This window comes from Phacochoerus africanus, chromosome X (genome assembly GCF_016906955.1).
Source record: "Phacochoerus africanus isolate WHEZ1 chromosome X, ROS_Pafr_v1, whole genome shotgun sequence".
NCBI classification, from domain to species: Eukaryota; Metazoa; Chordata; class Mammalia; order Artiodactyla; family Suidae; genus Phacochoerus; species Phacochoerus africanus.
Window position 1 is genome coordinate 115739319 of NC_062560.1, and position 142982 is coordinate 115882300.

At 46.6% G+C, this 142982-nt stretch overlaps 3 protein-coding genes across 5 annotated transcripts; all 3 read left to right on the top strand.

The window, feature by feature from the left end:
• Window positions 1-7059: 7059 nt before the first annotated feature.
• Window positions 7060-11640, top strand: BRS3 (bombesin receptor subtype 3). Its single transcript, XM_047765536.1, has 3 exons — window positions 7060-7634; window positions 9203-9554; window positions 11057-11640. Exons 1-3 carry the CDS (start codon window positions 7201-7203, stop codon window positions 11468-11470), a joined length of 1200 nt encoding a protein of 399 aa, XP_047621492.1. The 5' UTR covers window positions 7060-7200; the 3' UTR covers window positions 11471-11640.
• A 4628-nt stretch (window positions 11641-16268) lies between these two features.
• On the top strand, window positions 16269-36168 carry HTATSF1 (HIV-1 Tat specific factor 1). 2 transcript variants are annotated; one of them, XM_047765007.1, is made up of 10 exons: window positions 16269-16458; window positions 16653-16893; window positions 18573-18753; window positions 20244-20291; window positions 21041-21195; window positions 23876-24039; window positions 25695-25794; window positions 32022-32111; window positions 33022-33159; window positions 33959-36168. In XM_047765007.1, the coding sequence occupies exons 2-10, from the start codon at window positions 16708-16710 to the stop codon at window positions 35159-35161; spliced, it is 2265 nt and encodes a 754-aa protein (XP_047620963.1). In that variant the 5' UTR covers window positions 16269-16458; window positions 16653-16707; the 3' UTR covers window positions 35162-36168. The 2 variants fall into 2 exon arrangements, with proteins under 2 accessions (XP_047620963.1, XP_047620964.1); XM_047765008.1 differs by lacking the exon at window positions 16269-16458 and having other exon boundaries at window positions 16542-16893.
• Window positions 36169-54518: 18350 nt separating this feature from the next.
• On the top strand, window positions 54519-78847 carry VGLL1 (vestigial like family member 1). Of its 2 annotated transcripts, XM_047765643.1 has the most exons (5): window positions 54519-55106; window positions 59684-59910; window positions 68690-69109; window positions 72366-72425; window positions 77618-78847. In XM_047765643.1, the coding sequence occupies exons 2-5, from the start codon at window positions 59703-59705 to the stop codon at window positions 77659-77661; spliced, it is 732 nt and encodes a 243-aa protein (XP_047621599.1). In that variant the 5' UTR covers window positions 54519-55106; window positions 59684-59702; the 3' UTR covers window positions 77662-78847. The 2 variants fall into 2 exon arrangements, with proteins under 2 accessions (XP_047621599.1, XP_047621600.1); XM_047765644.1 differs by lacking the exon at window positions 54519-55106 and having other exon boundaries at window positions 59628-59910.
• Window positions 78848-142982: the final 64135 nt, after the last annotated feature.

Below are 142982 nucleotides of genomic sequence, written 5' to 3' on the forward strand. Positions count from 1 at the left end.
AGGCTAGGGGTCAGATCGAAGCTGTAGCTGCCAGCCTACACCACAGCCACAGCAATGTGGGATCCAAGCCTCGTCAGCCACGTACACCACAGCTCACAGCAACGCCAGATCCTTTAAGCCACTGAGCAAGGCCAGGGATCGAACCCACGTCCTCATGGATACTAGTTGGGTTTGTTACCACTGAGCCACGAGGGGAACTCCCAAGACCCTATTTTTTTATTGAGGTATCATTGACCTTCAACATTGTGTTAGTTTCAGGTGGACAACATATCGATTCGATATTCGGATATATTGTGAAATGATCACCACATTAAATCTAGCTAATGTACGTCACTATGCATACTTAAAATTTTTTTCTTGTGATGAGAACTTTAAAGGTTTAAGGACACCTTATTTTTATATTTGTTTATTTATCGATTTATTTATTTATTTTTAGGGCTACACCTGTGGCATATGGAGGTTCCCAGGCTAAGGGGCAAATCAGAGCTGCAGCTGCCAGCCTACGTCACCGCCGCAGCAACGCAGGATCTGAGCTGCATCTGTGACCTATATCGCAGCTGAGGGCAACGCTGGATTGTTAACCCAACTGAGTGAGGCCAGGGATTGAACCTGCATCCTCATGGATACTAGTCGGGTTCCTTACCTGTGGAGCCAGAACAGGCAGTCCTAGGAGACCTTATTTTTAATTCACACGCCTACCATACCCTGTCATCCTGGCAGCGTCTCAAAGACCAGTGATCACTGGAGAGGGACGGCGGTGCTTGGTGGAGCAGTGGAGAGTGGAGAAGACCCCGAGCCTGGCAGAGTGACAAGCGCCCCACTGGAGCAGCCGCAGGGCTGGTGGGAATATACTTGTTCACGAGCACAGGGAAGATGCAAGGAAAGGGCTTGGAGGATTGCCGCCCGACTCCAGCAAAACCTACGTCCCAAATTACAGCTAAGAGCCCCATCCTTGGAGTTCCCGAAGTGGCACAAGATAAGCCGCATCTCTGCAGCACCATGACACAGGTTTGATCCCCAGCCTGGCCCAGTGGGTTAAAGGATCCAGTGTTGCAGCAGTGCCTTGGATCTGATCTCTGGCCCGGGAGCTCCATATCCTGCCGGGATGGCCACAAAAGAAAAAGAAACAAAAGAGCCTCATCCTCAGGGGCTGCCGGAAATCTTGAGGTGGCGGACACTGCAAGAAGCTAAAGATCCTGGGACGTATCATTTTGTTTCTCATTTTTCAGATTTCTTGAGGAATAATTTACATATTTTTACTACTCTTTAAAACTATTTTTTCTCATTTTCCAGCTTTCTTGAAGTATAATGTACACATCATGAATTCACCCATTTTTAAGGTATAGTTCGAGTTTTAATAAATTTATACCAGAATTCCCATTGTGCTCAGCGGGTTAAGAACCCGATGCTGCCTCTCTGAGGGTGCAGGTTCAATCCCTGGCCTCATTCAGTGAGTTAAGGGTCCAGCATGGCCACAAGCTTTGGCATAGATGTGGCTCAGATCCGGTGTTGCTGGGGCTGTGGTGTAGGGTGGTAGCTACAGCTCCAATTCAACCCCGAGGCTGGGAACTTCCATATGCCGCAGGGGCAGCTGTAAAAAGAAACAAAAATAAATAATTATATACATCACGCAAACATCATCATACCACATCATTACTGAACACTTCCATTATCCCCCGATTTTTCCTTGCCCCAACCTCCAGATCCAAGCAACTGCTGATGCGCCTTCCACCACTATAGTTTTGCCTTTTCTGGAAATTTCCTATTAAGGAATCGTACAATATATCTGGTGTCTTTCATTGCGTATGTTTGAAATTCAACCACTTTGTAACAAGTATCAATTGTTTGTTCTTGGAGTTCCCATTGTGGCTCAGCAGTAATGAACCTGACTAGTATTCATGAGGATGCGGGTTCAATCCCTGGCCTTGCTCAGTGGGTTAAAGGATCTGCCATTGCCACAAACTTTGGTGTAGGTCACAGACTCGGCTCGGCTCTAGCGTTGCTGTGGTTGTGGAGCAGGCTGGCAGCTGTAGCTCCGATTGTCCCCTTAGCCTGGGAATTTCCATATTCTGTCCTAAAAAGCCAAAAAAAAAAAATTTTTTCTTATTTGGGATCAGTAGCCAGTCTGAACTCAGGAATGTTTAGTGCTAATATGGAGGAAAACCAGCTCTCCCAAGTTATTCCAGTCCTACAGTGAGGATGAGAGGGGAGGATCAAAATGCATTTAATATGCAATTTCCAATTCACGAGAATCACCAATTTTTTTTTTTTTTTTTGGCCATGTCTGAGGCATGCAGAAGTTCCCAGACCAGGGATTGAACGAACCCATGCCCTACCAGTGACGTGAGTCACAGCAGTGACAATACTGGATCCTTAACTGCTGGGCCACCAGGGAACTCCTAGAGTCACCATTTTTATCTGAGACAATTCCCACTACAAATAATAGATCATGAAAGTGTTTCATATTGCTATAACTAAATAGCCACAAAACGGTAATATTTATGTCTCATATAGTAAAACTGATAACCAATAAATTGGATTTTAAAAGTAACATTGCTCTTCTTTATGCTGACCAGCATTCCGCTGTATGGATAAGCCACATTTTCTTTACCCACTTGCTAACTGATGGCTTTTAAGTTGTTCGCAGCTTGTTTTTATGCATAACGCTTCCATGTACATTTGCACGCAAGTCTTTGTATGGCTATTTGTTTTCACTTACCTTGGGTAGATACCTGGGAGTGGAATTTTGTGGCCGCATGGTAATTATTGATTTGAAGCCCCTTAACAGGGATTAAGCTGTAGGAAGCTGAAAGTAAGCCCTGTGGAAATGATTACACGATTAGGGGTCTGTGAGAGATTTCTATGAAAGGGGAGCATATTACCGAGAAGAGATGCAAAAATGTACTAAGAAATTAATCAACTTCATAATTTGTATCTCAATATTCAGGAAGCCTAAACACTTTATCTGATGCAAAACGGCCTCAATCTATTATAACTGTAGAACCTCACACTGACCACAGCATACGATATTAGGCATGTAGGCGTGGACGCATACAGAGGTCAGGGCCTAGAAAGGCATGTCGATCTGAACAGCCTACATGGCTGTTCACTTTTAGGGAGCCATTAAGTTTAATCATGACAAGAATTTGCCTTAAGAAAAAATTCCACTTAAACATTCAACTGGCATTTCCACTCTGCGTAGAGCCTACCATTACATAATTTGGATTTTTTTCTCCCTGGTCTCTGCAGAGGCTATTCTGAATACTACTCGTCCCTCGAAATATGAAACTGCACCCGTAAAATTGGGGGGCAAGGAATTATGAGGGAGAACTGAGAACTCTGTGATGACAGGAATCGCTATTACATAGATCCAAATACACCCACAAGTCAAATGTGTCCTCTTAAAACTGATCTAATCCAGTTAATTAATAACAAAGACATTCATGCTCTTTCCCAGCATAAGAACATAAAAAAAGGGAGGGGCCTCTGTGGGAGACTCAGACTGAGAATTCTGGTTATTCATTTTTCAGTTCTCAAATATGCAGATGGAATTTGGGCTTGAGTCGTAGGCAAAAGTTTTAGCCACTTCATCTTTCTCTGATTGGAACGATCACCGCAAGCACCCAGAGTGATTTGAACACAGGTACCCAGTGGTTCAGTGGATGTGGCTTACCAGGGATCGAGATATATAGGGAGGGGTTTTTAAGTATCCATCACAACACAGAATTGCTTTTTCTTTAATGAAAACCCACAGAAATATCTCCTTGACCTCGATATCAGAAAAAGCCATGCTTGGAGTTCCCTCTGTGGCACAATGGGTTAAGAATCCAACTGAAGCATCTCCAGTCAATGCGGAGGCTCAGGTTTGATCCCTGGCGCAGCACAGTGGTTTAAAGGATCCTGCATTGCCACGGCTGTGGTGTAGGTCACAGCTGCGGCTTGGATTCACTCCCTGGCCTGGGAACGTCCATATGCCACAGGAGCGGCCATTAAAAAAGAAAAAAAGAAAAAGCCTTGCTTCTTCTGAACAACTGGATTATTTTCATTTTTATCCTACGGAAGTGGTTCTCAGAGTGTGGTCCCCAACGAGCATCAGTATCACCTTGGGAACCTGTTAGGAATGCAAATGGTCAGGGAGTTCCCACTGTGGCTCAGCGAGTTAAGAACCTGACTAATATCCATGAGAATGCCGGTTTGATCCCTGGCCTCCCTCACTGGGTTAAATATCCGTCATTGCCACAAGCTGCGGTGTAAGTCTCAGATGTGGCTCGGATCCCACATTGCCGTGGCTGTGGTGTATGTAGGCCAGCAACTAAGCTCCAATTCGACCCCTAGCCCTAAAAAGCAAAAACGGATGCAAATAGTCAGACTCCACCCCAGACCTATCAAATTAGAAACGGTTGCCTGAGACCCAGCAACCTGTGTTTGATAAACCTTCCTGGTGACTCGAATGCAAGCCAAAATTTGAGAACCACTGTCCTGGTTAACTGATGGCTGAGAGCCTTGGAGCCAAATTTGCAGCCTCTTTCTAGCAACAGTTTTCTAATCCCTCTCCCCACCACCTTAAAGGCAGAGAAGCGTTTTTCGGCACTCTTAGATCCCCAGAGCCATGGAGAGCTACAAAAGATGTTGCCAACACTAATTGAATTGGACTGAGACCGGGAAACTTAACTTCGGAAAACTGATCATTTATTTGTTCAATGCCTAATACTTCCTTAGCGTTAAACAGTTACATTAAGGTTGTATTACGATTGCTTCATCTGTAATCAAGTCCTTGGGTTTGAAAACCTTGGAAGATAATATTGACCAATTGTGCACTAAAAACAAACAAAAAGGGATTTCATCATTTTGTACCGGCTCACTGTCCTGCAACTTTAACTACAAACGACTCATTCGACATGGTTCTGTTTAGGGGTGAATTACAGGGTAATAGAAGTAGATACAAAAGCAGATGCGTTTAAATTATCGATCATGATTTGCTTGTTAGCCTGGAAATCGCTTGCTCTTTAGTTAATAAAACATACAGAAAACCTAAGTCCCCGATGCCAATTGAGCAAATATGGCTCATTGTCAGCAACTGAGGGCTTTTCCGCTCTTGCCCCTGATTTTTAACCTTTCAGAATCCAGAGGGAAGCTGTTTCCACCTCAGCATGGCCCCAGAATGCTCTTGTGACCTTGCATGAGCTACTTTCCCTCTCTGAACCTCATTCCTGCCTCTGAAAATCATAGAGGATTTGATTTCATCATCTCTAGGTTCATTTGCATCTCTGATCTGCTGGGATTCTGGAATTCCAGAGATCCCCAAACACCAGCAGCATCCCGGCCATCACTGCTCTCTCCTGACCTCTCCCGACCAGAGGGCTGAGGAAGGAGGGAAGGCACGCTGGTGGCTGCAGCCTGAGGCAAGCCTGCCTGAGATCTGGGGAATTCAGCTAATTTTATGAATCACGTGCCAGAGTTTGTTTCTTTCCAAACAGTGCTCTGTGACCATCCGCCGAGGTGTGAATCGGGAGATACTGTTTGCTCTTTGCTAAATGCTACGGCAGGAATCCCAAAGAGATTTGATCATTAGCTTTGCAAGAACGAGATAGGAACTGTATAGAGCCGCTTTCTATAGAGCTGGTCTTAAAGAGGCAGCCCGGTGCATGAAACTACTTAATGGAATAAACTTAAGCTAAGGGACTTGGGTTTGCTCAAACATTCCCCCACCTCATTCCCATCAGAAACAGGGTCATTCAAGCCCTGGAGATAATTTCATAAGGTGTGGAGCAGAGGTGTGTTTCAGGTTGTTCAAATTATCCAGATAATTGATTCAATTCATCCAAGTCACTGTCCTTGTAGAATTTATTGCACCTATTATTCCGTCAGTATAAAAAGCCATCTTTGTTTGCTCTTCTTGTTCATTGGCCAGTCAAATACTTTGCTGTCTTTCATTCCACTTCCCAGACTAAATCTGATGTGGATATATTTACAAGCGCCTTGCTACAAAAAGTTTCTCCTGAGAGATGATCCTTTGAATTTGATCATTTCAGAGACTATTTCTTAGCAGGTTATATTATTAAATGCCTTTAAACTGCTGGCCTCCCACTCCCCGACAACCCCCTACTCCCCATGTACACACAAAAATCACACGCTTACATTTGCTGGGAACCATTTCTCGCCGGTTCCAAGGCAATTAATTGCCTTGATTTTCTACTTCCTTCAGTTGATGCAAACATTATCTACATGCCCCTCACCTCTGGAGTAGCCTGTGGCATTGTCTCTTTTGAAAAGAATGATTTTCATTCTCACAAGTCCTTTTGGGTCAGGATCTCGAGCTGGGTTCTGCATTATTTTGTTTTGGAACAAGGCAGGTCCCTTTTAAGCATTTCTAAAGAGAGAAACCCTAAACAGCATTAAAAAAAAAAAAAGTGGCATTACGACAGGCAGTCAAACAGTAAAAAGGTGTTTTATTAGAACATTTAGAGACAAAGCAACTGGTGGTTTGCCTGGATTTTTTTCGTCTCTTAAAGGTTGCTTTGATATTACGCAGCAGAGCCCTTAGACATTATGCAGGGCTGGGAATTACCACCTGTCAGAGCTAGGTGATAAGCTCAGGTCACCTGAATTATTCCTCCTTGAAGTGACATCAGCCCTGTTGAAATGTGAATGATTTGTTGTGGGAGCACGTGTCTGATATTCCATCTAGAGGCATGGATTCGAGTTTGTGCTTCAGGGGACACATATACTCGTTTAGCATGTAGAAGAAGGTGCATCGGACCATCTTCTTATTGCAGAGAAGTGGATGCGTTCTGGGAGGAAATTGACAAAAATCTGTCTCGACCTTCGTGGTTAGACAGGGAAACAGAGTGATTCTAACAAGTAATCAGTAGTATCTAATGGCAGCGGGGTAGTCAAAGATTCCCCAACAGGAAAGAACAAGCAACTGCAGAGCATTTCCAAACCCCCTCCTTCTGTCATGGAAACGCCAATAAAGCTCCTCCACCTCCCACTCTTCAGTGCCAGATCGGTTAGCATTTAGCCAAGCATGCTGGGAGATACAGAACTACTGAAGGGAAGGAGTCTCCGGATGTCTTGAATTTGCTTGCCATTCTGCTCTGTTCTCCTAGCATCTCATTGCTAGACGTAGGCATTAGACGTGACAATCAAGTACCTCTGAACTGAGCAGAAGAAAGATTAAAGGCATAGGCTTCAGAAGCAATGGCTCAAAGGCAGCCTCAGTCACCTAATCAGACTTTAATTTCAACCACAAATGACACAGAATCATCAAGCCCCGGCGTTCCTAATGATACCACAAATAAAGGAAGGACCGGAGACAACTCTCCAGGAATAGAAGCATTGTGTGTCATCTATTTCACTTATGCTGTGATCATTTCAGTGGGCATCCTTGGAAATGCTATTCTCATCAAAGTCTTTTTCAAGACCAAGTCCATGCAAACAGTTCCCAACATTTTCATCACCAGCCTGGCTTTTGGAGATCTTTTACTTCTGCTAACTTGTGTGCCAGTGGATGCAACCCACTACCTTGCAGAAGGATGGCTGTTCGGAAGAATTGGCTGTAAGGTGCTCTCTTTCATCCGGCTCACTTCTGTTGGTGTATCAGTGTTCACGTTAACAATTCTCAGTGCTGACAGGTGGGTTTCTTTTCTCAGTTATGTTTGCCAGGATGTGAAATTAGGCAAAAAAGAAAGGAAAGCTTGTACTTAGCATTCACTGGCTACTCTGCTGCTTTTCTCATACTCTGTAACTTGGATGTAAGATTGGAAAATCGGGGGGCATTTTAAATCAAAGTTGGTGTAAGAATGTTGACACTCATCAGGGGAGAGATTGAAATTGCATGCTTTAGGGATCATTTATTTTCTCTGAAGTGTGATTGTTTGTTTGAAAGACTGGACGGTGTTTCCCCCCCCTTCCCCGTTCCCCGTTTATTAAGGCAAATTGTTCCAGGTGTAAAAGAAAAACAATTCATGCTTTATACATTAGTGCAGCCTAGTGGTGCAATATTGTCAACATTAAAACATCAGCATAGGTGTGACTATTGACCACATATGCATTACTGTCTACTGGAAGAATGGTAAAAAAAAAAAAGATACATGCATCTAATTTATTTGAAATGCATCAAATTAACTAATGGCAGAAAAACGGTGAGGCTTTCGGCTTCCTGGAAAGTCAGTGTCATGTCATCACTTAATTGTATTTGTTTTCTCTATAGGCGTTCACTGGCATTCTGTTTCCAGAGACATAAATTAATCCTGGTTGACTTTTAGAGCTCTATGGATGGAGCGTGTGAAAACCGGTGGCAGTCAGGATGTTCGGGCTCTGTTAGGGTATTTTCAGTCCAAGGACAGTGTTTTTCTGTGTTCCTGCTGTAGAAAAATAACTGAAAGCATGGGGGGAAAAAATTGAGGCTCCAAATGTTAAAAGTGATGCTTTAAAAAGCCTGCAAGAAGCCTGTAAGTAATCAATGCCTGGCAGTACCGGAAGGAATAGCTTCTATATGAGAGGAGGAAAAGCTTTCCCTGTGTCTTTTACAGAATTTTGCTTTGACTGGTTTTATATTCTGTTTGAGCGCAGATGTACTTAAAGGCTACAGCTTTTAAGGTGGATTTGTCAGAATAAGGAGGCATCTTTGCACGGGTCCAGGGTTTTGGACTGCACCCTTGCCTTGCCCTAAATCTACCTACAGATCGGGTTTGGGCAAGAAATTAGCACTTAGGAACAGAGAGGAAATTAACCCTCTCCGCTTTCCTGCCTAAACTCATGGAATTCTTTTCTGGGAAGGTTGATGACTGCTCACTCACGAAGAAAGGAGAATTAGGTTTAACCTCAGTCACTTATGCAAAAAGGAAGTCTTTTAGAACACTTAAGCTAATACACAGGTAATGCATTACTCTCCATCACACATGAAATCATGCTGGAAAACATATATTTGCCCTAAAGAGAGGACCTACAATAAAATGATTAAAATTGCAAATCTGGACTATCTCAGTGGGAAAAAAAAGGTGATTAGCATAAATTTTTAAATGCTGGGATGTATTATGTGTATTTGAAATCAGAACCAATTCCACTTGGTTAATGTTGACTTGGTTATATTCATACAGATAGAAGGTGGAACTGGATGACCACTAAGGTCACCTCTACCCCTAAGATTCTGTCATTTGGATATTGATTTTTGCCCTCTGCTCTGATTATGTGTTTCTAGATACAAGGCAGTTGTGAAACCCCTGGAGCGGCAGCCCTCCAACGCCATCCTGAAGACCTGTGCCAAAGCTGGCTGCATCTGGATCGTGTCCATGCTAATTGCTCTACCAGAGGCTATATTTTCCAATGTATATACTTTTCACGATCCCAACAGAAATATGACATTTGAAGCGTGTGCCTCCTATCCTGTTTCTGAGAGGCTCCTGCAAGAGATACATTCTCTGCTGTGCTTCTTAGTATTCTACATTATTCCCCTCTCCATCATCTCTGTCTATTATTCTTTGATCGCTAGGACCCTTTACAAAAGCACCTTGAACATACCTACGGAGGAACAAAGCCATGCCCGAAAGCAGGTATGTATTAATCAGCACTCATGCAGGAATTTAGAAGTGAGATGTCTACTTTTGCCCCAGTGAGCAAGAAATACATCAGCAGTAGAGTATTTCTGTTACGGTCATGGGCTCTGGAGTCTGTCCGACCCAGGATTTAATTCCATACTAGCTGAGCAATCCTGAGCAAGTTACTTCACCTCTCTGAGCCTCAGTTCCCTCCTGTGTCAAATGAAAACAAGGGCTGGATGATAGGTATGGCATGCTCAGCTTTGTTCCTCCTGCACAGTAAACCTCCAATAAATGGTAGGACTACTATTATGAGAAAAGGGGGACAGCCAAAGTTTGGGATCAGTCAAAATCACTCCCACGGAATAGTAAAGAACATCACACCAGGTGAGACTATAAAGTGAAGCATCTTTTGTTTTAGAAAGTGGAGCAGAAGGATAGAAAAACACAGGACAGTAGAGCTGGCAAGAAGCCATAACATTAGTCAATGCAAACCGCTTACACACAGATGAGCACCCAGGGGGCGGCTGGGGGGGGGGGCGGGGGGCGGGGAGCGGAGAGCCAGTGGCAAGAGAACACGCTGACTCACAGAAGCTTGATTAAGACCGTGGTGAGACCCAGGTGTGCTCTCCTCTCATAAATATGAACAGATAAAAAGAATATTGGGAAAACATTGTTCCATTTGATTTAAAAAGAAAAAAAAAAAAAAAACCCACCAGGATTTCTTTCTTGGGTAGGAGGAAGTGACTCTGTTTATCTCTTGGCCAGTCCATGGAGAGCTCAGTGCCTTTTTTTTTGGAGCCAGTCCCTTCAGTTGGTTCAACTCAGGATGGTAAAACTGCACATTTAATGCCCACAGGAACAGTTATCTTTGCTCTCTCTGTGACCACAGGCAATGTCTTTGGTTAACCTGGTTCATTTCTCTTATTAATAGGTATGGGTAGGATTATTTTCACACATAAAGGATGGTGCATTGGTTTTTCACTCCTTTGACTATAGAGTTAGACCGTAGAGTATTCCTTTACATTAAAAACAGTGTGGGCAACCCATTTGGCAACTTTCATGGACCCCGGAAAGCTATTCTAACCTAGTCAACCCCTGCCGATGCGGTGAACGCAGGAAGCATCTGTTTCTTAATTAAATTAAATTTTCTATAATTCCACAACACTCCTTGAGATAACTGGAGACACCCTAGGATGATATCTCAAAACCAGGAATTCGAGTCTCTGAGTTAGAGCTCTTGAGAGACCAAGGTCAAGGGCTACCTTGTCAATTCACGTGCTACATTCTATAGGCACAGGCTGCCTTCCTGCACGTGCCAGCCAGTTATCTCACAAATGCATATTCAAACGCGCACTAGCCTGTTGACGTAAATTTCTATGTAAAATCTAGAGAGCGGCTTTTAAACATCTTTGCCAAGTAAATATTTTGGGGTTTTATTTTGTTTTGTTTTTTTGGTTTTATTTGGGTTTGGGGTTTTGTTGTTGTTATTGTTGCCATTTTTCTTTCTCCTACAGATCGAATCCCGGAAGCGAATTGCCAAAACAGTGTTGGTGCTGGTGGCTCTGTTTGCTCTCTGCTGGTTGCCGAATCACCTCCTGTATCTTTACCGCTCATTCACTTACCAAACCTACGTGGACCCCTCTGCCATTCATTTTATTGTCACCATTTTCTCTCGGGTTCTGGCTTTCAGCAATTCTTGCGTAAACCCCTTTGCTCTTTACTGGCTGAGCAAAACCTTCCAGCAGCATTTTAAAGCTCAGTTATTCTGTTGCAAGGCAGAGGCGCCTGAACCTTCTGCTGGTGATATACCTCTTGACAACCTGGCAGTGATGGGACGGGTCCGGGGTGCTGCGAGCACTCAGGTGTCTGAAATTAGTGCGTCCCTGTTTCCTGGCAGTGGTGTCAAGAAGGAAGAAGACAGAGTCTAACTTTTCAATTAAAACCGGTGTTTTTCCTTCCAGCATGTGTATTCGACTCTGGGCGACGTGTAGGTTTATGGTGTCAGGTTGCTCGTTTGTGAATAGTGCTGAAGTCTTAGGAGGGAAGGCTTGGACAAACCATGATTTTCTTCAAGGTACGAACAATGATCTTATTGGGCTTTCTAAATAAAGCGAAGCCCCACCAGGCATAGGAAGACACGTTTGTATATGTCAGTGGGTCCTAAGGGAAGTTGAAGAGGAGGGAAGGCGAAATCAACAAGATGACACTGAAAAATCTAATTTATTTCCATCACATCTACGATGCTTCTAATTTCACATATGCTCCTGTGATTTGCATAAAACTGTGATTGTGTTTGTTATGTGGCGTAAATCTATAGATTATACTTTGCATTTGAAGAGGGGATCAAAGTGAGGTAAAACATGTCTTCTGCAGTTTTCTTTTTAAAAAGTCCTAAAAAAGAATCCTTCGTGGGTGGCTTTTTTGTTTGGCTGATTTTCGTTTTTGACTGCCCTTTTCCATTAATCGCTATTCCATCAGAATCAATGCTGTGAAATGGCAATGAAAATGTTTGGGGGTCAGCGGCGTACACGAGAAAGGATCTGGGGCGAGGTGTTTGCCTTACTAGGTCAGCGCTTACTGATTTAAGGTAGTTCTACTTCCAACTACCATTGATTGATAATTGGGCAAAGTTATCTTTCACAAATATTGTGAAGAACTTGCCTTCTTCACGGGCAGAATAAGTGGCTACGTTTATGGTGTCATTTGAGGGCTCCAAAGAGGGACCCCCTGGTCAAAAACTCTGCAAGCCTGCCAGTGTCTGAAATTCTTCCTTTAAGGAAATTCATTTCTTTCTGGTAAGCAGTGCCCTCTTTCTAAAAGATGCAGAAGTACCACATGTGATCCCTAACACCTGGGTGTGCAGATGTCATCCGATCATCTTCCTGCCTGACTACCGTAAACCCCAAGTGTGCCTGAGTCCTGTAAGAGTATGACCTCATTAATCTCTGCCCTTGGAAATCAGATGGAAGGTTCTGATTTTCTGTCCTCTGCTCCTACTTGCTACCGCTTTAAGCTTATTAATAAATATTATTTCCAACAACTGCTGTTGTCAATAGATGTGTCAGATTTAGATTTGTGGTTTCAGAAAAATGTTTTCTTGGGGCAAATTAAAGCATATGTTTGGCACTATTGATAGTTAAATCTGTATTTTCAAAAACTTGATTTTGGGGTGTGCTTTTGGTAACTCCGAGCTTCTTTAAGTGGCTTGTGTACCTGTGAACTTTTGCTTAAAGATGTGGCTTGAATGGGGACATCTATATTAACACTAGGCTTTCCATTTCTGTAAAACTGGCTTCCTTAAAGTGGGAGGGGGTCCTAGTATTGTTTTGAGTTGGACATTGTGCTAAGTGGAGAGAAACAAATAAATGTGAACTTAAGTTTTGAATGACTTTGTTATTCTAAAAACCCTCTGGCAGAGTATCACTGAGAACCCACTTTAACCCCAAAATTTATTTTCTTTTCTTTTCTTTTTTTTTTTGTCTTTTGTTGTTGTTATTGTTGTTGTTGTTGTTGTTGCTATTTCTTGGGCCGCTCTCGCAGCATATGGAGGTTCCCAGGCTAGGGGTTGAATCGGAGCTGTAGCCACCGGCCTACGCCAGGGCCACAGCAACGCGGGATCCGAGCCGCGTCTGCAACCTACACCACAGCTCACGGCAACGCCGGATCGTTCACCCACTGAGCAAGGCCAGGGAGCGAACCCGCAACCTCATGGTTCCTAGTCGGATTCGTTAACCACTGCGCCACGACGGGAACTCCCCAAAATTTATTTTCAAGTCCCCAAAGCCCAAAATATTTTACTATTTTCCTTACTCTGGCTAAACATTACATCTTTACTCTCCCAAGTATAACATTTTAGAAATGACTTGATACAAGTACCAGATGACAAAAGCTAAGCAAGCTGTCCAGCACTTGATAAAACCAGAGCTCAAAGAACTTTTTCTTCATTCTCAATAATCCCTAGGTGACCTAGGGGCTCTGATAGAAAATAATTCCCAAAGTAGTTTTATAGGACATCAGCCTTCCAACCAGAGTTGGGGAATTGGGATTAAAATCCATGGCTTTGCTTTGATTTTTTTGGAGGGGGTGGTCTCCTTTTTTTAACAGATTATCCTTGTGAGAGCTAACCTTACAAGCAGGCCTCGGCAGCCACAATTTCTGTCACACTGCCTACTGTGGTGCAGAAATGTGATTGCAGAATATTTCATTTCTTTGGAGAGGGTCCTAAGTGGCAGGGTTGGGACACATGACAAATTTTGTATGCGTCGCAATTTTGTTCAGGCTCTGCCCTGACCCAAGACTTGGAACAATGGATCATAATAATATGCTACAAAGCAGAGTCACAAATTTAGATACGGCTTTGTCACTGAAGTTGAAAGTACTGGGAAACATTTAACACTGGCATACCTACTGAAAGTAGCCAATTTGGGTTTAAACAATTTCTGTCATGTTGCAACAGAAGAAAGGCTGGGGGAAAAATGTAATTGTAATGTATACATGTAAGGATAACCTGACCCCCTTGCTGTACAGTGGGAAAATAAAAAAATAAAAAAAAAAACAATTTCTGCAGTTATAACCATCTTAAGTCAGGGATCCATCAATCTTTTTGTCAAAAGGAGTTACTTTTATTTCCACTAAGTCTTGACTTTACAGGAAGTGGGGAGAGGAAAATTCCCAGGGAGTGAGCTTGAATGAGCGAGCTACTTTTTAAAAACTGAGTTTGGGATAGTTCGGTAATTTTCCAGAAAAAGTTCCTAGGTCAGGTAGATGACTTCTCTGGCCAGGCAGTCTCTACTTTCCTAGGTTATTGTATTTTTATCCACCAAGAAGGCCGTGGCCTATTAGGCAGGAGTACAGAGAAGCCGGTGGTCTGGGGTTCTGTCTTCCTGGGTCCGGCAGCCCCTCATGTGGCCCACCTTATCCCAGTGCTGGAGTTTCCGGAGCTATCCCCTATCTTTATAACAAAGGACACCCCCCCTTTTTTTTGTCTTTTGTCTTTTTATTTTTTTTAGGGCTGCACCCGCAGCATATGGAGGTTCCCAGGTTAGGGGTCAGAGTCAAATCGGAGCTGCAGCCGCCGGCCTGCACCACAGCCACAGCAATGAGGGATCCGAGCCGCATCTTCGATCTACACCACAGCTCACGGCAATGCTGGATCCTTAACCCACTGAGCAAGGCCAGGGATCGAACCCGCATCCTCGTGGATACTAGTCGGGTTCATTAACCACTGAGCCATGATGGGAACTCCAGACATTCCCCCCTTTTTGCTTGCTACCTTGAGCATTTGCGACGTGTTAAAAAAAAAACCTTGAAAAAAAAAAAAACAGGTTATAAAGACAGAGATACTTCGATTTCCTCAGTTACAAGGAATTTAATTCTAGGAATCCAAAAGGACTTAAGAACAGGAAACAAGCCTCATGTCCAATGGCCAAACAGAATGCCATCACAGGTGCAAGCATGCTTAGCTCCCAACGCCACTGCTCCTCCCTGCCTCAGCTTCTCCCCTCACCCCTGGTGAACTTCTCCACAGAAGGCCTGTTTCGCTTACTACCTTCCCTATGTGGGCCTCCCTGCTTCTGGGCTACTCTGACCCTGTCCCTGTCTGTCCCAGTCTCATCCCTCTCTCTGGGAGAGGCTCATTGAGTCAAATTCAGTCTAGAATGCGGGGTTTCCCCACCAGGTCACAGGCCTCTGGGGAGACTTTGGCTGGGTCGCATGGGACCCAAGCATCAGGAAACTTTTTGGCCACCTGCTCAGAGGGGCCTGTGGATATAGCAGGTGCTCAGTGTCACGTGCAGCAGAGCTGTGTAGCATATTGTCACCTATGCTGTGAACTCGCTCAGGAATGAAATGGGAGCCCAATAACACATTGCTGAAAACAGCTGTATACTATTTTAGGATCCTGGAAGAAATATTTAGCAATGCTTAAATGAGCCTAACAAAACTCGTGTTATCTATATTATAAAAACGCATGCAAGTGCTAATGCACGCATGTTTTTTCTAAAAGGCCAAAAAACGATGTCAGCCGGGCCGTAAAGGTAGTATGTACACTGGAGGTTAAAGTTTCGGGTTTGGAGCTTGAGCACGTATGAATCATGGAGTACTAGGGGCAGGCAACTGCTGCCATTCCTTTCCAGAGACTGAGGAAAGCTCCGGAGAGATTTAAAAAAAAAAAAAAAAAAAAAGGAGCTGAGGCTTGGCAAAGGATGGTCCTTCCACCCATCCTTCGTGCATTCTTTCATTCAATCACGCACCACACACGCACTAGACACCAGACCCCGGGCTAGGAGATCGGGCTAGAAACATGAACAAGAGCCGGCACCTCTTCTACGAAAATCGTAACGAAACAAGTAAAAGCCCTGTTTCCACGCGGAGGAGGGGCTTTGGGGCGAAGGAGGTGCATCTTTTTCTCGCAGCCGGACCTGACCCGCCCGCCCCGTCCACTCCCCCAAGATGGCGGCCGCCCGGACGCCCGCCCCGGCGCCGGCCGAGTGGAAAACGTCCCACGCCTTCGGGTTACCGCCCGGCCCCGGCCCGCCGCGGCCCGCCGCGGCCCCCGCGGAGCCCAAAGTCCCCGAGGCGACGCGGGCCCGCGCCTTGGCGACCCACGTGGGCATCCCCGCGGGCAGCTGCGCAGCCCCCGTTGCCCCGCCCCCGGAGCCCCACGCCGCCGAGCCGCGTCGACGCCTGTTGACGCCACTGGGGGCGTGTCGGCGCGACCCGCGACGTCGCGACGCTCCGACAATGGCGACTGCGTCAGCCTGAGCGGGCCTTCGTTTTCAAGTGGTTTCCGGACGTGGCCGCGGGAGCCGCAGTCGCCTCAGACCCGGTCGGCGGCGGTGGCGCGCGCGCGCGCTCCCGCCGCGCCCTGGATCGAGCGGCGGCGGCGGCGGCGGCGAGGCCCGGCGGGGCGAGCGAGGTGGGCGGTGGCGCGGCGGGGCGGGGAGCAGCGGCGCGCGCGCGCGCGCAGGGGGCGGGCGGAGCGGGGGGCGGCGCGTCCAGCGAGCGGCCCCGACTTCCCGGGGGCTGCTGGGGCGCCGCGGGGAGGCGGGCCGGGGGGCGGTGGGGCGCGGGTTGAGCGCGGCCGACCTCTCTTTCTCTATTGCCCTCCAGCATCAGCTCGGCCTCTTAGCTCTCTCAGACCCTGCCCCTGGGCTAAGTCGGCAACATGAGCGGCAACAACTTGGATGCGAATGATGAGTTTGATGAGCAGTTGCGAATGCAAGAATTGTACGGAGACACCAAGGACGGCGACACCCAGAAAGATCCCGGTGGAGAAACCGATTCTTTCGGGCAGCAGCCGGCTGACACCCCGTACGAGTGGGACCTGGACAAGAAGGCTTGGTTCCCCAAGGTAAGAGTCGCGCGGGCGCCACTGCAAAGCGGTCCCTCCTGGCCAGCCTCGCGTGGCGCTCCTTTCACGTTTTCTTTGCCGAGCTCCTGGGTTAGAGCCCCTCTGGATAGTGACGTTTCTTTTTGTTGTGTCTAGCAGAACCGACGTGTAAAGGAACCGAAATCTTTAGGGAGATTGATTTTATCTGTGAAGGTCACAGTTGGTTATTGCATTGGTGACTGCTTTTTATTGCAAAGAGGAAAAAACACCAAGGGCAAATTTAGTAGCTGTTAATCTCAGGAAGCCAACCTCACTTATCCTAGGAATTCAGATATTTAGCTGAAGTACTGTGTGCAAAATGCAACTTACTGATTTGGGACAGAAAGAAGTCGCAGTTGATAGATCTTTACTGATTGAACTTTGCGCCTCTTTTTACTTTCTATTAAATTTTGTCCCTGGACATGTATGTTTGAATCATATCACCACAGGAATATGACTAGAGGTGCACAGACTGCGGATGGAAAAGATCTGTGCATATTTAATTAGAGCACTTAGAAGTTGTTAAGTACTTTATTTCAGCTTGTAAGTGAAATGACTGATGGTAAACTTGGTTCTGTAAACTTTTTGGTAAAAGTACCCTGTTAATCACAGTCTCGTGTGGGTGGGGAAAAAAGGATACTACTCACAGACTAATTGACTTGCAAGCCGCCGATACAAACTGTCTCCACTGTGTAATGTGAGTGTTATTTTTGTTAATTATTTATTTCAACTTTTTTTCTTTCCCATTTCGTATTTGTGTATATGTTCCAACCCGTCCGAATCGTTAAACTTACTGTATGACTTCTTGTAATGGTAGTGCCCGCTAGTGTGCAGTTTCTTCAGCCTTCTGAGCACTTTAACAGTAGTCTGATAATGGATTAATGTGTGGCTTTGTCTTTTTATGTTATGAAAGCCCATACCTCTTCAAACCTTGAACTTTTAAATCTTCTTCATTCCTGCATATGCCTAACATTGATTGGTATGAAGATATAACTACATTTCTTTCATTGTGCAATTGTGCTTTTCCCCCCCAAAAGCCAGGAGGATAGAAGTCAGTTGGGTTTGTTCTGACATTAAGACGATAATGTGATTTAATTAGTGATGGAGTTAAAATAAGCATTTCGTTTTTATCATTATTAGCCCCATTCTTTATATGCTAAATCACAGTTCTACTCTGGGATTTCTGTGCCTACAAGTATTTAAATATTTAGTGTGCATATGCTTTTGTTCATCCATATAGTAAAAGAAAATTTGATTCTGTTGTTAGATTATTAGTTGACTATTTTTTTCTGTTTTATTGTTATCTAGTACTTCCTTTGTTATATTTATTTATAGCCTCAGTCAAGTAGATTGCAGAGATAGTAATTCATAAACAAAACAACTGGAAAAGGTGCCAACATCACTTAAAATGCCTTTTATAGTATCTCAGACTTTTGTATTGATAATCCAAGTATCTGTGTCTTAGTTTTTTATCACTTTATGCACAACTGTCTATGTAAGATGATTGTTCTTTCATGTATGCTTTGATTACTGTCATCCACAGAAACATTTGTATGTTAGGTTGCATAACTGAATATGCTGTTATTTAACACAGTGTAAACTTTTTCTGGGAAGAAATCATTTTTGAATATCTGTGTGTGTATTCTAAATGTCTTGTTTAGATCACTGAAGATTTCATTGCTACATATCAGGCCAATTACGGCTTTTCTAATGATGGTGCGTCTAGCTCTACTGCAAGTGTCCAGGATGTCAGTGCTAGGACCGCAGAGGAGCCTCCGCAAAGGAAAACCCCTGAACCCAGTGATCCCAGAAAGAAAGGAGAAAAGAGAAAGGCTGAATCAGGTAAGTGGATTTAGCTTGGGAAACCTGAGTATAAAAATTAAAAATGTGAGCGTGTGCGTATATAGTTACTTTTGAAGAATTATAAAATAGCTTTGATAGTATTGTAAGATTGGCTTTTTTATTGTTATTGTTATTCAAGTTCATATGTTGGCTCTCACACTATCCTGTGGGCATCTAATCCAGTTCAATTCTCAGTTTCTTCCTTTGCAAAATAGTGCTATTATTATGAGATGATCTAAAGTTCTGTTCCTCGGAGTTCCCGTCGTGGTGCAGTGGTTAACGAATCCAACTAGGAACCATGAGGTTGCCGGTTCAGTCCCTGGCCTTGCTCTGTGGGTTAAGGATCCAGCGTTGCTGTGAGCTGTGGTGTAGGTTGCAGACTCGGCTCGGATCCCGCATTGCTGTGGTTGGGGTGTAGGCCGGCAGCTGCAGCTTAGATTTGACCCCTAGCCTGGGAACCTCCACATGCCACAGGAGTGGCTCAAGAAAAGGCAAAAAGACAAAAAATAAAGTTCTGTTCCTAAGCTTTTTTTTTTTTTTTTTGGTCTTTTGGTCTTTTTCTAGGGCCACACCTGTGGCCTATGGAGGTTCCCAAGCTAGGGGTCGAATCTGAGCTGTAGCCACCGGCCTACGCCAAAGCCACAGCAACGCAGGATCCGAGCCGCGCCTGTGACCTACACCACAGCTCACGGCAATGCCAGATCCTTAACCCACTGAGCAAGGCCAGGGATCGAACCTGCAATCTCATGGTTCCTAGTTGGATTCATTAACCACTGAGCCACAACGGGAACTCCTTTTTGTATTTTTTGAGTTTAATTAAATTGAACTCAAGTCAATTTTGCTTCAGCTTGGCCAGGTCTAACACAGTAGATTGGAGTCAGAAGCAACTTACTCCAAGGTCTAAAATCAGTATAACGATGAGGGTTTTTTTTTTTTGTTGTTGTTGTTGTTGTTGTTGTTGTTGTTGTTGTTGTTGTTGCTATTTCTTGGGCCACTCCTGCGGCATATGGAGGTTCCCAGGCTAGGGGTCGAATCGGAGCTGTAGCCACCGGCCTACGCCAGAGCCACAGCAACGCGGGATCCGAGCCGCGTCTGCAACCTACACCACAGCTCACGGCAACGCCGGATCGTTAACCCACTGAGCAAGGGCAGGGACCGAACCCACAACCTCATGGTTCCTAGTCGGATTCGTTAACCACTGCGCCACGACGGGAACTCCTGATGAGGGTTTTTTGAGGTAGTATCAGATTCATAAACAAACCAAGAAAAACTAGCCATCTTTTTTCAGACAGGGTTCTGAAATTAGTTATCTATCCAAAGATCCAAATGCTTTGAAAGCTGGATGGCGATTTGAGTTAGTCACCCTTGTTCTAAGGGTCAGAAAACATTTCTGAAAGTTTTGAGAAATTGCCATGTTGTCAGAGTTTCATAATAAGACTCTTACCTTTTCTTTCATGTGTTTTATTTATTTATTTTATTTTGATTTTTAGGATGGTTTCATGTTGAAGAAGACAGAAATACAAATGTTTATGTGTCTGGTATGTATACCTTTTTAACCAAATTTAGAGTAGAAAATATTTTATTTTGAGATTTTTTTTCGGAGTAGTTTTTAGTTTTTCTAAATTCTACTTTTTATCATTGTGTCATTTTCAGTCATTTGCATTATTGAGAAATATGTTTGTGGGTTTTTTTTTTTTAACAAAACTAAGAAAAATTAAGGGTATGTAACTTGGCATGCCACCCTTTTTGTCTGCTTTAGGTAACTCACAGCAGTTTGGCCCTTCAGATTCACTGATTCAAGGTGTAAATAAAGCATGATTGTAATGTGTATTTGAATACATTAAAACATGACATTTTCTCAAGTCTACAGATATGGGATATTCTTTTTTTTTCTTTTTTTTTTATCTTTTTGCCTTTTCTAGGGCCATTTCCACGGCATATGGAGGTTCCTAGGCTAGGGGTCTAATGAGAGCTGTAGCCACCGGCCTACACCAGAGCCACAGCAATTCAGGATCCGAGCCGCAGCTGCGACCTCCACCACAGCTCACGGCAATGCCACATCCTTGACCCACTGAGCAAGGCCAGGGATCGAACCTGCAACCTCATGGTTCCTAGTCGGATTCGTTAACCACGGAACCATGACGGGAACTCCCAGATGTGGGTTATTCTTATATTTTAGAAAATCAAAATTGTACTCATCTACGTTATAGAATTCTAATTGCTACACTCCTTAAGTAAGCTCTTTGCTGTAGATGCCTCTGTAATCTTTCTTCCCCTAATGTTACAGGTTTGCCTCCAGACATTACAGTGGATGAGTTTATTCAGCTCATGTCTAAGTTCGGCATTATTATGAGAGATCCTCAAACAGAAGAGTTTAAGGTCAAGCTTTACAAAGATAATCAAGGAAATCTTAAAGGAGACGGGCTCTGCTGTTACTTGAAGGTTAGTTATATAGTCAAATAAATTTCTTCTATCTCCATTTTTAACTCAGGAACCAGGGCCGTAATTTGGCATAGATGACAACCAAGAGCGAGAGCTATTCAAAACAGGATGCGAAGGAAACTGTTATTTCAGGTTGTGCCTGTATGTATCATATTGGTAAGATCATTACTTTCTCTTCGGAGAAAATATGTTACCAGGTCAAGGCATTAGGTAAGTCCTATGACCAAAGTGCCTCTTTTGTCCTAAAGAGATTTTGCAGTGAGTATTCTTTTAGGAGTAAATGCACATAATCAGTGCAGAACCCATTCTACAAATCCACAAAGCAAAGACAGGCAGTAACATTTTATTTGCCTTTGGAATGAGTTAGACCAGGGTTTGGCAAACTTCAGCCCATCGCCTGTCTTTGTACATAAAGTTTTAAAGTAATGTGGTCCCATTCATTCGTTTACACGTTTGTCTGTAACTCCTTTCACATTTCAACAACAGAGTTAATTGGTTGCAACTACAGACCATGTGGCCCACACAGCCTAAAGTATTTACTCATTAGCCCTTTACAAAAGTTTTGTGACCCCTGAATTAGACCACAAAGGAGGTGATAGCCTGTGCTTACTTCTTTGAAATGTATTTTGAATGAAAGAGAAGAGTGATAGTAACGGAAATTTGCAGAGCCTTGTTCACAGTACCTTGAGTTGCACAGGGGAAAGCTCCGTGTTAAAGGCAGCCATCATTTTCAAAACACCCATCACCTTAAGAGCATTGTATGATGCCTCACCACAGGGTACAAAAGAAATGGGGACAGTGATGGCACGTACATTGCCATAGAAACAGAAAAGAATTACAAAGGAAAATCAAAGCGGTAGAACAACAGTACCAACCAACATCGTGCGTGTGTTGCGAGTATACAACGTTTCAGGGAAATCAGAGCAACGTAGGGTTAAGCTGACAGCTTTTGGGAAGATAGGTTTTTGACCTGGTTCTTGAACATGATGGGATCATATGCGAGTATGACCATTATAAGGGAGGTATTTATGAAAGTTTCAAGTGTAAGGAGATTGAGTGCTTTGTAAATTATTGAAGGATTACTAAAACTCTGTCAACGGATTCTTGGGGGGTTTGATTGGCTTTTAAAATTTTTAGGGGAGTTCTCGTTGTGACACAGTGGAAACGAATCCTAGGAACCATGAGGTTGCAGGTTCGATCCCTGGCCTCACTCAGTGGGTTGGGGATCTGGCATTGCTGTGAGCTATGGTGTAGACCGCAGATGTGGCTCTGATCCCGAGTTGCTGTGGCTGTGGTGTAGGCCAGCAGCTACAGCACCAATCAGACCCCTAGCCTGGGAACCTCGATATGCCACTGGAGCGGCCCTAAAAAGACAAAAAAAAAATTTTTTTAGGGCGTTCCCGTCGTGGCTCAGCAGTAATGAACCAGCTAGTATCCATGAGGGTGCGCGTTCGATCCCCGTCCTCGCTCAGTGGGTTAAGGATCCGGCATTGCTGTGAGCTATGATATAGGTTACAGATGCGGCTCAGATCCTGCATTGCTGTGTTCGTGGTATAGACCAGCAGCTGTAGCTCCAATTTGACCCCTAGCCTGGGAACTTTCATGTGCCATGGGTGCAGCCCTAAAAAGAAAGAAAGAATTCAAGGAGAAGAATGAGGTTTTGACAACCTTCGTATGTAAAACTTATGACTGATAAAAGTGCAAGATTGGCAAACCAGTAAATTGAATTCCAGAAGAATATAGTTAATTGTTCCAGGATCCATATTTGATTGTGTGGCTGAGTTCAGTTGTCCTTTTGAGTTCTCAGATCCTCAGATCTTTGAATCTGTGTGGGGCTGACAGCTGCCCCCTTTGTATGGGACCCGGGATCCACAAATGTGTGTCATGCTCAAGCTGCCAGATAATCATCTTCTCCCCATTATATTTCTACGTTTTAACTGGTGAACAAAAAAATTAAAGGCTGGCTGTGCTATTCCCAGTTCCTTGAGTCATCTGGTCTTTAAGAATCTTTTAGAATTTTAAAACTGAACTATACCCTAGAAATCATGCAAGTCCATTTGCCTCATTGAGATTCCAAGAGGCAAACCTACTATTCCAATAATGGTATCACTCGTTGAACACTTGCTGTATGCCAGTCGCTATCCTTTGTAACCTTTTATTTAATTTCGTCAGGAACCCTGCAAAGAAGCCGTTTCCATTCCCGTTTATACACATGAAGAAGTTATGGTTCAGGGAGCTTAAATAACTTGCCTAGGTTCACAGAACTGGTTGGGGACAGCTACGTCTTAAATGCAAGTTTCCCAGTATGCATTCTAGAGTTCTTTATTCCAGTGTAGGTAGTTACATTTAAATCTTTATTTTGAAGTTCCCATTGTGGCTCAGTTGATTAAGGACCCAGTGTTGTCTCTGTGAAAATGTGGGTTCGATCCTTGGCCGCGCTCAGTGGGTTAAGGATCCGGCATTGCTGCCAGCTGCAGCATAGGTCACAGATACAGCTTGGATCCGGTGTTGCCGTGGCTGTGTTCAGATTCGACCCCTAGCTTGGAAACTTCCATGTGCCTCAGGTGTAGCTGTAAAAAGAAAGAAAAATGTTATGGATAGTCATCATTCATCTTAAGTTTCATGAAGTTTCATTTCAATGTGTAACTTACTGACTATATCTTATTTTCCCTTTATAAAGAGAGAATCTGTGGATCTTGCATTAAAACTTTTGGATGAAGATGAAATCAGAGGCTACAAATTACATGTGGAGGTGGCAAAGTTTCAACTGAAGGGGGAATATGATGCCTCAAAGAAGAAGAAGAAGTGCAAAGACTACAAGAAAAAGCTGTCTATGCAACAAAAGTTTGTGTTGTTTTTTTTTCCTGTTTGAAAAATTTCATATAAATATCCTAGAGTATATTTTAATATTTTTCACCTGATTTTGTCCCATGAAATAGCCTACAAATTATTTTTAAACAATTTTATTAGATCATCAGGATCTCGCTGTGTAATAGGATGATTTGGCAGTGGTGGGGTTTTTCATTTTCTGGAGTGTTCATTTTTATATAATGGAGGCTTAAATGAAATAAGAAAGCCATCTCTGTGGAAAATGTTGAATGTCAGATTAAATAAGATGGTTTATGTTTACGTACCAGAGCCATCAGTTCATTTTTCATGGGGGTTGGAATCAGCTATACCAGAACCTAAACTTTTACATACAGGTTTGTTAGTAGAAGTTAGAAATTAGGAACAATAGGTTTTATCATTTTATCATATGCGGTGTCTGATTGTATATAGTATATACATGATGTCCTCAAGTTTCTATTAATGCATTTATTTAACATGCTTTTTTGAAATACACTGATTTTAAGAAATTAAGAGTTCCCGCTGTGGCACAACGGGATTGGTAGGGTCTCTGCAGCACCAGGATGCAGGTTTGATCCCTGGCCTAACATGGTAGGTTAAAGGATCCAGCGTTGCTGCAGCTGTGGCGTAGGTCACAACTGGTTCAGATCTGATCCCTGGCCTGGGGACTCCATATGCTGCCGGGTGGCCACAAGAGGGGAAAAAAAAAGAAAGAAAAAGAAAGAAATTAGCCAAAATGATAAGTACTTTTAACAGTGAATCCTAATAACACTTGTAACACTATGCTTACACTAATGATAAAATAATCATAAAAGCATTTAGTTGTGATGCCTATAGTTTTTATAGGAATAGTTAAAATAGATACCTAGAAATTTTATAAACAAAATCAGTAAAACTTAAGATTGTAACAGAGTGAGTAGTTTTATATATTTCTTTTTTTTGTTTGTTTGTTTTTGTTTTTGTCTTTTTGTCTTTTGTTGTTGTAGTTGTTGTTGTTGTTGTTGTTGCTATTTCTTGGGCCGCTCCCTCGGCATATGGAGGTTCCCAGGCTAGGGGTTGAATCGGAGCTGTAGCCACCGGCCTACGCCAGAGCCACAGCAACGCAGGATCCGAGCCGCGTCTGCAACCTACACCACAGCTCACAGCAACGCCGGATCATTAACCCACTGAGCAAGGGCAGGGACCGAACCCGCAACCTCATGGTTCCTAGTCGGATTCGTTAACCACTGCGCCACGGCGGGAACTCCAGTTTTATATATTTCAATGCTGTTTGTTCTCTATAATCATAAAATGCCTAAAAACCAGTACAATTTGCACATTTTCTTGGCTTCCAAGGAGAGGTAGATAGTCATAGATGCTAAATAATTAGCAGTTTTTCAGGCGTCTCATTGGGATGTTTATAATCAGATAGCAGTTCTGAAAAAAATTCATATTCCGGACGTTTCAGATGCTGGATCTGTGTTTCATCTGCCTGTTATTTTCATTTCGGAAAGTTCTAATGGAACTGTGACTTAAATATACATTGTTGTTCAGGAATCAACTAATTATCATTATTAAATACCCAATGAAGAATTCCGTTAATAGCTCATTTTTCCTTCTCTCCGAGTCTGAAACAAAATTCACAGCTTCTTGTTCCTGCTTTGTCTCGTCAGGCAGTTGGACTGGAGACCTGAGAGAAGAGCAGGCCCGTCCCGAATGCGCCACGAGCGAGTTGTCATCATCAAAAATATGTTTCATCCTATGGATTTTGAGGTAGGAAGCAGTATTTTTACTGGCGGAAACATACATACGCTTTCTTTCAAGGGAGCCCTGAACTCGCCTCACCTCGTCTTTCTCATGTCACATCTTGCACACTTCAGTAGTCGTCGAAGTAGGAAGGAAAAGAGAGCTAAGAATCAGTCGAAGGCTTCGGATTTTCCCAGGTTTAGCCCTGTCCTCTTTTCATTGTATCCCAGATAGGCCTGTTTAATATACTCTTGCTGTGGCCACAAACGCAGCTACTTGGTATGGGAAGTGATTAAAAATCTAATCTTTAAAAGACTTATGGGACTTGCCTGTGGCTTTTGAGTGCAGTTCAACAATACAGGCTGATTTTGGTGAAGCGGACCAGTTTCCCACTTGGAAATGAAAACTTCACCTTAGTCCTAAAAGTTTGATCCTCAAGAGCCTTGGGTTAATGAACTACAGCCCCTGACATTTAAGTCGCGGAGGTTGGGTTTTTGTTTGTTTGTTTTTTTCAAGACTCTGCAGTGGCTATTAAGAGGACTTTATAATACCTAATGTCCCTGAAAGCTTCCAGGAACAGCAAATCAAAGCAGATAAAGGAGGAAGAGCTGCTAGTGAGGGTTAAGGAATGCGAATTGCCACAGGGTACGTTGTGTGGTTGTGTGGCATTCCGCCTCTTGTTCTCATCTCGGTGTTTCCCATAGGCTGATGAGATCATTCATGGAAGAACAATTCTTTATTCTCTGCTTGGATTCTAAAGTTAATGATAACGAGTTACACATAAGAGAAAAATGTTCATAACGTAAAATTCTAGGTTTACAAATGGTCTAGCGGCAGCCAGAGCCCACTCTTGCTCCTTTTGTGCGTTTAAACAGAATCAGCATGGCAGTATCATTCAAGCCCCTCAGAAAGGGCCCCTGAATGGCCTGCGGAACTTCATCTCTAATAGTGATGTGAGATGTTTCCTGTGCACGCGTGGCATCCCCGCATCTTTCGAGGCCATTGGGGGAGTACATGTGGTCTGTTTGTAATGATTGATGTCTCTTCTGACTAGAATCCTGAGGAATCTCGAAATATGGCCGAGCTACTTTAGACTCCAGGGATAATGGAGGGTGTTGAAAAAACACACACGGACACGTGTGCACTAGATGCTTTTTGAAATGCTGTCCCTGTTGGATGGGGCTTTGAAAGGCATGCATAGATGGTTCTTGGTATCTAGCCTAGTAGGTACAACTTCAGAATTTTATTTCCCTGGTAAATAATTGTTCTTTTTAATTAGGTGACCGAGTAATTTCTGTGACTTGAGATCCTTGATTCATAGCATTCCATACCCCTATCACTTGACCGTGAATATAAATGCAAACTTAATTCATTAAGTATCTGGGACTTCTGCAAATCCAAGTCTGTTGTGTAATTACCTTGACCTGCTACTGCCTCCTACCTGCTCATCGAGACACCTAATCTAAGTCTAGCTGTCATCCTTAGCAGACTTAATTTTTTTTTCCTTCAAAAAGCAACATTTATTCTTTTTTGACCCCTGCAAATTCCCTCCAGTAAATATTTTTGTCTTTTTTTTTTGCCTTTTCTAGGGCTGCTCCCGCGGCATGTGGAGGTTCCCAGGCTAGGGGTCAAATCGGAGCTGTAGCCTCCGGCCTACGCCAGAGCCACATCAACTCAGGATCCGAGCTGCGTCTGCGACCTACACCTCAGCTCAGGGCAACTCGGGATCCTTAACCCAGCAAGCAAGGCCAGGGATCGAACCCGCAACCTCATGGTTCCTAGTCGGATTCATTAACCACTGCGCCACTATGGGAACTCCCCTCCAGTAAATATTTTTAAGTTTCATGCTTGTAAATTCCTTTTTTTTTTTTTTTTTGTCTTTTTAGGGCCGCACCCATGGCATATGGAGGTTCCCAGGCCAGGGGTCAAATGGGAGCTATAGCTGCCGGCCTACACCACAGCCACAGCAATGTGGGATTCGAGCTGTGTCTACAACCTACACCACAGCTCACGGCAACACTGGATACACTCAACCCACTGAGCAAGGCCAGGGCTTGAACCTGCGTCCTCATGGATACTAGTCGGGTTCATTAACCACCGAGCCATGACAGGAACACCCATGCTTGTAAATTCTTGTTGTCTAAAAAAACCCCCTATATTGGTTTAGTATAGATTATACTTTGGAGTTAATAGAGCCTTTATATTACCCTATTTTATTTTACTCATAGCTAGAATGTGAGTTCCAGGAGGCCAAGGGCTCTGTCTACCTGATTTGCAGTTATATTCCCAGTGCTTCAGATCATGCTTGGCCTACAGTTGGCTCTCAATATGTATTAATAGGCCCTCAATATTTATACGAAAAAGTGAAAGAATGATTGAATGAAACCCCTTTTACTCATAAGGTAGAGTCTTTTCGTTCACTCAATGAATAAAACATTTCCTCTTTAGCATCTCTGAAAATGAAGGAAAGTTTGCAGTTATGCCACAAAGGCTGGGAGGGCAGTGATGGGCTGCAGAGTTCACAGGTGCCATTCTTGTTGCCCATCTGCCAGGTCTTGTGTGGTCTGATGAGCTTGATGAGACCCTGTCACCAATTCTTGTTTTTTTGCTGTGTCCGGGTTTAAACCTGAAGGCGTATCAGTGTAGACCTGTCCACTGTAGTAGACTGTCCGGTACATGAGACTCTAGCCACATGTGGTTATTTAAATTTAATTAAAACAAAAACTTCAGTTTTGCGCTTGTACTAGCCACATGTGGCTGGTAGCTACCGTATTGGACAATGGAGCTATTCATTGCTATCGCCATGGGACATTCTGTTTTAGCACTGGTCTGGACAGAATATAGCTCTGGATAGAGGTGTTCAACAGGAAAATGTTTTCATTGGATGTTTTGGGGGAGTGTTTGATTTCTCTGAAGATTTCATATGAATCTGAAGAATAGACTTCAGCATAGAGCTTTGCAGTAGAAAATAAAGACTGAATTTTCAGGTTACCCTGGGTATCAGAAAGAAATCAGATTTAGGGAGATGGAATACAGACACAGGCATACTTTGTTTTATTGTGCTTCACTTTACTGCACTTTGCAGGTACTGTCTTTTTAAAAAATATATATATATATATATGTATATATATATATGTATATATATATATATATCTCGAAGCTTCATGGCTCCCCTGTGTAGAGCAAGTCTGTGCCATTTTTCAAATAGCATTTGTTCACTTCCATTTCTCTGTGTCACGTTTTGGTAATAGTCGCAATAGTTCAAGCTTTTTCATCATTATTATATTTGCTCTGGTGATCTGTGATTAGTGATCTTTGATGTTATTCCTGTGACTTGCTGAAGGCTGATTTGCTCAAGGCTCAGGTTTGCATTTTTTAGCAATGAAGTTTTTTGGGTTTTTTTGTTTGTTTGTTTGTTTTGTCTTTTGTCTTTTCTTTGAGGGCCGCATCTGTGGCATATGGAGATTCCCAGGCTAGGGGTCTAATCGGAGCTATTGTTGCCGGCCTATGCCAGAGCCACAGCAACACCAGATCCGAGCTGCATCTGCAACCTACACCACAGCTCACGGCAATGCCAGATCCTTAACCCACTAGCGAGGCCAGGGATCGAACCTGCAGCCTCATGGTTCCTAGTCGGATTCGTTAACCACTGAGCCACGACGGGAACTCCGCAATGAAGTATTTTTTAATTGAGACATTTTTTTAGATTAATGCTGTTGCACACTCAATAGACTACAGTATAGTGTCAACATAACTGGAAAGCCAAAAAAATTTCGCCATGTGCTTTCTTGCGATATTTGCTTTATTGCGCTAGTCTGGAACCAAGCCTGTGATGTCTCCACGGTATGCGTGTGTATTTTTATTTTAAACAGTTGAGTGGTATTAGAATCAAAACACCTAAAAATACTCTTTGGTATCAGGGTCAACAATGAAGGCTAATATTTTAAATGTAACTTTAGGGGGGTTTCAGTATTTAATTCAAAGCCTTATTTAAAAATTCATGCCTGGCAAATATGAATACCAAGAGATGAAGAACCAAAACTCAGATGTACAGGTAGGTTTCTCACTGTGTGTGCTAGTGCTGTCCAGTGAAGGACAAAAATTTCAAACTCCAGTGTTTATTTCACACCTGCAGCGCACCTCAGTTTGGACCAGCCACATTTCAGGTGCTCTGTAGCCACGTGTGGTTAGTGGCTACTGTCTTGGACAGTGCAAGTTTAGATTGGAAAGGAATGAGAAATAATGGTTTGTTCCTGGGAAAATAAAACACCACTCTGGAAAAAAAATTCTGAACAATGACGGCAGAAGGTTTCAGTGTATCAGTCTGAGTTTAGTCTTAGGTCTATTGCTTGCAAAGTGTTGTCTTTAAAAAAACTTTAATTCTGGAAGTTCCCATTGTGGCTCAGTGGTAGTATCCATGAGGATGCAAGTTGGATCCCTGGCCTCGCTCAGTGGGTTAAGGATCCAGCGTTGCCGTGAGCTGGGGTGTAGGTCGCAGACACGGCTCAGATCCCATGTTGCTGTGACTGTGGCAGCTACAGCTCCAGTTCAGCCCCTAGCCAGTTAACTTCCACATGATGTAGGTGTGGCCCTAAGAAGCAAAAAAAAAAAAAAAAATCATGCTTAGCTTGGTTAAAGGTCTTTCCCAGAGGAAGGAGTTACTGTCTTTAAGCCTCATGGTATGTAGCATACATTTGTTTTTGAAGCTGGTAAAAATGAAAACAGTGGTTGGGGAATACTGGCTAAAATTTTATATCCTTGTAGGAAAGCCACTGAGACTTGATAAAGAAATGAAAGAAGATAATGCTCCGTCCCCCTACAATGAAAGCACACTGACATTTATCAAATATTTTGAAATAATTTGTGGCTGTTTCTAATGTAATCCTGATTTCCCTTGGTAAATAAAATGGAAGGAAGTATTAGGGACAGTTTATCAAACTCTGAAAAAGCTTTTATTGACTGTTCATTATGTGAGACTGTGCTGTATTCTGTGAGGGAATCAAAAATCAGTCAAACTAGATTCCTGCCTGTGGAAAGCACACAATCTGATAGGAGCTTGCCCCCACTCATCCCTAAAAGCCACCGCATAACTTTACCAAATGACTCCTATGCTCCATTCCTCATTCCTCTCCGGTCTGAGAATTCGGTATAAAATAATTTGGCATATTCTCCAAAGTTAGATCATATAAATGGGAGAAGTCCAGAGTCCTTCCTGCTATAGTTTTAGAAGCCTCAGATTTATAGGATTTTATATTTTTGATTTTTTTGTTTGATTTCATTAACTGCCTACCAGTTGTTTGTTTTTGCTTTTTGATAGAACCTTAGGAAGGAAAGGCCACTTGTCATTTTTCCTGTTCCTCTTTAGTTGGTGAGGAAAAGAGAAGCCTGTGAATAGATGAATTCAAATGCTTCCTAAAAAGTGTAAGTCAGAGTTCCCGCTGTGGCACAGCAGGTTAGGGATCCAGCATTGTCTCTGCAGCAGTGCAGGTTCAATCCCCAGCTCGAGAACTTCCATATGCTGTGGGTAGAGGGGGAGACTCAAGACCACTGAAAGCAGCAGTGCTTGAGTGTTCTTCATAGACTCATAGTTGCAGGAAAGCCCCAGCTGAGAACCTATTTCATTGTGTGCTTAACAGCAGCTCCCTGTCAGTGTGGTCCTGTTGCAGGGTGGTAGGAGGCAAGAGGAATAGGGATCCTTATAAGGGAGGTTTACCCCGTGAGTTAAAAGAGTCTTGGAGGCACAAAGAATAATCCTAGAACACTTCATCAATGAAGGTATACCTCTCCCCATCACATTTCTGTAAATGGGAAGCCACGCAAAACACAAAGCAGAGGATTCTCATCGGGACAGTCAGTGTGGTACGCGTGCAGAACCGAGGAATTCGCAACCTCTGACTTCCTGTGGGCCGCAGGCCTTCTCCTGCCTTTACAGCTGCTGCTGTGTCGAGTTCCACGGACACTTCCTTCCCTTCCCTCTCCTCTGCCACTGTGACGCCTGCTGTGCCTGCTGCTGCCTTCCGTGGCTGTCCATTCCCTGGCTCAAAGCAGGGCAGACCTGTAGTAGCAGCAGCCGTGGTAGTCTAACTTCATTTGAATTTGATTTTTTTTTAATTTTGTAGACTGCAGACAAACATAGCTAACCTTAAGCAAATCCCTTTTTTTATTTGTTGGTTTGCCAAAGTAAGAAATTTGATTCTCAGCATTTATACTTAAAGAAGGGGGCAAACTGGTTTTAATCAAGTGTGTTTTTGTAGGATGATCCACTGGTGCTGAATGAGATCAGAGAAGACCTTCGAGTAGAGTGTTCAAAGTTTGGACAAATTAGGAAGCTCCTTCTCTTTGATGTAAGTTCATGGCTTGGACAAATGATTCCTAAAGCACCTTTCTTCCATTTTAGTAAGTTATTCACAAATGTCAGTATGGCCTCAACTGTTAGATTCATGTTTTTATATAGTAGGTCTGTTACCTGGTGATTATCTGTTAGCGGTATTACACAGTATGATTAGATGAACGTGGATGACAGGCCAAGGCTTTGATAGACTCGGTATGCCTTGGTTATTTTCCTTGCTCATCACTCTGGAGTATATAATCAGGTGAAAGAAAGTACAAGAAATGTGTACAAGAGCTTATGGTTCCCCATTTGCCCACATTTCCCCTTCTTTGTTAGTTCCTCTCACATATTTGGAGAAGAACAATCAAGAAAAAGACTCTCCCCTGTGTTCCCTTTCTCACCTTTTTTTTTACATCCAAAATTGATGCATAATTAAGAGTCACCATTTATTGATGGCATGACCTACAGCTACTTGACCTGTTGTCTCGTTGAATCCTCACAGTCTTCTGGGGTAGATAGGTGCTATTTTACCCATTTTATTTATTTACCCATTTTCCAGATAAGGAAATTTAGAGATTGAGCACCTTGCCCAAGGTCGGTGGCAGAGCCAGGATTTAATCCCAGGGCTCTTCAACTTCAGAGCCCACATTCTCAATGACCATACTGTTTTGCCTCTCATCAGACAGTGTTATCAACAGAAACACTTGCAAGGATATCAGGCCTGGTTTTTGCTAGCCGAGGTTAATAAGCTAAAGAAGCAGCTAGCTGCACGTCACTGGCTGGAATGAAAGGGAAGAAAGACTTCATACTTAAAATCTTTAGCTCAAATGATCAGAAAGAATGCTACTTACCTACTTTGTCGCATGTGTATGTCTCACTTTAAATCTCTCCATTCATTCCTTTTTCTGTTCCTATCTTTGTAGAGACACCCGGATGGCGTGGCCTCTGTGTCCTTTAGGGAGCCGGAGGAAGCTGATTATTGTATTCAGACCCTTGATGGGAGGTGGTTTGGTGGCCGTCAGATCACTGCGGAGGCGTGGGATGGGACTACAGATTATCAGGTGAGCTCTGCAACTGTCAAGGGCACATGACTTGTTTCATTTCCAACAAATATTGTTCTAGCAGTTTTTCACATAAGTTTTGGGTTCTCTTTAATCTCCTTAATGTCTCGGTGCTTCTTTTATTTTTTTGTTTTGCCTTTTTCTAGGGCTGCACTCGTGGCATATGGAGGTTCCCAGGCTAGGGGTCAAATCAGGGCTGTAGCCACCAGCCTATGCCAGAGCCACATCTGCAACCTATACCACAGCTCACAGCAACGCCAGATCCTTAACCCACTGAGCGAGGCCAGGGATCGAACCCACCACCTCATGGTCCCTAGTCGGATTCGTTAACCACTGAGCCACGACGGGCACTCCAACAGTGCTTCTTTTAAATAACCCTTTACGTTCAGAGTGTAGACAGCAAAATGTTTGAGTCTTTCAGTTTATAAGTCTGAAATCTTAGGGCTTGCTAAAAATGGCAATAAGAAAAGAACCCATTAAACCAAAGCGTTTCTCTTCCTTTCTGGGTTGTAAAGTACAGGCAGCATTCAGTTATTAACTTTTTTAGTTGATGAGGCATTTCTGCAGTGTTCTGGGATTGGGCATTTATTTAAATGCTCTTAAGGTCAACTCTAGTAAATCAAGATGGAGAGTTTTGGAAACTGAAGATTGGGAATTGCTTTAATTTCCTAAACGGGATGCCATGTAAAACCAGGGTGCTTTCGATGGCAGTGGGATTGCTCAGAGACACTGTTGCTTCTCTTTGCCTAACCCATCCCTCGGTCCGTAAGGTAACAGCGGTTTCCGTGTGTGCACACAGGTGGAGGAGAGCACAAGAGAAAGGGAGGAGAGGCTGCGGGGCTGGGAGGCTTTCCTCAACGCCCCCGAGGCCAACAGCGGCCCTCCGCGGGCTGCCGCAGCCTGTGCTCCCGAAAGGGCCGGGCCTTCGAGAGCCAGGCATTTCTCAGAGCGCCCTGGCGCACCTGGAGCAAATGTTCCAGAAACCGCGACTGAGCAGGCATTGGAAGAAGCTGTAGATGCAAAGAAGCTTGAAAAGCCAGAAGATGGGGGTGAAGCTGAAGAAGCCGCTTCTGGAACAGACGCTAAAGAAAGTGGCCCTGACAAGGAGGCTGGAGAAGGCCGCCCCCAGAGGGAGCGGGAGGCGGGCTGCCCCACGGGCGCGGAGGGCGGCGCCGGGAAAGGGCCGGAGGGGACGCGTCTCCCTCCGGCCGAGGAGGCCAAGGAGAACGGCTCCGGACGAGAATCCAGAACGAAGAGGCTCAAAACGGCCCCGGAAGAGAACGGCCTCGAGAGGGAGCCGGAGGCGGAGGGCCCGGGCGGGGAGCCTGAGCCGGAGGCGGCCGCAGACGGCGGCGACTCGGAGCGCGAGTCCGAAGACCGCTGCTCGGACCCGGACCCGGACCTGCAGCGTGAGGCCGGCTCGGGCGAGAACGGCCTGGGGCAGGGCTTTGAGGAGGGCGCCTCCGACGGGGGACCGGGACCGAAGGAAGCCGGTCCTGGCAGAGAGCCGGAGGACAATGACTCAGAAAAGTCCGAGCTCGGAGACGACAGCTCCGGGAAGGCGTTCGATGAGGAAGACTCCGAGAAGGAGTTGGACGAAGAGTCCGAGGAGAAGGAAGAGGAGGAGGATGCGTATGAAAAAGTGTTTGACGATGAGTCGGACGAAAAGGAGGACGAAGAGGATGCCGAAGAAAAGGGGCCAGAAGATGCTGATGAAAAGGACGAAGACGACGACGCAGATGAAAAGGTGTTTGAAGATTCAGACGGAAAAGACGACGAGGAAGACGTAGATGCCAAGGAGGGTGAAGACATAGATGACAGGATGTTCCAAGAAGACGATTCCAACGAGAAGTTGTTTGATGACGATTCTAGTGATAAGCTGTTCGAAGATTCTGACGAGCGAGGGACTGTGGGTGGCTTAGGGGATGTTAAGGAGGAAGGGCCCCTGTCCACAGGCAGCAGCTTTGTCCTCAGCAGTGACGACGACGACGACGATATTTAATCCCTTGAAGTTGCTTTTTAGGGAGACCCGCTCCATCTGCATTTTGCCTCTGCTCCAGGGTAATTGCTAGTAGAGTTACATGAACGTGTGCATAGTGGTAGGATGCCATCAGATCAATGCAGTGGCGTTTTCATTGTTACTTGTACTTAATGATTTTAAATACCTGTCAATTGGCTGTTCAGTTTAAACTTCATAGCGTAATGCAAGTAAACTGGATACTCTGTCCTTTGTCATATTTGTTAAATGCATGCAGAATAATATTTTTTAAAGTATTCTGATTGAAGTTTGTGATAATTCAAAAATAAAAAAATAAGTTGTTAATATGCAGAAACTGAAAACTGGACTTGAGTTAAATTGCATTTCTAATTCTTGCTGTTGCTTTATTCATGCTAAAGTTTGGTTTTTCTAAGGACTCGGAAAGTCCCTGTAGGTGTCGCCTTGCTTCCAGCTTATGGTCCTGCTGAGGTCTCCAGTTCCTTTCTCTAAACCAGAGTATGTTGCTTCTTTGGAGTTTTCCCCTGCCCGGTTTTCATAGGTTACTTTTCTTTTTCTCTTCTACCCTCTTCCCGTGAAAATTGACTTTTCAGTGTGCAAAAGTGAACCTCCCAAGATCCACAGCTTCCATTATTGAAAATACAGAGAGCAGATGAGAATTCTGCTGTGTACTGTTTGGACCCCTCTAGAAGTTGATTAAAGTTACAGGACCTTTCCCCAGAAAATGTATACACACACTACACGAGCTTTTGTATACAGTTTGGGGAGGTTCATGAATCCCTTGGCATTTAAGAACTTTTGTCATGTCTATTTCAGTTTTTTGTTTTTGATTTTGTTCTAGATTCATAGTACCTAGTACTAGGCTAAGTTGTATAGTCCCAGTAAAAAGAAATTGGGTCTTTTTTGATTGTGCTTTCCAAATTCAGTATTGATGAACTGACTTCTCATGTAGTGTTAAGATGTTATTCTCATAAATTAGAAGAATTAAAATAAACTGCGTTGGTGCTTTTTCATTGTACTGTCTCTCACTGTAATCGTGACCCTCTTTAGACAGAAAAGAGCTTTTGTGCTTTAAGCCCGCTCGCTGAGAACTTTTCAGTTGACGTCTGGCATCTACTAAAAGTCTTTAGGCTTCTCACAGGGATAAACCAGTTAAAAAAAAAGTGAAGAAAGTTAAAACAGAAAAGATGCAAACCCTTTAAAGATAAACCAGAAGCATTTAAACACCATATTTATTGTATTTTACCACAACTCATTGGGGAATTTATTGGTTTTCTAAATGAAAGGGAAAGAATGCTTTATCTTCCGCACACAAATGGAGGCTTTTTTTTTTTTTTTTTTTTTTTGCCTTTTAGGGCTGCACTCGGCATATGGAGGTTCCCAGGCTGGGGTTCTAATAGGAGCTGTAGCTGCCGGCCTACATCACAGCCACAGCAATGCAGGATCCAAGCCACATCTACAACCTATACGACACAGCCCATGGCAACACCGATCCTTATAACCCACTGAGCGAGGCCAGGGGTCGAATCCACAACCTCAGGGTTCCTAGTCGGATTCATTTCCGCCACATCACAACAGGAACTCCCCAGCTCTAAGGCTATTAAAGGGAGGCTGTTCTCATTCTAACTTCTTTTCCCCTGTTCACGAATTTGGTTGATATCAAATACTTAGCCTTTTTTATATCAGCACCCTGGAAGCGAAAGTCACAAGGGACTATAAAATGGTGACTAGCTTAGGAGGTGATGTTGATGAGTAGATACTAAGAGTCATGAAGCACACACACCTGTTTTCTAAGTAGTCAGGTTCTGTTGGTCCTGAGAAGGGAATTTACTGTGAAGCAACAGCACATCCTATTATCAAAAGACAATGAAAATGGGGGGGGGGGTGGATTATAAGCACAGCAGTGCTCAACAGTTACCTGACAGTTCCTACAAGCACAGCTCCTTAAGTCTCTCCTTTATAGAAATATCAGTTAATGTATTGAAACTCCATGTTAGAAGGTAAGAATACTACTGGTCTTGCCAATGTTCATGAAATCTTTGAAATCTACTGCTTTCTGCAAAAGAAACTTGACAGCAAAATTGGATCGATTTGTTCCAAGGATCTCTTTTCCTTCCCGAGTAATGATAACTCTGGGCTCCTAAAAGCAGGTTGCCAAATCTGGCCCATTTGGAAGCCACAACTTCTTCCTTTTTAGAGTGGAATCTTTTCCTGCTATGAATTTTTTGGTGATTCTGAGGCTTGGAGAAAAGGTGGGAGTTAGCTCATTTTCTGAATACACCTTTCTCAATGTGGAGAAGCACTCTTAATTAGTTTGAGCAATGCCCTGGCTTTAGAAGCCAAGTAGAAAGCTTATAAATCTGCCCTTTGTGAGTATTTGTCAGTATGCTTATCCATTGCTTTTTCCTTACTGAGTGAGTCTCAGATTTATAAACTGCATGCTTTTTTTTTTTTTTAAGACAGTCACTTCTCTTCATTTAAAATCCTTTGGCTCAAGTTATTTTTGCTTCTTACCACACTTCATTTATCTGACTTTCTTCATATCTCTCTAAGTGAAATACAACCTGATGTGAGGAAAAAAATGTTAAAATTATTCCTTTCTAAAATCATGATTTGATACTGCAAATCGCCTAAATTCTTGGGATTATCTGAGCAATTGATGGCTTGAGAGAAACAATAGTTTAAAGTTTCGTTTTAGGTGTTCAGATCTGTTCATTTGGAATCAAGAGGATACTGATGTTACAGTAATGCCCTATACCATACGCTCACACAGCCTCTGCAGGTGGGCTTGTGTTTATGTTCTAGTTGTCCGTAGCGCTTTCAGGCTAGATAAAGAAAGCAGCAGCTGAAATAGCACTGATAATGTTGGAAGAGTCAAAGTCTAAGAAGAAAGCATTTATTGATTTGCCATTTCCAGCTTTTTCATAAAAATTAGACAATAATAATGATAAACCTGCAACACTTGAGTGTAAAAATTTCTAGACTCAACTATATGTCTCACTTAAAAGTTTGAAAATGCTGGGGAAATAACTATTAAAATAATAATAATAATTCCTCAGTTCAAAAAAAGAGGAAAAAAGTCCAAGCTCTAATATAAACTGCACAAGAATAGATATCTAAAATTCTTTTATATCTTGTAAAAGGTTCCCAACACAATGTTGCACATGTCAAAAATTCAAAAAAATGCTTACATAATGAACTAATAAATGCATACTTAATTTTTAAAAAGTTTGAAAATGTGATAGCTTGAGCTCATTCTTTATTTAAAAATTAGGGGGGTTCCCGCCGTGGCGCAGTGGATAACGAATCCGACTAGGAGCCATGAGGTTGCGGGTTCAATCCCTGGCCTCAGTGGGTTAAGGATCCGGCGTTGCCGTGAGCTGTGGTGTAGGTCGCAGACGTGACTCGGATTCCGAGTTGCTGTGCCTGGGGCGTCGGCTGGCAGCTGGAGCTCCGATTTGACCCCTGGCCTGGGAACCCCCATCTGCCACAGGTGCGGCCCTAAAAGGACAAAATACAAAAAAAATGATACTAAAAATTGTCTCTAAATAAGAGAAGCTTTGGTTTTCAGGCAATTCTTAGGAAATTATGGACGGGGGTAATAATTTGCATATCACTTCAGTGCTTTTTACTGGGAGCGTATTGATTACCATCTTAAGATATTAGTAGTGTTAGGCTATTGGTTCGGTGTGTTTACGTTCACTAAAGTATCTATTTAGCAAGTATAGATTGGGCCAGTGTGTATCTAGTAATACACTAGATGAAGTGAGGAGGGGGCTTTGAGAATAAAGGCAGCATTAGACATGGACCCTCCTCAAATGGCAGCTGCGAGCTGTTTTGCCATAAGACATCCTCCCCCAGAATGGGGCAGTTGTCCAGCAATACCACTTCTAGAGCCTAGCACAGTGCCTGGCACATAATAGGGGCTCAGATAGTTGTTGAATGAGTGGGTTTATTTTATGGACACACTGGCACACTCCCATTTATTTGAAGAAGGTCATTGGCTTTACCATTACCTCGTCATCATTTTTGGTGATTTCTTTTTCTTTGGCGGGCGGGGGGGGGGGGGGCGGGGGGCTCACCTGTAGCAGGCGGAAGTTCCCGGGGCCAGGTAGCAAATCCATGCCACAGCAGTGACAACGCCGGATCCTTAACCCACCAAGCCGCCAGGGAACCCCCATTCTTGGTGATTTCAATATTGAAATAAATGATCCCGTTCTTCCCCCAGGCCTCCCACCTCAGCAGCCAACTGTCCACACACCACATCCATGAGTCTGCTTCACTTGCTCTCCTTCGCCTCTACATCCTCAGACTCCAAACACACCCGCCATCTGAAGACTTCTTCCCACAGCCACTTGTACCACAGTTACTGCCCCCAGTGCCCTGATGGCTTTCTATCAAAATGTCCCGGTAGCACTTAAAGTTCAAACACCTTTCTGCACACAAGGCTCTGGGCGATCTTGTCGGGCCTCGCCAGCCTCCTCCCAGAACTCTCCCCAGTGCAGGGCTTTTCAGTCACTCGGCCATCACCTTGGTCTCTCACTCCCGGCACCTCCACACAAGCCTCAACCTGGGACGTGCTGCTACCCCTCATCTGCAGCTGCAGCTCCGATTCGACCCCTAGCCTGGGAACTTCCGTATGCCGCAGGAGCAGCCCTAAAAAAAAAAAAAAGAAAGGAAGAAAGCAGGCCTGCAAATCTTAGAACTTTCCATGTCTGAGTCCCACGCAATTAGGAGTCTGCTTATAAAATTTTCAGAAGTACCAGTTAGTATGTTCATTCAGTGAATACAGACTATGGCCCAAACATTGTTTTAGGCCTGGGAATACAGGAATGAACAAGGGGGAATTGGAGGGGAGATAGACAACACACCCCCCACACACATTTGGCCACGCCCAAGACATGAAGTTCCTGGGAGGGCCAGGGATCAAACCCATGCCACAGCAGTGATAATGCCAGATCCGTAACTGCTAGGCCATCAGGGAACCCCAACATGGGAACTGCAGTTTGGCTTTTTTTTTTTTTTTTTTTTGGTCTTTTTGCCTTTTCTAGGGCTGCTCCCGTGGCATATGGAGGTTCCCAGGCTAGGGGTCGAATCGGAGCTGTAGCCACCGGCCTGCACCACAGCTCCCAGCAACACCGATCCTTAACCCACTGAGCAAGGCCAGGGATCGAACCCTCGACCTCATGGTTCCTAGTTGGATTCGTTAACCACTGCGCCACGACGGGAACTCCTGCAGTTTGGCATTTTTCATCCGCCTCTACATGGATTAAATCTTGAGCCACTGCAGCTGCGAACCCGCAGCCCCCGCTGAGCAGAACTCAGGGTGGAGACCAGGAGGGAGGTGCTCTGTGCTCTGGGAGACTGGAAGAACAGGTCTTCAGAGAGTCAGATATTTTGAGGAGAAGCTTTTATGAGCCCAATTCTTGCATCTCCTCATATCTAGGAAAACACTAGAATCCTTCCTGGTGCTGTCTGCTCCTTGAGACTGGTAGTGACCTTCAGGAGACCAGCAACACACTTCTGTAAAATGTGTGCCTGTCTGCACCCCCCCCCCCTTTATCACATAAACTGATATTATCTCCCCTGCCTCTTGGGGCAGAATTTCAGTCATCTGCGAATGCAGCCGCCTCCAAGTGTGAGAGCCAGTGGGCCTGCAGCCTGTGAAAATTCAGTTGCATATCAAAGGAATGATTTCAGTGAGCTCAGAACTCTTTTGTTCTGCCACCAGCCCTTTGTTGCGAAAACTCCTATAAATCCTAGCTCCGCCCCCTCCTCCTGGGAGCTGTTTCTCAGGGCTACCTGAGATGCTGTCTCCCAGGTTTAAGTCCTAATTTTGCCCCAAATAAAACTTAACTCTCAACTTTCAGGTTGTGCATTTTTTTTTTAAGTCGAATCGATACATATTTTTTTCTCTGTTTTGGCCACCCCTGCAGAACATGGAGTTCCCAGGCCGGGGATCAGATTTAAGCTGAGGGAGTTCCCACTGTGGCTCAGAGGAAATGAACCCAACTAGTATCCATGAGGTTTCTGGTTCCATCCCTGGCCTCGCTCAGTGGGTTAAGGATCCGGTGTTGCCATGAGCTGGGGTGTAGGTTGCAGACACGGCTCGGATCTGGAGTTGCTGTGGCTGTGGTGTAGGCTGTCGGCTACAGCTCTGATTAGACCCCTAGCCTGGGAACCTCCATATGCCACGGGTGTGGCCCTAGAAAAGACAAAAGAGAAAAAAAAATACCTCGGAAAAATTTAACATTCTGAAAAATTTGTGCTAAAAATTATAGGTCTTGGTAGTTCCCTTGTGGTGCATAGGTTAGGGATCTGGTGTTGTCACTGCTGTGGCTCAGGCTTGATCCCTGGCCCAGGAATTTTGTACACCTCAGGTGAACCCCCCTCCAAAAAAAAAAAGAAGGAAAGAAAGAAAGAAAGAAAGAAAGAAAGAAAGAAAGAAAGAAAGAAAGAAAGAAAGAAAGAAAGAAGGAAACACCAATTCCAGGGATAATAATAATGGGGTTATGTTTCTCTGGTATTTATGACCTGAATCCCAGCTAGTTAATCCTCCACAGTCTTAAACCCTGGGTCAGCTTCTTCCTCTAAGATGTGTGCCTTCAGGACACTCGGGTCTAATAAAGACCATCCTCACCGAAATGAAATGATTCAGGACATAGACTTTGTTTTTCATCATTTTACCTTGGGAGAAATGCCTTTGCAGTACCTCCTCTGCATTCACAGCTTTGATGGATAACTTACCGTAGCTACTACCGAAAGCACTGAACTAGCCACACCAGTACTAAAGGAGCTTCTCTCTGCAGATATCCTGCTTTTTGCTTAGGGTCTTGGTATATTGTTAAGGCCCCCTCAGCGCCCCCCTTTTTCTTGGTCTTTTTAGGGCCGCCCCTGAGGCATATGGAGGTTCCAAGGATAGAGGTTGAATCGGAGCTGCAGCTGCTGGCCTACGACACAGCCACAGCAACACGGGATCCGAGCCATATCTGTGACCTACACCACAGCTCATGGAAATGCCAGATCCTTAACCCACTGAGTGAGGCAGATCAAACTCGTGTCCTCATGGATGCTAGTCGGGTTCGTTAACCACTGAGCCATGACGGGAACTCTGCTAAGGCCTTCTTAGGCCTTTTTAACAGCAATGAAGTTGGTCACTTCAAAATGTTACCATGCTAGGGAAACAGCGTGATAACTGGCATAATTTCTGTGTTAGCTCAACAGCAGTCCCCTATTACTCAATAAGTAATTGCCAACACAGAAAAACCCACTGTTGCAAACAGACTCTGCAAAAGAAAGCCTTTGGAGCTCCTAAGCAAAGGAGTGACGTGATTCGCTTTCTGCTTCAGAAGGACCATGCTGACCGCTGAGAGGAGGATGAACAATGGAGGAAAGGGGCGGCCCTAAAGGGACCACTCGGGGGTCCAGGTGAGAGGTGATGGCAGTGCCTATGAATCGAATAGCGGTAGAGATGGGGAGAAATGATGGCATTCATTCTGGGTATAATTTGCTGGGAGAGGTGATAGCATTTGCTGATGGAGTGGATATGGGGATTGAGGGCAAGAGAATAATCAAGAACGAATTTTTAGGGAGTTCCCGTCATGGCACAGCAGTTAACAAATCCAACTAGGAACCATGAGGTCGCGGGTTCAATCCCTGGCCTCCCTCAGTGGGTTAAGGATTGCCTGTTGCCGTGAGCTGTGGTGTAGGTTGCAGACGCAGCTCGGATCCTGCGTTGCTGTGGCTGTGGTGTAGGTTGGCAGCTGTAGCTCTGATTTGACCCCTAGCCTGGGAACCTCCATATGCCACGGGTGCAGCCCTAAAAAGACAAAAAGACAAAAAAAACAAAGAATGAATTTTTAGGGGTTCCCATTGTGGCTCAGCAGGTTAAGAACCTGACGTATCTGGGAGGATGCAGGTTTGATCCTGGCCTCACTGAGTGGATTAAGGATCCCGAGTTGCCATAAGCTGTGGTGTAGGTCACAGATGCGGCTCAGATCCGTTTGGCTGTGGCTGTGGCCTAGGCCTCAGCAGCAGCTCTGTTTCAACCAGTAGCCCCGGAGCTTCTATCTGCCACAGGTGTGGCCTTAAAAAGAAAAAAAAAAAAAAAGAATGGCTTCCTAGGAGTTCCCTGGTGGCACAGTTGGTTAACCCACTGAGCAAGGCCAGGGATTGAACCTGCATCCTCATGGATACTAGTCAGGTTTCTTTCTGCTGCGCCACAAGGGGAACGCCTTATACATTCTTTTTCTCGTATTATCTCCCATCATGTTCTATTCCAAGACACTTGATATTGTTCCCTGTGCTATACAGCAGGGCCGCATTGTTTATCCATTCTTTTTTTTTTTTTTAATTTGCTTTTTAGGGCCGCACCCGCCACATATGGAGGATATGGAGGTTCCCAAGATAGGGGTATAATCAGAGCTGTAGCTGCCAGCCTAGGCCACAGCCACAGCCACACAAGATCCGAGCTGTGTCTGTGACCTACACCACAGCTCAAGGCAATGTGAGATCCTTAACCCATTTCTGGAGCTTTCTGGATCTGTGAGTTGATGTCTTACGTTAATTTGGGGAAATGCTCAATCACTATTGTTTCAAATAATTCTTCTGCTCCTTTCTGCTATTTTCATTATGTGCCTATTACACCTTCTGTATTGTCCCATAGTCCTTGGATATTCTGTCTTTTCCCAGGCTTTGTTTCTGTTTGCTTCTCAGCTTTGGAGGTTTCTGAGATATCCTCAAGCTCAGAGATTCTTTCCTCAGCTGTACTCAGTCTGTTAAAACCCATCAAAGTCTCCTCCATTTCTGTTACAGTGCTTTTGATCGCTAGCATTTCTTTTTGGTTCTTAGAATTTCCACCTCTCTGCTTACCTGGCCCACTTGTTCTTTTTTTTGGCTGTGCCCACAGCATGGGCCAGGGATCAAACCTGTGCCATGGCAGCCACAATGCCGGATCCTTAACCCTCTGCACCACAGGAGAACTCCTCGTGCACCTGTTCTGGCACAGTGTTTGTGTTATCCTGTAAAGCCCTTGGCATCTTAATCATAGTAGTTTTAAATTCCTTGGAGTTCCCTGGTGGTGCTGTGGGTTAAGGATCCAGCGTTGTCACTGCTGTGGCTTGAGTTGCTGCTGTGGCTGGAGTTGGACCCCTGGCCTGGGAACTTCTGCATGCTAGTGGTGGGGCGGGGGGCAAAAATAAAATAAGTTCCTGGTTTGCTAATTCCAACATCCCTTTCTGATGCTTGCTCTGTCTCTTCAAGTTGTGTATTTTGTCTTAGTAGGCCTCACAATTTTTTTTTTTTCTTGAAATCTGCACATGATGTAGGAGGTGAAAGGAACTGGTGGATAGTGGTATACATTCTACAGTCCTATGATTAGGTCTCAGTCTTTTTTTTTTTTTTTTGTCTTTTCCAGGGCTGCACCCTCGGCATATGGAGGTTCCCAGGCTAGGGGTCTAATCGGAGCTCCAACTGCCAGCCTCCACCACAGCCACAGCAATGTGGGATCTGAGCTGCATCTGCAACCTACACAACAGCTCACGGCAACACCGGATCCTTGACCCACTGAGCAAGGCCAGGTATTGAACCCACAGCCTCATGGTTCCTAGTTGGATTCGTTAACCGCTGAGCCACGAAGGGAACTCCAAGGCCTCAGTCTTTTAGTGAGTCTAGACCTCTGGACTGTGAAACTCACAAATGCTTCTCCCCTTTAAGTGGGACAGTATGGTTAGAGGGGGCTGGAGTTGGGTATCTCCTTTCCCTCAGGTCAGTTAGGCTCCACTAAAAACCCCAGTGGGTTAGGATCTGGTCAACTAGTTTCTCTTGAGGGTTAGACCTTATTACAAAAAAAACCGGCGCCCTGGTGTCTTCCCAAATGGCTCTTCTTCCCCTCTCTCTGTCGGCAGCATGAGGAGAATTTTTCTCAGACATTTACCATGAGAGCCTGGACAAATCCCCAGAGCTAAAACTCATCAACTGTGGGGGGTCACTGAGGACTGGGCTCCCCGGGAACACCTTCCCTCTCATACTGGCCCGGATCGAGCCTCCAGCAATTTGTCGATTACAGTTGAGAGTTTCCTGTCCAGGCACTGCCTCCCTCAGTGGCTTCTGATCCAGGAAGTTGCGATTCTCTGTGTTCCCTTGTCAGTCTCTTGAAGTTGGGGGCAGCAGTTTGCCCTGTGACCTCACTTCTCTTGGGAATCTAGGAAGAGTCGTCGAGTTTTCAGTTTATTTTGCTTTTTACCTATTGGTAGGATGGAGTGTGACACCCAAGGTTCTTACATGCCAGACCAGAACCTCAAGTGTTTTCTTAAAAGTTGGAATATACAGGGCGTTCCCTGATGGCCTAGTGGTTAAGTATTGGGCATCATCAGTGTTGTCTCTCGGGTTTGATCCCTGGCCTGGGAATTTCTGTATGTGTATGCCACAGGGACAGCCCCCCAAAATTTTAAAAAAATAAAATGGACATATATAGGTGTATATACACCTATATATATCATGTATCTGTATATATCAGCATGCATGTGTGTGTGTATATATATATATCTGTATATATCATGTTTTATGGTGATGGGATGCTGTACAAAAATGGATGTGCACGAGAGGAGAGGATAATTGCAGGTCAAAACCCTTGAGTAGGCTGTTTCAATCGGAGAGATGCAAGCAAGTTGCCTTTTGCAGGGCAATTCAGTTGATCAGTGCAAGTTGTAGGGCAGCTAACATCGGGTTTAGCCTTACACTGCAACCAGCAGTTACCCATATCTCACTCCACCAGGCCAAGACACAGCCTGTTCTTTTGCTCACTTGGTGGACTGGATTATGCAAAACCATCAGCTTGAAAGTTGCCTCCATCAGTGAAGACTGAGCATGGCAGAAGTGAACAGCGCCGCTCATCAGCTCTGGAGCATGTGTGAACACCCCAGGGACTCCCCAAAATACTTTGTAGAGGAGGGATTGACCTGGAAAGGACTGCGGAGTCCTGCAAATGTGGGTGCCCAAGGGAGCTAGTGTCATTTGGATAGTGGTGTAAATGTGACTTCATTTGTACCCAGGGATTGATGAGGCTCTGGTCAAGTGCCCCTAGGTCAGTGCTTCTTAAATTTTAGCATGAAAAACCTGAAAAACTAGTTAAAACAGTGGGCCCCACCCAGAGAGGTTGTGATTCAGTAGGTCTGGGGTAGAGCCTGAGATTCTGGACTTCTCAGGTTTTTTGTTTGCTTGTTTGGTTGTTGGGTTTTTTGTTTGTTTGTTTTTGCTGCACGCACAGCACGTGGAAGTTCCCTGGGCCAGGGATCGAATCCATGCCACATCAGTGACCCAAACCACAGTAGTCACAACGCCAGATCCTTAACCCGCTGAGCCACCAGGGAACAAGATTCTGCATTTCTAACAAGCTCTCAGGTGCTTGCTGGTGCTGCCAGTCTTGAGAGAAGTCTGGCTTGGAAGCAGTGGGGCCACAAAGAAGCCATGATCCCCTTTCCATGGGCAGGTGGGGGGGGGCATGGAGTCAGGAAAAGCTCACATACCTTTCCTGTGAAGAAGAGGCGGAAGTATTGGGCATGACAAGAATGGGAGGAGAAGGAGGGCACTTATCATGATGGTGACACCCGAAACTAAATTGATCATGTGTTGATCGACATTGATAGTTAACACAACTGCAATGAACGCACCTGCTGTGCTGTCAACCACTGCAAGGAGACACGCATCTTAGGTAACGCAGTCTTCATGGATGTGTTAGTTTTACTGTATAAATATGAGAGGAAAAGATTTGAGTAACACTTTGGCTATTTCGGTCCTGTGAATTTAGATTATGGGAATCGAAATTCATTTACAAAGGAGGAGAGGAGGGCCATGTGTTTCATTCCCTACCACGAACCATAATACATTTTTCATAAATACTTTAAATATCCCCCTCCACCCAGAAAACCTTGCTTATTTAATAGCTGCAGGCTCTACCTGTCAGAGAATTTGGCGTTGCCTCCCTATCGATTGACATTCTTTAGTTTGATAGAGTTTAGTTTTGTTTTTAAATTAAGCAAAGATCAATGGTGTTATCAGTCTCTCTGGAGGTTTGCACAGATGAACAGTGTTCACGGTGACTTGCTGTGACCTTGTCATAAATCAGAACATTGTTGGGGTTCCTGTTGTAGCTCAGCAGTAACGAACCCAACTAGTACCCATGAGGACTAGTATCCGTGGGCCTCGCTCACTGGGTTAAGGATCCGACATGACCGTGAGCTGTGGTGTAGGTTGCAGATATGGCTCGGATCCTGCATTGCTGTGGCTGTGGTGGAGGCCAGCGGCTGGAGCTCCGATTCGACCCCTAGCCTGGGAACCGCCATATGCCATGTTGCGGCCCTTAAAAAAAAAAGGAGCAGAAACATTGAAGTGATGAGAATGGATGCCCCCTAGACTGGGTTTGGGAGGGAAAGGAAAGGTGAGAAATATAGTGAACTACCATGGACCGAGCATGGGTTCGAAAAGCGTTGCTGTGAAGGGGGACAAAAGAATGGACATGGAGGTGAGTGGGGTGTTACTAGTGGGAGATACGTGGGCATATCTGAATAGTGATCCAGGAGAGATGGCGAAATTGAGGAGGGAGAGAAAGGAGATAACTGAGTTTAAGACACGCCTCGAAGTTAGTTGGTTTCTGAATGCAGAGCCAGTTGTCTGGATACCATCAATTAATTCATCCACCTGTTCCCTACTGATCTGAAACCTTTAAAAATGTGAAATACTCCCTTGTACTCCAGAGTCTGTCCCACGGATTGCCACGACTTGGCTTCCAAGCTCCTAAGAGCGTTTTCAAATGTGCCCATGGCGATTGACCTGCTTTATTTCAACAGTGGTTTCCCGTTTGTGACTCTCTCGGCCTCGGCCTCTGAGCACCTCTTCTTAGCAGACTGCTCTTGTTCGAGGGGTACCGTGTTCTCTGGGTCATCTCGCAAGACACGAGAGGTCTCATCCGTGTTCCGCATTAGCTCTTCCCTCAGAAGTCCGTGGTCTTGCTCATCCTGGTGTTTGTCTCTCGTGCCGCTGGTTGTCCTTGGACGTCTGGTGATGGACCATTCACGTGAGGGACTAGAGGGCTGTGTTTTGGTCCCTTGGTTTGGAGTCGCCCTTCACCTGGTAGGTTTCCTCTCGCAATGTGACAGCGCTGTGAGGATGGATGGTCGGGACGCGTCGCACACGAGGATCGTAGTCAACCTCTCGGCTGGCTCTTCCGTGACTCGCTTTGGCTCCCCGCCCCTGCGAATTCGGAGCATTTCGGGGGCTCTATTTGGGAGATTCATAATCATTTCCCCAATATCCTTCTCTGGTGTGGGGTCCATGGTATAATTTCTGGAAATATCCTATTGTTTCTGAAAGGTCATGTAACAGTGGCGTAAGAGTCCGGACTGCCCGGCTGGGGCAAACTCTTAACTAACCTCTGTCAACTTATTTTTGAATTGGGTAATAAAAGTGCCTTCCTTATAGAATTATTTAAACAGTTTAATACATGTAAATGATTTAGTGCAGTAGCCGGTCTACTGAAAGCGCTGAACAACTATTAGCATTACGCGTCTCTAGTCTGATACCTTTTCTGGCTTTCTAGCACTGCTCTGTATTTTGTTCTTGTTTTTTGTTGGTTTTTTTTTTTTTTTGTCTTTTCAGGGCCGCACCTGTGGCATGTGGAGGTTCCCAGGCTAGGGGTCGAATCGGAGCTGTAGCTACTGGCCTACACCACAGCCACAGCAATGCTGGATCCGAGCCTCATCTGCAACCTACACCACAGCTTATGGCAACGCCGGATCCCCAACCCACTGAGCGAGGCCAGGGATCGAACCTGCAACCTCATGGTTCCTAGTCGGATTCGCTTCCACTGAGCCACGACAGGACTGCCTCTGGATTTGTTCTTATTTTTATATTTCTTCAGGCATTTTAGTGGGACTTGAAGGGAAGATGAGATTAAATACATGCGCTACATCCATTACCTTGAACTGGAAGTGAGCCCTGCACTTGAAAACAATAAAAATAAACACTCCAGGAGTTCCCATGTGATGCAGTGGAAACGAACCCGACTAGGATCCATGAGGATGTGGGTTTGATCCCTGGCCTCGCTCAGTGGGTTGGGGATCCGGCGTTGCCTTAAGCTGTGGTGTAGGTTGCAGATGAGGCTCGGATCCAGCATTGCTGTGGCTGTGGTGTAGGCCAGTAGCTACAGCTCCGATTCGACCCCTAGCCTGGGGACTTTCCATGTGCCTTGAGTGTGGCCTTAAAAAGACAAAAACAAAAACAAAAAAACTTCAGGTCAATTTTCTACTATTTTGACTTTCACATTCTCTTGATTTACTTAGAATAAGCACAGCTGTGAGGAACCAGCGAGATCATCTAATAGAGCACTCTCCCTTTAAAAATGGGCAAAGAGGAGTTCCCTGGTGGCGCAGCAGGTTAAGGATCTGGTTTTGTCACTGCAGTGGTTTGGGTCACTGCACTGGCACAAGTTTGAGCCCTGGCCCAGAAACTTCCACATGCTGCCCCCCCCACTTCAAAAGTAAAAATAGGCAAAGAAATGAGAAGTAACTCCCCCAAGTCTGTGAATCTATTTAGGGGAAGATCCCATACAAGAGTCGAGATACTCTCACAACATGGTAAATCAACTATCCTTCAATAAAACTTTACAGTGGGGGGGAGGGAGTCAAGATCCCTTGCCTCCTAGCCCAGGTCCCCTACGACTGAAAATAAGTAAATCATGACCGCAGGTGCCAAGGTTATAAACTCTGAATGTCTGGGACCCTCTTCTGCCCCTTTCCTCCTCTCGCAACAGAACAACCCCTTCTTATAGTTAAAGCCAATTCTTCTACCTGGACTTTGATCCCATCCTCTCCTGCTTCCTCCAATATTTTACATTATAATAATACCTACTTTTGTAGTATATTCAACCTCTTGCTCTTAACTGGATCCTTCCCACTGGCCTTGCATCATGTTGAAATCTATCCCTTCTAGAAAAAGGAACAGTGGAGTTCCCTGGTGGCTCAGCAGGTTGAGGACCTGCTGGGGCTCTGGTTACTGCTGTGGTGTGGGTTCAATCCCTGGCCCAGGAACTTACACAGGCCACAGTGTGGCCAAAAAGGGGAAAAAAAGGAACAGTGAAGTCATTCCAGCCCTCCCACTCCCACTCCTCGATTCTGCTCTATCTTTCCGCTCTCTTTCACCTCCAAACTCCGGCAACATACTCTTCGAATTGTCAAAACTCTTCTCTCATCCTGCGGGAGCCTGCCGCTGGCCTCCTCACTCCAGCAAACATCTCTCACTAAAGTCACTTACGATTTCCAGGCTACTGCATCCAATAGAAATGTTTCAGGCATCAGATTCTCCCACTTCTCAGCGGCATTTGACTCACCTTCTTGAAACACGTTCTTCTTTGGGCTGTGGGAATCCGACGCGCTCCCGATGTTTATCCTACCTTCTTCTCAGTCGTGTTTGCCGGCTCATCGCTCTGACTTGGCCCATAAATGTTGTGGTTACACAAGCAGGTCTTGGTCCTTTTTTTTCCCTTTTAAACAAATTTTATGGGGAGTTCCCGTCGTGGCACAGCGGAAACGAATCCAACTAGGAACCATGAGGTTGTGGGTTCGATCCCTGGCCTTGCTCAGTGGGTTAAGTATCCAGCGTTGCTGTGAGCTGCGGTGTAGGTCATAGACGTGGCTCGGATCCCGAGTTGCTGTGGCTGTGGCGTAGCCTGGCAGCTGCAGCTCCAATTTGACCCCTAGCCTGGGAACCTCCATATGCTATGGGTGCCGCCCTAAAAAGACAAAAGACAAAAAAAAAAAAAATTATGGCTCCACCCTTGGCATATGGAAGTTCCTGGGCCAGGAGTTGAATCCAAGCTGCAGCTTCCACCTTTGCCAAAGTGGTGGCAGCTCTAGATCCTTTAACCCACTCTACCAGGCCAGGAATCAAACCCATATCTCTGCAGTGACCGGAGCTGCTGCAGTCGGATTCTTAACCCACTGAGCCACAGTGGGAACTCCTCCCTTATTTTTTTTTTCCACTGTACAGCAGGGGAGTCAAGTTACACATACATGTATACATTCTTTTTCCTCCCATTGTTCTGTTGCGATGTAAGTATCTAGACATAGTTCTCAATGCTACACAGCAGGATCTCATTGTAAATCCATTCCAAGAGCAATAGTTTGCATCCCTCCCATTCCCTCCCTCTCCCCCTCACTCCCTCCCTCTCCCCCCCGCCGGCAGCCACAAGTCTATTCTCCAAGTCCATGCCTTTCTTTTCTGTGGAAAGGTTCATTTGTGCTGTATATTAGATTCCAGTTATAAGTGATATCATATGGTATTTGTCTTTCTCTTTCTGACTTATTTCACTCAGTATGAGAGTCTCTAGTTCCATCCATGTTGCTGCACATGGCATTATGTCATTCTTTTTTATGGTTGAGTAGTATTCCATTGTGTATATATACCACACTTTCCTAATCCAATCGTCTGTCGATGGACATTTGGGTTATTTCCATGTCTTGGCTATTGTGAATAGCGCCGCAATGAACATGCTCCTCCCTTATTTTTTAAGGTGCTTTAGTTCTTCTTAATGTCTCTCTCTGTTCTCCCAGGGTGAGTAAGAGCAACAAGGCTTCAACGGGCATCTGTATAACATCATTTCCCACATCGTATCCCCATCTTGGCTCTCTCTCCCTCTGATTACTGTCATCCCCTCTAAGATTCCTCAGAATCAACATGTTCAGGAGCTCCTCTGTGGCTCAGTGGGTTAAGGATCTGGTGTTGTCACTGCAGTGGCTTGGGTCACTGCTGTGGCACGGGTTCAATCCTTGGCCCAGGAACCTCCACATGCTATAGATGTGGCCCAAAAAGAAAAAAAATGAGCATGTTCAAACAGAAATGTTTATTTCCTGAAGAAGACATGCTTGTGATTTTCCATAGCTCAGTGGAAGACATACTAAGCGATCAAGTCACACAACCCCCAAAGCTAGGCACTACCCTCAAGACCCCTCATTCCGTGTCTCCGATTCGCTGTCAACTCTGTGGATCTTATTTTCTAAACAGATCCTGAATCCACCCCCTTCTCTCTGGTCTCGCCTCAACCCCCAGGTACAGCTGCCATCATCTCTCCCCTAGACAAAGTGAGCTGCCCTCTAAGCGGTCTGTTCACGGCCTCGTGCTCCCTCTTTGCTTTTTTTTTTATTTTATTATTATTTTGTTAATAGTTATTTCCCCAAAACAATTTTTTTTCTACTACACGGCATGGTTCCCTCTATGCTTTGTCTACACTGCAGCCAGACTCGCGTTTTCCAAATGCATATCTGATTAGGTCACGTCCCTCCCTGCTTCCCCACCCTCCTCAGCACCTATCTCTGTGAAACCGATTAATAGCTGCTTCCTCTTCTTAAGAAAGAGGCAAAATTCTTCCATAGGGCCCGCGAAGCCGGGCTTGCTCTGACCTCTGCCTCCCCTTCCAGCTCCCCTTGCACTGCGCTCTCACGCCTGCATTCCTTTTTGCCTGTTACTCAGATTCGCCGGGGCCTCTCCTGCCGCAGGGCTTCTGCACACGCCTTATCCTCGGCCTGGAACAGTCGTCCCTTCCCTCTTCTCATGCTTACCGCCTTCTCCGCCTCCCCGATCTCCACTCAAGCTTAATTTCCACTCGGAACACGACCCTGCCTTCCATGACGAAGTCAGGTTCCCTTATCAGAGGCTCCCGGGACCAGACGTGGATTCCTCACCATTGCAGCTGTCTGTTTATTTGGGGGGGGGGTTGTTTTTGTTTGTTTTTCTTTTTAGGGCCACACCCGTGGCATATGGAAGTTCACAAGCTAGGGGTCTTGGGGTCTCCAGGTCGAACCGGAGCTGCAGCTGCCGGCCTACACTACAGCCACAGCAACGCCAGAGGCTTAACCCTCTTAGTGAGGCCAGGGATCAAACCCGCATCTTCATGGATACTAGTCAGGTTTGTAACCCGCTGAGCCACAACGGGAACTCTTGCAGTTGTCCCTTTATTTGTGTGAATATCTGAATAATTTCTCTCTCCTTCGGTATTCATTCATTCATTCATTCACTCATTCCACAAAGGGTTACCAAGCCCCTACTCTATTCCAGGCATGGTTTTAGAAGGGGCGACTGACTGCAACACGATGTCAAGCGGTGGAAAGAGCCACGAAGAACTAGGAAGCAGGGGAAGAGGACAGGTTGGCTTGGACGGGACCGTTAGGGAAGGCTTCTCGGAGGTAGTGGCTGAGCTGAGGTTTAAATGCAGGGGAGGGCGAGTGGGGAGGGCCCCTGGGGATGAGCGTGGAGGAGCCCGAATAGACAGCAAGGTGTTTAGCCTGTTGGAGGCCCATTGCGGAGTCAGGGGGGCTGGAGGGGAGCGAAGGGGACAGGTGGTAACGGATGAGGACAGAGAACAAGGCAGGGGCCGGCCCGGAAGAAGCCACTAGGTTTCCTGTTTTCAGGAAGAAGCCACTAGAAGTTAGTCAACGAGGAGGGACAGGACTTAATGCACATTCTCAGATGGTCACTGTGCATGTCTTGGGATGACAGATCAGAGATGATGGAAGTAGAGTCAGTGAGGTGGCAGGGGACCCGAGGAGGAGCGATGGCGATGGCGGTTTGGACCAGGTGGCCACGGAGGGCAGATAGGAATGCGCTGGAAGGATTTGCGTTTCAAGATGTGTGGATGCTCCAACCTCTGCAATGGGTTTCCTTCTCACTTAGAGGAAAAGTCCACCGGCGAAGGGTGGCCGGGGAGGCCCGCTGTGCCGTGGCCCTGTCGCTCCTCGCTCCCCCTTCCAGCCACGTGAGCCTCCTCGTCCACCCGTGAACAGGCCGAGCGTGATCTCACCTTTTGCATCAGAGGTTCCCCCCGTATCAGGAGAGCAGGTGTTAACAGGGTGTTCCCTCAGGGTGCTGCTCAAGGGTCATCTTATCAGAAAATTCTTTCGAGACCGCCCTGTGTAAATGAGACACTTCCTATTGCCTGTCCTGGCTTCTTTTCCCTGATTCCACTTCTCGCTATAGTACTGACTCCACCTGACAGTCCACAGGACACACACGCATCTATGTACCCCCACCACACACACACACAAAACGCGGGTGTGCTTATTCTGAAAAGACAAGGGTTTGCTCTGTTTTGTGCCCTATGGTATAGAACTCCCAGAAGAGCACCTGGCATATAGTAGGTGTTTAATAAATGTCTGTTAAATTAATATGCTAGAAACAGAGAATGGGAGGAGCCAAGGAGAAAGCCAGGCTTTGGGGTCTGAATGATGCTGCCACTTATTGACATAATAGTGAAGATGTGTCGAAATGAGGCTTGGGACTTCTTTGCTCCAAACCTCCATCCAGTGGATTCCTGATCTGCCTCATCTATTGCAGATTCAAAGAAGCCCTCAACCCCTCCGGGGGCCCACGGAAGCCTGAGAAAAGTCCAGAACCCTAGGGAGCTGGGCTCCCCTTCTCTTCCCACGGGGCAGAGGAAGAAACGAGTGACCAGCCGAATTGATCCTCTCCCTTCCCAAGACTGCCAGGCACATCAGTCGATCCCAGCCCCACCACTGCTGCTTTAGATGCTCCTACTCTGTGTGTGGTTTCCAGGCAAACAGTTGGCCGCCCACCTGAAGAGACAATATGGCTAAGTGCTTTTTTTTTAATGCAAAAAGAAAGAAATAGAAAAGAACTACCTATTTTCCTCATTCCTGCAGGAGCCCAACCCGATTGACTCGTTGGAGTACATTTTCCACATTCTTAATAGATAGCTAGCAGGAAATGCCTCGTATAGGCTCTGCTAGAGAGTAGCGAGGGGAGGGCACGGAACCGCCGGGTCCCCCTTGGGCCAGCACTGAGCGGCTCTAAAGGGGGCCAGGCAGCTCTGGCATTCGAGACGCACCTCTTTGCGCAGCCCCAGCGGCTCGCCTTGCTCTGTCTCAGCCGATGGTCGAGAGTTAAGGTAAGAGAAGGTGGAGGCTTCGGGGAGGCAGGAGGGATGGAAATTCAGCTGGGGAGGAATCGAGGCCGGGGCGGGGGGAGTCCGGAGAGGGGCGTCACATCCTTTGCCCAGGGAGATCCGAAGCCTTTGGGGCTTTCGTTGCAAGCCATCATTGTGCCAACCTCTCAGACGCCCCATGCGGGCCCGCAGGGTGCTGGGTACCATTTCGCAGAAAGGTGGCAAGCATGTCCAGGTCGGCAGACCGACCAAACTGCTGGGATCGGATTCCGTGTTAAAATATTTGCACGGAGGACTCGGCAGTATTTCGATGCCTACTCGGTGCCTTTATGTTTAGTGCGCTGGGGAAACGGCAAACCAAGGTGGACTTTTGGAGTTTTGCGGTTGGAACGGCACAGGTGGCCAAGCTTGGCCCTGGTTTTTGCTTTTTTGTTTTTGTTTTTTCTTCTGCAAGAGGCTTTCACTACAAAGCCAGGCACTGATCCAGAAACATCTTGTCCAGGAATGTCCCACCCTTTCTTCCACCCCGCTCTCCCCTCCGTCCCAGCTTTGCGGCGGCCCCTCCTAAGCCAGACCCACCCCGACCATTCCCTCCTGAATAGAGACCCCCGCGGCGGGCCCCAGTGGAGCTAGAACCGCTCCAATTTCTCCAGATGTGCTGTGAGATGCGGTTCTGCAAAGGATTAAACCAGATTCCAGTTCTCAGAATTCGAATAGCCCTCAAATACGGATCCTCTCCCCCGAGGTCCGAGGACCGCCCAGGGAACTGCTGCGAACTGGATCCAGAGATGTAAAGCCAGGGCTGTCTGTTGAGGGTGTGTCCACCTGTTCGGTGAGGAAAAGAGGGGCAGAGGTAGGACTTGTGGTTTATTTGGGACCCGCAGTTGTGGAAAGTCCGAGCCCGCCAGGTGAGGGAGCCGAGGCGTTGCTCTGACCTGCTCGGGCTCTTGGCTTTCCCGGCTGTGGCCACTTGGCCTGTGGTCTCTGCCCAAGGCGGCTAGGAGTGTGCTTCACGGCCCTGATGTCCCACGGGTCTGGCCGGCTGCTTCTCGTGGCTTCAGAGAGACTTAGCAAAGACGGACGGTAGGCTGGGTCGAACCTGAGCTAGAGCAGTGGCCTCTGGCAAGAGGGTAACAGGGCAAAACCCACACAGGTGCTAAGCAGCCCTTGCAGGTAGAGGCTTTTAGCACACGCCGGCCGGCCGGCCTGCCCTCCAGGGAGCCAGGGTCCTGACGTGAGTCCCACGGAAGGGACGGGACTGTTAGTCCCATCAGGTTGTCAGAAAGGGATGATGGGAAAGACAGACGTTGAATTGAGGCACCTGCGTTCCAACCCCACCTCTGCACCCACCTAGCCGCATAGCCTGGGCCCTTGATTTCCCTGCTCCAAGCCCAAGTTTGCTCATCTGTAAAATGGGAATAGTAAGACCTACTCTTAGGGTTGTAAATATTGGAGCAAATATACGTGGAGCTTCTGGCATTCAGTAGGTCTTCTGTTATACTGCAGCTTTACAAAAAACACCGCGTCCACATTTCTCATTACTTTATAACTCATAAGGCCATTGCTTTATTTGATTTGCTATCTTTTGAAATATATTTGACTATAGCGTTGTGTAGATTTAAGGCATACAGTATGTTCATTGACAAATTTCTATGTTGTAGTGATAATAGCACCTCTATCATGATGCATAATTATCCTTTCTTTTGAGTAGTTGGAAATGATTAAGTTCTAGTCTCTCAGCAAGTTCAACGACTATAATACATATAGTATTGTCTGCATGCACTGCACTGTGCCTTTGATCTCTAGGGCTTATTCATCACTTACTGCAAGTTTGTACCCTTCCATGACAGCTGTCCTGCCTCCCATCCCCTGGGAATGACCATTTTATTTTCTATTTTTACAAGTTTGGCTCTTGAAAATTCCACATATGAGTAAGAGCATCATCCAGCACTTGTCTGTGATTTTTCCCATAACTCACTCAAGGTTGTCTTCACTTTATTTCTACAAGTTCAAGTATCTGAACACATCATGTGGTTCTTCACTGAGGAATCATCTACCTTCAGTGAAATGCACAGGTCTTAAAGTGTACAACTTGATCAGTTTCGACAAATGTCGATATCCGCGTGTAACCTTTACACCGCTGCCCCCCCCCCCCACACCCCCGGCCGGTGGAAAACATTTCTAACACCCCTGAGAGGTCCCTCCCGCCCCTCCCCAAGCTCCACGCCACAGGCAACCGCTGTTCTGACTTTTATCACCATAGGTTATTTGTGTCTGTTTCATGTAAATGGCATCATATAATATGTGGTCTCTTGTGTCTGGCTTTTGTCACTCAGCTTAATGTTTTCGTGATTCATCCTTGCCGTTGGGTGGATCAGTAGCCTGTGCCTTTTTAGTGCTGAAGAACATTCCATTGTATGAGAATGTCACAGCTCGTTTATTTGTTCTCCTGGTGGTGGATATGTGTGCTGTTTCCACTCTGGGGGCTATTACAAATGAGGCCGCCGGGAACACACATGTAGAAGTCTTCGGGTGGACATCTGTTTTCGCTTCTCTTGGTTGTGCTGTGTACCTCGAGAGGGGTTGCTGGCTCACACGGGAAGCACACCTTTAACTTTAGAAGAAAGCGACAAACAGTTTTTCAAAGCGGATGTTCCCATGGGTTTTGAAGTGAGGATAGAGTGGATTCATTTGTCATGTTGCGCATGGCTGTCACCCTGGGTGAAACAGGTTGACTTGCTCCATCAAAGGCTTCTGCAGACAACAGAATCCAGCCGTGACTGGGGCTAGAAGGATGCTGAAAGGAGACCTTCTTCTAAGTAAGGGTCCCCGGCTCGCAGCCGGATTCCCTCCTAATGTTGCCATCATCATCTGCTGACACGTCTAGCAGAGCCGTAAAAGAAGGCTGCGAAATTCATATACCTCCATGCCTTCATTTTATCCAAGAGGCATGTGAAGCCCAAAGAGGCCCCGTGATTCCTTCAAAGTCCCACAGGCAGCCAAGGAAAATTCCAGGTCCTCCGACTCCTAATTGGTGTGATTCCTTGTGTTTTTCTTTTTTCTTTTCTTTTCTTTTTTTTTTTGCCATTTCTTGGCATATGGAGGTTCCCAGGCTAGGGGTCAAATCGGAGCTGAAGCCGCCGGCCTATACCACAGCCACAGCAACACCAGATCCAAGTCGCATCTGCGACCTACACCACAGCTCACGGCCACGCCGGATCCTTAACCCACTGAGCAAGGCCAGGGATCGAACGTGCAACCTTGTGGTTCCTAGTTGGATTCGTTAACCACTGAGACAGGATGGGAACTCCTCCCTTGTGTTTTTCTGCATGAAACGGCATTCCCTTACTCAGCCATTGTTTACTTAGTGTTGGGTGCTAAGGATAAAAAAAATGACCAAGAAATGGGCCCCATCCTCAAGGATCTCAGAGACTAGAGAGGGAGACAGGCTATTAAATTCAAGCCATGTTTATTACATGCATCAGAATGAATAGATTCAACGCATCTTTAGCCAGAGCGCAGGGCAAGTCCGATTGGATGACCACAGGTAATAAAGCCTCCAGCCCGCTTACTTCCTAGTAAAGGAAGGCCACAGCCTGTTTCCAGTGCCCGCTCTGTGCCAGGTCCTGGGTGCAAAAGGACAGCCTCTGCCTCAGGGAGCCCACAGCTAGGATCCCACGACGGAGGCTAAGTTTAAGGCAATTCAGCATTGCTCACTCTTGAGCTGGATTGCAGGCACCATTCTAGACCCAGAGGAAGTGCGGTGAGCAGAGCTAACAATCGACAGTTTTTCAGGGGCTTTTCCCCAATGTTGCTGCAACGTATTAGTGTGAAGAGTGTCTTTTGCATTTGGTTGACAGTACGTCGGTCTAGAGGCCTTGGGACTGGTGTGGTTTATAACCGCTAGTTTCTAAGATGGGGGGTGGGGTGGGGTGCGTGCGGGACACCACGGCATGTAGACGGCAGCATCCAGGAGATGCTTCTTAGGGACCCTGAAACTGCCCTGGGGCACTTAGCCAAGTCCGCTGGGGCGCTTGTGCCCTTGTCCAAGGGCATCTCCACGTAGTTCCGGGGAAATGCAGGCACTTCCATAGAATGCAAGTTCCTCCACTCTGGGCCTCAGTCTTCTTTCTCCCCCATTTCCTGATGCTTTTTGTTTTTTTAAGGGAGGGAGAACTTTATTTGCTTATTTCAGCTGCACCCACGGCATACGGAAGTTCCTGGGCCAGGGATTATCCAAGCGGCAGCTGCCACCTACATGACAGCTGAGGCAACGCCAGATCCTTAACCCACTGTGCCGGGCCAGAATTAGAACCCGTGCCACTGCAGTCGCTTCTTAACCCCCTGAGCCACAGTGGGAACTCCTCTGCTCTTCTAACCATGTTCCCAGAGAATTTTTCTCATTTGTAAGAGAGGGTCCCTTCATCTAGTTGTAGAGCTGTCTTGTTTCCCTTGGGGTCCCAGAGAGAGAGCCTGGCCCTTGGGAGCAAACTGCTTGCCCTTAAGGATGCCGCTCATCCAAAGTAGTGCCGAGCCACTTGGAAAAAGAGTGCCAGTGACATTTTGTGTTTGGTCCGCAGCTATCCCCTGTCCCCTTGCATGACGATGGAAGAAGTAAGGAAAACCACTGTCCAGAGGCAGAGCCCCATCAAGACTGAATGGAATTCCCGCTGTGTCCTTTTTACCTATTTCCAAGGGGACATCAGCAGCGTGGTGGATGAGCACTTCTCCAGAGCGCTGGGCACTGTCAGGAGCCCCCAGGGACTGAGCCCTTCCGGCCGCAGCGGAGATGTGATCCTGAGGAATGGTGAGCACGTCAGGAGGGAGGGGCTGGAATTTTCTATCGGGCCTTCACGGAAAGACCCATTCTCATGCCCTCGATCCTCTTAGACCGTGTGTACCTCTGCTGAGGGTGCAACACGCTGTCTGGTGAGAAGCCACGCGCCTTTCTCACTGTTAAATCGAACTGGTTTACCTATTTCCATTGTCTTAAAGGCTGGGCTCACTACCCAGGGTCACAATTGTTCACTATTATCGCCATGATCAGTATTGCTATCATGACCACTGCTGCTGCTACCAGGGGCTGACAAGGCAGGAGCACACTGTACCTGTGCCCGGCTGCCTCTCCATCAATAAGGAATGCTCTGGGGAGCAGGGGTGGGGCCAGAGGGGGGCAGATGAAAGGTCTTGCCGCATTCCTCTCCCAACCCTTCAAAGCAAAAGGGGTGCCTGTTGCACACCTATTGGGTTTTTTTTTTTTTTTGCTTTTTCAGGGCTGCACCTGCAGCATATGGAAGTTGCCAGGCTAGGGGTCGAATCAGAGCTGCAGCTGCCGGCCTACACCACAGCCACAGCAACACCAGATCTGAGCCACATCTGCAACCTACACCACAGCTCACGGCAATGAAGGATCCTTAACCGTTTGAGCGAGGCCAGTGATTGAACCCACATCCTCATGGATACTAGTTGGGGTCATTACCACCGAGCCACAATGGGAACTCCTACTATTGGGTAATTATAAAAAAAAAAATAAGCATTCTTTCTTCTCAAAACAATTACTTCAAGAGAGCTATGTCAAAAGATGCTCATCGAAATATCCAGGTCTGGAGACAGCCGTGAAAATGAAGCTGGCAAGCACTGCCCTGTGACCTTCCTGGCCCCTGGACCTGATTGCCTCCACAGGCCCCTCCCTCCAAGTGAACAAGGACATTTTGTGACTGCATTGGTATAAAAACAAATCTAGGAATTCCCGTTGTAGCTTAGTGGTTAACAAACCCGGCTAGTTAGTATCCATGAGGATGCAGGTTCGATCCCTGGCCTCGCTCGGTGGGTTAAGGATCCAGTGTTGCCGTGAACTGTGGTGTAGGTCCCAGACGCAGCTCGGATCCCAAGTTGCTGTGGCTGTGGCTGTGGCATAGGCCGGCAGCCACAGCTCCCATTCGACCCCTAGTCCGGGAACCTCCATATACTGCAGGTGCAGCCCTAAGAAGACAAAAAGACCAAAAAAAAAAATCTAATCTGGGGTGGATTCATTTTTATATATTCATTATCATTTTTATACTCATTTTTCTTGGGGTTTTCAAATATTTTCCTGGGCTCCCAAATGTACCCCTGGGTCCTGGCATTGTGCCAGCTGTGCCAGGTGGAGAGGTCACCCTGCCACCTGGATGTGCGCGGAAATGGCTTCTCATCACCTTTTTGAAACGTGAAAACAGAGCAAGGTCTGGAGGATTTATGGCCGAGCTGGTGTGTGGGTCGCCTTGGTCCCACTGGACGATGTACAGGCCTCCAAGGGGGCCCCTGCCTGTGGCTGACGAGCTCACCTGTTTTCAGACGCCGTCACCCTGGCTGGCCAGACTCTTTGGGTCTGGACAAGGACTTGCTATATTTTCTGCTACAGCTTTGACTTCTGTCCTAGAAGGAACTTTTGCAGTCAGGTGTCATGATTCTCAGAGACTCTTGGGAGTTCGGGAAACACGCAGAAGGGAGCGCAGTAGCAGCAGGTGCTAAAGGAAGCCCTGGGTGCTGGGGCCTCGGTGGAAAGCAGGGCAGTGCTGTCCAAAGTGTGCTCAGTACTTCAGAGCAGAAGCAGGAATGGCTGAGGTTGAGTCCTTGGGGGAAAGGGTAGGTGGTGAGCGGGATTCAGAGGATCTAACCAGCTCCTCCTCGGCGGGGTCAAAACCCAGAGACGAGTCTGCCCACTTTGGCTGTTGGACTGGGTCAGTTCGGAACACGCTGGTTTGGATTATTCGTCACTCCCTTGTCAGCACCAGCAATTCATTAGCGCCTCGCTTCCTCCAGCCTGCTTGCCTGGTAAACCCACCCTGAAATAACACCAACCCTTGGCCTCTTGGCTCATTTCTGGGCTTCATTCTGCAGTAAGGCTTGTAAGCGTGTCCTCGCGCTCTGCCCGCTTCCCGCCTCTCCTGCTCTCTAGCTTTTTCTTTCTTTTTCGGCCACCCCGTGGCGGATGCAGTTCCTAAGCCAGGGATCAGATCTGAGCCGCAGTTGTGGCCTATGCCACAGCTGTGGCAACACCAGATCTTTTAACCCACTGTGCCGGGCCAGGGATTGAACCTGCGTCCTGGAGCTGCAGAGACGCCGCCGGTCCTGTTGCCCCACAGCGGGAACTCCTCTCCTGCTCTCTTGAATCCACTCTACTCATGGGTTCTTTCTCACCACTCCTCAAAACCACTCTTATCCAGGTTAGCTGGGGACCTCTACTTTCCAAGGCAAAGGGTCCTTCTCTGGCGTCATCTAATGTGACCCATCGCAGCAGTGGCTGCAGTGGCTTTGCTCTCCCCTCTTGCAAGTATCTTCTTCACGCAGATTCCACACTATCACACGCTCAGGGTTTTCCTCCTATAGCCCCTGCCTACCATCCCTTCTCAGTCTCTCTTGCTGGAAGTCCTCTTCAACTCTTTTTTTTTTTTTTTTCCGGTCTTTTGTCGTTTTCGTCTTTGTTTTTATTTTTTTTTTAGGGCCGCACCCATGGCATATGGAGGTTCCCAGGCTAGGGGTCCAATCAGAGCTGGAGCTGCCAGCCTATGCCACAGCCACAGCCACTTGGGATCCGAGCCTCGTCTGCGACCTACACCACAGCCCATGGCAATGCCGGATCCTTAACCCACTGGGCAAGGCCAGGGATCGAACCCACACCCTCATAGTTCCTAGTCGGATTCGTTTCTGCTGCACCATAATGGGAACTCTCAACTCTCTCTTTTTTTTTTTAATGACCACACCTGCAACAGGAATTGAGTCCAAGCCACTGCAGCAGTGCTGGATCCTTAACCCACTGTACTGGGCCAGAGATCAAACCCATGCCTCTGCAGTGATCTGAGCCGTTGCAGTGGGATTCTTAACCTATCACACCACAGCGGGAACTCCTTTTTTTTTTTTTCCCCCATTCTTCAACTCTTTAAACATTTGAGGGCCCCAGGACTTCCATTTCAGACAATTTCTCCTTCTACCCTCAGTCCCTGGGGATCTCGTCCAGTCTCTTGTTCTTAAATACCATCTATATGCTGCTCAATCCCAAGGCATAGCTCTAGACTGGGTTTCAGACCTATACACAGCTTCCTACTTGATACCATCATCTCACATAGCTCATAGGGCTCTCAACCCGAACAGGTCCCAAGCTGAACTCTTATCCACCCCCCTTCCCCACTCCCACCCCGCTCTGTCCGTACTCTCCCCGTGTCCATAAATGGCAGCTGCATCCTTCCAATTAACTAGCATCTGACTCCCTCTATCCATACCCCACATCCCATCCTTTGAACAATTCTGTAAGTTCTACTTTGAAAATATATGCAAGCTCTAAGCGAGTCTCCTCACCTCCACTGCTACTCCCTTGGTCTGAGAAGCCATCGTGTCCCCGCCCCGCAGCACTGGATTTTTGCAGTAGCCTCTTCATCGGTCTCCCTGCTTCTGCCCTTGCTCAGTCTGTTCTCAAGGTAGCAGGAAGAATAATGCCATTAAAAAGAAAATCATTTTTGTGTTTAAAGCCTTTTTTTGATGACTTTTTTTTTTTTTTTTTGCTATTTCTTGGGCCACTCCCGCGGCATATGGAGGTTCCCAGGCTAGGGGTCGAATCGGAGCTGTAGCCACCAGCCTACGCCAGAGCCACAGCAACGCGGGACCTGAGCCGCATCTGCAACCTACACCACAGCTCACGGCAACGCCGGATCCTTAACCCACTGAGCAAGGGCAGGGACCGAACCCGCAACCTCATGGTTCCTAGTCGGATTCGTTAACCACTGCGCCACGACAGGAACTCCTAAAGCCTTCTAATAGCTTCTCATCACGCTTGGAATCAAATCTGAAGTCTCAGGGGGCCCAGCATCCTCTCGGCCCCTGTTATTTTTCTGATCTCGTAACCTACCATTTCCGGCTCCTCGCCTCCAGTCTAGCCTGCTCGCTCTTTGTAGAACACGCCAGGGACAATCCTGCCTCAGGCCCTTTGCACTTCCTCTCCCTTCTGCCTGAAATGCTCTCTCCCCAGATAACTGCATGACTTCCTCTCTCATCATTCGAGTCTCCATCCGCATGTCAGCTCTTCAGAGAGGCCTTCGCTGAACAATCCACTTTAAAAATAGAAGCCCCCATCCTGTCACTCTCTGTCTCACCCCCTCTTACTTCTCCTTAGCATGTGTCCTCACAGGGCATATGATATATTTCTGTGTTTCGTTCTTGTCTCCTCTCACCCGCCTCGACTCTGACTTCTGGGGCAGCAGGGACTCGGTCGGTTAGGTGCTGTTTTCCGAGTACCCAGCTCGATGCCTGCCGCCCGGTAGGCGCTCCAGAAATATCGCGTGCATGCGTGAAATTGTGACTTGGCTGCCAGGGTGCCGATGTCTGTCACAGATGGAGTCCCTATAGAGAGAGGATCCTCTGTGTCTGGCTTTCGAACCAGGCAGCCTGGGGCCACGCCAGCTCCGCCGCCATCGATTAACCGCGTGATCTCAGGGCTCCAGGTCATCCGTCTGGGCCTCTGTTTCCTCGTCTGCCAAACCGAGGGCGATCGACCTATAGGAGGAACCAGTGCTGTCCCGCCTGTCAAGTGGCATGTAGTGCATGCCATCCATGTGGGCGGGAGCTGTTTCTGGGGTGGGGGTGGGAAGGCTGGGCGTGTTTGTGTCTGGCTGCAGGGGAAACGAGGGTCTGCCTGCGAAACCTCAGGCTCACTGTCAGCCTCGCAGCTGTGCAGGGCCTTCTGCTGCGTGGCCACGGCCCTGTTTCCATGTCTGCTGATGTCGCCCTGGCAGAGTGGGCTGTGCACTGAGCAAATGATTGTCAAGTGACAGGCTGCCTTCTTCAAGGCCTGTCTTATCGCAGTTAGGAGTCAAGGCTCTTCTCAGCTCTGCTGCCTCCAGGGAGAGGGCCCCGAGAGAAGACAGGTCCCCAGGGGCTCCCGCTGGAAGCGTTACAGGAGATGGTCGCAGCTTCGACAGTGGCGGGACATCTATAAAGTGGCTCTTCATCGCTGACCATTAGCATCTGCCCAACCCCTGCAGGCCAGTCCCAGGCCCCCTGGCCCCAGCGAGGCCCCGGCTAAGCCTTGCCGAGAACAGGCTCCCTTTCACGGGCTACCATCTAAGGGTGCTCTGTCAGGCCGAACACTGGGACCCGTGTGGCCAGGAAATGCCGTCGAATCTCCTGGCTGCTTTTCCCAAATCAGAGTTATTTTTTTATTGACTCATGTATAATGTATACGGGCCCTACTTGTAGAAAAGAAAACACAAGCTGAAAGCATCTTCGAATTATCTCCCTTTAAAAAGGACATTGGGGATTTCAGCAGCCTTGAGCCTGTCCAGGCTACGGTTTAACATATACCTTCTCCGGCTCACAGGGTAGTTGGGCACAGTTGCTGGAGCACTTTGCCCAAGAAGCCTGAGAAAGAAGCCCACCAAAACCCAGGGTCTCGTTCCACCGGCTGCCACATCCAAGCCTGCTCTGAAAAGGTGGCTTTCCCCGGGCTACCCAGTCCCCACTCTCGGGTTGCTGTGAATTCTGGAGTGGGACACTTTGGGCCTCCCCCCGTGCTCCCATCCAAACTGTGCCCCGGTGCACTCAGGGACCAAACAGGACCTTGGACAGGGGCACACTGCCTACTCCCCTTAATGCTTCAGTCAGATAATTCTGGAAAGGAAACAGGTTTTTAAAAGAGATATTCAAAACATGCTGGGGCCCTGCCTTCCACATTTCCTGCATCCAAAACCTTGGTCATATGCACGAGGTCTGGAAGGCCAGTTCAGTTGGCAACGGTCCAGTTGTCAGAGGCTTCTCATTGCTTCGCATTTAGCCTTAGGACATGCAGTATCCTCATTCAGGAAGCACGGGCAGTGATTAGCCAGCTCAGCCACTCTGTGCTGCACAGCGCCCTGAATCGTATTAGCCCAGAGATAACAGTTTTCAAAAGGAGCAATCAGCCCCAGGAACAAATCTTTTATTCTCTATTTTTTTTAATATTTTAATTTAATTTTTAAATTTATTTTTGCTTTTTAGGGCCACACCTGTGGCATATGAAGTTCCCAGGCCAGGGGTCTAAGAGGAGCTGCAGGTACTGGCCTATGCCACAGCCACAGCAATGCGGGATCTGAGCCGCGTCTGCGAGCTACACCGTAGCTTGTGGCAACACCAGATCCTTAACCCACTGAGTGGGGCCAGGGATTGAACCCGCATCCTCATACTAGTTGGGCTCATTTCCGCTGAGCCACAGCAGAAACTCCCCCAGGAACAAATATCGATATGTGTTTCTTTGCCCTTGGCTTCACTGGAAGAGGCCACACTGGCCGTTGCTGGCTGTGAGCCAGCGGAAGGTTGGCCAGAATGTCTGTGCGGTGTAGACGGGGGCTTGTTTGGCCCTCATTGTCTGTGCCGCATGAAAAGCCGTGGGCAGACCACTCAGACCTTTTGATCTTGTACAGAAGCCAGGCAAATCGAACACTCGAGAGCCGGGAGAGGCGCGCGAGGAGGGGAAGGGGACCAGACAGACGGCCTCTTCAGCCCTCCAGCCTTCCTCTGTCTCCACACCCACGGCCCCTCCTTCATTATCTTGGCCGATGAGAACCTCCAGGCTTTAGGCACCATCTGCCAGAGGGCTCGCCCCCATCTCTCCCTTGGCTGATGGGTGCTGAGAATGTGGAAAACATCTGTTCGTGTCGTGAGCAGCCCTCAACTTTTCGAGTGCTCCGATTCAGCAGCTGTTAATGGCATCATTTGAATAGTGTCTCTGAGACCAAAAGAGACTCCATTCCCGCGAGCTCGTCCACGAGAACTTGGCGAGAAGACACTGAGTCACCACTTGACCTCGAGCGTTTTGCTTTTGCCACCACTTCCTTTCCATCACTGATGCCTCCAGCTCAGCTACCTCCTTGGTGCATCTGCTTTGCTAACTTGGTCTCTTAACATCCTCATGTCCCAGCTGCCCCCCTTGAAAATGGGGTTTCTGAGTTTCTGTTGTGGCTCAGAGGTAACGAACCTGACTAATATCCATGAGGATGTGGGTTTGACCCCCGGCCCTGCTCAGTGGGTTAAGGATCCAGCATTGCCGTGAGCTGTGGTGTAGGTTGCAGATGCTGCTGGGACCTGGCACGACTGTGGCTGTGGCAGTGGCTGGCAGCTGCAGTTCCAATTGGACCCCTAGCCTGGGAACTTCCAAATGCCATGGGTGCGGCCCTAAAAAGGCAAAAAAAAAAAAAAAAAAAAGAGGAAGGCTTGTAAGTGGGCTTTCAACCTGTAGACTTGTGTCACGCAGGCAAGTGTTAAACCCTTTATGAAATTCTGTGGAGTCCACCTGTTCAGTGTATTCCAAACACCAGCTATAAAATAAAGCCAAACAAGGGCAACAAACAAGCACCAATCACCTTTAAGTAATTCTACTTTTAGAAAAGTTTCCTTAAGGAGCAAGGTGGACAAGGTACAAAGATGTTGGAGTTCCCTAGTGGCTCAGCGAGTTGGGGAGCCAGGATTGTCACTGCTGTGGCTCAGGTCATTGCTATGGCACAGGTTCGATCCCTGGCTTGGGAATTTCTGCATGCAGTGGACACAGCAAAAAAAAGGGGGAGGGTGTACAAAGAGGAGTGTATGAAGGTGGTCGTCCCAATGCTAATTTTTTTGTTATTGCTATTTTTTTAGGGCTGCATCTATGGCATGTGGAGGTTCCCAGGCTAGGGGTCGAATCGGAGCTACAGCCGCCGGCCTACACCACAGCCACAGCAACGCAGGATCCGAGCTGTGTCTGCAACCTACGCTACAGCTCATGGCAACGCTGGATCCTTAACCCACTGAGCAAGGCCAGGGCTCAAAGCTGCGTCCTCATGGATGCTAGTCAGATTCGTTTCTGCTGAGCCACGATGGGAACTCCCCCAACGCTAATATTGAAAAAATGGAAATAACCAAGCTGCCCGGGCACCATGCTTGCTAGTCACGCTGCTGCCTTTTGATGGGATCCTGTGCAGCCATTTATTTTTTTTTATTTTTTTATTTATTTTTTGTCTTTTTGTCTTTTGTCTGTTGTTGTTGTTGCTATTTCTTGGGCCGCTCCCGAGGCATATGGAGGTTCCCAGGCTAGGGGTTGAATCGGAGCTGTAGCCACCGGCCTACGCCAGAGCCACAGCAACGTGGGATCCGAGCCGCGTCTGCGACCTACACCACAGCTCACGGCAACGCCGGATCGTTAACCCACTGAGCAAGGGCAGGGACCGAACCCGCAACCTCATGGTTCCTAGTTGGATTCGTCAACCACTGCGCCACGACGGGAACTCCCTGTGCAGCCATTTAAAAAGCTGGTGTTGGCTCTGCTCATTGCTATGGGAGGATGTTTCAGATATTTCAGTAACAGGAAAGTGACCTCAAAAACAATATATGATATGACAATGCACACACGAATAGACACAAAATCTACAAAGAAGTTACACCTAAGGGTAGACAACAGCAGTCTCTGGATATTATGCTTAGGGTAATTTTTTTTTTACATTTTCTATATTTTTCACATTAAAAATAGTATATATCAACCAGAAACAGATGAAGCTAATCCCATTTTGAAAGCAATAAATACATCTGTCTTCTAAATCTTTCCTTCCCAGATAGTGCCATGCCTCCAAATCAGTGGCGTTTCTCTTCTCCGTGGACAAAGCCACAGCCGGAAGCATCTTTTGCAAATGGTGCCGCCAGCTGCAGCTTGAGCGGATCTGGTCCCCTGGCGGTGGATCAGTACCCACTGTCTCTGACCGGGAGCCCCTCCGTTCAGCCCAGCGAGCTGCGGCATTTCTCCTCCCTCGCCAGCCCCAGCTTCCCAGAGCCTGGCTACCCTCATGCCTTCTCCACTGGGCACTTGGTTCCAGAGCCCCAGCCTGATGGGAAATATGAGCCTCTCCTGAGTCTGCTCCAGCAAGAGAGATGCCTTGCGCATCCTCAGGAATCTGCCAAGTGGGAGGCGTGCAGCTCTGCCCAGACCGTCGGAAGCACCGGATTGCTCTTGAACCTGCCTCCCAGCTCAGCCCCCTGTAAGGAAACGCCTCCGAGTACTTGGAGGATCGCCTCGATGGGTTGTGGTTGAGAGTCAGTTGGCCAGAGATGGGGTGCCGAGATTAATCGGTACTACTCCAGACCCGGGGCTTCTGGAGGGCAGGATGTTCTGCTGAAGCCTTCTGTATATCCTCTCTAGGCTGCGCCGACCCTCCCTTTTTAATGACTAAAGGCTTACAGAGAAAACCAGCCAGATGCACTTGGCCCAGAATAGCCACCCCGAGTCTGCCGACTTGGACTCACCCTAGAAAAATGACAGGCTGCTGCCTAACATCTTAGGGTACCGCATTCACCTCACTGTGAGCCAGCAAGTCATCCACGTGCAAACAGAACTCTGTGATGTACCTGCAGGCTCCAAACTCTATCCTCCCAACAGGTTGGCAACTGGCCACAATGCCAGACTCCTGGGCCAGCCAACACAGGGCAGCTGTGGAGGCAGCCCCCTTGCTGCCTGGAGACCGCGGCAGTGCTGGCTGTCTGGGGCTTCTGCTCCCTGACCGCCCCCCTCCCCCAAGGGAAAAGTCCTTAAGGCTCGTTCACCATTTCATTGACTCACTCACCCAACAGATATTGAATCAGCACCTACTAGATTCAAAATACCCATAGAAAAGCAAGACCCCCTTCTTTGTAAACGGATGGGGAAGAATTGGCCTGGGTGTACTTTCACCCAAAGAGCAAGCCCCTCTGCTGTAAGATTGGCCTTTCACACGAAATATCGGTAGTAATAGTTCATAGTTTCGTGGGGCCAAGTCTGCATCCTTTGGCCTTCTGCACCCTGGAGGAATTTTCTTCGACAGCTCCCTGTTCCATATATATCTGTGGTTCTAGTGTTCCTTGCCTGCAAGAACTTGCTAGAAGTTGCCTTTGCTTTTTTGTTGTTGTTGTTTTTTTTGTTTGTTTTTTTAGGGCTGCACCCATGGCGTATGGAAGTTCCCAGGCTAGGGGTCCAATCAGAGCTACAGCTGCCGGCCTACGCCAGGGTCACAGCAACACGGGATCCGAGCCGTGTGTGCGACCTACACCACAGCTCACAGCAATGCCGGGTCCTTAACCCATGGAGCAAGGTCAGGGATCGAACCTGCGTCCTCATGGATGCTAGTCGGGTTTGTTAACCGCTGAACCATGATGGGAATGCCAAAGCTGCCTTTACTTCCTTTTTTTTTTTTTTAGGTGATTTTTTTTTTTTCCCACTGTACAGCAAGGGGGTCAGGTTATCCTTACATGTATACATTACAATTACATTTTTCCCCCAGCCTTTCTTCTGTTGCAACATGAGTATCTAGACAAAGTTCTCAGTGCTATTCAGCAGGATCTCCTTGTAAATCTATTCTAAATTGTGTCTGATAACCCCAAGCTCCCGATCCCTCCCACTCCCTCCCCCTCCCATCAGGCAGCCACAAGTCTCTTCTCCAAGTCCATGATTTTCTTTTCTAAGGAGATGTTCATTTGTGCTGGATATTAGATTCCAGTTATAAGTGATATCATATGGTATTTGTCTTTGTCTTTCTGGCTCATTTCACTCAGGATGAGATTCTCTAGCTCCATCCATGTTGCTGCAAATGGCATCATGTCATTCTTTTTTATGGCTGAGTAGTATTCCATTGTGTATATATACCACCTCTTCCGAATCCAATCATCTGTCGATGGACATTTAGGTTGTTTCCATGTCTTGGCTATTGTGAATAGTGCTGCAATGAACATGCAGGTGCACGTGTCTCTTTTAAGTAGAGTTTTGTCCGGATAGATGCCCAAGAGTGGGATTGCGGGGTCATATGGAAGTTCTATGTATAGATTTCTAAGGTATCTCCAAATTGTTCTCCATAGTGGCTGTACCAGTTGACATTCCCACCAACAGTGCAGGAGGGTTCCCTTTTCTCCACAGCCCCTCCAGCACTTGTTATTTGTGGATTTATTAATGATGGCCATTCTGACTGGTGTGAGGTGATATCTCATGGTAGTTTTGATTTGCATTTCTCTTATAACCAGCGATGTTGAGCATTTTTTCATGTGTTTGTTGGCCATCTGTATATCTTCTTTGGAGAAATGTCTATTCAGGTCTTTTGTCCATTTTTCCATTGATTGATTGGCTTTTTTGCTGTTGGGTTGTATAAGTTGTTTATATATTCTAGAGATTAAGCCCTTGTCGGTTGCATCATTTGAAACTGTTTTCTCCCATTCTGTAAGTTGTCTTTTTGTTTTCTTTTTGATTTCCTTTGCTATGCAAAAGCTTTTCAGTTTGATGAGGTCCCATGGGTTTATTTTTGCTCTAATTTCGATTGCTTTGGGAGACCGACCTGAGAAAATATTCATGATGTTGATGTCAGAGAGTGTTTTGCCTATGTTTTCTTCTAGGCGTTTGATGGTGTCCTGTCGTATATTTAAGTTTTTCAGCCATTTTGAGTTTATTTTTGTGCATGGTGTGAGGGTGTGTTCTAGTTTCATTTGCCTTTACTTCTGAACTAAGTATATATAGCACACAAAGAGCCTGCTGGGCATGGCCTACCTAAGTCAGGCGCTGGCATCTATCCTCATGACAAAAACAAATTTCCCATTAAAACTCCACTCTGTCATCGCCAGAGTTTGATTAGGAAATGTACTTAAGTGTAAATCATAAAAAAATGTCGTGCTTGGGAAACCTATGAAAAGTCCCACCCCATACTCTTTTTTTTTTTTTTTCCCAAAAATCTTCTCCTGGATTCAGAGGGAAAATTAGGCCAACAGTGGGTGGATATATGCTCGCGCGTACACACGGCAGAGCCCTGTCTCGACAGTTGGTTAGAACACATGTGGCTCAAATCATCGCCTCCCAGACATAAGCTGACGTAGTTCAAATCCAATTAAGCAAATTTTTAGTTAGCGCCTACTATATGCCAGGCACATGGTAGCAAAACCATAATGCAGGCGTTATCTTATTCCCGAAAGCTCTAGATATGTTCGCAAACAAATGTTGACCACTCAAGTCTCAACTGCTGCAAACCCTTCGCCCCCTTTTACTAAAGCTGGTATCTTCATACTGATCCGTGACAGAGGTCATACATCTTTGAGGAAGTCAGTGACCCCTGGGGACAAAACCCAAAGGGCCTTAGAAACAGAAGCTCACCTGTTTTTGCAGCATCTGATAAAAGAAAATGTCACATGTCTGAGGGGCAGCGACTTGGGGTCCCTGGGGAGCTCCTGGGCACTTGGTAACCCAGCCCCAGATTTCATTTCCAATCGTCTTTTCTTCCTTTCTAGTTAAGAAAATCTATTTCCCCCCAGATGGTGGATCTGCTGGTGCCAGCCTTGCAGCCGAAAGTAAGTACCTGCCTCTGCCTCTGATAACACGTCTCTGCATCCTGAGAACAAACTTGAGAAGCTTGTGTAAAAACTAGGATCCCCAGCCACTGAAACGACCCTCATTTCTAAAATTTAGGATTTTTGCCCTTAGAATTTGTTTCCGTTTAGTCTCAAAGAGCCCATGTGCTTGGCATCTCGGGAAATGTTTGGCCCATTTTCTTACTTTGCTGTTAAAACTCTACTGAGTTCTTTAACCTGAGCTGGATTTCAGCGCGATAACCAAGGCGAAGCAGGAAAATGAGCAAAGTCACGGGGATTAGCTTGCTCTTTCCCAGATGTTGTCAGTTTCCAGCCTAGAACACAGGGCTACCCCGGGACGCAGCAGTCACAGAAAATGCCACCTGATGCCAAAGGCTAGGACTCTGGGCTAGGTTTGAAAGTGCTGTCAGTAGAAACTGCCACATGGAGACAGTCGTGGGAGGAGGGCTTGTGACGGGAGGATCTTTCTGGCCTGGGTTCGAATCCAGCTCCATCACTTAGGAGCTTCAGGACCTTGGCCACGTTTCTATACTTCAGTGGCCTCATTTGTAAGATGAGGATCAAAATTGTGCCCACGTTGTTGGATTTCTGTGGGGATTAAATGAAATAGTGTATGTAAATACTTAGGATTTCCATTCTAATGGAAAGTAGCCCCACTAAGACCGGCACAGAGAGGCAGCAAGAAGTGCCGTTGAGGAGGACGCGCGGGTGCTTTGGGCTCTGCTCCCGCTGTGTTTGAGAAGCAAGGGCGGCCACCACGGCCCCGCGTGGCTGGTTACGCTTTGGTGTGGGGTCAGCGTGAGCGCCGCACACAGGCCTCAGGAGCATGTCAGCTCCATGATGGCCGAGACAGAGGGGTGCGCCCCCAGCACCCCCTCCCCGCCCCCCAGCTCAGCCGTACCTGGCACAGAGCTCAGCACATAAGTGTCGAAGGAATAAGTGAGCACATGCTGGGCACCATAAAAGAGCATTGAAAAAGGACGGGGTGAACGTCTCTCTGCCGATCGAGTACAAATGATTTTGTTTGGCCGTGCGCAAGCGAGCAGCTAGATTTAGCGCTGATTCAAGAGCCTTAGGGTGGGGAGTTCCCACTGTGGCGCAGAGGAAATGAATCCGACTAGGAACCATGAGGTTGCGGGTTCGATCCCTGGCCTTGATCAATGGGTCAAGGATCCGGCATTGCCGTGAGCTGTGGTGTAGGTGGCAGAAGCAGCTCGGATCCCGTGTTGCTGTGGCTGTGGCGTAGGCCCCCCCCAAAACCCAGAATCTTAGGGGTGGCTCTTGCAGGCTTCATGGAAGCCTCTGCCCAAGGGGTTGAGCTCTGCTGATTCAGGATTATAAAGTCCCTTAAGTACTTTGCAAGAATTCATACATTTTTACATTGTAAGCCTTAGAATTACTAAAACCCCGATGCTTTAAATTGTTCAGGGGCCCCCAAATAGCAGCAATGACATGCATGGGTGGTGGCAACGGGCCAGATACCACACTCTGCCACCTGCTCAGTCCCCACAATGACCTTGTGGTACACGGGTGAGGACGTCCTAGGTGACTTACGTGAGAGGTGGGCAGGACACAGGGAATGAATGAATGAATGACTCTCCCCATTTTGTAGATGAGTAGACTGAGTCTCAGAAAGGCAGAAGGACTTGCCTTCACATCACACAGCAGCCTTCACAGTGTCATACTATTGTCAGAACCATCAATTCCACTAAATGTAAACCATCAAAACCAATTCCAATTTAACACAGTGAAGATTAGCATTTCACTGTCCACGGGTCCACTCTGCATCCCCAGTAAGGGGCGGGGGTGCTGAAGGCTTGGAAAGCATGCAAGGGGCAAGGGGATGAGGTTGCCACGCAGAGAGGAGGTGACAGGGTGGGGAGTGGGTATTGGGCTATGCCAACAGCCCCCTCACCTATCCTGCCGCTGTGGCTCTGGGCAGAGGGAGGCAGCAAGATGTGGGGACTGGGAGGGGGGTAACGTCCTAGGGCTCTGAATAAAATGACCAGGAGCCTCCTCCCGCCCCTGCAGTATGGCCCAGTCCCCTCGTGCACTTGCACACCCCATGAGGCAGGCACCACCGGGAGGGTGGAAGTGAGTCTTCAAAACTTACAGTGCAAAATGTTTCATGAATTTGATTTTTTTTTTGTCTTTTGTCTTTTTAGGGCCGCTCCCTCCACATATGGAGGTTCCCAGGCTAGTGGTCGAATTGGAGCTACAGCCGCTGGCCTACACCACAGCCACAGCAATGCCGGATCCAAGCCACGTCTTCAACCTACACCACAGCTCATGGCAACGCCGGATCCTTAACCCTCTGAGCAAGGACAGGGATCAAACCTGCGTCCTCATGGTTCCTAGTCGGACTCATTTCCACTGTGCCACAATGGGACCTCCATGAATTTGATTTGTTTTTTTATGTGAAGAAACTGACACTGATTCATTGCACATTGTTTCAGCGTCTCAGGTAGTAACACGGAGATTGCTCTTTGCCAGACCCAGGGCTCTTTCATTCATCCAGCTATAAACACAGTCGTGTATAACACTGCCTTGGTCCCTGCTCTCAGAGAGTTTCTAGTCTAGGGGGAAAGATAGAGTCCACTTGGGGGGAAAAAGGAAAAAACAAAATATTTGCAGGCTAAGAGGCCACAGAAGCTGCCGTGGAGAGGAGAGACTGCAGAAAGACAGGGACCAGGGGAGCCCAGAAGCCGGAGACGGCAGCCTGGGTCAGACGGCGGTGGGGGGGCAGCGAGCTCTTCCATTTCCTGCTGGAGCAACTGGGTGGAGACTGGTCCATGTGCTGAAGAAGATCGTTCGGAACACAACTCTGGGCCGTGTTCAGTCCCGAGGCCTTGGCGATGGACACCTCTCCACAGTTGTGTATGTCGCTATGGAGGTCACGAAGGGGGGCTTGGGTAAACGTTCCAGATTGAGCCATATACAAATGACGTTTAAAGCCATTGAATGATGCCCTGGGCAGAGAAGAGAGTTGGGCAGAGGACAGAGTCTTGGTGTGCGCCGAAACGTAGAAGCTGGGCCGTGGCGCGGCCCAGTGAGACGGCGCGGTCCCCGTGGGAGGCGAGCCAGGAGCGTGGCCTTTCCGAAACCGAAAGAGGAGAATGTTTCCAAACACAGCAAGTGATCAGCTGGCTCAGAGGCTTCCAAGAGGTCAAGGAAGAGAAGGCCAGACACATTTCTATCAGATGTGGCATCAGATTTTGAGACCCTCGTGAAGAGCAGGTATAGCATGTGGATGGAAGGCAGGTTGGGTGGGTCGAAGAGGGAATGGGAGACGAGGCAGCGGAGACCATGGAGTCCGCAGCTTCTTGGAGAAGCTTAGCATGGGGCGGAGTGAACGAAAATGAGGTGTTAGCTAAAGAGACTAGTGGGGTGGAGAAGGTCTTTAAAAAAAAAAAAAACTAGAGCCTAGACAAAGACGAAGAGACCAACGACGGAGGATGAGGATGGCGTCGTGGGTGAAGTCATTGGGAATAGAGAAAGGACGCAGGGCAGCTATGACATCTGCTAGGAGGAGGGGACATTCTACCACTGAAAGCGGACAAAAGAATAAGGACACAGATGCAAATGGCTTGGCAGGCTTGTGTGTGGGGAGTCCGAAGCATACTAATCAGATGACTTCTACTTTCTCAATTAACTATGGAGCGAGATCATCAGCGGGGCGTGAGAATGGATGGGCTGCTGAGGAGAGTGGCAAAGTAGGCACGAGTCTTCTTGGGTACCAGGGAAGCAAGTCGGCTGTGGGCGGACACAAGCAGGACTTCAGAGTGCCCACCCGAAGGCTGAGGTCAGGAGTTTAATTGAAAACCATCAGCTGGCTCATGTGATTTTCATTTTTTTTCTTTTTTTTTTTTGCCATTAGGACTTTTTTATGTATTACTTTTTAAAAATTACAGTATAGTGGATTTACAGTGTTGTGCCCATTTGTGCTGTACAGCAAAGTGACCCAGTCATACATATGTACACATTCTTTTTCTCATATTCCATCATGTTCTATCACAAGGATTGGCTAAGAGTTCCCTGTGCTGTGCAGTAGGACCTCATTGCTTCTCCACTCTAAATGTCATAGTTTGCACCTGCGTGTGATTTTCGCCAGTGCTGCTGGGTTGGTGTGATGCACAGAGAAGGCAAAAGGAGAGGCTCATCCAAGGTTGAGGTTTTGCCAAGTGAGTACGTGGGTGGAGAAAGAGGAAAAGGAGTTGAGGGGATTTGCAAGAGAAGGATGATAACCAGGTCCCATGGTATCTAAGCTGCTCGAAGAAGGATATGGAAGCAGATGGAAGGTGACAGGTACTGGAGGTTGGTGGATTGGGGGATTGGGTTATATAGAAATGCGGTGATAAGACTACTTAAGCCAATGACCCTGGGAGGTGGTGGTTAGAGAGTGCCGCCTGTGTAGGTGATGACAAGGTCCAACACGTGACCACAGTGAATAGCTGGCAGAAGTGGCATGACGTGAAAGTCTTTAGAAGGTGAGGAGAATGACCAGAATCATGGAAGTGAGACAAAATAAGAACTAGTAGCTCCCTACAACACAGGTGCTGGATTTGGGGAGGGGGTGTTCATTTGATTGTTTTTTGGGGGGCCGCACCCCCGTCTTACAGAAGTTCCCTGGCCAGGGATTGAACCCATGCCACAGCAGCAACCTGAGCTGTGGCAGTGACAATGCCAGGTCCTTAACGCCATGCACCACAAGGGAACTCCCATGGGTGGTGTTTTTAGCCTCATTCACAAATGGGAAAATAGAGTTTAAGTAACTCTTCCAAAGTCAAGCTAAGTGCCAGTGTCAGTTTCCTGTGTCCCTGGTCTTAGCCACTAAGCTAAGCTAAGCTGCAGGGTGACCAGACAATAATTCCACTCTGCTGCATGCAAAGACACTGCCTCTTTAACCAAATAAGACCTAACATTTATTGAGCTTGTATGTGCCAGGCACTCTTCTAAGGCCTTCACCCGTATTTAACTTAGGTAATCCTTACCAGCATCTTAGGAGGAAGGTATCGTGAATATTCCCTTTTAACAGATGAGGAAAGTGCGGCTCGGATGGCTAGGTCATTGCCCAAAGTCACAGAGCTAGGAACGGTGAAGTCAGAATTCAAACCTGGGCTCCTAGGATCCCAAGCCAACTTCTTCCCGATCACGCTCATCCTATTTTTCAGAAAGCCGGGCTCCGGAGAGAAGAAAAGATTTGTTCTTTTACTGAAGCTTGGTCTGAAGATGAGAATTCCCTTTTGCGAACCTGCCTATGGTTTCCTCCTGCGAATCCGCGAGTCCAGAGACTTCACCGTCCTTTTCTCTTTGTGCCACGAAAGAGTGCCGAGTCCGGAGCAAGTTGCTGTTCTCCCCGAAATTCAATACTTCTCTTCCTTGGCACCCGTGCCCTGTGGCAGGTTTTTTTTTTTTTTTATTTTTAACTTGTTAAGTAATCCTGAGCATGGAAGATGGTTAAAGAGCTGTCCAGGGTCCAGCTGACCCTTTGCACCCATTGCCCTCCTACTCAGAAGTCAGCGCCCTTACTCTCCATCAGTATCGTCCACATCAAGTGAGCCTGTGGTACCCAATGGGGTTGTCCCACCTTTCCACCTGAAGTGTCCTAGCCTTGACCCCAGACCATGGGCAATTTCTCTCTTTCCTCTACCCAAAGCAAAACGGAAATGGGGTGGGCAAGACCCATTGAGAGTAGCTTGAGGCTGGGCACTCTGCATCCTCCAAGTCTGGAAGGAAGCTGAAAGGGTCTCAGGCTGATCCTGATGAAGGAGATACTTTCACTTGGAAAATTGGATTCTTCCATTCCGAAAAAGTGATGGTTGCAAATGGAATTGCTGAGCAATCTAAGAACTAACTTTCTGCACATTAGGAAGCAAACTCTCCCAGCCCAAGTGGGGCCTAGAGTAAGTTCTGTATCCAGAACATTTCTGAGATGCAATTCCCTGAGTTCCTGGCTGCTCTCACTCTCGGGAGAAGGAGCCTGGCATCTGACACCCGACAGGCGCGCATCCATGCCTTCAAGGCTTCAGCAGTGGCTCAGAACCTTTACTGTAGCTCTTCCACTGTCGATGACATCTGGGAAATAGTAACTTTCTGTTCAACACAGAACCGCTGAGGCCACACGTGCGGCCGTCCATAGCATCTTTTACACGAATTGGAGGTGAAAGGCAAGGCTGGCTCCGAGACACAGCAGCAGGATCTCCCTGCAGATAGTCCCAGATAAAATGACAGATTTTCCCAAACCCATTCATCTCTCCAATCTGGTAGACAGCCTGGGGTCCAGCGTGAGCTCAGTACTTAACCCACGACAAGCCCCGAAGCCTCTGCCGCCAGTGTCCCCCATATGCACACCCCACTTGCTCCCATGTAACAGCTCAGAGGGTGAATAATAAAATGACATTTCTGGCTTTCTTCATCCTGAGTTCTTTCATGTCCATGATCTCATGCAAACTTCCTGGCAACCCTGGGATTGATATCATTCTCTTCACATGATACCTGTGGATACCGAGGCTTAGAGTTGGCCAATGACCTGCCCAAGATCACACAGCCAACAGCAGGGCCGGAGCTGAAGCCAAGGTCTCTGACTTCAGAGCTCTTTCCTCTCCACCATAATACTTACCAAGGGTTACCGTCAAGGTGGCTCTTAGCTATTTTGTCCTCCCCTCTGCTATATAAATAGAGACCGCAGCTCTGGCATGAATGAACTGGTCACTTTGGCAGTAATACAGTAATTCTCCTGTCTCAGGTTTTTCCAGTGTATTACATATGTTTCTGAGATTTAGTAAGAGGAGGAAAAAAAAAAAACCGCTCAGCAAGTACATTTTCTCTCAAAGTTATTTACCTTCAAAAGCCATGTTCTTCTTAAGGTAGATGGTTGGGGAAAACTCAGGGTCGAGGCTGGTTCTAGCACTTGTGATGCATAATTACACAAGTGCGTGTGTATCTTGGCTCGCTGCAGAAAGCCTCACCTGTGTTGGAAGATAACATGTACCATCAGAATCGAACTATTTAGGGACAAGAAGAAATGACTCCAAGTGGGCTGGCCTTTGGTGCAGGCTGGGTAATCTGATAATATTTCCCTGTAAATCCCTCAGCCTAGAAGCTGTCTCTGGAAGAAAGCAGAAAGCCGTCCTCAATACTCCCAAGTACAAGAGGGAAGAAAAGGCCTTCCTCTCTCCCTTTGAGACCCCTGCTCCTCTGACAGTCAAGCCCTGCCCAGATCATCTCCTTGGTTCCAGACTTTGACTTCGGTCTGTCGAGATCTATCCTTTCTCACTTCCTCAACTCACAAAAAGCTAACTTCAAAGGCATTTCTTTGACTCACTCAACCACTTTATTCTTGATAATTGCACACACACACACACACACACACACACACACACACGAGATGTGTGCTGCTATTCACACACAAACACAGGGCGGCTGGCCCCCGTGTGTTGTCTGGAGTGTCACCTATATGCCTCGTTGATAATCTTGTGAGAGGCTCATTGGGGATGGGGTGGACCTAGCGGATGGATAGGGCTGGAAGCCATAAACTTCATTCACATTTTTCTCCACCCTGTAGAGAAATTGACAAGTGGCCTGATGGGCTCTGATCCACCAGCGGCTGCCCCTCCCCCCAAGCACACCCATTCCTCAGCTTTACAATCTGAAAGAATGAGAATTGCTTCAGATGGGCTGAAAACTCACATACTTAAATGATGCCTGGGTTAAAAAAGCAATAAAAGGTGACAATTTCCTTTTTCTGGTAGCAAAGACTATCTTTCAAGAATTCCAAATAAGGATGTTGTTTGCAAAGTCAACTGGGACTTGGGTTTTTCATTCTAAAAATCAGTATCACGTGCAACACTGAAAACACAGTCACCCCTCTGGAAATAAAGCTAAGTAGTTACCTTTAACACAGTTATCTTTCTCTATAAACAATAGTCTGCCCTTTCCATAACTGTTTCTCTAACTTTATGTAATCGAAAATAGTTTTGTAAACCATTCGTATTTTCAAAATGTGAAGAAATAACACAATGGTCCATTTCAACTCTTTTAATGTGTAAGATTTTAAAATAGTATGTCATTGAATTTTTTATAGATTAGTGGTGATTACAGAAATTAACTGGACTATAAAATTTTCATAGGGATTAGAGTTTTATCACTATTTCTTATAAATTTAATTGAGATTAAATGAAGACTCAAAGATCTTCTCACAGAGAATTTTGGTAATTTTCCCCCCTTGTTTTAGCAATGCAGCATGCTCTGAAGCAAGTCGAGTCTACTGATTTTCAGCAGTTACAACTACATTTCAGGTTATGACTGTGCCCCTCCACTAATCTTTCAAAGTGATCAGGCTTCTCTTTTTAAAAAAAAAAATTTTTTTTTTGGTCTTTTTAGGGCTGCACTCATGGCATATGGAGGTTTCCAGGCTAGGGGTCCAATTGGAGCTGTAGCCACCGACCTACGCTATGGCCAGAGCAACACAGGATCTGAGCCGCATCTGCAACCTACACCACAGCTCACGGCAATGCCAGATCCTTAAACCCACTGAGCGAGGCCAGGGATCGAAACTGCGTCCTCATGGATGCTAGTCAGATTCGTTTCCACTGAGCCATAATGGGAACTCTATACTTTAATTAAAAAAAAATTTTTTTTTAGGAGTTCCCATCATGGCTTAGCGGAGAACAAAACTGACTAGCATCCATGAAGACACAGGTCCGATCCCTGGCCTTGCTCAGGGGGTTAAGGATCTGGCGTTGCCGTGAGCTGTGGTGTAGGTTCCAGATTCGGCTTGGATCCCACAGTTCTGTGGCTGTGGTGTAGGCTGGTGGCTGTAGCTCTGATTTGACCCCTAGCCTGGGACCTTCCATATGCCACAGGTGCAGCCCTAAAAAGACCTCCCCCCAAAAAAAGTATAGTTGATTTACAATGTTATGTCAATTTCTGCTATACAGTAAAGTGACCCAGTCTCATATCTATCTATCTATCTATCTATCTATCTATCTATCTATCTACCTAGTCTTTTTCTCATATTATCTTCCATCATGTTCTATCCTGAGATTGGATAGAGTTCCCTATACTGTACAGTAGGGCCTCATTGCTTATCCTTTCTAAATGTAATAGTTTGCATCTATTAACCCCAAACTCCCAGTCCGTCCCCCTCCCTCCCCCTACCCTTTGGCAACCACAAGTCCTGTATATATCCCTGAGTCTGTTTCTGCTTTGTAGATAGGTTCAGTTGTGCCATATTTAAGATTCCACATATCAGTGAATCATATGGTATTTTCCTTCTCTTTCTGACTTATTTCACTTAGTATGAGAATCTCTCGTTGCACCCGTGTTGCTGAAAATGGCATTATTTCATTCTTTTTAATGGCTGAGTGGTATTCCACTGTACATATGTTCTGCTAAATCAGGAAAAAAACAAGAATGTCCACTTTCACCACTGTTATTCAGCATAGCTTTGGAAGTCCTAGCCATGGCAATCAGAAAAGAAAAAGAAATAAAAATAATTCAAATTGGAAGAGAAGTAAAACTATCACTATTTGTAGACGACATGATACTATACCAAGAAAATCCTAAAGACACTGCCAGAAAACTTAGGGCCCATTAATGAATTTGGCAACGTTTCAAGATACAAAATTGATATAGAGAAATCAATTGTACTTCTATACACTAGCAATGAAAGATCAGAAAGAGAAATTAGGAAAACGATCGCATTTACCATTGCATCATAAAGAATAAAATACCTAGGAATAAACCAACCTAAAGAGACAAAAGGTCTATACTCTGAAAACTATAAGATCCTGATGAAAGAAATCAAAGACGACGCAAACAGATGGAAAAATACACCATGCCCTTGGACTAGAAGAATCAATATTGTCAAAATGACTATACTACCCAAGGCAATCTACAGTTTCAGTGCAATCCCTATCAAATTACCAAGGACATTTTTCACAGAACTAGAACAAAAGATTTTAAAATTTATACGGAAACACAAAAGCCTTTTCTTAATGCTACTGAAAACCGAAACTAAGCATTAGGACACTTGGGTTCCGGTCCTGGCTCTGCCACTAGCTAGCCATGCCATCTTGAATGAATCACCTTCTCCCCCGCCCTCTCTGCCCCAGGTCTCAATTTCTCTACGTGTAAAATGAGATGATCCCTAAGGTCATTCCAACTTAGACAGCCTATATTTTGAAATAAATTAATAGTTATGACAAGACCTATGAGTAGTTGCCAGAGTGGGGCTTAAAGAAAAGGACATGTTTTGGTCAATTAAAGAATAAAGAATTGGCAGTCATGGATTTGGCACTTAGCTCCAAGTTGAGTGCCTCCACCTATTAGCACAGTAGGATCTATTTCAGCCATGCTCTTTGTGGGCTGCCTGAGCATAACAGAGGTAGAGGGGTCTGGCCATTTCTGCCCAGCATGAGACTCCTATACTGGGCAGTATTCGTTCTGGAGTTTCTATGGCATTGGCTGAGACTTTGTCAGATCTGCATCCCAGTCTGAGTCTCTCCCTGCTCAGTTCTGCTTCTCCTCTTTTTATGCAGGTGTTACCCATACCATACGCTTCTCAAACATTTAACTCTTTCTCAGACCCTGGGAGACCCAGATGATAATATGGCAGTATTTTTAGAGCAAAGACATAGAAATCTCAAGACTTGTTGAATAGATGGTGATTGGACTAGTAGGAAACATTCGGCTTGAGAAACAGTTGAAAATCAAGCTGGAGAGGTAGACAGGGGTCAAATTAGTTAGGTTGGTTGACACTGTCATGTAGAGATAGAGTTAAGGTTGGTGTCAAACTGGAGCCTCAGGTCAGTCCCATCTTCAGTCACCTACCTGGACCATCCTCCTGGCCAGCAAATGACTCTCTACATAACAGAAGATGGTTGCATCTGCAGAACTATGTGGTCTATATCAGTGACTCCCAAAAGCCCCACTGGGTGCATATTATCACCTGGAGTCCATGGTGAAAAGAAATATTCCTCCTTTCTCTCCTCGACTTACTGAATCAGAGTCTCTGGGGACAAGATACTCCTCATTCCCCATCATCCACCCAGCCCTACCCCCTGCCTTTAGTCTTGTGTGTAAGCAAATGTCTCAGTTTCCTATTACTTCTGTAACATATCACCACAAATTTAGTGGCTTAAGACAAGGCAAATTGCTTCTCTTACAGTTCTGGAGACCAGAAGTCCTTCTACATGGGTCTCACTGGGCTGAATCAAGGTGTCTGTGAGGCTGCATTCCTTCTGGAGGATTTAGGGAAGGGTCTGTTTCCTTACCCTTTCCAGCTTCTACAGGCTGCCCACATTCCTTGGCCTATGGTCTCCTGCCTTCATCTTCAAATCAGCACCACTGAATCTCTTTGATCATTCTTTCATAGTTACATCTTTCCTGACTCTCTTTTTTTACCTTCATCTTCCATTTTTAAGGATCCTTGTGATTATATTGGGCCCCAAATATTCAGAATGATCCCCCTGCTTCAAGTTCAGCTGATTAGCAACCTTAATTCCATCTGTACCCTTAGTTTCTTTTTGCCATGTAACATATTCACAGCTTCTGGGGATCAGGAAGTGGACAGCATTGGGTTATTATTCTTCCTGCCATGCTAGGCTTGGAAACCACTGACCTATGTGATATAACTGTTTCTTCTTGGGGCCATTTATCAGAGGACATCTGTTTAGCAAATCTGTATGGCAGAATTGGTGGGGGGTTTTTTTGTCCCTTCTTTTTTTTTTTTTTTTTTTTGCTATTTCTTGGGCCGCTCCCGCGGCATATGGAGATTCCCAGGCTAGGGGTCTAATTGGAGCTGTAGCCACCGGCCTACACCACAGCCACAGCAACACGGGATCTGAGCCGCGTCTGCAACCTACCCCACAGCTCACGGCAACGCCGGATCCTTAACCCACTGAGCAAGGGCAGGGATCGAACCCGAAACCTTATGGTTCCTAGTCGGATTCGTTAACCACTGCACCACGACGGGAATTCCGGTGGGGTTTTTTTTAAAGGAAGAGACTACTCTAAAAAAACATGCATACCCCTTGACCAAGCAACTTCACCTCTAGAAATATGTCCAATGAAAATAATTTGACAAACGTACAAAAATTTAAGTACACAGATGTTTAACACTGCATTGTTTATTCTAGTGAAAAATCAAGAAGAACATAAATCCTCCAAAGCAGGGCATTCATTAATCAAATTCGGGCCCATCCATCCAATATAACATAATATATAGCACTTAAAATGATGCTATAGATCTATATTCATGAAAATGCATATTAAGTACAAAAAAGCTATATATACTCACTGCACACACATGTACTTTAAGCTCATTATAAAATATGCGTATATAATTAAAATAGGTGTAATTGTTTTGTGTGTGTGTGTGTTTTGGTTTTTTTTGGGGGGGTGAGTTGTTCAACTGAGTTTGCTAGTATTTTATTGAGGATTTTTGCGTCTAGAGTCTTTAGGGATATTGACATGTAGTTTTCTTGTAGTGTCTTTTTTTAAAAATTATAGTTGACTTACAATATTGTGCCAGGTGTAAGTGTTTTGTACAGTACTGTTTGTAGCAGCAGAAAAACTATGAGTGATCCCAATTTCTGGGATTGGCTAAGTGAACGATAATACATCTCCACAGTTGAATACTATGGAGCAGGTATTAAGAATCAGGTAGATTTATAGCCATTGCTATGGAAAGACATGTAAAATATAGCATTAGTTGAGAAAGGCAAGCTACAAAATAACCAGTTTAGTACCATCTTCTTCCTTTTTTTTGAAGGAGGTGTTCGTATAGAGTTGTTGTTTTGCAAAATGCCGTCCAATTCCAGAGGTAGGGGTACCATTCTCATCCTATCACATGATATTCCATGTGACCAACGCTCTCTCTGAAACACAAGGGGTGTGAGTGTGTGCACACACACGTACCTGCAGGTAGGTTTGTGTGTGTTTATGCACAGTATGTGTATACAGCACATGTGCATTTGTACATGCATAGGAAAGGCACAGACAACTACTGAGATAATCTCAGACGATATCTTTTTTTAATTTAATGAATTTTATTTTTTTCCATTATAGCTGGTTTACAGTGTTCTGTCAATTTTCTACCGTACAGCGAGGCGACCCAGCCACTCATACACATATACATTCCTTTTTCTCACATGATCATGCTCCATCACAAGTGATCAGACATAGTTCCCAGTGCTATACAGCAGGATCCCATTGCTTATCCATTCCAGAGGCTATAGTTTGCATCTATTAACCCCAAACTCCCAGTCCATCCCACTCCCTCCCCCTCCCCCTCCCCGTTGGCAACCACAAGTCTGTTCTCCATGTCCATGATTTTCTTTTCTGGTGAAGGGTTCATTTGTGCCCTATATTAGATTCCAGGTATAAGTGCTATCATTTGGTATTTGTCTTTCTCTTTCTGACTTATTCACTCAGGATGAGAGTCCCTAGTTCCATCCATGTTGCTGCAAATGGCATTATTTCGTTCTTTTTGATGGCTGAGTAGTATTCCATTGTGCATATATACCACATCTTAGTCCATTCCTCTGTCGATGGACATTTAGGTTGTTTCCATGTCTTGGCTACTGTGAATAGTGCTGCAATGAACCTGCGGCTGCATGAGCTCAGACAAGATGTTAATGGTAAGTTCCTTTAGGGAGCGGGACTGGGGAGATTGTGTGAGTGTGTATGTGCGAGTGTGTGTGTCATTTTACTTTTTACGTTATACCTTTTTGTTCTGCTTGGACATTTTACAAGCATGAGTCACTTTCATGAGAAAAGTTTGAGAAAAATGAACGGCGGTTAGCTTTGAGGGGGGTGGTAATTGTGAGAGAGCAGAATGTGTTCTGTTCTTTCAGCACTTCCCTGGTAACTCACACCAACTCTCCTTTCAGGGCCTGTTCCTTTTGTAATACTGGAAGAGAGTCAGTGTCCTCTGGGGGCAGATCCAGCTTCACGAGATTACCAGGGCCAGGCCTCTGCCTTCAGATGGAGACGTTGTTTTTAGTTATCTAGGACAAATCATTGCTCATCAGAAGAGTATTAGTAATCTTCCCCGGGAAATATTAATTACCTGTATTTAGTGATGATTTTCTTTCTTGAATAGTTACGACGCTATAGAAATAAAAATTCATTTTAAAAAAACATCTATTTTCTGTTACGAAGTGACTTTTACATACACTGTCACTTTCAAACCTTACAGTGACCCTATGACAAATGAGGACACTGAGGCTCAGGGAGAGGTTTCCAGATTGTCAAAATGGGGAAGAGGGAAGGAACAGATGTTTCACGAGCACCTACTGTGTGCTAGTTGCAGTATCTAACTTACCTAACTTTATCTTCACAACATATAGGTGTTATTCGCACCTTGCAGACAAGGAAACCGTGGCTGTGAGAGCTGCAATCATTTCCCTCATGGTCACTGTCTCAGTGTGTTCAAGCTGCCATAACAACTTAGCACAGACAGGGTGGCTCGAATAACAGAAATTTACTTCTCACAGTTCTGGGGGGCTGGGAAGCCCCAAATCAAGGCAGAGGCAGATCCAGTGTTTGGTGTGAGCCTGCTTCCTGGTTCAGGGACGGCCGTCTTCCTGCTGTGTCCTCTTCGGGTGAGGGAAGGGAAGAGGGAGTTCTCTGGGTTTCTTTTCTTTTCTTTCTTTTTTTTTCATTTATTTTTTTGTCTTTTTAGGGCTGCACCCATGGCATATGGAGGTTCCCAGGCTAGGGGTCCAAGTGGAGCTATAGCTGCCGGCCTACACCACAGCCAGAGCAACTCTGGATCCCAGTCGCGTCTTTGACCTACACCACAGCTCACGGCAATGCCAGATCCTTCACCCATTGAGCAAGGCCAGGGATCGAACCCACATCCTCATGGTTCCCAGTCGGATTCGTTAACCACTGCGCCAGGACAGGAACTCCTCTGGGCTTCTTTTCCAAGGGCACTAATCCCATTCTTAAGGGCTCCACCCTTGCGACCTAATCACTCTCAAAGGCCCACTTCCTAATACCATCACAATGAGGGGTAGGTCAAAACATGTACATTTGGGGGGGACCCAAACATTCAGTCTCTAGCAACCACACAGCTTGAAACTTCGCAGAGGCAGCATGCCAAACCTGCTCTCCCTTTTCTAAGGAAATCGTTCTGCCAGCCTACTGGGATCTCTTTGTGACTTTTCCCTGATGAGTCTTAAATTCTCTTGACTGGATCCTTTAATTCAAAAAAGAGTTAATTTTCACTTTTTATTTTTACAGAATACAGAAACCTGCATTTCACTTATTTATTTACTGCCTTTTTGCCATTTCTTGGGCCGCTCTCGCGGCATATGGAGGTTCCCAGGCTAGGGGTCGAATCGGAGCTGTAGCCACCAGCCTACGGCAGAGCCACAGCAATGCGGGATCCGAGCCGCGTCTGCGACCCATACCACAGCTCACGGCAACGCCGGATCCTTAACCCACTGAGCAAGGCCAGGGATCGAACCCGCAACCTCATGGTTCCTAGTCGGATTTGTTAACCACTGAGCCACGAAGGGAACTCCTGAATCCTGCATTTTAAGGTCTTAAAACTTCTGCTCCCGGCTCTCCCTGGCAAGGGTGGTGGCAAACAGGAACTCAGCTCTGAGATTTAAAAAATATAAACACATCACTAATTTAGATTCATTTTGTTATTCCCAAGTAGTGGGCAGGGAAGGGAGAGAAGCGTTTTTGCGGGAATTATTCCTTTTAGAAAACAACAACAACAACGACTCTGGCCCATAAAAGGATCGGCTATGAGTGATCCCCTGATAAAACCTCCTGAGGGGGAGGAGGAGGGGGGCGTTGTTGTTCACTGGTACAGAGTCTCCGTTTTGCAAGATGGAAAGTTCTGGAAATCTGCTGTGCAACATTGTGAAAATACTTTACAGGACTGAACTGTACACTTAGAAATAGTTAAGATGGTAAATTTCACATTATGTGCTTTTTTTTTTTTACCACATTTGAACTTTATTTTTTATTTTATTTTATTTTATTTTGTCTTTTTGTCTTTTCTAGGGCTGCACCTGCAGCATATGGACATTCCCAGGCTAGGAGTCTAATCAGAGCTGTAACCCCCGGCCTACACCACAGCCATAGCAACATGGGATCCGACCCGTGTCTGTGGCCTACACCACAGCTCACGGCAATGCAAGATCCTTAACCCATGGAGCAAGGCCGGGGATAGAACCCGCAACCTCATGGTTCCTAGTCGGATTCGTTAACCACTGAGCCACAACGGGAATTCCCACATTTGAACTTTGGAAAAAATTTTCTTAGAGAGTTCTGGAACTTTCAAATGATGTCCCAGAAAGGAAAAAAGAGAGCGGGAGAGGTTGTGCTCTAGCAATGCACGTATGCTGTTTATCCTTGACCCCCCCGCCCCCACCCCGGAGTCAATGCAGACCCAAACCTCTCATGCTCACGACAAGGTGAGGAATCAAGCCACAGAGCTGATAATAACAGAATGAGGGAGCTGACCATTTCCCTGCGCTATAATTTCTATATGAAACCATCCACAGTGAGCTGGGCCCTCGGAGACTTTCTCCAAGACCATTAACTTAAAAAATATTTATGAGTCAGCTATTTTTGGTCGTGCCACTAGATGGTACAAAAACCTAGTTTTCTGGTAATGAGTTGCTCACGCTGTGAAGGCAACAGCGGAGGATTACATTTCAAACCCCATGAACACATTCCCCGTGAAGCTGGAAAGTGAAATGCGTTGAAATAGCATCCGGGGCAAACAGCACTACAGTCTCATGTCCTGTTAAGTGGCTTCCAGCTTTTGCTAATATCAGAAAAGGCAGTTTGGGAAAGACAATCAGGACCCCTTTCCAATTTCCCAACCCTTTCCCTGGGATTTTGTGTCCCCAAACCTAACTGCAATGGTGACATGTCCACTTTAACTGGCTCAACCTCAGTAACTTCCAGAATTATTGAAATTATGGTAGGAATGTTTCCAATTCTAGGTCCAAAGAGCTTGATACTTTGAGAGTATGTTGTCTTTTCTACTGAAAAGAGAAATGCTTTGGAGTTCCAGAAGAAGGGGTAAGCAGGCTTCTGTTTACATACAGTGAAAAAAAGAGAGAGAACAAATTCATGGTTGTAAAATGTCGAGGTTCTAAATGGAATAAAACTAGAATTTAAAAATGGGAAGCCAAGAGTTCCCGTCATGGCTCAGTGGTTAACGACTCCGACTAGGAACCAAGAGGCTGCGGGTTCGATCCCTGGCCTCACTCAGTGAGTTAAAGATCCGGCGTTGCGCTGAGCTGTGGTGTAGGTCGCAGACGTGGCTCGGATCCCATGTTGCTGTGGCTGTGGTATAGGCCGGTGGCTACAGCTCCAATCAGATCCATATGCAGTGGGTACAGCCCGAGAAAAGACGAAAAAAAAGAAAATGGAAGCCAAATACCAGATGAACCTGTTAACGTGTCTTCTCATATCACTGACATTGAATTTGATTTCATCCTCAAAACTTGAAGGTCACCCGTCAAGTCTCCATTCGTTGACACTATAACATATAACCACGCAGGAAGTTCCAGAAATTCCAGTGTATTTCCCTGCTCACGAACGAACACATTTTGTGATGTGAAAACAACAAATAACCAACAGATGTTTTAACCAGGCAGAAATCCAACCAATGAACTTTTCAGACTTATTGTTACCTGTCACCTGAAGCTGATGGCTTCGATAATTCCGAATAAACCGAAAAGCACTATGGCCACCCACTTGCTAAATGAAAGCGCTAGCTTGCAGAAGGACAATACCCAGGGCTGACTCCTCTCTCTTGTATCGTGCCTAGCACAGCGGCTGGCACAGGGACCTCGTTCCATAAAAGTTGGTTCAAAAAATAAATGAAAATAGCATTGTGCCACTGACCAAGTGATATTACTGTTGGCCAACAAAGAGAACAGATGGACTTTACACATCCTTCCTGGACCTGCACCCTCACCCCTGGGTTAGATGCCCTCCTCTGAGCATCTACGACGCCCCGGTCGTCCCCATCACAGCACCACCCCATGTTTATCCCAACTGACTATCCCCTTGTCTGAGTTCCCCCTTAGACTGTGAGCTAGGTCTGCTCTGATCATCAGTGCACTTCCTGTGCCATGTTTAGGAATGACCGGATGCAGGTTCCAGAAGCACAAGGTTAAGGCTAAGGAAGGATGGATTTACCACTCTTTCTGCACGTGTTCTTGCTCAGCCAACTGTGTGACCTGGGGCCGCGTATCTGTACCTGGGCTTCCTGGGAGCTGGCTGCAGAGCAGTGGGCTCAGGGCCGGACTCCAAGGGGGCGCAGGGCAGGTCCCTGACATCAGGGCTCTGAGAGATCTCAGGCTGGAGGGAAGCTGTCCCTTCCAGAACAAAGTTCACAGGAGAAGCTTAGTCCTAGCCTCAGACAGACAGAGCTTCGGGTCCATTTCTAGCACTTTCTGACCAACTTTGGGCAATGACCTCATCCCTCTGAACCTCATTACTTTATCAGGGTTTGTTCTGAGCATTTTATCATGGCCATTGACTATCCTCAAGATGAATTCCTAATTGCCCACGTGTGGGTTTTAGCATTTGGACAATTTCGAGTAATATTAAGAGCTATGATTTACTGAGCGCACATCGTGTACCAGGCTCCAGGCTAAGTGCTTTAGACGCATCATCTCATTGAATCTTCACAATAAACCTTTGAGGCAGGAATTAGTGTTGCTATTTTACCGATAAGGAAATTAAAGCTCCGAGCAGTACCATAAGTGGCCCAGTTCACGCAGCTGGTAAGCTGGATAGCTGGGATTCAAGCCTGGTTTTGTCTGACTCCAAAGCCCACACTCTTAACCCCTTCATTCAACTGCTGTAGAGTAATTAAGGGATATTAAAATGGAACCTTGTAAAAGCCAGAGAATAAATAAATAGAAAGCTTTTGCCTTCTCTTGAAAGGCCATTAGTTCCAGCAGGCTTTTGGTGTCAAATGGAAAAAATAATAAGGTTGGCCCATCAATTAGTAAAAGCAGGCCCTTCTTTCCATTGCTAGCTAAAATAATTACCAGCCATTCAATCACTTTAAATGACTCCAACCCGGGCCGGTGCGGCTTTCCACTAACTACAGAACATCAAAATAATAGGTAGATGGCAGCTCTAAGGGACCTTTGAATGCATTGTTAAAAAACATTATTAAAAACAAAACAAAAGCAGAAGTTCCCAGTTCTCAATCTACTAAAGCCAGGCACTCTTTCCAAATTCGGTAAGACCTTTTGTCAAATGCACTGCGCTCCGTGTGAAGGAAGTAGGAAGCGCCGCCGTCCTTCCCCGGAGAGCTGCAGACTGCACGGAGGTCCGTCCTGGTGTGGCCAACAATGGGAATGGCCCTGGTGACGAAAACTACTCCTCTTGTTGCTAAGGTTTCAGGCCGAAATGTGCAAACTGCTAAGTTTCGGGGAAACATTTTAGTCAAACTGAGCGCAATTTCCACCCCTTAGGAGGGAGGCCAAATGCTGCGCAAGGTCCGAGATGCACGGAGACCTGGCCGGTACCCGGGCTTTCGCGGACACCGGCTCGGCTTGGGGCGGGGGGGTGGTGGTGGCGGGGGGTGGTGGTGCGGGGAGGGGAGGTGGTGGCGGGAGGGGTGGCGGGGAGGGTGGCGGCGGGAGGGGTGGCGGGGGGGGTGGCGGCGGGGGGGGGGGGCGGCGGGGGGGGGGGTGGCGGCGGGGGGGGGGGGTGGCGGGGGGGGGGGGGGGGGGTGGCGCGGAGGGGGGGGGGGGTGGCGGCGGGGGGGGGTGGCGGCGGGGGGGGGGTGGCGGCGGGGGGGGGGGGGGGGGTCTCTGCTGCCCTCTGCTGGCCACAGGCTGGTCCTGCAGCCGCCCAGAAAGTCACTCCAAAGTGCCGCTTCTGGGGCCTCTCCTCCTATTGCCAGCTCACTCTCACCGCCACCGACTAGTACCACGTACCCGATGCCTCTCGGGACCAGGTACTGAGCCACGTGCTGTGGAGACAGAGGTTAAGTCCCGGACCGAATCCCAAACATAGTCACAATAAAGTGCAGTTAGCGTCACCAGAGGGGATGGAGCAGGATGCCTGAGCTCCAACTCTCCACTGCTAAGTGAGGTTCTGGGAAAATAATAATGCCACCCTCTCGCATCTGCCCAGGGCTTGATCGTTTTCAGCATTCGCTTAGTACACACCTCATTTGATCATCACAACAAACCAGTGCGATTTGCAGAGCGAGCGCTCAGAGAGGGTGCATGAGTTGCCAAATGCAGCCCAGTGCGCTGATAGGTTACAGAGCTTAGACTTGACTGGCTGACTTGGAATCCACTTCCTTTCCTCCTGCATCACTGCTTCCTGATGCCTCCTAAGAAGTGGGTCGATCGAGGTTAAGGTCAAGTGCTCCCAGAGTCCGTCCATTGCTCTAGCTAGCTTTATTTCTCTTGTGTCCCCCATCTTTTAAATGGCAAGAATAAGAGTACTTATAAGGGTATTTTGAGGACTAAATGAGTAGAGGCTTATGCCAGTCATGTAGTTAACACTTAACCATCAGCTCTCAAGATCACTGTCAACACGTGGGGTAGACCACTTGGGGCACGTGTGGCGAGTCCAGTCTGCCAGCTCATTTTTCAGTCTTCCGGGGACCGTACCTCTGCCTCTTGTCTCCAGGAGGACCTGCAGGAATAAGAGGCTGCAGAGGCTGGAAGAGCGAATTCTGCCCTGGAGAGGTGACCCTGCCTTTCTAGGGAGGGGGACAGCGGGAATGAGCTCAGGCACCAGGACCTGGAAAAGAGGATTTTATAATGTTCTTGTTAAGATCAATCCTGGAGTTCTCTTGTGGTGCAGCAGGTTAAGGATCCGGCATTGTCACTGTAGGGGCTTGGGCTGCTGCTGTGGCCTGGGTTGCATCCCTGGCCCGGGAACTGGCCACATGCTGTGGGAGTGGCCAAAAACAAAAGGAACAAAAAAACCCACAAAATAATCTCATCAATTGGTGTGTCAGTATTGCTCTGGACTCATCAGTGAAGAGTCACCTGCCACGGCGTCAGAGACCAGACATGTACATTCGCGGTTTAATTAAATTACGCTTTAAGAGACACAAATGTTTGGTATGTGTATACATATATTTTAAGGCTGAACCTGCGACACATGGAAGCTCCTGGGCTGGGGGTCCCTGAAGCTTACACCACAGCCACAGCAACACCACAGCCAAGCTGCATCTAAAACACCAGATCCTTAACCCACTGAGTGAGGCCAAGGATCAAACCCACATCCTCACGGAGACTACATCAGGTTCTTAACCCACTGAGACACAATGGGCACTCCTGGTATGTATATCTTTCAATTTTTGCAGTCATCTTGATTTTCAATATTATGTTAGCTTCGGGTATACAACATAATGATTCAAAATTGTTATATACATTATACCCCATTTAAAGATATTATAAAATACTGGCTATATATTCTGTGCTGTACAATATATCTTGTAGCTTGTTTATTGATATACATTTTAATAGCTAGAAATGGCTCTCGTTAACAGGACATTTATCAGAGAAAGACCGTGTAATATGTACCCATATAAGCAGTTGGAGCCTTTTATCTGGCTGTAAATACAGGCGCAGCTCGTTTTAATGTGCTTCGTTTTATTGTGCCTTACAGATATTGGTGGGGTTTTTTTTGTTTTTGTTTTTGTTTTTTTTTTTTACAAATTGAAGGTTTGGGGCAGCCCTGCATCCAGCAAGTCTATCGGTGCCATTTTTCCAGCAGCATTTGCTCACTTCAAGTCCCTGTGTCACTTTTGGTAATTCTCACAATATTTCAGATTTTTTCATTATTATTCTCTTTGGTATGGTGACCTGTGAACTTCGATGCTACTACTATGACTCACTGAGGTCTCAGATGATGGTTAGCATTTTCAGCAATAAGGTTTCCACTCCAGGGATCAAACCCATGTCACAATAGTGACAACACCAGGTCCTTAACTGCAGGCCACCAGGGAACTCCAGCATAAGGCTTTCTTTTTTTAAGGCCGCACTCACGGCATATGGTGGTTCCCAGGATAGGGGTCTAATCGGAGTTCCAACTGCCAGCCTACACCACAGCCACAGTAATGCCAGATCCAAGCCTCGTCTTCCACCTACACCACAGCTCACGGCAACGCCGGATCCTTAACCCACTGATCGAGTCCAGGGATCGGATCTGCAACTTCACGGTTCCTAGTCGGATTCGTTTCCGCTGAGCTGCAATGGGAACTCCTATGGCATTTTTATTTTATTTTATTTATTTATTTATTTATTGTCTTTTTGCCTTTTCCAGGGTCGCACCCGCAGCATACGGAGGTTCCCGGGCTAGGGGTTGAATTGGAGCTGTAGCCATCGGCCTACGCCACAGCCACAGCAACGCAGGATCCCCGACCCACTGAGTGAGGCCAGGGATCGAACCTGCATCCTCATGGATGCAAATCAGATTCATTTCCCCTGAGCCACGATGGGGTCTCTGCACCAGTTCCTCTTAAATGTGTTCTGCCACCTGTTTTCTCTGCATGGTTTAAATGACACCCTTATCAATTAGCAGTTCCTCCCTATACCTCCCCTGATATCTTACAGCTCCCCCCCTCCAGCAATGTACAATGGTCAGATTTCTTTGGGAGGCTTTCTTTTCTTTTCTTTTTTTCCACACCCACGGCATGCAGAAGTTCCAGAGCCAGGGGCTGAACCAGCACCACGGCAGTGACCCGAGCCACTGCAGTGACAGCACCGGATCCTTAACCCACTGAGCCACCAGGGAACTCCTTTGGGAGTCATTCTTGATCCATCCCTCTCCTTAGGTTCATACAAGGAAACACTTAAGACCCAGCTATGCTGAAGTGCACATGGTTGCCAATTGAAACATGCTTTTCCTTTTTTTTTTTTTTGGTTTTTTGTTTTTGGGTCACTTCCTGTGGCATATGGAGGTTCCCAGGCTAGGGGTCGAATCGGAGCTGTAGCTGCCGGTCTACGCCAGAGCCACAGCAAGGCAGGATCCGAGCAGCATCTGCGACCTACACCACAGCTCATGACAACGCCGGATCCTTAACCCACTGAATTTCCCTCTAAGCGCTGCTTTTGCGACATCCCATAGATTTTGAATGATTGTGTCGTCTTTATCATTTGCAGATCCTTAACCCACTGAGTGAGGCCAGGGATGGAACCCAAATCCTCACAGAGACTACATCGGGTCCTTAACCCACTGAGCCACAACGGGAACTCCCTCCCCAGAGATTCTGACTTAATTCATTTAGAGTGCAGCCAGACATCACGGGGTTTTAAAGCTGGCCAGGGGATTCTAACAGGCAGGCAGCGCTGAGGCCCCTTGCTTGATTCTGGGCAGGCGTCATGGGCCGTGTGATAACTTGGTCTTAGAATGACTTTAGTTCCCCCCGCCCAGTGGTGTCCAAACTGCAAGCCCAAAGTTCGAGAAACCCACACTCCAGAGTGACTCGCTGGGGTTTGGTGCTAAATCTTAAAACGCCCACTTCCCAGGGCAGGGTGACTCAATTGTGAAGTCGCACCGCCCCCGCCCCCTCCTTTTTAGTTCCTCTGGCCCCACGCTTGCGCCTGTTTTATAATTAGCAGTTGATTGGCATGAAAACCACCTTCCTTCCTGAACGCGGCCTCGCAATTGTGTGTTTCAACTTCTGACCCAGATGCCGGCCGACCGACCGACCGACCGACCGCTTCAGGGGCTTTGTTTGTTTGTTTTGCTTGCTTTTTCTTCTCGCTCACTACATTCTCCAAAGGCCTTTGGCAGCTTGGAAGCGGAGTCAGGCTATTTCTGCACACAAATAGAAGAGCGCCTTTCTAAGCTTCTGTTTGCAGCAATGGTAGAAAAACTTATTTTTCTTTTTGCAGGAAAAGATAAAAACCACCAGCCATGGGGGACCAAGACTCAAGGTTCACTGAGACGATTCAGTTTTTCATGTGCTGCTGAGAGTTTGTACGCCTTCTGAGGTCAGGCTTTAGCCAATCGGGCCTCTCTTGTTTGCAGGGAGACTACTCATTGGGTTTTGGGGTGCTGCCACCATGGATGGTTTTGAAACCTTTACTCACCAGTTTAGTACTGGCCAAGGCAGAGGTACCACTACAGCTTTTTCCCTGAGAAGGTTTCTCCTGCAAAAGCCTCTCACTTCCTTTTCAAAGTTGACTTCTTTCGCTCATCAGCAAGAACATGAAAATGTCTTTTTTCACTTCTCCATCTCCCCAACTCAGCAACTTAGCGCGCCTCCGACACTTTGATTTATTCAAATCAGGCAAAATGTCAACCTATTGAAGATCCGTGAGGGCCGTGGGTAGTGTCACCCACCGCCCCGAAAAGCCAACGGATCTCAGCTCTCTGAACGGATGTCGGAGGGGCAAAGCTGAGCCTGCGTGCGGGGTCTCTTCCTGCCGTGGAGTAACTCAAGGTGACTTGGGCACATTACTGAGGAAGCCAGGTCTCCTGCCACTTTGAATGGCACCATCTTGGCCGAAAGGAAAATAAGTCGCTGAGAATTTCCCCCCACACTTTGGGATTTCTTAGAGAGCCACCGCATCATTCTGCCAGCTCATGAAGTAGAACCTTTTGATCCCCACCATAGTCTGATCTTATGGGACTGGTAACAGCCCTGGCACAGTGACAGTTCAGATGAGGTCTTTATGCGAGCCCTATGAACTGATCTGTCAGGATGGGCACGGAGGTGGGAAGGCCCATGGTGTCTTAGGTATCGCTATGATTTTCTTTAACAGCCAAGATTGATTGATTGCTTTTCTTTCTTCCTTTTTTGGCCATCCCTTGGCGTATGGAGTTCCCAGGCCAGGGACTGAACCTGAGCCACAGCTGCAACCTATGTTGCAGTTGCCGCGATGCCAGATCCTTAAACTCACTGTGCCAGGCCGGGGATTGAACCTGTGACCTGCTGCTGCACAGACACTGGGATCCCACTGTGCTACGGCGGGAACTCCACTGTGATTATTAAATGTTCCTTCCCAGAGGTTTCCACCAGTGCCTGAAACGTAGGCTTCCTATGACCGGGGTTTGGCCTCAAACACTGCGACTCTTTCTGTGGTTCTGGGCTGCTGGTGTCCGGCCCGGTGCTCTGGGAGAGTCAGAACCATTACAAGAAATCACAGGGAAATGTCTAAAGTCTCCTGTTGGAATGGAATTCGGTGGACTCTAATGGGTCTTGAAATAATTGGATCAGTGTCTGAGGCTTGGAAAGGCAGGGAAACTGCTCAGCAGGGAAACACATTGGCCCAGCCAGTAAGAAGTTGGTCCTGAGGTGTTGGGTACAACAGAGAGCTGCCCTTGCTCTTGGCTGAGGCTGGATGGCTTCCTCTCGAGCATTTGTCAAGTGACCTTTGTAGGGAAGCAAAACTTGCCACCGCAAAATACCTCTTTGGAGGTGGATTGTTTTGAGCTGAAAATAATCAAAGCCCAAAGGACTCAGGAAGAAACTTTGACCTTCTTTTAGGCCCCCTCTGTGCTTAAAAGAGTTTACACAGAGGGCCTGTTCCCGGAATAGGGCGACCAGCAGAGACACCTGCAAAGAACCCGGGCTGGGTGCGGTGGGGGGAGCGGGGCCCGGAGAGCAGAGTCCACTCTGTTTTCCATTGTGTCTGCAGGGCCCAGCAAACATTCATTTAGCAAACATTTGCTTTTCCATCTCTGTGTCAATGGCCCTCCTCCCCTGTGAGGTCCCAAACCACGACCCCCAACATCCTCTTTTATCTTTAGCGGAGGATGGAACTTAAGGGAAGGGCTTCATCCACCTGGGGAGGGACTCAGTCCTCCTGGGTCGCTCTCATGCATCTGTGGTTTGCAACTTTGGTGTGATTCTCTCCTATCAATCTGTCTCATGTCAAGTTAATTCTTAGACCCCCCCCCCAGAAAAATCTAGAAGTGTAGAGGAAAATCTCTTCCTCCCCAACACCCTTGTGGTTAGACAGCACACAGAGCTCTCTCTTAAAATCTTTCATAGGAAGAGCGAAAGGACCAATCCGCCTGGCTTATTCCACTGAGCACGGGTGAGTGTCTCCTCTGAGCTGGGGGCAGGGGCTGCGAGGACAAGGCGGTCCCGTCTCAGTCCTCAAGGAGCTGAGCATCTAGCCTGGGAGACACAGCATGGTGTGCTGGCTCGGGAGAGAGGATAAGTGTTCAGAAATTTTGCGAACTGGTTGTTAAACACACCACTGTGAAAAATTAAATTATGGGGAGTTCCCGTCATGGCGCAGTGGTTGACAAATCCAACTAGGAACCATGAGGTTGCGGGTTCGATCCCCGGCCTCGCTCAGTGGGTTGAGGATCCGGTGTTGCCGTGAGCTGGGGTGTGGGTTGCAGATGCAGCTCGGATGTGGTGTTGCTGTGGCTCTGGTGTAGGCCGGTGGCTACGGCGCCGCTTAGACCCCTAGCCTGGGAATCTCCATATGCCGTAGGAGCGGCCCTAGAAAAAGGCAAAAAGACCAAAAAAAAATTTCTTTAATTATGGCAGTTCCTCTTGTGGCTCAGTGGGATCCATGAGGATGCGGGTTTGATCCCTGGCCTCGCTCAGTGGGTCAAGGACATGGCATTGCCATGAGCTGTGGTGTAGGTCGCAGATGCGGGTCCGAGCCCGTGTGGCTGTGGCTCTGGCCTAGGCCAGCAGCGGTAGCTGCATTTTGACCCCTAGCCTGGGAACTTCCAGGTGCCGCAGGCCCTAAAAAACAAAACCACAAAAAAAAAAAAAGAAATTAAATTACATAGGAGTTCCCTTGTGGCACAGTGGATTAGGACCTGGCATTGTCACTGCTGTGGTGTGGGTCACTGCTGTGGTGTGGGTTCAGCCCCTGGTCCAGGAACTTCCACATGCCTTGGACGTGGCCAAAACAATTTAATTATGTAAACTTACAATGGAATCAAATACAGTTAAAACAAAGGTAATAAGTACTCAAAGCTTAGCACTTCCTAATGATTTTTCTGCCTGTTATTACGATCTGTGTCTGTGTAGTGGAAGCGCTGTATAAGGCTGCACAGCCAGGCACCTCTTCCCAAGTCAGCGTCGAGTGACCTCATGCAGTTAGCTTGAAATTGGCTGTGGTAGGACTATTTATACCAGGGAAATCAGCAATGATTGTCAACAAGGAATTCTTTTCCAGAGAGCCAGTTATTAAACATTTACCAGCACCCCACGGGACACAGACTAGCAAATACGTGGTGTTAGTAAACCCAGGAGGCCTGGGTTTAGGATTCCAGTCCAGGTAGAGGCGTGGAGGAAAGCTTCACGCAGGAGGCAGTGCTTAAGCAAAAGCCCTGAAGGATAAACAGGCATGAGAGCCCACAAGCAAGATAGGGCAGAACTGAGTGCGGAAAAGAGGCATTTCTTACCTTCAGAGGATCTCTGTCCAGTGGGAGAGACAAACGAGGCAACAGGCTGAAGGAGGTCCGAGGTCCAGGGTGCTGCTGGGGCCTGCTGGGGCTGCTTTTGAAGCCCAGGCCCCAGCAGCACCCTTGACCGCTTGTCAAGGGTGAAGGAGGGCTTCCTGGAGGAGGTGATGTGGCATCTTAAGCTGAGATCAAAAGGTCATTAGGAGTGGCCACGTCTCTTGGAAACTGACATAGGAAAGCAATGCCTTCTGATATATTTAAATATGTTGCCAGCATATTCTGCGTAAGAGTGAAGAATTGCAATTGCTTGCAAAATTCTCAAGAAGCGTCTCACTCTCTTTTCAGCTTCTGTAATTCTTGATGTGTTGCCTTGTGGGTGTGAAGAGGCCTCCGTTTCTAGAACAACCTCCTACCTGACAGGTCCGACTGAAGGCTTCGGAGGGCTGCTCGAATTATACTACAGGGCTTGGTGGGGGGGGTGGAGAAGGCAATGGGGTGCATTTGTTAACTTCTGAACTAAATGGGACCAAACCTCTCACTTGGGGGAGGAATAACTAAGTCCTATTTTCAAAGGTCTGGTGTTTGCTAAGCCCTCGAGTTTCAGGAGCAGAGCTTAAACGGCACCATGTTCTTTTCAGTAATATACATTCCCATAAACATCACCGCCTAACTTTTCCAAGAAAAAATGGCTTTGGGATAAGGATGGATTGCATTCCGGTGTATGTGCGGGGAGCAGGAACCTTGCACAGCAAGCGGGTCTCTAACTACAGAGAATCCAAAAAATGATGTCTCGCTTTGGTAACCTGGGGAAAATACCTACTTTCTCTTTGCATTTGGTGCCTTAAAAAAATTTAAAAAAAAAACCCAAAAAACTAAAGGTCAGATTAGCAACCTAAAAATGAAACTAGAGTGGAGGTGAGGAAAGCTTACTCCACGACTGAGAAGAGGAAGCAGATTTAGTTATCCAAGACCCTGGGCGGTGGGGAGGGGAGATGTGGACCCTTCTTTTTACAAACAGAATGAATCCCCTTGCAAATAAGCTCTTGGAAAGAAACCAGCGCCGAGCTTTCTCAGAGGCTTGGAGATTTCATTTATCCCTTTGCATTCGATTCAAGTTCCTTGTTCGCACGGCACAGTTCATCACGCCAGTTCGGGTAAAGGATGAGGGGGGAGATTGACTCAGAAACGCCGAGCATCCTCTAGGGGCCACATTCGGAGCTGAGAGTCTCAGAAGCAGTGGCCAAGTTGGACCCAGGCCCTGTCCTCATAGCGTGTACAGTCTAGCAGGAAAAAACCCCACCACACTGGCAACTACACGATTTGTTATCTGGTTATAAGGATGATGAGCACTCTGAGGGAAAGGAACCAGAGACTGAGGAAGAAACTTTTCTCTACCCTTCTAGGTTCTTCTAGGTTCTTCTGGCTGGTCTAAGAATTAAAGTGATATGAGGCAGATTAACAGGAGAGAATCAAGCAAAAGTCGAATACCATGTATGCACGAGAGAGACCCGGGGAACTGAGTCACTCCCCCAATGGATTAAACCCTCATCCTAAACACCCATCTGCAGGTCGAGGCAAAGAAAATGTTCAGGGTAGTGGTTTGGGGCTTCGAAGGGGAGGAAGGCAATTCACATGGAGATGGCAAAGCAAATATTTGGCAAACAACTATTTGCTGGTTCATGCAGAGTGGATGGGACCCAGGGAGGAATTTTAACAAAGACTCCGCTGGGTTCCTCTCTAGTTCACACTGTAGTTTTCCCCGGAGAGGGCTCCCTTCCTGGAACAGGCCCTCAGCCTACATTCTTTAGGCAGTTAGAAGGAAGGTCAAAGCTTCTCCCTGAGTCTTTTTGGGCCCTGATTGTTTTCAGCTTGAAATAATCTACATGCCAAGGAGACACCTTGGGGCCACAAAATTTGCTCCCCTGCAGATCCCATTGGACCCCAACCTAATGGGGCTGGAGAGAAGGTCAGAGAACGTGTCCCTCAAGAAGCCGTATTGAGGGAGTTCCCGTTGTGGCTCAGTGGAACAAATCCAACTAGTATCCATGAAGATGCGAGTTCGATCCCTGGCTTCGCTCAGGGAGTTAAGGATCTGGCGTTGCTGTGGCTGTGGTGTAGGGCGGCGGCTGCAGCTCCGATTCAACCTCCAGCCTGCGAACTTCCATATGTCATGCGTGTGGCCCTAAAAAGCAAAAAAAAAAAAAAAAGCCACATTGAAAACACTCGAGTATGCCTGTAGCTGGGATGAGGGAGGTATATCTGGTACCTTTGTTTTTCCTTCGAATTCTCTTATGAGGCAATGCATTCCAAAATCAGCATGAAAACTGAAAAATTAAAACTCAGAAACAGCATAGAAGAATCATCCTCCAAGTCTATTTTGTATTCTCAGGATCCTTCTACCCGAATGCTCAGTGATTGCCCCTGGACAGAGGTTCTGGGATCTTCCATTCACCCAGGGCTTTATTTCTTGCCTGCTCCGGACAAAATGCCATTGAGGCTGACATTGATTTCAAATGTGTGCGTCTACTACGCTGTACCCGGCAGGCGCCGCAGGAAGGGATTTGCATCAGTGAATGCGTTGCCTCAGTCACGGGAACAGCAGCACTAACCGGTTGTGTGGGTGCTGATCATTTAAACATGACGTTATTGAATTTTAAAGTTTTGATTTTCTGTCTTCACAAACAACTGTCTTCCTTCTGGCCCCGATGACAAATTATCATAGACTGGGTGGCTTATAAACAACAGAAATTTAGTTGTCAGAGTTCTGGAGGCTGGGAAGTCCTAAATCAAGGCACCAGCAAATTCAGCATCTGGTAAGAGCCTGCCGCATGGTTCACAGACAGCATCTCTTGCTGTGTCCTCACGTGGAGAAAGGGGAAAGGGAGCCTCTTTTATCAGGGCACGAATCCTATTCATGAGGATGCCACCTTCATGACCTAATCATGACCTTCCGAGTGCCCCACCTCCACACACCATCACATTGGCAGGCAGTGGGCATTATGATTTCAATATGTGAGTTTGGCGAGTTCCCGCTGTGGCGCAATGGGGGAGGGGTATCGGCAGTGCCTCTGGAGGTCTGGGACGATGGCTCTATCTCCAGCTGGCACAGGGGGTTAAAAGGACCCGGTATTGCAGTAACTACAGCTCGGATCTGATCCCAGGCCTCAGAACTCCATATGCCATGGGGCAGCCAAAAAAGAAAACATATATATATATATATATGAATTGGGGGAGCCAAAAACAGCCTATTGCAACCATTATGCATTTTGATAGTGCTGTAGGACTAGTTACACTTTTGATTTGTGTTTCATACTTTACACAGCAGATATGTGCTTTTGCCTGTTACTTCTGTTGGGACTCAAGGCAGTCCGCCCCAAAATATGCCACAGTGGCACATTGATCATTTTGAATCAAAGTTACTTAAGAAATGGGGAACGCAAGAGGGGCTCTCTGCCCTCCTCTCTGTCTCCCAGGAAGCAGGAAATAAAGGCCGTGTGAAAGGCGCGCTCCCTGCGTCTGGAGGGAGAAGGACTCATCACCAGAGATGGGGGATTCGGGCCGAAAAACTTCTGTACACAAACCTTGTCACTTCTTTCACGGGCTCCCTCAAGCTCAAACTCTGTTTAGGTTCTTCTCTAATCGAGCCCCCCAAATCTGCATTTCTTTGTCCTGGCAATTCTATGTATTGTTCTATTGTCTAAAAAATATAAAATCTGCCAGCTTTAGCCACTTCTTGGGACCTATTTCTATGAGAACTCCGTGCGCATTAATTAAAATTGGTTTTTCTTTCTCCTATTCATCTATCTTGTGTCTATTTTTTTTTATTAGCCCAGCCATAAGAACTCAAGGGGGGAAGAAGGGGAAATTTCCCTTCCCTGATGACACTTGGCATCTGAGAAGCTGGCGAGGAAGCCCTTGCATTGCCCTCTGCCCACTGCAGCAGCCTCAAACATGGCTTCTGAATAAGAGCAACTGCCTAAAGGTGACAATACGCCCAGCAGACACTGAGCCTCTTTTTTGCCCTTCCTGCAGCCGTGTCTCCTCATACCCAGGATAAGAACTGCATAGAGAAAGGGGCCTCTACTCTTCCCACAGCCATTTCTCTCCCAGTGTAGGCAGAGTTGTCTAGCCTAAGAATGCCCACTGACCTAAGACTCCTGCAAAACTCAGCACTTTCCATTTGGCAGAAAAAAAATTTTTCAGTTACACTTGCATAAAAGAGCCTTTCCTCTTTAAATTTCACTTTGAACTCTTCCTTTGGCTGCACCTAAATATCAGAGTGAAACTCAGTCAAAACCACAGTGTAGACCCCAAAGAAATAAAGGTTTTCTTGAAACTTGACGATTTTCTCAAAAGTTTTTTGAGAGGGTGCAGAGCGAATCAGCCTCCCTTGGAATTACAATAAGGAGTGCCATCTAGGGCTGCTGCCATGAGACGGGGGTGGTGAAATAATACCCATGAGACTAATATTGAGCATCACGACACCTACAACTATTCCTCTGAATGAAGTTTGTGCTACAGGCCAGGAGGTGTCGTGCTAAGCAATTTACAAAAACCTCATTGGTGCATGTCAGCAGCCCCATGGGGAAGCCGAGCTGAAGCTCGAGCTCCCTTGACGATGAGGAAAGGAGGCTTAGAGAAGTCAACACAAATGGCCCACATTCTCACAGCCTGGGTTTGGGACGTACATTCACCTCGTGTCCGTGTCCGTGGTCTTAGCCCGGGGCCAGGTGAATGAAGCGGGACCTATTTGAACTAATGATAAGCTGATTTCCAAGGCAAGGGAACAGCGCGTCCTTATGTCTGGGTTCCTGGAAATGAATGACAAACATGACACCCGTTATATGCCTACAACTGTGTACATATATGCTCTCTACCCTTGCTGATGCTGCTGCTTTTGGTAACTTGTTGTGACTGGCCGTGACGCTCACCATTCGGTAAGCGCTTCTTACTGGATTCCTCAAAACGTGTTGTATTGCCTGACCAGAAGTGCTGCTGTCTGGGAGCACGGAGGGGCTAGGAGAAGGCAGCCTGGCAGAGGACCGTATGTTTAACTAGGTGAACAAAAGGATTTGGGTTTTTCTTGCAGGGACCGCAATGGGCCAAGCTGCGCGCTTGGGCGCCACTCTTTGGCACAGTCTTACCAAAGCTGGGGAAGCGTTGGGGCAGGAAGCTGGACAGGTTGTAATTGCACTGATCCTGGGCATGTGTACGGCCCCTCCCGGCTGATGAAGAACTTCACATATGGAGGCTCTCGCGTGGTCTGCAAAATTTTTTGTAGTGTTTTATGTTGAAAGAATTATAAATGTATAGGAAGTGGCCAAGAAATACACAGGAAAGTCCTGAGCAACCTTCCCCTAACTTCCCCCAAAGTTAATTTTACACAACCATAGCACGACATCAAAGTCCAGAAATTGCGGCTGGTAAAATCCGCAGAGAGTATTTAAATTCTAGCAGATCTATACATACACGTGTGTGTGTGTGTGTGTGTGTGTGTGTGTGTGTGTGTGTAGCTCCATGCAATTGTATCACACGTGAAGACTGGTATAACTGTCTGTTTAACCATTCACCCACCAGAGGACATGTGGGCCGTTTCCAGTTTGGGGTTACTCCAGAGAAAGACACTCACTATGAACATTTGTGGACAATTCCTGCATGGGACTTTAAAACCATAAAATTGTTTGTAGTATTCCCTTATTAACCTCTTAATGGCTTGTAGGGTCTGCTGCGATATTTTTATTTCATTCCTGACATTCGTGACTTGTATTACCTCTCTCTCTCTCTCTTTTTGTTTTATGGCCGAACTCAAGGCATATGGAAATTCCCAGGCCAGGGAATGAATCTGAGCAGAAGCTGCGACCTCCACCACAGCTGCAGTAAGGCCAGGTCCTTAACCCACTGTGCCTGGGCAGTGACCTGAGTCACAGCAGTTGGATTCTAAACCCACTTCGCCATCACTGGAACTCCTGTATCTTCTCTCTTTTTACCTTTTCAGACGTGCTAGAGGCTTTTCAATTTTATAGAGTTTTTCCAAAGAACTAGTTTTTCATTTCATTCATTTTTCCTGTTGCTTTCGTTTTCTTTTCTCTCTCTCCCTTTTTTTTTTTTTTTTTTTGGTCTTTTTAGAGCCGCACCTGTAGCATATGAAAGTTCCCAGGCTGGGGGTCAAATCTGAGCTACTGTTAACAGATCGGAGCCACATCTGTGCCCTACACCACAGCTCACGGCAATGCTGGATCCTTAACCCACTGAGCGAGGCCAGGGATCGAACCTGCGTCCTCATGGATACTAGCTGGGTTTGTTACCACTGAGCCACTACGGGAACTTTTTTTTTTTGCTTTTTAAGGACACACTTGCTGCACTTGGAAGTTCCCAGGCTAGGGGTCAAATCGGAGCCATAGCTGCTGGCCTATGCCAGAGCCATAGCAACGCCAGATCCGAGCCGGGTCTGTGACCTACACCACAGGTCATGGCAAGGCTGGATCCCCAACCCACTGAGCAAAGCCAGGGATTGAACCTGCATCCTCATGGATCCTACACAATGGGAACTTGTGCTTCCATTTTCAGTGTCACTGTTTCTGCTCTTATTTGTTTCCTCCTGCTTTCTTTACCTTTATCTTGCTCTTCTTTTTCTAGGTTTTAAAAAGGTTAGATCCTTGATTTGAGACTTTTTTCCTTTTCTGATTTAAGGATTTAGTGCTATAAATATTTCCCTCTCAGCACTGCTTTAGATCCATTCCCACATAGGTTATGTTGTATTTTTATTTTCATTTATTGACTTCTCCTTTGGTTTTGGCCAAAGAACATACACTGTATGATTTCACTTCTTGTACTTGTTCTTTTTTAATGACCCAGGATGTAGTTATCACGGTGAATGTCCCATGAGTGCTTGAAACAAGGTGTATTCTGTAGTGGCTGGGCGTGGTGTCCTATAGCACATGCCAATCACATCCTGCTGGCTAACTGTGTTCATGTTTTCCATATCCTTGCGGATTATCTGTCTAGCAGATCTATCAGTTGCTAAGAGTGGGGTATTGACGTCTCCGACTAGCATTGTGTGTTTGCCTAGTCCTTCCTATCTATAGGTTTAGATCATATGCTTCTTTGTCTCCAACAATTTTCCCTGCTCTGAGGTTTACTTTATTTGATATTACTATTGCTGCTCCTGCTCTCTTTTGATGAATGCTTACATGGTGTATCTGTTTCCATCCTTTTACTTTCAAATTGTCTATATTGTTGATCATTTAAAAATGTACTCTGGGAGTTCTCATCATGGTTCAGCAGAAACAAATCTGACCAGGATCCATGAGGACACAGGTTCGATCCCTGGCCTCGCTCAGTGGATTAAGAATCCACCATTGCCATGAGCTATAGTGTAGGTCGCAGACGTGGCTCAGATCTATCTTTGCTGTGGCTGTAGTGTAGGCCAGGAACTAGAGCTCTCATTCAACCCCTAGCCTGGGAACCTCCATATGCCATGGGTGTGGCCCTAAAAAGACAAAATAAATAAATAAATAAAAATTTAAAAAACATAAAAATGTGTTCTGCCAATCTCTTTTATTTGGTGAATTTAGGCTATTTACCTTTAAAGTAATTATTGAATGGTGAGGGCTAAAGTCTATTGTTTTTTAATATTTGTTTTATATTTGCTCCCTGTTCCTTGTTCTTTTTTCTTTCCTTCCTGTGAGTTACTTGAACGATTGTTATAATTCCATGTTTTTATTGATTTATAATGCATTCTGCTTTTTATGGTTTTCTTTGTGGTTGCTGTAGGTATTACCACAAACATACATAAATGACCACCTGCTAATGTTGGTGATATTCTGCTACCCTGTGGACATTTTACTACTTTGAATGAAGTATAGAAACCCTAATTCCATTTAGGGCTCTTTGCCCTCCCCACTTAACAAATGCAATTATCTTAAATATTTCCTCTGCATGAATTGAGCTCCATATTAGATAGTGTTATATCATTTGCTTCTGCCATAAAATATAATTAAAGATGCTCATGAAGTGAGGGATAGTCTACAATGTTTACTTCTTTTTTTTTTTTGTCTTTTTTAGGCTTGCACCTGCAGCATATGGAGGTTCCCAGGCTAGGGGTCTAATCGGAGCTGTAGCCACCGGCCTACGCCAGAGCCACAGCAACGCGGGATCCAAGCCGCGTCTGCAACCTACACCACAGCTCACGGCAACGCCGGATCCTTAACCCACTGAGCAAGGCCAGGGATCGAACCCTCAACCTCATGGTTCCTAGCCGGATTCGTTAACCACTGAGCCACGACAGGAACTCACCATGTTTACTTCTATTTTTACCCATTCCATGTTCTTCATTCCTTTCTGAAATTTCCTTCCTTCTTCCGCTATTTCATTTCTCCTTAGAGAATTTATTTAGCTAGTCTTTCAGGGAAAGCTTGCAAATTCTCTTAATTCTCCTTAATGTGAGAACGTCCTGATTTCCCATTTGTTTCTGAAGGAGAGTTTCTCTGGATACAGACTTTGTGATTGACAGGAATTTTCCACTCCTGAAAAATGTTATTTCTGAATGTGTGTGTGTGTGTGTGTGTGTACACTATGCCACGGCCACAGCAATGCCAGATCCGAGCCACATCTGCAACCTACACCACAGCTCACAGCAACACCAGATCCCCGACCCACTGAGCGAGTCCAGGGATCAAACCAGCATCCTCATGGATACTAGTCAGATTCGTTTCCGCTGCACCACAATGGGAACCCCCTCTCTCAAGATTTTAGAAACCCCTGAAAGAACCTGATTGAGTGTTGCAAGCTTCTATGAAGTCTCAGGGGTTTCTAGTCAGCTATAATTTCCCAAGAGCATAGAGACATAGCTCAAAACCCACAGTTCTGCTACTACAGCTACTACTATTTTGGCAAATTATGTTGACAAAAGAGAAGGTTCTCACAGTAATTGATGTTGACATTTTTATCATTTCTACCTAAAATTTATTTATGCTGCAAATTATACCCTTCCACACAGCATTCATATACCTTTTCCTTACTAATAGATTTTTCTTACAGAGTTTGCTTTGAAGCAGTTTTCTACCAACTTCAGAAATGGTGCTAGTTCATCTGGAATATTTATTGTAAACAAATACATTTTTTAACTTCAACCAAGAATTTTACAGGATCATCTTTCTTATTAACGCTAAGCCTGTTATAGGATAGTTGCTCCAATGGACTAAAAAAGTACTTTCTTCTCCGTCATATACAAAATGGTGGGTGCAATTTTAGATAGGGTAGTCAAGGGGTGCCATCTCAAAAGAAGGCAACATTTGAACTGAGATGATACAATAAGAATCTAGCTACACAAACATTTGGGTCAATAGCCTCCAAGGCAAAGGAAACAAAAATGCAAAGATTCCTGAGATGGGAACATGATACGCTTGTTTGAGAAACAACCCGGAAAGAAGTAATGGTGGATGAGCTCAAAAAGAATGATAGGAGTCATTTCTAAATGGCCCTATAGGCCATCATCAGGACATTGGGTTGTATTCTAAGGGATTCCACTTGGATAAGAAGGCTTTGGAGGACTTTAGAAGGATTTTAAATGACATGATCAGATTTACATTGTATCTGTTTGTTGTTTTTTCTTTCTTGGCTGCACCCATGGCATGTGGAAGTTCCTAGGCCAGGGATCAAGCCCGCACACCACAACTGTGACCCGAGCTGATGCAGTGACAAGGCCAGATCCTTAACCCAGTGTGCCACCAGGGAACTCCTGATTTACATTTTAGCGTCATCACTCCGGCTGTGATATAGGGAGTCCATTGGAATGGTGCCAAGAATATAATCAGGGAGAGCAATGAGGATGCTATTGCAGCGGTCCAAGCAAGAATGACTGTTTCCTCCGGACCTGGCTTAACCTGGGGGTGGAGGTGGTGGTTAGGTATATGTAACCCACTGGAATTTTTGAGGGTTTAGATTTAAAGGATGAAGACAATGTGAAGGATCAAAAACGACCCCTAGGTTTTTGCTTGAGTAGCTGTTGAGCTGGGGTGGCATTTACTGAGATGGGGAAAACTGTCAGAAAACCACATTTGTGATGATAGGAAATCAAGTGCCCTGCTTTGGCCATGTTATATTTGAAACATCTTTTAGACATCTCAAAGAAGTGGTTAAGCAGAAGGCAGAATATGTGAATTTGGAGCTCAGAGAAGAGGTCTGGACTGAAGGTGAAAACATGGGCATCACCAGCACACACAGGTAATACATGAAACCATAGGACTGGAGGAAATCCTTTAGGAAGTACCGACAGATGAAAGAGCCCAACGTCCAAACTCCAGAATACTCCAACATTTAGAGGTGGAATAAAAGGGGGAGAAGTAGCAACAAAACTAAAAAAGCGACGAGGGTGGTAAGAAGATACGGTGTCACTGAAGTTAGGAGAGGAAATTATTTCAAGAAATATAAAGCATTCAGTCATGTTGAATGCTTAAGAGGTTGAATAATATGAGAACAGCAAAATGACTATTGAATCAATCCATGTAGAATTTATTAGTGACTTTGACAAATGTATTTTCAGTGGTGTGGTGGGGGTGAGAGCCCAGCTGGAGAAGATGGAAGATTGAGTGGGTTAACTGATAAATGGATAAACAAAATGTCGCGTGTCTGTACCCTGGAATATTATTCAGCCATAACAAGGAATAAAGTATTGACACATGTTACAACATGGATGAACCTTGAAATATTGTGCTAAGGGACAAGCCAGTCCCAAGAGACCACATATTATATGATTCCATTTATATGAAATGTTCAGAATGGGCAATTCTATAGAGATAGAAAGAAGTAGATCAGTGGTTGCTTATGGTGTGGTAGGATGAGGGATAGAGGGTGATAAAAAAAAGGGTACAGAGTTTGGTTTTGAAGATGAAAATGTTCCAATTCTATGATTATACTAAAAATCATTAAAATTGTACCCTTACAATGGGAGAATTGTTTAATATGTGGATGATATCATCAATAAAGCTATTTTTTTTAAAAAAAAATTGAATGGAAAATGAGAAAGTGAAGAGACTATAGACAACTCTTGGCAAATATTTTTTCGCAAAAATTTTGCTTTGAGAGGGACTAGCTGGAGGAGTGTATAACAACAAAAGAGAATTTGTTTAAAGATGGGAATGATTAGAGTTCATTTGTATTTTCCAGCATTGATGCAGTAGGAAGGGAGAAATTGGTGATGCAGGAAAGAGAGGAGATTCCGGAAGGTATTTCCATCTACCAGCAGGGTAGATATACCTGGAGGTCCTGTGGACTCTAATTCATCATCTCTCAGCAGGCTATGGTAACCCTCTCCTAACTTGGTCTCTTCACTGCCACCCTGGGTGCTCTCAAATCCATTCTCTACCCTGAAGCCAGAGTGATCTTTCTAAAGCTGATCGTGGTTTCCCTGATTAAAACCTATCAATGACTCACCATTTCCCTTACAATATAGTCTGAGCTTCTTAAGTTGGCCAAGACTCTCCAAGGTCGGACCCCAACTCTACATCCTCATCTCTGATCTTTCTCCCTTTTACCCATTAGATTCAACCATCGTGACTTTCTTTCTGATCCTGGAATTCATGGCTATTCTCTTCTCTCACAACCCACTTCCCACCTCATCACCCCTGTGGCATATGCTTTACCTCCACTTCTCCTTTAGCACATTCCTCCCAGGTCATCTTCTTTGACCACCAATATTAAATGATGTCCCCTCTGTGTATTTCCATGGCCCCCTGAACTCTTGCTCCCATAATGCATAGCATACATTTTTGTATCTTTTCAATTATCTCTCTTCCTCAGTAAAGTATACGCATCACCAGGACGGAATCTACCTTTTCTCTGTTCACTGCTTGTGTTGGTTTGCTAGAACGACTATTACAATGTACCACAGGCGGGGCAGCTTTAACAACAGAAATTGATTGTTTTGTAGTTCTGGAGGCTAGAAGTCTGAAATCAAGGTGTGAACACCGCAGGCTGTGAGGATGGATCCTTGGTTTCTTCCGCAGGCTGTGAGGGTGGATCCATTTCAGGCTTTTGGTGGTTTGCTGGTGATCTTTGGTGTTCCTTGGCTTGTAGATGCCTCACCTTGGTCTCTGCCTTCATGTTCACATGGTTTTCTCACTGTGTCCAAATTTCCCCCTTTTATAAGTACACCTGTCATGTTGGTTTCAGACCCACCCTAATGACTTAATTTTACCTATTGCCTTTTTTAAAGTGGCTGTTTCCAAATCAGGTCATATTCTGGGGTAGTGGGGGTTAGGACTTCAATGTATCTTTTTTTGGGGGGGGTAGGGGGGGCTGGGGGATGGGCACACAATTCCGCACATAACACTGCTCTGTCTCCAGCACAAAACTAGTGCTTGGCTCCTGGTCTCTAATTCCCTCGACCAATGCTGAATGAATGAATGCATGCATGCATCCATGGTTGAGCTTTAGAGTGTCCGTGAAATGATAAGAAATGTTGTGGGGGGGGGGGTGCACATATGTGCATGTGGGTCTGTGCTTTTCCCTGGGGAGAGGCCCCCTAGTCTTTCAGCAGATTCTTAGTAATCTGTGGCCCTATAAGGGCCAAGACCCACTAGCTTATAGGAAAACACTGCACATTTGCTACGATAGAGGGCGCGTCACCATATGGTCCGGCTTTGCTCTGCAGCCTGGCCTCTTAAACCTCAAAGACCATGTCTCCGGTCACACTGAACCTCGTTCCCTCCATGAGTCATTCTCTTGTTTGGCTCCGAGCCTTTACATAGGCTGGTCTCACGTCTGCCTCATCCAGGATCCACCCTTGTTCATCTGGCAGATTCTTACTCATCTTTTCAAATATCAGCTATGGAGTTAGCCCCTCCAGGAGAGCTTTCCTGACCTCTCTGGAGAGAGGTCAGCATTTCTGCTTCCGGGATCCCTTGATCACACGTCCACTAAAGCACTTACCATAGACAGATAGATCTGTTTCCTCCACTGAGCTCCTGGAGGAGAGATACGAATGGTTACTCACCTCTGAGTTCCTACACTTAACTGGGTGTTGGTCACCGAACATGCCTTCAAGAGTGAATTTTAAAAAAGGAAAGAAAGAATCACTGCCCTGGGAAAGATAGATTCCAAGGTCAAGAATAACCTTCTTACTTCAACAATAAAATGTGTTGCTTAGTGAGCTAAACAGTGTTTGGCTTCTAGACATTGCGTGGCCACTCATGATGGATGATGATCTAGAAAGAGGCTATGCACGGATGGGAAGCAACCACCAAGTCCTCTTCTATATCTAAGCATCTCTGATCCCATGAAAACCTGAGTTTCCTTTTTTCTTTGCTTTTGACTGGAATAGGGCTTCTGGACTGGAAGGCATGTCACATTCGAACTGGCTGAGTAGGCCAGGGTTAGAAAAGGTACTTTCCAGAAGTTCATCATCCCAGGCAGACTCACGGTGCCTGGCTTTGCCTTCTCAGCACCTTTGACTTCCCATCTGAAAACTGACTAATACTTGTTGATTGTATGGTCTGAGATCCTTTGATGAAAATGCCATATTATGTAAATCTCAAGTATTGTTATGAATAATAAAAATGGATGAAGTTTCTATTGCTTACTCCTTGAGAGACATTGTAGAAAATGCAAGTGTCTTGCCAAGTCGCAGGTCATATCTGCATTGTAGAAAAGAGACGGGCAAGACACATTCAACCCCTCAGTCCTTTGCATTCAACATAGCAACGTATTTCCAAGACTCTCCTTAGTCCATTCTGGCTGCTATAACAAATTACCATAGACCGGGTGGCTTACACACACCAGACATTTATTTTTTACACTTCTGGAGGCTGGAAAGTCCGAGATCAAGGCACCGGCAAATTTGGTATCTGGTAAGAGACCACTTCCAGGTTTATAGATGGTGTCTTCTTGTCGTGTCCTCACATTGCTGAAGGGGGCAAGGGATCTCCCTGGAGTCTCTTCAGTAAGGGCACTAATCGAATTCATGAGGGCTTCACCCTCTTGATATAATCACCTTCCAAAAGCCCTGCCTCATAAGGCCGTCACGGCGAGGTTTAGGATTTCAACTTATGCATTCAGATGGGGACACAGACATTCAGTCCAAAGCACTTCCTGATTACTAAAATGCCCTAGAAGCTTTTGGTGTTATTGGGGGTTGTGCTCAGCCGTAAAGACGACGAAGTTTCGCCACAGAGGCTGTCTACAGTTCTGTCCACCTAGAGCAGCACGCCCCTTCCGGAAGATGCTCCTTTTTCTGCTCCAACCATCCAACCACGTGACTGCAGGACGACTGCTATGCCTTACAAAACTCTGTTGCCTCACACGGTGATTGGCATAGACGGGGACAACTAGTCCAAGCCAGGCCAATCAAAATCCCCCCGTGGATTTCTGATACTCGGCATTAGAAAAAGTCAGTGGAAATTCCTCTTCGCCAGCAGCTCTGGGAGGTGTGAGCACAGATCTGGGCAGCTGCCTCGTATCCAGCTGTGGGAAAGAAATTAGTCTGAAAGTATGAGGCTGGCACTCAGAGAGGCAGCGACGGGGGGCAGAGAAAGAAAGGGAGGGGGCCAGAAGGGAGAAAGGGTCCCGTCAGTTATCTGAGGCTTTGGTTTCAGCTGCCCTTGACTCTCCCATGGCTTGGTTCCAATAACAAATAAGTCTCCCGTTTTTTGTCATAAGCGAAATTCCAGCTCGGTTTACGTCTCTGGCAGCCGCAAGAATCCTGAGCAACACACACATGGAACATGCCGTTACCTCCAGAAATGAATGAAGAGCCTTATAGTATATTCAGTATATCCAAGTATATGCAGCTCAAGACGGGGTATTTTCTTTTTTTTCCAAACCACTTTATTGAGGTACGATTGCCATCCAAAAAAACTGTACATTAACTATCAACATATACGACTTGATAAATTCGGAGATAAGTTTACCCCTGTGAAACCATCATCACAACCTTTGCCGTAAGCATATCCATCACCTCCAAACTTTCGTCCCACGCCTTTTACTAGTATCCTTATTATTCTGTGATAAGAACACTTATACATAAGATTCACTCTCAGCAGATTGTTCAGTATACAATAGGTGTTAACTATAGGCATTGAGCTGTACAATAGATCTCTGGGACTTGTTCTTTTTTTTCTTTTCTTTTTATTCCTTTTTTCTTTTTTCTTTTTTTTTTTTTCCTTTTTTGGGCAGCACCCACAGCGTATGGAACTTCCCTGGCTAGGGGTCGAACCAGAGCCACATTTTTGACCTACCCTGCAGCTTGCAGCCGCACAGATCCTTAGTCCACTGAGCAAGGCCAGGGTTGGAACCCGAATCCTCACAGATACCATGTCGGGTTCTTAACCCACCGAGCCATAATGGGAACCCCTCACCTCTTTTTTAAAAAATTTTGACTGCACCCACCGTGTATGAAAATTCCCGGGTTAGGGATTGAACTCGTGCTACAGCAGTGACCAGAGCCACAGAAGTGACAAGGCCGAATCCCTAACCACATGGCCACCGTGAAACTGCAGTCTTATAACTGAAACTTAGTGCCCTTTGACTAATGCCTCCTCCTTTTCCTGTTCCCCCAGCCCCTGGTCATCACCATTCCATTCCCTGTTTCTGTGAGTTTGACTGTTTTAGGTTCCTCACAGACGGGGTGGGGACAGGACTTGTCCTTCTGCGGCTGTCTTCATGCACGGAGCTTGCTCTCCCCCAGGTCCATGAGCCAGGATATTCTCTGTCCAAGGGACTCTTCTCGAGCATGTCCCTTCTTCCGCCTGTGGTAACGACCAGGCAAGTGAAAGGAAAGGGACTGCCTTGGACGTGAAAGGGTCTCTACAGATCACGGTCAGACCTTCATTGTTCCGCCGGGGACATGGACGCCAATGAAGGGACGATGCGCCCAGAGTCACGGTAACTTAGCAGCAGAGCCAGAACCAGAGTTCGTTTTTCCTCGTCTCTTCCCTCTAGTTTTCCAGAGACCCACCCCCAAATCTGAAATTATATAAATAAAATTGCAATGCATTTTTTAACGCCCACACTTTCTTTTCTTCATGAAACACATATCAGCTCCTCCCCACATTCATTCTATCCCTTCAAGTTCATGAAGATGTAAAATATCAAGAGGGAGTTCCCTGGTGGCTCAGTAGGTTAAGGATCCAGCACTGTCCCTGCTGAGGCGCGGGTTTCTGCTGTGGTGCGGGTTTGATCCCTGGCCCATACCGTGGGCGTGGCCAAAAAACAAAGAAAAGTTACATATCTTGTCATTGCCGTTGTGAAAATATGGCACCTATCTTGGAAATGGCAATGAGATTCACATCATCAAATACTTCCTCAGACGGTAGGAGATTCTTGCTGGTTATCAACAAGTCAGTCGATCAATCAGTCAGTCATTGAGTAGCCAGTAGGGACCTAGCACTGTTCTAGTTGTCTGCGGAACAAAAGAAATGTGAGGCCCCTGAGACGCTTAAAATATATTACCTTGGATGTATTTTCCATTTTAAACATGCAGAAGCTTCCTGATGGCAGTTCCTCTTGTTACAAGAGGAAGCTACGTGGTGCAGTGGAAAGAGCACAGGCTTCGGAATCAGGCTGTGTTGGAACCGAATACCCATTACCGATTGTGCAAGCCTGGAGAAGTTGCAGCCCACCATTCTCCCCATCTGTAAAGTTATTATAACAAACAATACTTTTATTCGTAGTTCTATTAATTAATAAATAGTATCAGTCTTCTTAGTTTGTAATTCATATCATCATTTCATAACCAATGTCAATGTTATTAATTAAAGGTACTATTAATCAATATTCTTAATCATGAATGCTAACATTAATCATGAATATTATCAGTAATGTTAATATTACTTAATGTTGCTGTTACAGATAGTGCTATTAATATTTGTTATCCTGTTATTATAGCTCTAACACCTACCTTCTAGGGTTGTTCTGATAATAAAATGATCTCATTTACTGGAATATAGTGAGTGCTCCTTAAATGCTAACTCATATTATGATGAATGCCTGATATATGTTTGGGTCCAGTTGTTCAGGAAAGTCTGGCATCTCAGGGAAGTTCAGCAGGCAATTTAGGCAGCAGTGCAGTGTAGGAATGAAGAGCCCGTGTGAACTTGGGCAGATCGTGGACCTTCTCAAGTCTTAGTTTTCTCATCTCTCAAATGCAGGTGAGTTTACCACATAGGGTTGTTGGTACAATTTAGTGAGCTAATAACTGGAAAGAATTTATCATAGTGCATTTTTGGTTTGTTTTTGGTGTTCGTTTGTTTTTTGCTTTTTAGGGCCGCACCCTCAGCATGTGGAGGTTCCCAGGCTAGGGGTCTCATCAGAGCTGCAGCTGCCAGCCTACACCACAGTCACAATATGCAGGATCCGAGCCGTGTCTGTGACCCACACCATAGCTCACGGCAATGCCAGATCCTTAACCCACTGAGAGAGGCCAGGGATCAAACCTGCATCCTCATGGGTACTAGTCAGATTTGTTTCCTCTGAGTCACAATGAGAGTCCATTTGTTCACATGCGAGGCTGTTAGCATCTGTGCTGTAGAAACATTATGGCCATTTTATAAATTACTTTTTTTTTTTTGTCTTTTTGCTATTTCTTTGGGCCGCTCCTGCGGCATATGGAGGTTCCCAGGCTAGGGGTCGAATCAGAGCTGTAGCCGCCAGCCTACGCCAGAGCCACAGCAACGCGGGATCCAAGCCGCGTCCGCAACCTACACCACAGCTCACGGCGACGCCGGATCATCAACCCACTGAGCAAGGGCAGGCACCGAACCCACAACCTCATGGTTCCTAGTCGGATTCGTTAACCAGTTAACCACTGCGCCACGACGGGAACTCCTAAATTAGTGTTCTTGAGATACCATTTTTCTTTTCAATATTCACAGGTAGGAGCAACTGAGCCATTCCTTATTCTCGTCTGCTTTTGTCACAGGTGTCTGAAAACAGCCTCAAGAAACAGAGATTTAAGGATTCCTTTTATTTATTTATTTATTTATGTATGTATGCATTTATTTATTTATTTTATGGCTGCACCTGAGGCATATGGAAGCTCCCAGGCTAGGCATTGAATCTGAGCTGCAACCTATGCTGCAGCTGTGGCAATGCTGGATCCTTTAACCCACTGAACTGGGCTGGGGATTGAACCTGTGCCTCTGCAGCGACCCGAGCTGCTGCAGAGACAATGCTGGATCCTTAACCCATTGGGCCACAGTGAGGAGTCCTTAAGGATTACTTTAAAAAGCACTTACAGATTTTCAAGATGATACATCAAATTTCAAGAAGTCCCTATTATTTTTCAGAACAAGAGATACAGGCGTTCGGCAGTAACTTTTCTGGATGCTAATGTGCTAGGCCATCTACTTTTGGGGGGACTTTCAAAGAAAAGGCACATCGTAAATGTATTTTAAAAGTTTTTCAATGAAATGAAATTAATTCTCTAGGTACTCTGAGATTCTGTACAACTAATATTTTATCATCAAAATCCAACAGCTAATGAAGTTCTAAAAGAAAGAATAGATGATGTCAAAAGATTCCACTGTTTCAAAAGCATTCTGTAAAAAAAAAAAAAAAAAGGATCAATTTAAAATTGGTTACTGCATTAAAATTCTTAAAGCTAAGTTTCATAAAATAAGCCCATTTTTGAAATTAAATTAAAAAAAAATTCCACTGGCCACGGTGTCAAGGAGGAAGCAGAAGGGAGCTGTCATTCATTGGCTGTCGGCCACGTTACATGATCTCATTTAAACCTCATGACAACTCCAGGAGCTGGGTGCTTGCATTAGCCCCATGTTACAGAGCGAAAAACAAGCCCAGAGAGATGACGTAACTTGTCTAAGAGACACAGCGAATCAGTGGTGCAAAGCTGGGTCTATTTCATTCCAACTCAAGCCCCCTGTTCCATCTTTGCCCTCTGCCCCCCTCCGTGGGTAAGCGCTGTCTCCCACTAAGAGTGTACTCAGCGGCTCATGCAGTCAGTCAATTGCCTGACAACGTTGAAAAGCAGGGGGTGGGTATAGGGAAGAGGCTTTCTCTCTCGACGCCTCTCTCATTGACCACAGAGGGAACCCCTTTCCAGAACCCCCTAGTGGACTTCCCGTTTGTCTCAGCCACCCAAGCTAGGCCACATGACTCTCCATGAGGTGATAAGAGAAATGGGTTTACTGAGCTTGGCTTGAACCCGTAAGGACAACGGCTGGGGATGTCTTCCCTGAAATCAAGGGCCCTGGGCTTCAAAGCTGGACATGAGCAGAGTCCTGCTATCAAGGAAGACATGGAGGCGGGAAGGCCATTGAGCAGGCACCCAAGCTTTGACTTGGGCCTCCATTTCCTTATCAACAAATGAGCAGGTTGCTCTGGGCCACACCTTAGTGAGATGGAGGAAGCTCTAACTGCAGTTAAAAAAACAAACAAAACCATACCCCACTTAATCACAAAAATACACTTCATCAGCATATGCATGGTCAGCTCAAGTTCCTTTCCCATCACTCAAACTACACTGGTCTTTTGGAAGTTCTTTCCCCCATCAAAGCTGACCTTGGCATTCCTTTTTTTACACCCAGGGATATTTTGTTTTATTTTTTGAATTATAGTTGATTTACAGTGTTGTGCCAATTTCTGCTGTACAGCAAAGGGACCTAGTCATACATATCTATCTATCTACCTATCCCCTTTCTTATATTATCTTCTGTCCCCAAACATTGGATATAGTTCCCTGTGCTGTAAAGTAAGAAACATTCCTTTGAAACGAAAGTTTACGGATGGTGGTCCCAGGGGTGGGAAGGGGTGGGAAGGGGTGGGAAGGGGTGGGTAGGGCCTGGTCCTTCCTTGGCCTCCTGCCTCCCTCCACCTCACCATCCAAACATCTGACCTGAAACAATCTGGGTTGAGGAACTGATCCGCTCCATGTTGCTCACGCAAAGAAATAATGGTGGAAATAGTCCATTGCAGTAGCATAAGAGATCCAGAACGGATTTGTTTTCCGTTAGATTTCTAACTGAATTATATTTGACCTCAGGTCCACCTCAACTGGAAGATTTTTTTTTTAACCATATTTTGCATTGTGCTAAAAAAAAAAAAAAAAAACAGCAGCTGTCACATTTTCTTTAAAAGCAGCTGTCAGATGAATCTCTTAACAGTTTAGTGACTTAAACCCATCCCACCCCCAGGGTCTAGGGATCTGTACTGTGGCAGCAAGAATTCTCATTTATTATTTTGCATTCAGTGCTTAACCATCAGCCTCTGATCCCAGGGAAATGTAGACACTGAATGCTTGTCAAAATATTTGATGACATTTCTAAAATTGCACTACTATGAAAACTGTATTTATTTTTTGCTTTTTAGGGCCACACCTACGGCATATGGAGGTTCCCAGGCTAGGGGTCGAATCAGAGCTACAGCCACGGCCTACGCCACAGCTGCAGCAACGCAGGATCCGTAGGTAGAAGATTTATTTTCCTATCTTTATAGGAAATGTAGAGTTTTTTCCCCCATTGCTTTTCTAAAAGACTGAGGGTGGACCAGTGATTCAATGCAGTGATTCAATCGTCATTTCAAGCTTTTCCTCTTTCCCTTTTTTTTTGTCTTTTTTTGTTGTTGTTGTAGTTGTTGTTGTTGTTGCTATTTCTTGGGCCGCTCCCGCGCATATGGAGGTTCCCAGGCTAGGGGTCGAATCGGAGCTGTAGCCGCCGGCCTACGCCAGAGCCACAGCAACGCGGGATCCGAGCCACGTCTGCAACCTACACCACAGCTCACGGCAACGCCGGATCCTTAACCCACTGAGCAAGGGCAGGGACCGAACCCACAACCTCATTGTTCCTAGTCGGATTCGTTAACCAGTTAACCACTGCACCACGACGGAAACTCCCTCTTTCCCTTTTAAATACTACCTGAGCCAGAAAAAATTGTGTACCTGACTCCTGTGCAAGTGGCAACTTTAGCTACTTCAAGCAAAATGGATCGGAGGGGGAGGAATTGTCTTGTGAATCCAATCGGCCCTCACCGTCGCTAGGCGGCCTAGAATGAACGCTTCACCTCACCTTGGTCTCAACAGCCTTGGGAGGACGGAAGCAAACGGGCTCTACCAGTGATGGGCACGACTGGAGCGAATTTGTGTCCAATCTGCTCTCATGCCCACTGTTTCCAATCATGCAGATGGAAAGCAGCTCCATCTGACTCGGGATCACTTTCCAGGGTTATCCATCCCGTGACTCCTCAGAATTCCCTGAGGCCAGTTGAAGGGACCCGCTGGGAAGGTGCAGGACCTCATTCACGGCACAGCTTTCCAGCCACAGAGTTGGCCAAGATTGCACAGCTCTGCTACCCAAAGAGCAAAGCCTTCTTACCATTGATTTCATCTATGAAGTAGAAATTTCGGAGTTCTCGCTGCAGTGCAGTGGGTTAAGGAACTGGCATGGCCACAGCTGTGGTGTAGGTTGCAACTGCAGTTTGGATTTGATCTCTTCCATAGGCCGAGGATGTGGCCAAAAAAAAAAAAAAAAAGAAAGAAAAAAGAAAGAAAACTCAAAAAAAGAGACTGCAGCTTCTGGTAAAAAGTGTACTAAGGACCTTAATGAGAACTAAGGGGTGATGAGAATTCAAAATTAGATCATGATGAAAGTTTGAGCCCCTTAGGTGATCTGGAGAACTTGCTTCTTTCTGTTCAGGATTATTTATTTTGTTTGCTTCATGATAACAAAAACAAAGCAAAACAAAACAAAACATTTTTTCCTCTGCATTTTTCCTCCCTTTACTCCTTCTTTCGTCGCCACCCCAAACTTGCAGAAAATATTGTTCCATTACTTTCCCCTGATCAACATTAATTTCTCTCCGAATCCTCAACTTTAGCTGACACCCAATAAAATTGTCCTTAATTTTTAAAAACCAAGCATGGGTCCAGTTTGTTCTTCCCGAATATGCCAATCAGACAAACCACTTCGCCAAATAAGAAATCAGGCTTACTAGTAATTCCCCACAAAAGAATTGCACTGACAGACACGGTAAATTTATTTCATCCCTGTCACCAGACAAGTCGTTCGATTAGAATTTGTGCAAAAATAAGCCAGAGTCGAAAAAGTGTTCAAAAGGTCTGTTTGTTGCTGGTGGTTGGTAATTGTGTATTTCATTGAAGAAGACTTCCCCCCACCCCACCCCCAAGGCACAATCTGCTTATCCCTTCCCTGCTCTGCACTCTGTACCCAGCCTTTCCCCCTCAAACAACCGGTAGAACTCAAAAGTGAACCCCAAATTTCCTGTGTGGTGTAGCGGGTTGGGAATCTGGCACCATCAATGCAGTGGCTACGGTGGCCACTGCGGCATGGGTTCGATCCCTGGGCCAGGAACTTCCACATGCTGTGGGTGTAGCCCCTGAAAAAGTGAGCCCAAGCCCCACCCTGATTGACCCAGGGTCCCTGAAATGCAGTCATAGGTAACATAATGAACGAAATGACAGAATTCAGAGCAGGGAGTGGGGCTCGTTCCATCCCTTCTCCACTGATCTCTAAACAGGTGTGCTTTTACTACGCTGCTCACGTTGGGCATTTTTTACCCCTGTTATTTGCTCTATGGAGAAAATACAGCTTCATGCAGCCCTTTTTCTTACAATGCATGAGCTTGCAAGTATCAAGCGATATTTGTAAGTGTGTGTATTTGCTTGCTCGTTTGGGGGGGCGTTGTTTGTTTGTTTGGGATTTTTGGCTGCGCCTGCAGCTTATAGATGTTCCTGGGCCAAGGATCAAACCTAAGCCACAGCAGTGACCCGGGCCACTGCAGTGACCATGCCAGATCCTTAACCCACCGCACCACAGGAGAATGCTTGCTTGCTTGCTTGTTTTTGTTCCTAGCTTCATTGAAGTAAAATTGACAAAAATTATAATAGCTTTAATTAACTTGGTGAAGTTAATTAACACAGAGTGAACCTCTATTTTACTCACAAAGTGAATTTTGATTTTATTTATTTATTTATTTATTTATTTACTGGCAAAGAACAATTAAGTTCTACTCTCTTAGCAATTTAAACAATACGGTATTGCCATGTATAGTCGCTATGTTATACTTTAGATCCTCAGACCTTATTCATCTTATAACTGAAAGTTTGTTTCCTTGAACCAATTCCTCCCCATTTCCTCACCTCCCTGCTCCTGGTAACTACTATTCTGCTGTTTCTTTTTTCTTTTCTTTTCTTTTTTTCGATTTTTGCTTTTTTAAATTTTTATAATGATTTGTATTTTTCCATTATAGCTGGTTGACAGTGTTCTGTCAATTTTCTACCATACAGCAAGGTGACCCCGTCACACACACATAAACATTCCTTTTTCTCCCATGATCATGCTCCATCATGAGTGACTAGATATAGTTCGCAGCAGGATCTCATTGCTTATCCATTCCAAAGGCAAGAGTTTGCATCTATTAATCCCAAGCTCCCCAACCACCCCACTCCCTCCCCCTCCCCCTCCCCCTCCCCCTCCCCCTTGGCAACCACAAGTCTGATCTCCACGTCTATGATTTTCTTTTCTGTGGAAAGGTTCATCTGTGCTGTATATTAGATACCAGATATGAGTGGTATCATACAGTATTTGTCTTTCTCTTTCTGACTTACTTCACTTAGTATGAGGTTGCTGCAAATGGCTTTTTTTGGGGGGGGCTACACCCTCGGCATATGGAGGTTCCCAGGCTAGGGATCTAATCGGAGCTATAGCTGCCAGCCTATGCCAGAGCCACAGCAACGCCAGATCCAAGCTATGTCTTCGAGCTACACCATAGCTCATGGCAATGCCTGCTCCTTAACCCACTGAGCAAGTCCAGGGATCGAACCTACAACGTTATGGTTCCTAGTCAGATTCATTTCCACTGCGCCGTGGTGGGAACTCCCTCTTCTTTTCTTTTCTTTTCTTTTCTTTTCTTTCTTTTCTTTTCTTTTCTTTCTTTCTTTCTTTCTTTTTTTTTTTGTTTTTTTTTTTTTGTTATGGCTGCACCTGTGGCATATGGGAATTCCCAGGCCAGGGGTTGAATTGGAGCTGCAGCTACAGGCCTACATCATACCCACAGCAATGCCAGATCTGAGCTGCATCTCTGACCTACACTGTAGCTTGTGGGAATGCTGGATCCTCAACCTACTGAGCAGGGCCAGGGATAGAACCTGCATCCTCACTGACACTGTGTTGGGTTCTTAACCTGCTGAGCCACATCAGGACCTCCCCCATTTAAATCTTAAGATTGCTTGATCTATTGCTATGAAAAATGCCATTGGAATTTTGATAGGGATTATACCGAATCTGTGGATTGCTTTGGGTAGTATGTACTGTCCTTTCATGGCTTTGGTATCAGGGTAATGCTGGCCTTATAAAATGAATTTGGAAGCATTCTCTCCTCTTCAGTATTTTTTGGAAGAGTTTGAGATGGATTGGTATTAATTCTTTTTTAAATGTTTGATAGAATTTAGCAGTGAAGCATCTGGCTCTGTACTTTTTTGTTTGGGGAGGGTTTTTTTTTTCTTCTTCTTATTAGTGATTTGATATCCTCACTGGTAATTGGTATGTTTAGAATTTCTACTTTTTTATGATTTAATCTTGGTAAGTCTTATATTTCTAGGAATTTATCCATTTCTTACAGGTGGTGTATATTTGTGGTGTATAATCGTCCATAGAAGTTTCCTGTGATCCTTAGTATTTTTGTGTTATCAGTTGGAGTGTCTCCTCTTCCATTTCTGATTTTATTTATTTGAGTCTTTTTGTCTTAGTTCGTCTAACAATTGTTTGTCAATTTTGTTTCTTTCAAAAAAACAGCTCTTGGTTAACCTACTTCCTCTCTAATTTTTGTTATTTCCTTCCTTCTACTAACTTTGGGCTTAGTTTCTTCTTTTTATAATTCCTCAAGGTGCAACATTAGACTTTGTATTTGAGATCTTTTCATTTTTCTTAATGTAGGTGATTTCACTATAAACTTACCTTTTAGAACTCTTTTGGCTGTATCCAATAGGTTTTGGAATATTATGTTTCCACTTTCATTTGTCTTGAGATATTTTTTTCTTTCCCCTTTGACTTCTCTGAGCCATTGGTTATTCAGGAGCAAGTAGTTTAATGTCCACATATTTGTGAATTTTCCAGGTATCTTCTTATAATTGGTTTCTAATGTCATATCATTATGATCCAAAAAGATGCCTCATATGATTTCAGTCTTCTTAAATATATTAAGACGTTTCAGGACCTAATATGATCTATTTTGGACACTTGATAAGAATGTGTATTCTGCTGCTCTTGGATGGAATGCTCTTTATATGTGTGTTAGGGCCGACTGGTCAAAAGTGTAACTTAAGCCCCATGTTTCCTTATTGATTTTTCTGTCCAGATAATCTATCTGTTGTTGAAAGCAGGTATTGAAGTCCTTTCCTATTATTGTATTGCTATCTAGTTCTGCCTTCAGATCTGTAAATATTGCCTTATATATTTATTTAGGTGCTCTGATCTGAGTAAATAATTATAATTGTTATATGCTCTTGATAACTTATCAACAGACATTGGAGAAATCAACTATGGTGGCTCCTTCAATGGAACAGCTGATAAAAAGCAGAGAGGAGATCTGTACGTATCCACACAGAAACCCTTTGGGATGTGATATTCAGTGAAGAAAAAAAGGACACAGAACCATATGCATACTACAACCCCGTTTGTGTAAAAAGAAAAAAAGGAAGGAAAATCAAGCCTATGTACAGGCAAACAAGTAAAGCCTGTAAGAAAATGCAAGGAGACGTTGACAGTGGCTAGGCTTCTGGGGAGGGTAAGCGGATAGAGGTGTACTCATTTTGAACTTCTCAACGTTTGAGAAGGGTTTTTCCTTACAACTACCATGTGCTATTTTTGTAACCAATAGGCTTTTTTTGTCTTTTTGCCTTTTCTAGGGCCGCTTCTGCAACATATGGAGGTTCCTAGGCTAGGGGCTGAATCGGAGCTGTAGCTGCCGGCCTACCCCACAGCTCATGGCAACGCCAGATCCTTAACCCACTGAGCTCGGGCAGGGATCAAACCTGCGTTTTTGTGGATGCTAGTGAGATTCGTTTCCACTGAGACACAATGGGAACACCTCATCTAAAAATTTTAACTTTTTTTTTTTTGTCTTTTTGCCATTTCTTGAGCCGCTCCCTCAGCGTATGGAGGTTCCCAGGCTAGGGGTCTAATCAGAGCTGTAGCCACCGGCCTACGCCAGAACCACAGCAATGCAGGATCCGAGCCGAGTCTGCAACCTACACCACAGCTCACAGCAATGCCGGATCCTTAACCCACTGAGCAAGGCCAGGGATTGAACCAGCAACCTCATGGTTCCTAGTCGGATTCATTAACCACTGAGCCATGACGGAAACTCCTAAAATTTTTAACATTTTGATACATTTGCTGCATCTCTGAATATGTGTGTGTGTGTGTGTGTGTGTGTGTGTGTGTGTGTGTGTGTGTGTGTAAATTGTGGGACACTTGAAAGTAAATTGCAGACTTTTTTTTTTACGTTGCAGACATTTTAACAGCACTTTGCCCTTATTTACTTCAGCAGGTGTCTCCTAAGAACAGTCTCCTACATAAACAGAGTGCCCTAATCACACCTAAAACATTTAACATTGATGAAATAACAATAAAGGTCCAAATTAATATTTCCCAAATTGTCTCATAATACCTCTTCTAACTTTTCCACTCTGATATCCAGTCAAGAATCATGCATTATGGAGTTCCCATCGTGGCTCAGTGGAAACAATTTGACTCACATCCATGAGGACGCAGGTTCGATCCCTGGCCTCGCTCAGCGGGTTAAGGATCTGGCGTTGCCAGGAGCTGCAGCATAGGTCGCAGACCGGGCTCAGATCCAGTGTTGCTGTGGCTGTGGTGTAGGCCGGCAGTTGTAGCTCCGATTGGGCTCCTAGCCTGGGAACCTCCATATGCCATGGGTGTGACCCTAAAAAGATTAAAAAAAAAAAAAAAAGACTCACACATTGCATTTAGATGTCGTGGTCGTGTCTGTTTTGGCCCCTACAAAACGATCCTCCACCCCCACTTCTGCCCTTACCTTTTGAGTTTTGTATCTTGGAAGAACTAACTGCTTGGTGGCTGGAGTTCTTGCTGCATTTCCCCTCTCATTCCGTTCTCTTTCTTTTCTTCTAGTGTTTGCAAAAAGGAGTCTCCAATTTCTGCCATGATCCTCTGTCGAGCCCACTGTGATCAGGTTTTCGCTGCCATAGTCCATCTCCATGAAAGTAGGAGGTTTTTTTTTTTTTTTTGTCTTTTTGCCATTTCTTGGGCCGCTCCTGCGGCATATGGAGGTTCCCAGGCTAGGGGTCGAATCGGAGCTGTAGCTGCCAGCCTACACCAGAGCCACAACAACGCAGGATCTGAGCCGCGTCTGCGACCTACACCACAGCTCACGGCAACGCTGGATCTTTAACCCACTGAGCGAGGCCAGGGATCGAACCCTCAACCTCATGGTTCCTAGTCAGATTCGTTAACCACTGCACCACGACGGGAACTCCCATAGTCCGTCTCCATATCACAGTCATCAATCCCCTCTCTGCTCCCCTGCGACCACCACCTTCCCAGTGACCTCCATGCTTCCAAAGCCAAAGGTCAATTTTTTTTAATATAAGGTAGGTTTTATTCATATTTCCTTTCTGCCACTATAGTTGATTTACAGCGTTCTGTCCATTTCTACTGCACAGCCCAGTGCCGTAGGTCAACTTTCAAGCCTTACCTTCCTTGACCCATTCGTGGCACTTGACACAGGGGATTATTACTCCACTTCCCCGACACCCTTTGTCCGCTTAGCTTCCAAATCAACACAGCCCCCCTTGTTTTGTTTTTTCCTGCCTCACCAGCCACGCCTTGGTCTCCTTAGCTGGCTTCTCCTCACTTTCTCACCCTTAAACATTGGCGGGCCCCCAGCCTCAGACCTCTGCTTCCTGCAATTGCTCACTTCGCTGCTTCTACGCCAACCGCATAGTCTATTCTCAAGCCAGCAGCCAGAGTGGTCCTTTAGCATGCTTGAGTTAGAGCTTGTCCCTCCTGCCCCTCCTCGAACCAGTGGCTGCCCCCGAGGGGGCCCGCCTCCATCGTTCAGCTCCCACGGGGCTCCTGTGATGCTGTTTCCTCTCCACGCCTCTTCTGGCCAAGGGCCCCCTGCCCCCACCCCATCCCTGCCATCTCTGTGACCTTGGCTCCTCTTGCCCCCCTCCTTGAGTCACTCTACTCCAGCCAGCGACTCCCCTTGATGTTTCTCAAGCCTGTTTCCGGGTCACCCCTTCCCTTCGTGAAGGGCCCTGCCCAGTGCAAGCTTCACGGAGCCCCCCTGCCTTCCCATTCTCTGTACAATAGCAACCCAGCCTCCACCCCGCGGGCACCCCCCGCTCTCTGAACCTGTCTTATTTTCTCTCTCCCGTCCCCTAGCCTAGTATGAATTCGTGGTTAATGTCTTTACTGCCTGTCTCTCTGCACTAAAACATAAACTCCAAAAAGGAGAGGCTTTGGTTTTGTTCACAGCTCCGACCCCGTTCGTTGTCTGGTCTGGCCCGAGGGAGGCCCTAAGGAAGCAATTTCCTGAAAGGAAGAATGAACGCACAGGAGATGTGTGTGCATACACGCAAAACCGGCCACAGAGGTACCTGCTTCTCTCGTGCATGAATTTATAGCCACTACGTATTATCTTTGCCATTAGAAAAATATAAACAATCGGGATTTTTAAAAGGGAAAGAGCTTCCAAGAGCCAAAAAGCTGCTCGGGAGAACCGGTCGGGCAGCAGGTGGCAGGGTTGTTTCAACTTTTGCTTCTCTCTGCCAGGCTGCGTGCATCAGAGGCCACAGGCGGCTGGCCGGCTCCTGGCACGATGCCAGGAAGTGTGGCGTGAATGCAGGGACCGAAAAGGCTGCAGTGACCATAGGGCATCATGTGGCCAGTGGCGGTATCTGGGTGTGGGGTCACCGCAGATTTTTGTTTTAATCTTCATTAGGCTTTTGCGTATGTTTTGATTTTTTCCGTATGGACATGTAGTACTTGTGGACTAGAGAAAAGAAAAGCATTTCATTTTTTAAAAGAAACGTTTCTTTTTGGCCTCACCCGCAGCATGCGGAAGGTCCCGGGCCAGGAATAGAACCTGTGCCATAGCAGTGACCTGAGCCACAGCAGTGACAATGCTGGATCTTTAACCCTCTAGGCCACCAGGGAACTCGTATTTTTAAAAGGAACATTTAAGAAAGGATGTGTGGGTGCGTATAACTGAATTGCTCTGTTGTACAGCAGAAATTATCGCAACATTGAAAATCATCTCTACTTCAAAGTGAATCCGTTATCCATTCTTTTTCAGATTCTTTTCCCACATAGGTTATTACAGAATATGGAGTCGAGTTCCCTGTGCGCTACAGCAGGTCCTTGTTGGTTAATTACAAAGGCATATTTAAAGAAGAAGGAGTTCCCATTGTGGCTCAGCAGTAACAAACCCTACTTTAGCCATGAAGACACGAGTTCGATCCCTGGCCCCGCTCAGTGGGTTAAGGATCCGGCATTGCCATAAGCTGTGGTGTAGGTGGCAGACGCAGCTCAGATCCCCTCTTGCTGTGGCTGTGGTGTAGACCGGCAGCTACAGCTCTGATTCTGGGAATCTTCATGTGCTGTGGGTGTGGCCCTAAAAAGCAAAAAATTTTAAAAAGTAAAGAAAAAAGAAAATAATCTAGGAAAATGTTTTCCTCAGACACTTTTCCCTCACCGTCCTCCCCAAGTTTTTCTCTGCTTTCTAACAGGTGCTCTCACCAGAGGCCATCCGAAGCGGAATGCTCTTGTCCTCGCCAGCATCAACCAACCCTTAACTGAAAGGCGCATCTCTCCGTGGCTGAGGCTGGAGGCAGGAGGGCCAGGAGGTGCTCACACTGCCAGCTGTGGGACCGTGGCTTGTGTCCCTCGGCCTCTGGGACCTACACGCCTCCCTCATCTCTGGGTTCAGATCTGGCTGTTGGAGCTGCACCCCGACCCCCTCCGCCTACCGCACACAGACAACGCCCCCAGACCTGCACCCGGAGCTCCGGACAGGAAGCGCATGAGGCGCCTCTGCCCCTCGGTATTTCACCCGGTTACCGGGCACCTCTTCCATCTCCCAGCCCGTGCTGCTGGGTCACCCGGGACCGGGTGATGATTGAACTTCCATCATCTATTGAACTTCCGCGGCCCCAACTGTCCTCCCAACCCGCTCCCAGCCCCTGACGCTGTGCCTGGTCTGCCTATATTTCCGTCAGAGCTCCCTTGGAGGCAAGGAACAGAGACCCACTCAAGCTGGTTCAACAACGAAGAGTGTGAGGGAGCGGGAGGGTGGGTACTTCTCTCTAAGGAGACCCCGATGCCACGGCGCCCCCGGGAGAGCCCGTGTTCTCTCTCTCCGTGTCTCTGCTCCTCTCTGCGTATCTTCTCCATTCTCCTCTTTCTCTTGACCGCTTTCCTCCTAACTTTTGCTCACAGAGGATCCCTCACATGTGGCCCAGCTCCAAGGCCGGCTTAAGCCTTTTGGTCCCAACTTAAATGGTGGCTCAGACTCCCTGCTCCCCCACAGCACACTCCTAAGAGGGGGAGCTGATTGCTCAAGCATATCCCCAGCCAGGCCACAGGAGTCCTGCATAGGGCACCAACCTGCCAATGAAGGGCCCATCATTGGTGAAATGCCCACCAATCCTGCTGCAATTGCGCAAGACTGGGAAGGGCAGGGTCTCCTGGACATTTAGGGTTGCAGGAGCGATGGGCAGGGCCAACTCCCCGTGGGTGGGCAGGCACATGGTTAGCATCTCTAGTCTGGCAGGTCTGGAAACTGTGCTCTGATGAAAACCTGGACCAAAGAACCCCGTCTACTTAGAAGTGCTTGCAAATCCTACATGATATTCGTGTGCCCTGCATGATATTCAGAGACTCTTAGGATCGTCAGGTCTTGGCGTTCCTGTTGTGGCGCAGTGGTTAGTGAACCTGACTAGGAACCATGAGGTTGTGGGTTCGATCCCTGGCCATGCTCAGTGGGTTAAGGATCCGGTGTTGCCGTGAGCTGTGGTATAGATCACAGACGTGGCTTGGACCCCGAGTTGCTGTGGCTGTGGTGTAGGCCGGCAACTGTAGCTCGGATTAGACCCCTAGCTTGGGAACCTCCATATGCCCCAGGTGTGGCCCTAAAAAGACAAAAGACAAAAAAAAAAAAGAATTGTCAGGTCTTAAGGTCCGCTAGGCATATTAACACCTAGCCTTGGCCCTGTCATTTTTTTCCCCCACTGCCTCTTTTTAAGTACCTTGGTTGAAACAAAATTTTGTATAGCCACACAATGGAATATAAGTCAGCCATACAAAGGGATGAAGTACTGATAACATGACATGGGATCATCTTGAAAACATTATGCTAAGGCAAGAAGCTAATCACAGAAGACCACATACTATATGGTCTTTTTGAGGTCCTGAAACTTGTAAAATTCTAGAATTAACTCTGGTGATAGTTGCACACATCTGTTAATATACTAAAATTCACATCTCTCAAAAACTCGAAGTGGCAGAACCGCAAAGAGCCTTTTTTTGAAATTGTTCAACTGAAAGAAAAATATTAGACACTTTAACTTCCAATTCACTTAGCCTCGTCCTGAGATGAGTCATGAAATACACAGAGATACAGATCCCAGCAAGAGATAGTCCAGCGTGGTAGTGAAATTCCATCCCAGAGCAAACGGGCCTCTCACACCCAGTTTGAAGAATGAAAGCGTAAGGGGATATGTGCACGGACGGTGACCTTAGACCCTGCCAAGGAGTCGTTCAAGTTTAACAGAGCACTTGCTCTTGCTTGTGGGACAGGGTGCATTTAGAGGCAGGACTGGCTGTGGCCAGGAGGTCAGAATTTATTTTAGAAAAAGGGGAAAGTGGCCCAGCTTGTTTGACTGACCCATGAGTGATTTTCCACATCACAGCTGCATTTGTAGGACTGACTTCAGGTTGTCATCTCAAAGTGTTTTGAAAGGTAAGAGGAGCAGTGCTGTGCTTTTAAAACTAAGAGCATAAAAGAAACACGGGGAAAAGTCCAGTGTAGCCATGTAGGAAAGAACCAGCCGTAGCGCAAGGTTTTTCAAGGCTGACCTTCATAGAGGCTAATTTATACTCATTAAAAGTTCAGTGTCTGTTAGAAGTCTTCAAACATATTTAACCATTATGGATTTCGTGGAGTATTTTTTTTTACGGCCACACCCACGGCATATGGAAGTTCCCAGGCCAGGGATCGAATCTGAGCTGGAGCCGCAACAACGCTGGGTCCTTTAAGCCACTGCGTGGGGGATCAAACCCATGCTTCTGCAGCAACCCCAGCCACTGAAGTCAGAGTCTTAATCCACTGCGCCACAGTGGGAACTCCAACCATTATATATTTTGAAGATTATACCCTATAGCTAGCTCACCAACATGGGCTTATGGATCACTCATGGCAAATAGCAGAAAACATAATTTGGTTTTCGCAATGAGTTGGTGCTTAAAAAAAAAAGTCACCAAAATATGATTTATATGCTGATTTAGCATTTATTAAAAAATTGTAAAATGCAGAAATCAGATCACTTTAATTGACACTAAAAATTACAACACATGGAGTTCCCTGTGGCCTAGTGGTTAAGGATCTGGCATTGTCACTGTTGTGGCACGGGTTCCATCCCTGGCCTGGGAACTTCCAGGTGCCACAGGTGTGGCCCCCCTCCCAAAAAGCAGTGCAGCATACAGCAAGATAAAGCTGTACTTCTTTACATTTTTGTATGAAATATGATATGTACCATAAGACATTTAAAAATGAGAACAGTGGAGTTCCCGTCGTGGCGCAGTGGTTAACGAATCCGACTAGGAACCATGAGGTTGCGGGTTCGATCCCTGCCCTTGCTCAGTGGGTTAACGATCCAGCATTGCCGTGAGCTGTGGTGTAGGTTGCGGATGCGGCTCGGATCCCACGTTGCTGTGGCTCTGGCGTAGGCTGGTGGCTACGGCTCCGATTCGACCCCTAGCCTGGGAATCTCCATATGCCGTGGGAGCGGCCCAAAGAAATAGCAAGAGACTAAATAAATAAATAAATAAATAAATAAATTTAAAAAAATAAATAAAAAATAAAAATGAGAACAGTGAGGTATTCTTTTCAGCAAATCCCCCATGACACCCACTTTGCCTCATTTAGGAAGGAGGGTCCATGATCCCCATGTGAGGCGTATGAATATTAATAATAAAATACTACATGTATTCTCGAACTCGCTTTTTCCTGCCTGCTGGTGTGAAGATTCTGTTTTAAAAAGGTCTATGTAGGAGTTCCCGTCGTGGCGCAGTGGTTAACGAATCCGACTAGGAACCATGAGGTTGCGGGTTCGGTCCCTGCCCTCGCTCAGTGGGTTAGCGATCCGGCGTTGCCGTGAGCTGTGGTGTAGGTTGCAGACGCGGCTCGGATCCCGCGTTGCTTTGGCTCTGGCGTAGGCCGGTGGCTACAGCTCCGATTCAACCCCTAGCCTGGGAACCATATGCCGTGGGAGCGGCCCAAGAAATAGCAACAACAATAACAACAACAACAACAACAAAAAAGACAAAAGACAAAAAAAATAAAATAAAAAAAATAAAAATAAAAAGGTCTGCGTAGGAGTTCCCACTGTGGCGCAGCAGAAACGAACCCGACTAGTATCCATGAGGATGTGGGTTCAATCCCTGGCCTCACTCAGTGGGTTGGGGATCCTGAACTGCTGTGAGCTGCGGTGTGGGCCACCGACGATGCTCAGATCTGGCATCGCTGTGGCTGTGGTGTAGACCCGCAGCTGTAGCTTCAATTCAACCCCTAGCCTGGGAACCTCCATATGCTGCAAGTGCAGCCCTTAAAAAAAAAAAAAAAAAAAAAAAAAAAAAGGCAAAAAAACAAAACAAAACCATAAAAAGGTCTGCATAGCCAAAGGAAGAACACAAACTGGCAACATTTGGAAACTCTTAGAATAGACTCTGAAACTCATGAAGTATTTGGTATTCTGCAGCTGTTTCCCTCCAGTTTTTAGAGATGGGGTTGGGATATGGCATCCTCACTTTGAAGTGTTTTGGCTTCTTGCTCGCTGGATGCAGATAGAGTTTGAAGACATAAATCTCTGCTTCTAGTGGCACACTTTTCTTCTTTCTGTCACAAGCTCGCAGGAACCGAGTGGATGAAATACACCCATCTAATAGATAAGACATTATAAACACTAATATCACAAATATATGTCACGGCCAGGGCAGCCTCTGCCCGTTCCCTCCCCTCTCCACCCCGGAGATGCTGTTGGTACAAAAGAATGAGTAGGTCCTCACCCAGATTCTCTTTTCAGAGACTGCGGGAGGTAGCCCTGCCCTGGAATTTGACCTAACCTCCAAAATAAAGCAAAAAAAAAAAACTTTCCATTTCAAAGCTTCTGTCAGCGGAGTAGGCGGCTCTGTGATAGGTTTACTTTCTCTGCCTCTAAGAGCACATGCCCCACCCACCCAGGGCACAGTCTGAAAGCAGGAGGAGAAACAAAACAATGACATTCACTTCGGGTAACAGTAGACCTTGGCAGGGCCAGGGGGCAGGTTTCCAGAACCTTTGGGAAATGTTTCTCTTCCTCAGTTTGAATGAGACTGGACCGTCCTTGATAACTGATGGGGACCCGTGTTGATCCCAGGAGGGTCAGACCATCTCCTAAGGGTCTGGGCTTTTGAGTCCTAGGTCCGCATTTACCATTCGCTAGCTGTGTCACTTGGAGCCTCAAATATGTCATTTGCAAAATGTTGATAAATACGGTCCCTACGTGATGGAGTCATTGTGAAAGTTAAACTGCCGTCTCTCACTGAGTCTAGGACATCAACTGCAGGACAGACCACTTTTTGCGTACCACTGCAAAAGAAAAATCAGAGTTCCCTGGTGACTCAGAGGGTTAAGGATCCAGCAGTGTCATTGCTGTGGCTCAGGTTGCTACTGTGGCACAGGTTTGATTCCTGACCCGGGAACGTCACATGCTGTGGGTATGGCCACAAAAAAATAAAGAAAAGGGGAGGGGGGGGGGGAAGGAAGGTATCCCTTAAACTCTATACTCCATAGATATCGAGACATCCTGGTACCAGAAATGTTAAAATGTGAAATGTGGGAGTTCCCATTGTGGCGCAGCAGAAACGAATCCGACGAGGAACCATGAGGTTGCGGGTTCGATCCCTGGCCTTGCTCAGCGGAGTTAAGGCCCTGGTGTTGCCCTGAGCTGTGATGTAGGTTGCAGACGAAGCTCGGATCCCTCGTTGCTGTGGCTCTGGCCTAGGCCGGAGGCTACAGCTCTGATTCGACCCCTGGCCTGGGAACCTCCATATGCCTCAGGTGTGGCCCTAGAAAAGGCAAAAGACCAAAAAAAAAATTCCTAATTGACGAAGTGTAGTAGTAAATACCGACGAGGTGCAGAGAGCAGTGCTCAGCCGATGGCAAGTGCTGAACGTTTGCGGTTATGAAGTGGGCCGTCCCTCCGGGGAGGCAGTCCTTCCTGCCTTAAAAATCCAGGCCGTCCTTCGAAAGGAAGCCAGGGACCAGGACGTGTCCGCGGAAGACCCTCGGACAGGGTTAATTCTTTCATGCTTTTCAGTTTCACGACACAAAGGCAAAAGCCCCTCTTAGCGTCCGGTTGTACATCCCCTGCCCCTCATCATCCCTCTAGTTGCCCTCATCCCGGCCTTCGAGCATCGCCCAGGACTCCCGCAGAACCCTGCGCGGGGAGGATGAGGAGGGCCCGGGGCTGGGACCCAGGCATAAGAGCGGCTGTGCCCTGGGAGGGACCGTTGTCCAGGAACCGCATGTGCTGACAGCAAACCCAATGGACATCTAACTGGAGAGTAAACCTGAGGCGACAAAACCATGCAAGTTACCGAAACCATGGGATGTATGTTCTTTCCCCAAAGATCTTTCTAAACCAGTGGTGCCTCTTAAGACATCCAATAACACCTCAGGATCGAGCAAGTCCCAGCAGAGGTTAAATGGCACGTACAGTCCAATCCCAGTCCCATCTTCACGCCCTGGGGACCTCTGAGGGACAGTGCAGGGCAGTGGCAAAGGGCACAGGTCACGGACTCTCCCTGCATTTCAGCCCAGCTCTGCCACTTACCAATGGAGTTTGGGGGCGTTTTTAAATCCCTCTGATCTTTGGTTTCTTGTAATATGAGGACACTATTGAAGATCCCACTGTGGGGCGGTGGGTTAGGAATCCGACTGCAGCAGTGCAGGTCCCTGAGGAGGTGCAAGGTCCATCCCCAGCCTGGCACAGTGGGTTGAAGCATCCGGCGTTGTCACAGCTGTGGCATAGGTCACAGCCGTGGCTCGGATTAGATTTCTGGCCCAGGAACTTCCATATGCTGCCGGTGCGGCCATAAAAAATAAAATAAAATAAAATACAGCCAATCGTGGAGTTCTTGTTGTGGCACAGCAGAAAAGAATCCGACTAGGATCCATGGGCTTGCGGGTTCCATCCCTGGCCTTGCTCAGTGGGTTAAGGATCCAGGGTTGCCGTGAGCTGTGGTGTAGGTTGCAGACGTGGCTCGGATCGCACATTGCTGTGGCTGTGGTGTAGGCTGGTGGCTATAGCTCCGATTCGACCCCTAGCCTGGGAACCTCCATATGCTGTGAGTGCAGCCCTAAAAAGCAAAAAACAAAACAAAACCAAAAAATAGGGACAATCGTCATATTTCCTACCTCGCAGAGCTGCTGGAATGATAAAAAGAGCTGATCCAAATGAAGCTTGTTAAACACAGCAAGTGCTCAATAAATGGAGAGCATTTTCATCTTTCGTTGGACTTCCCGGTGTCTCGGGTGAGGGGCCTCCCCTCAGGGTTCGGGGAAGGGGCTGGCTCGGACGCTGTGAGGCCTGGCCAGGCTCGGCAGACTCTTCTAGGCCTTCAGAAGGCGCTCGTGCGAGGCCACCAGGCACCTGGGGAAGCGCGGCTGCCTCAGACCAGGCGCGCCTTCATCCCCCCTGGGACTGTGCACCTGTGCACCTCTGCCGACTTAACCCCCAAAACAACTGCTCTTGATTTTGGCTTTGTGTCGCTCACCTTTTTTTTTTTTCTTTTGTCTTTTTTGTTGTTGTTGTTGTTGTTGCTATTTCTTGGGCCGCTCCCGCGGTATATGGAGGTTCCCAGGCCAGGGGTCTAATCGGAGCTGCAGCCACCGGCCTACGCCAGAGCCACAGCAACGCGGGATCCGAGCCGCGTCTGCAACCTACACCACAGCTCACGGCAACGCCGGATCGTTAACCCACTGAGCAAGGGCAGGGACCGAACCCGCAACCTCATGGTTCCTAGTCGGATTCGTTAACCACTGCGCCACGACGGGAACTCCGGTTTTGTGTCGCTCACCTTTTTTGAGAGTCTCCGACCTGACTCAGGTCTGTGAGATGCCCCAAAGGACTTTCTTGGGCAAAGGAAACGCTCAACCCAGCGGAAAACAGACACCGCCATCCTGAAGCAACGGATGACCGGGTGCCAAGAAATAAACTCGAAATGAATGGTTCCAGGGCTAAAGGGACCCCGAATTAAGGTCTGGAGGGGATGGTGGCAGGGAGCCCGTGGTAGTCAGAGAAACTCCCTTCTCTCAAGCTTACGACCTCTTCTCTCTGAGTATCTGCACCTGTGCACCTCTGACGACTTAACCCCCAAAACAACTCCTCTTGATTTTGGTTTTGTGTCGCTCACCTTTTTTGAGACGCCCCAAAGGAGACATCTTGAAATTGACCCGCAGATCACAGGACGTAAGTACCAGTTTGGCCCCTCGCTCCCAGAGACTGTCTCTGCCTATTTTGCTGCAAAGGCCAGTTAGGCTGCGCCTCTCTAGTCTCTCTGTTCACTCTGGCCTGTCCCTCTGGGAATGTACATGGGTCTTTGGTTTGAAGATTTCAGATTCTCCTCCTCGGCATGGGTCTCTGGGGGCAAGACCGGAACCACACCCAGCCATCAAACCCAGGAGCACACTCACCAGCCTGCCGTCGCAAGCACACTGCTCCAACCAGCTGACAAGACATAACTAAGCCAACTGAGGCATTACCACGGCGGCTCTCCCGAGGAGGCCCGGGTGGGGTTTCTTGCCGTAGATCATAACCAAACTCTGCAACTGTATCCCAGCATTCAGCGAAACGTGCCTTGGGCTCGGTGGATCTGAAAATGAAATCAGTCATCTCTGAGAGGTAGTCTGCCTGTGCCCACCCAACTCATAGTTTCCAGAAAATACGATGGTGCTCGCTGGCGCTTCAGAAGTTCATAGCCCTGATTGAGGAAGAGGCAGGTATGACAAACACGTGGGGGAAACGTGTGGGTGGGTAACAAATAATCACAGGCCAGCTGGTAGACATTGGGGAAACTCTTGTTCTAGGTGGGCTAGGTCCTTAGAGGCTAAGTCACCACCTCCAAATTTTCTGGAAGTTAGTTGGGGAGGAGATACATAATGCATGAAATGAGCATCATACGCAGCATTTAAGCCAGGAACACTGAGAGCTAAAACATGTCCCAGATCAATGGGAGAAATCAGAATAGCATCATGATTAAGAGATGGGCCGGAGAAGTGAGCTGCCTAGATTTAGATCCCGCCACACCAGCCACAGCTCAGCGAGTTAATTCACCTGCTCGGGCCTCAGTGTCCCGATCTGTAAAATGGAGACAGTAACAGGAGCACTGCCTATAGAATACTTGTAAGCGCACGTGTGTCATCATGTAGACGATGATCCCACCACAGCGAAGCAAATGGGGAATGCTCTTTATGACTGTTTCTGAGTTCGACATGTTTCTAGAATGTTCAGCTGACTTTGGCAGCTAGGCCCGTTTAGCGAGCAGCCCTGACGGACAGAACAAATCAAAGGCAGAGGAGAGGCGAGCGGCTGTGAGTAAAACTTCCAAATTCAGGTCACCGATTACCGCCCGCGAGGCCTTGTTCTTCCACACGCCCACCTTTGGGGGGCAGGGGAGCGGGGGGGAGTGTTTCCACATGGAAATTAAAGATTGAAATTGCTTATTTCGGGAAAAGTGAAAACAAACAACATGGAGATAGAATTGGGGCCGTCCCCACCTACTTCCTAGGCAGCTTCATAGGAAGCTGGCATTGGCCCTCCGAGCCGTGCGGCGTCACCTGGGCCTGGTTCTGTCACACACCTACTCTTTTCTATTCCACCATGTAACAAAGAACCAAGTCACCATTCTTTGGTTACTGATCACTTTGATGAGTGCAGCTCTTCATTTCCTAGTAACCGTTTCCTTCCTCATTACTAAGCCCTACCACCCGAAGGCCTCCGAGCCCTTCCACTGTGACTCAGAACAAGAAGCCCGCATGGCAAGCCCGGCGCCATGAATCAGAGCTTTTCCAGTGTTTGTTGATAGGAAGGGGAGAAGGCAGGTATGGCAACAGCCATCACAATATCTACGGCCCTGGAAACCTCGCAAACCAATTTCTAGTCACTCGTCATCTGAAGATTGTTCCTGAGGGGTAAAGCACCTTGAGGTGAGGGCGGAAACGATGACGCAGAGACGACGAAAGGCTCCCTCTCTGCCCCTCCTCGTCCCAGGCTCCCTTCCCTGCCTTGGCCCCCATGTGCTTCATGCTTCCGGATGCGGAGCAGAGGATTCGACACCAACTTCACAAAAAAGGTGTTGCTAGTCCCGAGTGGTGACCGCTTTGGGCAGTGTTTACAAGTCACGGGGACTCGAGGCTAACATATCTCCGACCGTGGACCACCCCCCAAGCCCTGGAGACCTGCAGCCCTCCAGTCCCCGAATGCGATGAGCTAGTCGGGCTGAGACCTTTCGCAGTCATCCCAACGAAACCATTCTCCCCGCACGGGCCGTTCTCTACCCGAGGGCCCCTCTTCCTTTTCTTCACAACTCTCATTACTGTCTAAAATCTTCCTGACAATGTATCGACTAATTTGGTTGCCGTCTGTCTACGCTTTCAAGAATGGAATGTACATGAGGACGGGGCTCTGGTCTGTTGTGTTCACTCCCAGAACAGTGTCTGCCACACAACAGGTGCTCCGTAAATATTCAGGAAGTGAATGGAACCGAAATGATTTTTTTTTGCCACACCCATGGCACAGGGAAGTTCTGGGGCCTGGAGTCCAATCTGAGCCGCAGCTGTGAGCCACGCCACAGCTGCGGCAATGTTGGATCCTTAACCCACTGTGCCTCAGCGGGAGCTCCCTGAAATGATTTTTGAACAAGTTCTTCCGAAAATACATTGTTCACGTCCCCATAGCTTTTGATAACTCAGATCCCGCACATGTTTTTGTCTTTTTAGGGCCACGCCTGGGGCCTATGGAGGTTCCCAGGCTAGGGGTCGAATCAGAGCTGCACCTGCTGCCCTACACCCCAACCACAGCAATGCCAGATCCGAGCCACATCCTCGACCCACACTGCAGCTCACAGCCACGCCGGAACCTTAACCCACTGAGCGAGGCCAGGGATCAAACACGAGTCCCCATGGATACTAGTTGGGTTCTTAACCTGCTGAGCCACAACGGGAACTCCAACCCCATACCTTTTTTTTTATGGGGCAAACAAGACAAGACTGTCTGTCCCACCTGTACACAACATAGCATAGGGCTGTGGCAGTGCTAAAGAACACCTGTTGTATTGTCACGGTCATTGCTCAAGGGACCTTTGGCAAGAGGTGAGCTGGAGGACTTGCTACCAGAGGGCCAGAAGGCTCTCCTGCATAGGTACACATGAGCTTGGGGCCGGAAGGGAACACTTCACTGCTAACGTAACTGAAATGCTGAAGAGGAGTCTGAAAGATGAAGATAACAGGTCTCCACACGACAACCCCACAGCTCTGAAAGTTCAAAGGTTTCCACTTTGTTAGATGTACATCTTCTAATGATCCCCCGCTCTCTATGGCCTTTGCCTACAATGACTCTCACAACAGCGATGAGGTGTGTAGGTGGCGGGTATTATTAGGCCCATGTGCAGGTGGAGAAAGTGAGGCACAGTCAAGGCGGGGCGAGGTGGATCGACAACCTGGCTTAATCGCATCCTGCGTTCAAGCCGCCCCTCGTTGAGCACCTGCCTTGTACAAGGCCTGATTCTCGAGCCAAGTCAACCAGGAGCCCGGGTTATCGCTCCCTTTCAGACAGGCCTGAGCTTGCCCGGGCTTGCCCGGCTCAGGACTGGAAGAAGCTCTTCTGACCGCATAGAGGCTGATCACATAGCCGCAAATGAGCAGAGCTGGGGAGACCAGAACCCCTGAGATGACATCCAGTGCTTAAGAGTGGTGGGTTTCCTGTGTAGAATGAAAGGAACCTTCTGATTGGTTCATGGTCACAAGGCTCACTCTGGAGCAGGGACTGTGCTTCCCCCACACCATCTCCCTGGGTTCTCACGACCCTTGAGATAGGAAGTATCTTTAGCCCCCTTTTACAGATGAGGAAACCAAAGCTCACGGACTTGCCCAAGGTCACAGAACTAAAAAATGGCAGGGCCACTTTCACCATGAATCACCCAGGTCTCCCTGACCCCGGAGCCAACCTTAAGCATGTGTGTTTCCAGCTGAAGACATGCCAACCACGGTGCTCCCAGCCAGGGCCCTGGGAGCCTGTCATCCTACACAGGCGAGTAAGCTCGTTCAAACCGAGCCCCACACGACCGCCACCGGCTGCATCAACAGCACCGGCAGGGAATAAATGGGGAGCAGATGCATGAATAATGTTGGTCGTAAAGCTGTTTAATCTTCGAGAAAATGTGACCGCGTATTTGAAGTCTTCTGTTGGAAAGTAACATTTTAGGAAGATTTCTATCCAACAGGCATACTTTGTAAGCCCTCGCGCATAAAGGGATGGCCTTCAGCTACATAAAAAATGAGCTTCTCTAGAACAGATTTCCCCCGATGTTTCTGGAAAGTTGGGATTGCTTGACTCGGCTGTCCTCCCTTCGTACGCAGGGACCAGGCAGTAGTAAGTTGCAAGGATCATGAGCACAGGCTCCGACACTATAATCTTAGGCAAATCACTTCATCGTTGGGTATTCGGATTTCCTCATCTGTCGCCTGGATTAAATATTATTTGTAAAGCACTTTCAACAGACCCTGGTGCAAAAGGATATTTCATTATGATAACATGAGAAACAAACATTGTTGAGAATGTGTATGGACTGAAAGTGTATGCCCTGCTGGTGGTGTAAATTGATTCAACCACCTTGAATAACAATTTGTATTGTCACCTAGAGTTGAACATGTGCATAAACAATTCGTCCCTAACTGGCTGCTAAAAACAAACGGACAAACACAACAGAAGCTGGCATGGGGGTTTCTCTTTGCTCCTTCCCCTACTTGCTGTTGAACTCCAGAGTATTGGTTAGATAGGGCCTCACCAGAAGCCACACTCTGTGACCACCAAAACTCAGACTTGCCCACCTCTGTATTCTAGCAACTCTGTGTAGGTGACTCAGCACTTACTTTCTAATCCCCCCCACAATTCTAAACCCGAGGCTAGCCCGAACCACAACAGTGGGTGGCCTTGGCCATGTGTGTTGGGGGGGCCCCTCGCACTCCTTCCTTCGGCATCTCCTGGGCATGCTCCTTGCAATGAGACACCCCTCAGGCTATTGACCCAGGACTCCAGACCTTCCCCGAGTGGGATTCTGCTTGAGCAAAACCTACATCCACAGTAGCCAGTTGGATTTAAATCGCCTGATCCCACATTCACGAAACAGGCTCCACCTCCAATTGCTTCCCAAGCTTTGCCGCTGAACTGCAGGGCAGATCCCAAACAAGCTGGCATCACCCACCCACCTCCCTCATGATGTCTTCTCTCCTTTTGGCAAGATACCTTTGATAGCTAAGACCTCGGAGTTCCCGTGGTGGCTCAGCAGAAACGAATCCGACTAGACTAGCATCCAGAAGGACGCAGGTTTGATCCCTGGCCTTGCTCAGTGGGTTAAAGGATCCGGCGTTGTGGTGAGCTGGGGCAACGCTGTCGCAGACACAGCTCGGATCTGGCACTGCTGTGGCTCTGGCGTAGGCCGGCAACTACAGCTCCAATGGGACCCCTAGCCTGGGAACCTCCATATGCCGCAGGTGAGGCCCTAAAAAGACAAAAAAAAAAGCTAGCTATGACTTCTATTTTTTTCCAAGTCAGCCATAGCAAACCACAGCTCAGGAGCTTCTGAACACAAGGCCCATAACATCTCTATTCATGTTCTCAGTGGTGAT

Bases quoted from the DNA above. Each gene is read 5' to 3' on its own strand.
- HTATSF1 (XM_047765007.1), top strand. From the start codon at position 16,708: ATGAGCGGCAACAACTTGGATGCGAATGATGAGTTTGATGAGCAGTTG. The intron at 18,754-20,243 runs GTAAGTGGATTT...TTTGATTTTTAG, and splicing joins AAAGAGAAAGGCTGAATCAG to GATGGTTTCATGTTGAAGAA. The intron at 32,112-33,021 runs GTAAGTTCATGG...CTATCTTTGTAG, and splicing joins GGAAGCTCCTTCTCTTTGAT to AGACACCCGGATGGCGTGGC.
- VGLL1 (XM_047765643.1), top strand. From the start codon at position 59,703: ATGACGATGGAAGAAGTAAGGAAAACCACTGTCCAGAGGCAGAGCCCC. The intron at 69,110-72,365 runs GTAAGGAAACGC...CTTCCTTTCTAG, and splicing joins GCCTCCCAGCTCAGCCCCCT to TTAAGAAAATCTATTTCCCC. The intron at 72,426-77,617 runs GTAAGTACCTGC...CCTATTTTTCAG, and splicing joins TGCCAGCCTTGCAGCCGAAA to AAAGCCGGGCTCCGGAGAGA.
- BRS3 (XM_047765536.1), top strand. From the start codon at position 7,201: ATGGCTCAAAGGCAGCCTCAGTCACCTAATCAGACTTTAATTTCAACC. The intron at 7,635-9,202 runs GTGGGTTTCTTT...ATGTGTTTCTAG, and splicing joins ACAATTCTCAGTGCTGACAG to ATACAAGGCAGTTGTGAAAC. The intron at 9,555-11,056 runs GTATGTATTAAT...TTTCTCCTACAG, and splicing joins AAAGCCATGCCCGAAAGCAG to ATCGAATCCCGGAAGCGAAT.